General features: G+C 34.0%; 13 protein-coding genes and 2 long non-coding RNA genes across 16 annotated transcripts; 8 read left to right on the top strand and 7 right to left on the bottom strand.

The window, feature by feature from the left end:
* Positions 1-1,019: 1,019 nt before the first annotated feature.
* LOC120333734 (uncharacterized) lies at positions 1,020-3,889 on the bottom strand. Its single transcript, XR_005568291.2, has 3 exons — positions 3,293-3,889; positions 2,376-2,543; positions 1,020-1,979 (listed from the first exon to the last, which is right to left on the bottom strand). It is a non-coding gene; the product is annotated as an uncharacterized LOC120333734 (long non-coding RNA).
* Positions 3,890-4,413: 524 nt separating this feature from the next.
* On the bottom strand, positions 4,414-5,513 carry LOC144422685 (uncharacterized). Its single transcript, XR_013475318.1, has 2 exons — positions 5,228-5,513; positions 4,414-4,463 (listed from the first exon to the last, which is right to left on the bottom strand). It is a non-coding gene; the product is annotated as an uncharacterized LOC144422685 (long non-coding RNA).
* A 1,671-nt stretch (positions 5,514-7,184) lies between these two features.
* LOC120342354 (26S proteasome non-ATPase regulatory subunit 4-like) lies at positions 7,185-9,470 on the top strand. Its single transcript, XM_039411147.2, has one exon. It carries the CDS (start codon positions 7,333-7,335, stop codon positions 8,488-8,490), a length of 1,158 nt encoding a protein of 385 aa, XP_039267081.2. The 5' UTR covers positions 7,185-7,332; the 3' UTR covers positions 8,491-9,470.
* A 13-nt stretch (positions 9,471-9,483) lies between these two features.
* Positions 9,484-10,603, top strand: LOC120342364 (translin-associated protein X-like). The gene has a single exon (XM_039411158.2). It carries the CDS (start codon positions 9,492-9,494, stop codon positions 10,278-10,280), a length of 789 nt encoding a protein of 262 aa, XP_039267092.2. The 5' UTR covers positions 9,484-9,491; the 3' UTR covers positions 10,281-10,603.
* Positions 10,604-18,536: 7,933 nt separating this feature from the next.
* On the top strand, positions 18,537-27,089 carry LOC120338338 (tumor necrosis factor alpha-induced protein 8-like). The gene is made up of 2 exons (XM_039406320.2): positions 18,537-18,938; positions 24,878-27,089. Exons 1-2 carry the CDS (start codon positions 18,787-18,789, stop codon positions 25,302-25,304), a joined length of 579 nt encoding a protein of 192 aa, XP_039262254.1. The 5' UTR covers positions 18,537-18,786; the 3' UTR covers positions 25,305-27,089.
* A 2,564-nt stretch (positions 27,090-29,653) lies between these two features.
* On the bottom strand, positions 29,654-34,629 carry LOC120346967 (uncharacterized). The gene is made up of 2 exons (XM_039416770.2): positions 34,009-34,629; positions 29,654-32,426 (listed from the first exon to the last, which is right to left on the bottom strand). The coding sequence occupies exons 1-2, from the start codon at positions 34,197-34,199 to the stop codon at positions 32,024-32,026; spliced, it is 594 nt and encodes a 197-aa protein (XP_039272704.1). The 5' UTR covers positions 34,200-34,629; the 3' UTR covers positions 29,654-32,023.
* Positions 34,630-34,946: 317 nt separating this feature from the next.
* Positions 34,947-37,614, bottom strand: LOC144425776 (uncharacterized). The gene is made up of 2 exons (XM_078115406.1): positions 37,299-37,614; positions 34,947-36,547 (listed from the first exon to the last, which is right to left on the bottom strand). Exons 1-2 carry the CDS (start codon positions 37,499-37,501, stop codon positions 36,217-36,219), a joined length of 534 nt encoding a protein of 177 aa, XP_077971532.1. The 5' UTR covers positions 37,502-37,614; the 3' UTR covers positions 34,947-36,216.
* A 5,209-nt stretch (positions 37,615-42,823) lies between these two features.
* On the top strand, positions 42,824-45,741 carry LOC120348278 (fatty acid-binding protein, heart-like). The gene is made up of 4 exons (XM_039418394.2): positions 42,824-43,072; positions 43,999-44,174; positions 44,755-44,880; positions 45,491-45,741. The coding sequence occupies exons 1-4, from the start codon at positions 43,000-43,002 to the stop codon at positions 45,542-45,544; spliced, it is 429 nt and encodes a 142-aa protein (XP_039274328.1). The 5' UTR covers positions 42,824-42,999; the 3' UTR covers positions 45,545-45,741.
* A 551-nt stretch (positions 45,742-46,292) lies between these two features.
* On the top strand, positions 46,293-60,787 carry LOC120337115 (adhesion G-protein coupled receptor G7-like). The gene is made up of 22 exons (XM_039404839.2): positions 46,293-46,464; positions 46,860-46,948; positions 47,782-47,929; positions 48,271-48,492; positions 48,797-48,960; positions 49,026-49,161; positions 49,530-49,677; positions 49,910-50,028; positions 50,139-50,369; positions 51,671-51,774; positions 51,919-52,068; positions 52,828-53,034; positions 54,361-54,561; positions 54,873-54,971; positions 55,129-55,275; positions 55,986-56,092; positions 56,384-56,578; positions 57,632-57,780; positions 58,684-58,847; positions 59,153-59,320; positions 59,808-59,910; positions 60,039-60,787. Exons 1-22 carry the CDS (start codon positions 46,419-46,421, stop codon positions 60,293-60,295), a joined length of 3,354 nt encoding a protein of 1,117 aa, XP_039260773.2. The 5' UTR covers positions 46,293-46,418; the 3' UTR covers positions 60,296-60,787.
* A 3,030-nt stretch (positions 60,788-63,817) lies between these two features.
* On the top strand, positions 63,818-67,592 carry LOC120344836 (adhesion G-protein coupled receptor D1-like). The gene is made up of 4 exons (XM_039414155.2): positions 63,818-63,969; positions 64,065-64,100; positions 64,464-64,526; positions 64,690-67,592. Exons 1-4 carry the CDS (start codon positions 63,918-63,920, stop codon positions 66,684-66,686), a joined length of 2,148 nt encoding a protein of 715 aa, XP_039270089.2. The 5' UTR covers positions 63,818-63,917; the 3' UTR covers positions 66,687-67,592.
* A 2,515-nt stretch (positions 67,593-70,107) lies between these two features.
* On the top strand, positions 70,108-73,771 carry LOC120348560 (transcobalamin-1-like). Its single transcript, XM_039418719.2, has 8 exons — positions 70,108-70,267; positions 70,419-70,617; positions 70,845-70,975; positions 72,096-72,251; positions 72,424-72,652; positions 72,770-72,900; positions 73,110-73,347; positions 73,426-73,771. Exons 1-8 carry the CDS (start codon positions 70,183-70,185, stop codon positions 73,610-73,612), a joined length of 1,356 nt encoding a protein of 451 aa, XP_039274653.2. The 5' UTR covers positions 70,108-70,182; the 3' UTR covers positions 73,613-73,771.
* Positions 73,772-78,301: 4,530 nt separating this feature from the next.
* On the top strand, positions 78,302-81,759 carry LOC120348398 (transcobalamin-1-like). The gene is made up of 8 exons (XM_078114670.1): positions 78,302-78,450; positions 78,885-79,083; positions 79,148-79,263; positions 79,361-79,504; positions 79,788-80,016; positions 80,102-80,229; positions 80,665-80,889; positions 81,325-81,759. The coding sequence occupies exons 1-8, from the start codon at positions 78,366-78,368 to the stop codon at positions 81,507-81,509; spliced, it is 1,311 nt and encodes a 436-aa protein (XP_077970796.1). The 5' UTR covers positions 78,302-78,365; the 3' UTR covers positions 81,510-81,759.
* Positions 81,760-85,174: 3,415 nt separating this feature from the next.
* Positions 85,175-90,953, bottom strand: LOC120345034 (heparanase-like). 2 transcript variants are annotated; one of them, XM_078111387.1, is made up of 13 exons: positions 90,744-90,953; positions 89,878-89,987; positions 89,408-89,523; positions 88,772-88,906; positions 88,072-88,248; positions 87,315-87,489; positions 87,143-87,190; positions 86,763-86,838; positions 86,338-86,462; positions 86,117-86,228; positions 85,842-85,975; positions 85,592-85,741; positions 85,175-85,502 (listed from the first exon to the last, which is right to left on the bottom strand). In XM_078111387.1, exons 1-13 carry the CDS (start codon positions 90,804-90,806, stop codon positions 85,334-85,336), a joined length of 1,590 nt encoding a protein of 529 aa, XP_077967513.1. In that variant the 5' UTR covers positions 90,807-90,953; the 3' UTR covers positions 85,175-85,333. The 2 variants fall into 2 exon arrangements, with proteins under 2 accessions (XP_077967513.1, XP_077967517.1); XM_078111391.1 differs by lacking the exon at positions 90,744-90,953 and adding an exon at positions 90,133-90,281.
* Positions 90,954-103,144: 12,191 nt separating this feature from the next.
* On the bottom strand, positions 103,145-108,643 carry LOC120348469 (uncharacterized). The gene is made up of 13 exons (XM_039418592.2): positions 108,534-108,643; positions 107,872-107,949; positions 107,308-107,491; positions 107,030-107,128; positions 106,821-106,951; positions 106,302-106,485; positions 105,781-105,905; positions 105,212-105,493; positions 105,035-105,092; positions 104,254-104,321; positions 103,925-104,018; positions 103,529-103,584; positions 103,145-103,255 (listed from the first exon to the last, which is right to left on the bottom strand). Exons 2-13 carry the CDS (start codon positions 107,933-107,935, stop codon positions 103,215-103,217), a joined length of 1,386 nt encoding a protein of 461 aa, XP_039274526.2. The 5' UTR covers positions 107,936-107,949; positions 108,534-108,643; the 3' UTR covers positions 103,145-103,214.
* A 5,708-nt stretch (positions 108,644-114,351) lies between these two features.
* LOC120348412 (uncharacterized) lies at positions 114,352-118,750 on the bottom strand. Its single transcript, XM_078112317.1, has 10 exons — positions 118,624-118,750; positions 118,144-118,321; positions 117,656-117,754; positions 117,210-117,322; positions 116,873-117,056; positions 116,511-116,713; positions 115,661-115,945; positions 115,299-115,439; positions 114,884-114,974; positions 114,352-114,550 (listed from the first exon to the last, which is right to left on the bottom strand). Exons 1-10 carry the CDS (start codon positions 118,676-118,678, stop codon positions 114,526-114,528), a joined length of 1,374 nt encoding a protein of 457 aa, XP_077968443.1. The 5' UTR covers positions 118,679-118,750; the 3' UTR covers positions 114,352-114,525.
* Positions 118,751-140,186: the final 21,436 nt, after the last annotated feature.

Raw genomic sequence — 140,186 nt, 5'->3', positions numbered from 1 at the left:
TTATTGCAACTGACCTATTTGATGAATGCTAGGTCATTCTCATTTCTGATTTGTCTTGTTTTTGTGTCATCGTTTTTCTTGACAAAAATTCTCCCATTGTTAGTCCAAAGGTATTTGTATCCACATTGTCTTTTTAGTTCCCTTGATTGAAAATAAAGCGATCTAGCTGTTTTCGTTAAGTTCTCCGCAATGAAAATTTTGGAGAAGTTGAAGAATTTATTAGGGTCTTTTGCTGTTCTCAGTTTTTTTCTATTTGTAATTATGTTGGTACGGACTCTCCTAGAGGTGAAGCGAGCAATTATGGCAGAAGGTTTATCTGAGTTATCATGTGCTAGTCTATGTGAGTTGTAGATATCTGCGGTGGTAATGTTCACTCCAATGATCTTTGACAGTTTACATACAAGCAGGTCGGTGTTTTCGTTATTATTATAAGCTATACCGTGGAACTCGAGACATTCCAATCGTGATCTTCTCTCTTGGTCTTCAACACGGTCTTCCAGGTGGTCGCAATCATCCTCAAGGTCTTCCACAAGTTCTTCTAGATCTTTAATCTTTTTCTGCTGTTTTTTCACCATATCTTGTGTGGATTTAAGAGATTTATTAATCGAGTCGAATTTATCTGATAAGAATTTTTGGCTGTCCCTGAGGTCACTCTGAGCTTTAGCAATCACACTGAGTTCGCTTCTCATATCTTTCAATGAGGAGTCTAGTGAACTCAGAATGTGTTGAAAACTAGACTCGGCAACTCTTGAAAGATCCGATGGACTGGATGGTGTTGTTTTGGTGGTCAAACATTCATCAATCATTGATGGCAATTGTATCAGTACTTGGCGAAGAATAGTGCTTGTTATAACCGCCATTAGTGCGCTATCTTCCTCCTGTGATGTACTTGGCGAATCAGGAATTGGACGCTTGGAAGAATCCATACTCTACAAGTCTACAGTATATTATCCTAAAGTTTCTTAATCAAACAGCGAAGGTTAAGACCACATGTACATGACCACATGTAATTGACCACATGTACACCAATTTGACACATCTAGAAATTGACTCCTTTGTCGTGCATTCCGATATAACTGACCATTTCCCCATACTTTGTTGTTTAAGAGGCATTAGACCCACAAAAACGAATGAGTGTGTATTGTCAAGAGATATGTCACTGTTCTCAATTGATGCCTTTCGATCTGAGGTACATAACATTATGAATAATCGATTTTCCTCAATTAATATAACTGCTGAGAACTTTGACAACACATTTGACGAATTCATACAGTCATTCGTTAGTACCATCGACCGGCATGCCCCACTTCGACCTCTATCGCGTCGTCAAAAAAGGCTGAGGCTAAAGCCATGGCTAACCAAAGGGTTAATCACTTGTATGAAACACAGAAATAAGTTGTTTAAAACCCATTTTTTACGTGGAACCCCCTTGCAACGCTCATACTTCAAAAAGTATCGCAACACACTTACTTCCGTATTAGACAAAGCGAAGCAAATTCACTACCAAAATCTTATTTCCCAGACCAAGGGTAACCCCAGGTCTACGTGGCAAATCATTAATCAAATCACAACCACAAAAAATAATTCCAAGCATTCGATAGCTGAAGTATGTCTTGAAAATGGCAGTACAGTTAAAGACGGTTGCTTAATCGCAACCGAATTTAATAAGTACTTCTCAACTGCTGGATCTAGCTTGGCAGCCAAGTTTTCTAATGACATGTGTGAATTTAAGCCATTTCTTCGTAACCGTGTTAGTAAATCAGCTTTTATGACTTTGGTCACAGAATCCGAAATGATAGTGGAAATTCTAAACTTGAAGGAGAGAAAGGCAGTTGGGCCGGATAACATTCCTCCCCGCTTCCTGAAATTCGTTGCTGACCCGCTTGCGCCGCTTCTAGTTAAATTGTTCAACTGCTCGCTCTCGCTCGGAATTTTCCCCTCATCCCTCAAAGTTGCTCGTGTAATTCCTCTCTTTAAATCTGGCAATAAAAAACTTGTGTCAAATTACAGGCCAATTTCAATTCTTTCGTCAATTAATAAAATATTTGAACGTCTAATTCATAATAGGCTCAGTAATTTCTTTACAAAATATGACGTGATAAATAAACATCAATTTGGTTTCCAGAGTAATCACTCTACGTCTCATGCAATTTTAGACACCATCTCTTACATTTATGACAAATTAGAAAAAAAAGAATTTGTTAGTGCTATATTTTTAGATCTCAAAAAGGCATTTGATACCGTTAATCACAATATTCTAACCCAAAAGTTATGGCATTATGGTATCAGAGGTATACCAAATAAACTTCTCTACAGTTACTTGAGTGGCAGAACTCAATTCGTTCAAGTAGGAACCCACTGCTCCCCAGTCTTACCAGTGACTCACGGGGTCCCACAGGGTTCGACGTTGGGTCCATTATTATTCCTCGTCTATATAAATGACCTCACCCACTGTTCTTCTTTCTTCGCAAAACTATTCGCTGACGACACTATACTTCTAGATAGTGACAAATCTCTACCAGCTATACAGTCACGAGTGAACTCTGAAATTGTAAAAGTGGTTAATTGGATGAAGGCTAACAAATTGACATTAAATATCGATAAATCTAAGTCTATGCTTATTTCACCAAATAAACATGAAGCCAATCATAACTTATTAATCTGTATTGACAACATTACATTAGAAAAAGTCAATTCTTATAAATATCTGGGCATATATTTAGACAGTCAAATGAAATGGGATATTCATATAACTAACTTGGCTGCTAAGTTATCTAAGTCGGTGGGAATACTGTACAAACTCAGGCATTTTATACCAATTTCGACTTTACGTATGGTTTACCACTCGTTATTCCAAGCCCATATTCAATACGGTATTTCTGCATGGGGCTCCGCTGATAAAACTCTTTTACGCAAAATTGAAATAATGCAGAATAGGGCCATTCGTGCTGTGTCTGGCAGTGGACCTTATGCCCAACTTGATCCAATCTATTATAAACTTCGTATTATTAAAATGGTGGATATTTATAAATTAGAGATATTGAAATTGATGCACCAACATCACAACAAAAAACTCCCTGTTACATTCACTGATTATTTCTTGAAACAAAGCAGCGTGCATTCTTATAGAACACGATCCTCTGCCAGTAGTTCCTATTATGTAACTCATTTTTCAACCAAACGTACTCAAAATTCGATAAAATATACAGGCGTTAAATTATGGAATGCTTTATCCGATAACATTCGAATTATGAATTACAATTCATTCAAACAAGCTTTGAAAATTTTTTACCTGGATTCCTATGTATCCTTTTAGTCTGCTTCAATAAGTGGTATAGATCCCTTATAAGTATAGTAGTGTACCGTATACAACCCATGTCCCCCACCTTTTGTGTGGCTCGATTTTTCTATAACTGGTCATTCGGTCCAGGATCTCTATTTTACCTAAACGATCGTGACTTTTTTCACCTCTTAATGCCATTGGCATTGTCACCATTTTTCTTTATTGTCCTCACAGAGCACGACCATTATCACTGAGTTTGCATCATTGCCCAAAGTACATGTGGAATGAACTTTTCCCATCAAAACTGTTTTTCCTGTCTGAATTGTACTTATATATTTATTTATTTATATATTGCCGTATCAGTACCGATACTTAATCCAACCCGGCTTCCCCTGTTATGGTTGCTGGGAATTCCCCTTCAGTTGCTAAGTTTCTGCAGCGTCCTGCCAGTCAACAATTTCATATTGTGATTGCGATCACCCGAGCATGACGCTGCGAGACTGACATACTGATTTATCGTAAACGCGTTTTTTCTGACTTTTACTCGACACGATGGATATTTGTTCCCATTTAAACATTTCTCTCTCGATTCCCTTCACATTTCTTTTTAAACCATTCTCTTTTGACTTGCTCTCTCGATTCGATTTACGTTTTCTAAATTTCCCCTGAGCTAACTTAATTCTAGATTAATCATTTCTTCCCCGACTCTCTTGATTCCATTCATACTTTTTATTTAAACTTTTCTCATTTGGCTTACTCTCTCGATTCGATTTACGTTTTCCAAATTTTTGCCCTGATCATACATAACTCAACCTTAATCAGCTAATGGCTAGCCGGCTACCCATCAGAATTTTCTTTCAGATCACAAAGTCGCAATATTACGCCCCGCTAAGTTTCATTGGCAACTGTATTTGGTTGTAGTATCGGTGTCCAACTTTAGACTGAAACCTTCACTACCAACCCCACCGAAACAAAAAAATTTTCTTGATAGGGTCGTATTGAAGTTGCTTTCGTTCAAGCACAATAGACACTTTATTTCCACCAATCCACAGTAATCACAAGTTACTTTGTCATTACGTTAAGCACCAATAAATGGATGCTGAGGTCTTGTGCCACTGTGGTCTTGCCACTGTGGCAACTTATACTTTGCCATCCATCTATTCCATGGTCACACCCATATCTGTAAGATAAAGGATACAGATTCATTTGATATCATGATCCTGCACTAGCTTTGTAATATTTGTAGAGTTTTCGTAAAATTTAACAATCAAGTGGTGTGAAATTTATGTCCATATCCCACCACAAACACTAGTCGTAAATGAATTTGATTCCGGCTAGCATATCTTTTTTTACCAATGACAATAAAAAGACATTTTGGGACAGTTGTACAAGCACCTTTAGGATTGCAGGTGCAACAACTAAATCATATGACGAATCACAGTCTCTCGTACGATTACCAGTCTATGTTGGGATTAGTTAGTCAGTTATTTGTTCTCAGAAGCATGGACTTGGATGGTGGGGGATGGTCGTAACCGATCAGCGGTCGTGTGAACTGCAAGGAGGAGAGCTGCAATTCTCTCGCACATAACTATCCCCTCATGGGATTGGAACCTGTGAAACTACCAGGGTGATCAGAGATGCGGTGGCGAGCGTATTCCTAGATGGCGAATTCAATTGAATTCTGGTTATTTTTTGCATGACCACTGGTGTTAAACTTTAGTTATCTATTCAACCTCAACCGTTCACTCTCAGTAATAGATTACCTGCTAACTAGTAACTAGGGAAACAATACATTATGGCAATTGATGATTAAATTCCTTACACAAGTCAAGTCTGCAAGTAGGTCTAGGCCTACCAATAACAGTAGTCTGTCATCTGCTTTCCATTGAAATGAGAGAGCTTATGGATATTTAAAAAAATTGATAACGGCACATTATCACTCACCATCAACGAAGTGCTGTCCGCAAACAGTGAAATACAAGCGAGATGACTTCTGGACTTGACACCAACACCAAGCAGTCCTGCCAATAGATGATATCCACATTGCACGACGTTCCGGATCTTTTGAAAACAGGTGGAATATAACTGAAGATCCATTTCGTTGTCTATACTATACGTACAGCCAACAGAACAATACGAAATAACCATTTTCAACAGCCAAACAAAACGGAAAAGTATAATCCGACTTGCAACTGACAGAAGCCAAATGGACGTTTTTGTTTTTATTGCCGTCCAGTAACGAAGTCACGTGACCCGTGCAAGTCCTCTATATGTCATTGGTAGGCTATAATCTGCTATTTGTGAGAATATCTATACGTGGGTAACAAAGCCCTAAAATCCCGGGATTTTTAGGAAATATTTGCGGGATCGGGACTGAAAAAAAAAAACAGTTCAAATCCCGGGATTTCGGGATCGGGTTTTCTTGGGTCCCAATGAGCATATATTTGCTCATCGCGGGTCTCAACTCTACGAGCAACTTCATACCCGGGACCCAATGTGACGCCAAATCGGAACAAAGTAGAAGTGTCATATGTATAATTTTGAGCGATTATTTGATTTTATCAAGTTTCATGCTTCTGATATTAGATTAATAAAAGGAATTCAAAATAATATCCGAACTAGGGTTAGTTCGGATACCTATAATTTATACTATCCGGATAACGGATATATCCGGGTATTTTACCTATCCGGTTAACCGGATAGTTAGTTACTGCTAATTTCAGAGAACCGATTTTACAAGATTTTTGTGGCGAATTGACTGAAAACCACCACACAGTTCTATTGTAAATACGTACATATGTATTATTTTTCTCGAATAAAAATGATTGTGCATTTTGATGTTGCATGTGTCAATAAATAAAAATTTAAGCTCTGTAATCGTACAGAAGTGCAGCTGAATAATATAGTGAAACATTGTTTTAAATTCTGTGTCCTAATTGTCTTCCTCTCGACTGCTAAGTTATTTTCTCATATTCAAATCCTATGTAAAAATTTATATTATTCCTTTTTTTATTGTTAAATTTTTTGGAAGTTTTTTTCTGTCTAGACATATAGCATATTTTCTTTAAATTTTGACTCCTACTAAATTTTGGTGTCGCAGACTCACGATGACCATTTCTTCAAGCTTTTAAGTTCAATTAGTTTAACATACACCTGACTTAGATAGAATAGATTTATTTTCAGCTGGTATATCTTTTGATTCGATTGATACAGGGAAATTTGAAAAAACATATATACCAAAGTTAAAAGGAAGCACATAACATTTGGTTGTGTACCCAAAATTTTGAAATGCTACACAGATTACATGGAATCGGAAGTATTGTGAAATAAGTCCTCGAAATTCAAACTGGTTTACTTCATGATAAAATGCGTTCCTTCAATACACGCAACAATTACTAAAAGCCACACCCGACATAAAAGCAACAAACTCACACCCACCCAACCAATACTTTTCAAATGAATTCGTTTAAGTTAGTCTTTCTTAAACTGTACCTCCAGTTCAAATCTAACTTTATAAAGCGAATAAGCTCTCCTAATAAGCGCAATAATCACATTTGTTCTGCGTGTTTTGTGATGTAATAGTGAAGTTCACTCCAGCATTCTACGGATGGCTAAAATATATATAGGCAGATTAGAGTGGAAAAAGTTGTTATTATATGCTCTGGGAGATGTCAGTCGCCACTCAACAAAAAATATAAAAACCGCTAATCGCGCATATGTATTATTTATACTGCTCTATTATCCGGTTAACCGTCACAATAATATCCGGATATCAGATAGCAAAATAACTCTTGGTTAACCGGTTAACCGCTATCCGGATAATCCAACCCTAATCCGAACATAAGTTTGAGGCCAAAGGTCGGGGTCACTGATCCGAAAAATAAATTCGCTGTGTCATGAAATAAAAATAATGCTGTGTTACAACTGAACCATTGTGATCCTGTAATACAGTAATAGGTGTAAGTTAACAGTCGGCGGATCAACTAGTTGCGATCTTTTTTGTCCAGTATCTGAAAGTTAAATCGCGCTGAAGTAGACTAGATATCAAGATGGTTCTCGAAAGCACAGTAATATGTATCGACAACAGTGAATACATGAGAAACGGGGATTATTTGCCAACAAGAATCCAAGCCCAACAAGATGCCGCGAACTTGGTATGCCGTACAAAATTACGTTCTAACCCTGAAAACAATGTTGCGCTACTCTCTCTTGCTGATGTTCAAGTTCATGTTACATTGACAAATGACTCAGGAAAGTTGCTATCAAAATTACTTTTAGTGCAACCTAAAGGGAATATTAGATTCTTAAATGGCATCCGTGTTGCACATCTTGCATTGAAACATCGTCAAAGTAAAAACCATAGAATGCGTATTATTGCCTTTGTCGGAAGCCCAATTGAAGACGATGAAAAAGAAATAAATAAAGTTGCGAAAAAACTTAAAAAAGAAAAAGTAAATGTGGAAATAGTAAACTTTGGCGAAGAAGAGTTGAACACACCAAAACTGACTTCGTTTATCGAAATACTGAATGGAAAAGATGGAACAGGATCTAATATTGTCAATATACCTCCAGGATCCATGCTTTCTAATGCTTTAATGAACTCCCCAATTATTGCTGGAGAAGGTGGAGCTCCCAGCTCTGGCGGTGGTGAATTTGATCTTGGATTTGACCCAGCATCGGATCCAGAGCTTGCTCTTGCTCTTCGTGTGTCATTAGAAGAACAGCGTCATCGTCAAGAAGAAGAAGCTCGAGCAGGATCAGAAATCCAAGAAACTCAGTCAGCTCCAGCAACTGCAATGGCAACAGGCACTGGTGAGGATGACATGTTACGTGCGGCTCTCGCAATGTCAATGAATCAAGAGGTACCAGCCACTGCACCTCCTGGTAGTCGCCCTGTTGATATAAGCTCTATGTCGGAAGAAGAACAAATAGCATATGCAATGCGCATGTCAATGCAAGAAGAAAGCTCACAATCTGCCATGGACACGGATGAGAAAACAATTTCTGAGTCCCCGATGGTGGCTGAATATGGTGATGATGGAGATTCGAATGAAGAAGATGTAATTGCTGATCCAGCGTTCCTGCAGAGTGTTCTACAAAATCTTCCCGGTGTGGACACATCGAGTGAAGCAATACAACAAGCCATGGATCAACTTGCTCAAAACAGACAAGATTCTGATAAAGACAAGAAAAAAGACAATGAATGAATTCTGACTACGCAATTATTGACACAAAACTGTTTCGAGAATATTAATGACGGACATAAAAAAATTTTTCATTCTGCCAAATTTCAGAATAAATACTGGCTGGCGAATATTATTGTGAGATATCTCTCCACTATTTCATTATAATATGATACCACATTCACAGTATGTTCTTGTAATTTAAATTAGAATGGCTGACTGAAGTTCTTTATTATCAATCAAGTGATTTCGCACTATCCACTTCTCCACAGATTTAAACACTACCTGTTATAAAGAGATATTGAAGACACTTACTTTGGCAAAGAACATCTTCACTTAATTGTTGAATGTTGTGATTATTCATCCTTGTAAGCTTTAGGTATTTTACAAACCTATACTGGCAGAATGCAATTCTTATTCTAAATGCTTCTATGACATACTATTGTCCATGTTAATATTTGAGTTCAACATTGGATTTTTGTGAAAAAATTTGAGAGTAATAAAGTATTTCGTTACAGAATTCACAAATTTTCTGATTTTATAGAATGAATGGTATGTGTATTCATCCTTTTAAAAATTAGGTCTTCTATCAAAAGTAGCAGCAAACGAATATTTGTTATCTAGATGCTTATATTACATACTAAGGTCCATTGAGCTTTAATAAAGTTATAATTCATGAAGAAAATATGCCTCAAACAAAATATCTGAATTGAAGCAGTAATTAAATTATCAGTTTTAGACTGTCAATTCATCTACTTGGGATATTGCTGTTAATTTTCAATATGATTTCATGCAGCCCTTGAAAGTTGAAGTTGCTCCAAGTGTTTCTTTTTGGGTGATTATGCTGAGAGTGTGTTCTGTCTACATTGTTCAAAAACATTCTTTTTCCAACTTGACATACATAGGTAGCTATTTGAGTTAAATAAACAGCTTTCAAATGCAATGAAGGCAAGATAAATGTAGTGTTTACTTATTTTCGTTTTGTTTCTGTAACCTATAATTAGTGGTAACATTTATTATCTCTGATGGATGTTATCGATCAGTTTCAATTATTTCAACAAGAATTGGAAACAAAACACAACAAATGGGAAAAAATTGTGAAACTAAGCCGTGACATAACGATTGACAGCAAAAAATTGATTTTTCTGTTACACCGAATTGATATTACATCTCCAGAAACAAACTCAAAGTTCAAAATAATTACTGAGGCTGATGAAAAATGTGATATTATTATGAAGAAGTGGAAACAAATTGCTACTGAACTGCAGGATGAGGATTCGCATGCGTACATTAGAGCATTCTCCCCAGGCCTGCAGGAATTTATTGAAGCAATGTCTTTTTTGTACTATTTCAAAACTGAAGAAAACTACAGTATACAAAGCATTTCCAACTGTTTACTTGATCTCAGTGAGATACAAAAATCTTTGGTTTTTGCAGATGATGAAAATAAAGAACCTTTAGTCATTCCAATACCAGTGTTGGAATATTTATACGGCATCGCTGATACTACTGGTGAAGTCATGCGCTTATGCATTAACTCTGCTGCAAAGGCGATCACTGAAACTTCGAAAAAAAAGGTGTTCAAGTTATGTGCTTTTATACGTATTTTATATGAAATGTTTCTGTCTTTTTCATCTATTATTGACGTATCACCAGGAAGAAAAAGATTGCTGCAAAGCAAGATCGATGTTATGAAGTCGTCATTACAAAAAGTAGAGGATACTTGCTATCAATTAGGCCTCAGAGGCAAAGAATTACTAGACGTTATTCTAAAGAATTATGAACCAATAAAAGTGAATGAACCCTCTGGTTAATTTAATTAATTTTTTAAACAAAACCTGATTTTAAAACAAATTCTTTAATTCGAAATACCCCGCTTTATGATAAATATTTTTCCTTAGAAATTATTCCAAGTAACAACATAAGCATGTTTTCCAGTGAGAATCTGTTTAACTAATAATTAGAAATGGTATGATTTTATCAGAATGTCTATTTTCCTGGGATTCCTATTTTCGTGCCGTTTCAGATTTTTAGCTAAACTGATAAAAGCTGGCGTGAAGATTCCGAGAAATATTTGATTCTATTTAACAATGATCAGATGTTCAATCATATACATATTACATATCTTCCAACCAAGTGTTCGATATTTTGCATGATTTACTTTTTAAAGTTGGCCCCTTCGTTAATTTGTGGGCTTGAGTGTATGATTTTGCCGTACGAATCAAAGGACCGTATGAAGGGAATAAGGCTGTTCGGGTATTTTCTGGATCATCAGAACTTGCAGTGTAGATCGAAATGGGCACAAAAGACGACATTCGTTTTGTAAACTTATCTAATATACTAACTAGAACATCTCCACGCATGAAAGTGAGTTAGGTGTACGAGCGTTTCCGTGCAATCTACTAAATGATTTTGAGTTTGTGGGTGAGAATGACTGATCGATTGTCTCGGCTGTATATCTTGTGATGATACTTTGCGCCACATTCGACTTTGAGAACACGACTGGTTTGCCTGAAGATCGCAAGGAAGAGTTCAGGTTTCCCTATCGCAAACGTTCTTGTTCAGACCCATCACACTACTCCTCCCCAATTCATTCCTCATGCGATTTGAAGTACTTTCCCGGCACTGTATGGCGGGGAAGTAGTCCGTGGTGTGTTCAAACTGCGCTATTGGTAACGATTGATTCCAAATCGAAGTTTTACAGTTCTGTGATTGTCCTTAATGTGAAGCAGGGGTGTGCAACAGTGGTCCGCTTGCCACAACCCGGCCTGTCAAGCCATTTAGTGTGGCCTTTGTCAACACTCAGATTTTTTCCCATTATTCACAAAATTCTAATCCGACAGTTTGTTTTAAAAGGCGCTCACATGGGTAAAAATAAATAATGTTCTTTGCTGTTGTCGGCTGTGGTATATATTCCGCCGTTTTGCCCAGTGCCGTTATCACTCTAATTCGTTGTGTACATGGAACAACTAATTATTTTTCATATGTCCCAGCTAGATTTCTGAAGATGGTTATAGGGCCCACCGACAAAAATGTTGCACACCCCTGATGCTAGGTATATCAAAAATATCGTGTTCCTAACTTGTATCACTTGCCCACACGTACAATTATGAATGTTTGTTAAAATGTCTGAAATTATTGATTTACCTTTTGACATCATTCTTCGATACTGAAATAAACCCTTATGCGTAATAAAGGGGGTGTCTCAAAAATGTTGTGTCCCACTTGCCACACGTGTCCCACACCTGTATTACTTGTCCCAAGGGTTGCCAATTTTGACAAATTTCAATAAAGAATACTGTGACATATATTCTCAAGTTTTAAATTAATTAACTCTCCAACTCGAAATATGAAGAAAAACAAAGACAAACTATTTACTGGCTCTTCGTCGACTTCAATAACTGTTGGTCAAGTTTTATATACGTTAATGTTCCTGGGTCTGAAAGCACAAATGAAACTATTTTTAAAATATTACCACACATGATTGAAACTTTTTAGGATTGTGTACCACTTGCTGCTTGTTGTTTTGCATTCTGCGAACGGTTTAGAACTTTGAATCATGTCATAATTTTCTTGAATTACTGAGATTTCATCGAATAGGTCATATTTAATTAAAGAAATTATCCTATCTTTTAGATTTTCCACAAATAATTTAATAGGGAATTGCAGGCAACACTTATTTTGATAATTTTGTAAACGTTGCATTTTCATAAAAATCAAAATTTTTACAAATATGTTATTGCTGAATTAAAAAAAATCTTCAAGTCGTCAGTCGCTTCGCGAGTCATAAGTCAATATACATTTAAAAGAAGTTGGTGTACGTTATATACAACGAATTTTTGTGCGTATCAGTATTTCAACTTATTTTTCTTTTAAATTAGTCAAAATAATAATAACATCTGCTACTGATGTTTCATTTTTCTCAAGTTCATGTCATCTCAGCACGGCGGGCACGCGCTCTTCCATCTCGTTTCTTCCAGCATCTCAAGTGGAATTCTGAGTCGTCCTCCCACACTTCCGGCAAAGGCAAACGAAACTTGTGGTTGGCGATTGTTTGGTGTTTTGTGTAATTTTTAATAATTTATTTACTTTTAAATGTTTTGCAGCTCCAATTCCTAAGACGAATTCCTAAAAAGATAGAATTTTATAATTGTTAAATAATTGTTCAATAATTTCGATCAGATTTTTGTTGTTTAATTATAATCCCATTCGTAATAAATAAGTAATAACAATATTAATCTATCGCTGCGAGCAAGCATATTCTATTTTTAACAATATTTGAAGTTTTTCCACCAAAATAACATTGCGCGTCTGCACGAAAAACAGGAAAGGGCACGTGTTTCCGATTAATTATTAATAACGAGCTGTCATTGTCAGGTGTATCATCATTTGTTACATGAACATTATACAGCTATCGCCCCCACAACATATATAAGGCATAAATTAATATATATATGTTTTTTATTGAACTCAAGTAAACTGATCTGAATTTTTCTTGTAACTCCTGAAAGGTCAAATAGGTTTTATAAACACTTTGATCTAGAAAATAGCATACCCCAAGCAGTAATGATCAAAACATGGAGGTGTCCATATTATAATATTGTGAAAAAATAGTCGTGGAATTAATAAAAAACTTTATAAAGGATATTTCAATTTCCATTGTATAGGCAAGTATCATGAACACGGAACAGCACTTGACGCAAATGCCAATGTGATCCCCGCCATATAGATATAGGTTGCATACCGATTTTCCGATGAATATAATTTTTTGGACACTATTTTATGCTCAATCTTCAGTCCTAAAATGATAGAGACACTTCAACGGCTTAGTCTTCCTCCATAATGCAATAAAATGTTCTTCAGTTGATCCGATGCATTTAGATATTTGATCCGTTATGTATATATCCAATGCTACAAACATACGTCATCGCTACTTGTACGCGAAAAACTTAGGCGAATCGAGTGCTTAGTATCCGCATAGTTTGTGATATCTACTCCGAAATATCGTTGGGTAAATAAATACTTTTATATTCAGTATCAAGTATATCTATACTAGCTATGAACATACAATACAAATCAGTCCAGCGTACCTTACGTCGTATGAATTAGCACAGTCCGTGAGAACATACGTGATATAATGGGCTACTTTTCTAACTTTCCATTATGTAATTCATGCCCCGAGGTGTGTAGAGGGTAAAATCCTTATAATAGGCTTAAATTGCCATTGTAGAGTATTATGTTAGTCTAATTACGTTTAATCATGTCGATACACTGAAAATAAACTTAACGAATTTATCAGACGGGATAATTTTGCAATTCCACCACTATATTCGACGTTTCGCCAGATTTTATATTTGCACGAGTTGAAATCGACCACACACTAAATACCCATGGCATTTGGCGATAGGAATGTCGGTGATCTTTTTGGAATTTATCGTGTTTTATTTATCCGGCCCGGTTATTTGGCTTAGATTTCATCAGAGTAAATAATAAACTTACAAGATAACATAGCCAGCACTGTTGGTTAGAGCTATATTTTTGAAATACTGAACTAGAACGGTTTGAATGGCATCAATGTGAATAGGAAAGTCTTGTTTAGTATATAAAGGTTCTTTGTTTTTATTCATGCATTCAAAGACACTCTTTGGCAATTGGTGTTGTTTGAACAACTTTGCAAGATAGTGAAAACTATTTATTCTTTGCGATGAAAGTTCTAAAGATTGTGTATCAAATGGAATCTCCCTTTCAATACATGCCATAAGCCAAAGCGAAAATAACAGAAATCGTGCGTCAGGAGCGTGGTTGCTGTCACTACTTCCTGCCATATAGTCGATCAACTTCGTTCGATTAAACGTGGCTCAAATATTGTGCGTATCTCAGGTGTGCGATTGATCACTGGTCCAATCTTAATCAAAGAAGAAATATATGGCACCAAACAAATTCTTTTTCTTTGAAGAAGTTTCGATGTAGCAGTCACAAAGAACGGACAGCTTCATTACACCTTTCTGGCTGTTATAACTTAGTCTCTCGATTTTAGACACAAAAACTGAACGACGATATGTAGATAATTGAGTGCTAGTGAAGTTTATTTTTACAATACGACATGCATTTAGATAGGACTTTTTATGAATTGCTCACTGCTATAAAATATTGAGTGCAGAAAGGACGATAACCACAACAATATACTTTTTCGGCCACCCTTTCAAACAATGTTGAATATACGGTAACTGAAAATCAAAACATATCATGTGAACAGAATGTGAATAGGATTGTGGCGAACATCTCAAATCGCAAAGACTCAGTTTCAACTTCCTTCTTCCGCTTAGAACTCACAGCCTTTCGAGATGTATTCATGTTCTGTTGGATCGCAGAGTAATATAGAAAATGGAAATTCAATCCAGGAAACACGTTATAAGTGCTAAACCACAATGTGGATGGTGTACGAGGACGTGATTTGGCCTGTCTGGCCAGCATTTTTCTGGAAAGAAATTTAAGATTTGTATTTCAGAATCGGTAAAAAGTATACAGTGTAAGATATTTCGAAACTTTAAATTTAATTGATACTCTAAAAGTAATCCTTGAATATTTCGTCATTTCAAATATCGTATATAAAATGTGTGGATTCTGCAGTTATGAGAATTAGTAATTTATTTATCATCTTATGGTATTGCTTTACTTCCTTATTATATTATCATTCATATTAGGTCAATTACTTGTACTAATATATGCAAATCATTTTTGAATCGCAAAAAAAAACTTAGAGAAGAACCATAATCCATGACTCGTACACTATTACGCGTGGATGTTCATCAATATTGTGACGTAATTTCATGATGAAATGACGTAATTGTTTTCGCCTGATTTATTAATGTTGCCAAATATTAATATAACATTTTTAAGACGGAAATGTTGCATTGTTTCAAATATGTTTGAAAAGTATGAGAGAGGAGCTATGTCAATATAAAGTAGCCGGAATGGATAACGATTATAAGTACTTTTCTGTAGCAAAAGTTTCTTTATAAAAATGTATGTAGTTGGATTTTCAGTCACTTGTTTTCGAATGTCCGGTGAAAACTGATGCCAGCGATATTTATAATTTGATACTGTTCAGGGGAAATTCTTCAGCAGTGTTGTTAGGCCGAATTTAATTAAACATTATAATAAGAATGACTAAGAGAAAATTCAAACGAGTGAAAAGGGCACAGTAGCCCCGCGTGACCTGTAATTGTTGAAACAGCATTGAGTCGGGTTAAAAAACTTGCATACAAATTTTATGTATATAAATATACGCATTGCGCAAAACTTGCATTGGGTTTAATCATGCGGCTCTCTTATGCCATTCCTTGCGAATTTATTTTACCTCGGATAAGATTTGATGTTACGGCTGTGACAATATTTAAAGTAACAATAGAAAAGTGAAATTATTACGCGGTTACCACAATGATGTTGCACGGAAAATCATGATACTATGCCGTAAAAGATATAGCGAGCAGATTGCATTTACTTACAATGAGTGCAGTCTTCTGTTGCGCATTATGTCTAAATTTCGCTTTGTTTTCAACTAAGATAAAACCATTTGATTGGGCTCCTACAAACCTTTTTTTTGATGAAGACTATGTCCACGTCCATAAGCGTAAGTGTTTTTGGATTGTACCATAACGTGAATATCTTACTGATTTTCGAAATCGTTTTGGTTATGAGGTTAGGAAGCATACAGACGAGGGAACACGAAATAGGAAGCTGGTCGTCATCGCATGCATTTCAGCATGGCACATATTGCCACCAATCGGATAATAAAAGAAACAAAACGTGGACGAGCAATTTGGTAAAGAATCGTGAGGCAGCACGAATGCGTAACAGAAACAACAAATATTCCTTGCGCGTTTTAGTGTCGGTCTGTGATGTTTGTGAGTCTTCGGTGTGAAAATTCGCACCTTCATTCGCTCTTTCTTTTGTTCTGCTGTTAGTTATTGTTTGAGCCAAACTTTTGTATGTCGATGAAGAGCATCAGGGTTAACAGTTTACGAGCATGGCCGTTATGACAATAAATAAATAAACAAAGGGCGACGAGGCAGATAACGCCATCCAGTTGTCAATTACATCATAACAGGCCACTGTGCAGCTCCCGTCTTATCAGTGTAATTAACACATCATATGGCATCGTCTAAGTGGCTGATACGCTTGATAAACAATCACGAAGCAGACTGGACAGATTGCAAAAGGGAAAAGTACCGTCCGCAACGAAGTAGACAAATTAGGCCCACTGTCGCTGGATTAGGGCATACTCAGAAACTGCAGAAAGCGTCATTTTCGCTACATTCCCAGAATAAGCCTCAGGCAGCGCATTGTGCCTAATTTATGATGTCAAAAACCACAGCAAGAGCAATCCTACATTTTATAGATTACATGCCGATACCGTTTGTTACGGCGTTAACACGAACTTGACAGACGTAGTATTTGCGCGTAGAGAGTATCCTTTTAGCGAGCTGTGACATAGAAAAGAACATACAGAGAGTATGATAGATGACTATGAGGTTTTCACTGGCTACTTTTGTTAATTTTTCAAGTCCTCCGTATTTTTACCTTATGAAATAAATTTAAATTATATTGTTTGAAAGGTACCTCATTTACATAGTGACAGGGAGAATGCAATTTAAATTACCCGTAATCTGACTGTGCGATGGCAGGAAATGCACTGCACATCACATGCCATTTTGCCTTCGCCGTATTGTTCAATTTTAGTTTTTCAAACAGTGAATAGTTGAAAGCTGCTTTATCCATAACCGCGACAGGAAACGAACATCGTTTAATTACACATACCTTCTCTTTCAACTGTTCCAGACTTTCAGTCCATAACTCAAGTCTGTCATCCTTGGTTATTTATGGATGAACTTTTTCCGCAAGGTTCTTTGTGTATTTTGTATTAGCAAAACTGGCATCCTTTATGCAAACAACTTATCGGAAACAGATTTATGTGTGCGGGACGTTCAAATACCTAAATTTAACATTATATTTATTTTGGGCTTAAATTATGCAAAGTTGCTAGACTTTTTAGAGACGAAATGAACGTCTATTTGTATATGAACATGATAGACCGTCCATTTGGATCTGTTATTTTCACGAGTACATTTATTCACAAATAAATAGTCCAGGCCAGGGTAGGCCATACAGCTGAAGTATGGTGAATTATAAAAAGCTGTATGCAGTATTTTGCTTCCTAATTGTTTTCTTCGTTTGAAATAACAGACGCAAGGCTAGTGGATCAATCAATGCAATTCCAAATCCCGCATGATTTTAGTCACGTCTATTAAATTAGCCAGTCTGTCTTTTTAACTAAAAGTTATTGATACATTTCATTCCCAACGGATTTCATAGTGACCAAACATGGACCGGGGCATCTGGCATATATAGTTAATATTCTTTTCTTGCTTGAAAGAGTTGTACGTATGCTCATTCTTATATGATGTGGTAATGCGTTGTATTCTGGCACCAAATGTTGGCCGAAAATTTCGTTTATATTCTTCCGTTGTACTTTAGGGATTTTTGTGATTGTAATGTATGTCAGTGGATTTTTGTGATTGTCCTTGTATATGCATATGTTATTGTAACTAACTTGACAACAACAGCTTGCAGGAACCTATTTGAGCGACAAACTAATTCAATTCAATGCATATGATATAGATGGATGAAATTCTTATGATATGTGCTTGGCTAGGCTTAGGGCATATGTGAAACTTAGTTGAAAATGATTAGAATATTCATGAATCGAGATTCCTGGTATAAAGGGGAATATACATCAATTGGTGTAGATTTGTCATTTACTTAAAAAATAAAATGTTGATTCACCAAATACAGTTGTGAATTGAAGAATGCTCTTTTGCACATTGTCTTTGCTCTATCTCAACAGACCTATTGTATCCCAATAAAATACAGAGGGTTAAGTGTGGCTTTTGTTATTGAAATTGTTTTGTCATAATTACATGTTTTTGCCCTGTACTTGTTTTATGCTAAAAGCACAATTCTATTTAATGATATACTATGTGTCTTAAAATATTATAAATTTGGAATATTCTTTGTTTTCTAGAGGTAATATATTGTTTAGTCCAGCACTACTGACTGTTATTGCCGAGCACGCTAGGGCTGAAAACATACGGCATTATCTGATTGTCTATAATTACTTGTACTTTGTCATTGTACACATCGGTAACGACCAATCAGACTACAGCCGGCGAACGTATTCAACAGAAAAAGCTTGCCCTTTTTAAGACCAAGGAAATAACCTGGTGACAATTTTTGCAAGTTATTCCATCATAAGGATTCATGCCTGACGCAAGTATGGGAGATGACGTAGTTAAGAGTAAAGATCTTGCGCTTAAAGCGCAGAAAAAGATTCTTGGGAAGATGGCGTCGAAAAATTTAACAAGGCTCCTGATTGACGACAAAACCGCTGAACTTCTGGATGAATTCGGAAAGTAGGTGTCCAATTTTATATAAACAGTAACATGCATTTGCTTTTGTGTACAGTTGATTGAGCTCCAATTGAACCGTATACTTTTCGATGCCGTATAAGTTAACGTAATCAGATTAGCACAATGACTTTTAATTAGTTTGTAGTTTGATTTCCTAATGAATTTTTAATGTCGTAATGTCGTCTGTTTTCGCGCATATTGCATGTATGTGTTTGTTAGCTTCCAATGAAGTTTTTTGAATGTTTAGTGGGGTACACGGATATGGTCAAAGCTAACTTTCGTGACGCTATTGTAATTTTTCTGCATCCAGTATGGTTTTCAGAATTGACTTCGTACAATTACCTGATGTCGATCACTAGATAAATAGGTAATTTTAACCATCACACACGACTATTCACGCAGTTTCCACTTTTAGACAATTAGTGGCGAATAACTGCTATGAAGTAGCAATTATTTTCTTTGGCTAAATGAAAATGTAATTGCTTTCAGCGTAGCGGATTTAGTTTTGACGCGATGTCTTTATTCTTCTGGGAATAAAGTGTTATTACAAACGCCGTTAGTCATTTTTATCAAAGTTTAATATCAAGATAATATATTAATACCTTAGAGGTCTAGCCAAAACAAATGTGATATCCCGTTTCAAACGCCCTTCGCCCATTTGTGAGGTAATTAGGCTTTGACAAATGTTCAAACTTTAATTGAAGTATGTAATTTTATCCCTCAGAGCGTTAGTTTTAACAGATATATGTGAGTCAGTTAAATGAACATTTTTGTTTTGTTTGTTGTATTACCGCCGAAATAAATAATTCATTATAAGGAATTACATTTGATAATAATATATATATACACATAGGTTTCGTTTCAACGTTCGGACCGTGTGGAAATATCAAAAAATGACATTTTCTGTTAATTTAATTGGTCATTTTATTTTCATAATCTTATTATGAAATTGAATTAGTAAAACAAAAGAATCGTTGGCAAAAATATCACCAGTTTTTCATATACTGCATTCCTAAAACTCTCAGACATGAAATTCCCAGTTTCAAACACGATTAGGAACTTCCGGTCAATCGTTTCAGCTAAGCATGGGTTAATAAATTGTATTTGGCGAGATTTTAGTCTAACGCTTTCATACTTTAAGAATCGTGTTGTTTTCGAATAGATTTGAAAACGCATAGAACAATATAGAAAACGTATATCTATTGTCTCACTTTTATGTGTGAAAATAAATTGAAAAATTCTGTCTTATTAAGACAGTACAATTAGTTTATAATGGTGTTGGCTAGTCGGTGACTTTGGGTGACTTCATATTACATGCTTACACGACTTGGCGTATCTCTTATCCATGTCAATCAAAATGACTTTGTGTAAAAGTACACTGGACTACGTGACCTTTTTGACTACATTATACATAATTCTAATTAGGACCACATATAAGAACGAGCATGATTATCACCTTTTTTCACTGTTAACCAAGATGAGTTCTGAATCATTCGAAAAATACATTGACAGAAAATTCTAGAAATGCGGCGATTGAACATTATAAGAATATATTTCGTCATGGTGTATTTGAAATAATAAATGCGAAGTTGAATATTTCGAAAGATTACTATAACTTGAATATTATAATAATACTTGTCGTGGCGTGGCCATCATTCAAATAGAAGCGTAATGCAGTATATAAATTTTAAATTGAAGAGAGATATAAACGTATACACCCACTTAGAACACGAGGTAATTTGTAATAAGGTTATTATTGAGATCTGATCAACACCGCTTAGTTATCTGTAATGTTAAAAATTCCTTGTACTCGCATTATATGTAATTCACTATTATGACCGAGTTGTATAGGCAACGAAATCTATACCAATTTATGACCAACGTTGTTCGTTCTAAAATCGACTGATCAGTCAGTGAAATTGTGTTTGATGGTTCCCTTGAAAGTGTGAGTTCTTGTATTCTTATGTCGTATGGATATACTGGATAAAATGAACCTGAAAAGCAATCTATCACAATGAAACAGTCATTTAATGTAGTGTAAGATGGCCGTCATCGCTTATATTTAACACCAAGTCTGTATAATATCGCAAAAACCGCAAACATCTACCGCAAAAGCCCTAGTGTAAAAAATTGAGATATACCTTACTATTAGAATCGACGCTGGTTTTTGTATGGATGGAAATGTGATTGATTTAATTAATTGCAGTTTTTTTTAAATCTAATATTATAGGACTATCAGCTCATGTTGGTAAAACTTTCATAGAATAATTGCCACGATTTCTTTTTAAATTGTTTCCCACCGATCACTTTATAAAAAATTACTATGCTTGTCACTCAACTACAAGATCACCGCCTCATGGGATTTGTATGTTTTACTACGATAAAAATGAGTTCATTCGTCCAGAATTTATGTCACTGAAAATTTTGGTTAATGTGGGACTCATCATGTATTAACACGGTCGTTCAGTGGTTTGTATGTACTCAATTTATTATGCAAATGAAATACTAATTTTCAACATGGATTTGGCGACTCAAATAGAATATTATTGGAGAAATGTATTTATTAATATTTATATAATCCGGCTAGATTTGTTAATATGGACAATACATTCGATATTCATTGTTGAAACAATGGAACTTGTCTATGCTAATAAGACCAATATTTAGTCTTATTTTGACTTTGAAATGGTAATTTGGTATTGAGGTTTCTTGACCACTCAGAAGGAGGTTGGCGCCTAAAACATAACGGTCAACGTCGGGCCGAAACTTTTGTTTGATCATAATGATTTTAAAGAATACATCTCCGCGTGACTTATTAAAATTCATTTTATATCTTATTTGAATAATAATCGTGAGGAGACAGAACAATAATTCAAGTTAAAGAAACCGCCCTGTTAAGAAAAAATAACATCGAGAAAATTGAGATATTATGATGGTCGCCAACGATTGGACTGCGTATCTTCTTAAACTTATCCTTATCCAAAACTAGACATGTATTCCATCAAGTTTGCATCTTATTAATTCACTCTAAATAAAATGTTTTGAAGGGTTTGCATTGTTAAATCTAAGTTTGGATTAAGAACACGGCAGTCGCTGAACATGTTCTTTGTTTCCTTACCAATCGGTCAGCCTATCAATATGATTCGACCGCATTCGATTTGGCATATATCGACCATTTCGGACAAGTGATGCTGAAAATGTTTGATATCATTAACCCAACCATATTGCATGTTTACTTGCTAATGCGTGCATCATTTAGAACGCGTTATCGATTCCCCGTCTAATACTTGGTATCTTTATGGCTTACTCGTGGATCACCAAAATGACTGCGCATTTCCTCTACGTCACTTTTTTCTTGCGCATGCGCATTAGAGTTTTACATAATTAAGAGTAAGGTATGTTCTTTCTATATACGACTAAGTATGGTACCGGAGCAAAACTTCATCGTAGGTATGATTGTACTGGTATGAATGGAAAATTGTGACAAATGACCTTTTCCGAACATGTTGAATTGTCGTGCGAAAATACGGTGATATTTAGTCCAGAATCAATACATATTTCATCAATGAAATTGTATCCGCTTCAAATTAAATCAAAGCAAATTTTGTGACTATTCATCGCTGCTGGCTCAATCATAAAAAAAGATGAAATTTATTTCTCACATCAAATATTATTTCTTACCGCTTCAACTTTACAGATAGTGGAATTTGAATTAGGCCGTCGAACCTGGGATAGGCCAAACTTAGCATATCGTCACGCTAATAACTAAATTGCGTAAGTCTTATTTAGCAATTTTGAGATAAACGTTAAAAACTTCCTAATGATTTTGTTATGCCATTTAGAGAAAATAATTTACCATGGTTTAATTTTTAGTCGTATCCGGATTTTAAATTAATTTGTAAATTCAATTTGTAGTGTAATGTAAATTCAAATTTATAAACACTAAGCTAGAATATATGATGCAAAAACTCGAAAAATACCACGTCGATGCTACTTTGTATTTGTGACGTCACAATGGTCTCGTGAGATTTATTAATATGGAACAATCGCAATAATGTGCACGTCACATAAATCTCCATCATTATACGTTTCGGAATCCTTGGGATAAAATCTGAAATAACTGACTGGCGTGCAGCATTACATAAATAACTGTTGTATAAAAAACTCAGAACCGACAAAAAAATGACTTACGCAATTCGGTTATTAGCCTGATGATATGCACCCTTCAATATTTATAACGTTTTGGCAGATGCCCATACTCTTCAGGGGAAAATGGTATCTTCCGGGTTTCACTTCCTTACCTATACTGAAGTCAATTTCTTTTTTCACTGAAATATCCAACGTCTTCAATCTGAGTTTATTGTCTGTCGCGTAAATTGATTTCCACTAGAATCCAAGAGTAAGGTTGTTTGAGTTATTATTCGATCATATAATAGACCGGACTGAAATATTACATTGGTTTCATTTAAGTCGTCTTATGTTAACGATGCGCATTATATTTTACATAAGGTGATCAATTTATACGACCAACATGACTGTGGGTCACTGATCATGTTCAGATATCGACAGTATATGGAAAATTATATTTTATTATAAATTATAATTTAGTAATGCGCCATCATTCCCTAAATATTATAGTATATTCATAAAGTCTTGTTACAATTTCAAAATTTTGTTATAAAGTCATTTATCAGTATATTTTTACCATTTTTTTTTAATTTTAATTAGTGTTTACTATTTTTTCTACCTCATTTAATACGCCTTTAAATGCTCACCATTCATTTGATGTTCCAAAAGCATCAAAGTTCTTTTCCTCTAATTTAAAATATGATTTAAAGAACACCATGTATACGAAGTGGGCAATGCTGAACATCTCTTGTCAAAATTTTGGAAAGTCTTTTTCAAAATTACACAAGACAATTATGTTTTTTTTTTAAATAGGAAGATATTCTTATCTTTCACGTCTACAGATACAAGCGAATTTTCAATATTCCAAAACGTGATAATATTATATTATTTATTAAATTCATAACTCGCGTAAACCTGTTGAAAGTTTCATGTTGCATTACCATATATCTTGTCGTGACATGTGATCTACATGATGTGTCGCGTTCAATATTCATAATGTTCCACATATTGTATCATGCTAAAATGTAACGTCAAATGTCATGACACAAAATCGAATCAGAGTTATTATAACTGCGTTACAGCATTATTGCGTTACCTCGGAATGAATTTATCCATATTATGTGCTCTAAAAATCAGAGTGAAATAGTTCTTATTAAGCTACATCATGGCTAACAAGTATGTACGTTTCGGACTTATAAGATACACTTCCAGGAAAAGAAGAGTATCCCAGCTTTTTTAATATGCAGTTATTGGTGTTTGTTTAAATTAACCTTGACTGAAGGCGCTTATTAATATATAAAACCCATTACTATTTTCTATATGATATTGCATAGCGTACCCATTTTAGTTCTGCGTTGGTCATGAATCATTTTTCACCTATATATTACAAATTTACCTCCGCATATATTTCCCATTTATTGATGTATTCAAAGGTACAATAATTATCATAATTTTCTACTGGAAAAGCAAAATTGCATTTAAGACATTTAAACGCAGTTCTTTGTTTAATTGGTAAATAACTCATTACCTACACCTACACCCACATCAAATTTCGCTTATAATAATTTGTAAGGCAGGTTGCTAACTGACTCATGTCAGCCCGGAAAGTGGCATCCTATTCAGTGTGCACTTTTTGGAAAACAAGAGACATCCGCCAAATATCGGCGTGCATACGCATGCAGTTTTTGCATACAAATTTACCAGCGTTATCTTTGCGGTATTGGTCTGTTGTGGTTCATTCGTTGCAATAGTGAGTTTTACGTGATATTCAGTTGTTCAATTTGTATAATACATATATGTATTTTTATTTTCAGAGTTCGCCGGGATTATTCTTCAAAAAAAGACTCCGATAAGCTCCACCACAACCTAATTAAAGTTATGATCAAAGTAGCAGTGCTTCATAAAAACGAGCAGTTCACTGCAGCGGAAAGAAAGCTTGCTGAAAAACTTCAATCAAAGACCAAAACAACTGCTATGACCCTGGTCAGCTTTGTGGAAGTCGACTTTACATTTGACAAATACGTTCTATCAAAACAGATAAACGAAGGTCGTGCAATACTCCAGCAACTCGTGGCAAATCATCTTACTGAAAAATCAAAGGGTCGCATCAACTCTATATTTGATCAAATCGGCGATACCGACTTTTTAGAAAAGCTTTTTGAACCAAGTGGACCATACAAAGAATCTTTGCACAAAATAGTAGCTCGGATCAACGACTTGATCGAAGATGGCATTTTGTGAAGTGGGGCATCTAGTAGTGGTTGGTATAACAAAACTGTGATGTTACATGTAACCGTAGCCCCTTGTCCAAGAGGTAGAGAAAAACGGCTACGATTCAGAGACAGCGTCAGGATCATAAAATGGCGTCATTTAATGAAATGTCCTCACTTCACACAGATTTTGCAACACCACAAGTATTATTGAGACTAGAGTGCAAAATCAGCCAAAATTGAATAATTGTTGTTGCTGGGACTTAAACTGTTATTGTTGATGGACGTTCACATGATGCGGGAAATGACCAATCCTTGCATCTTGTCGTGGTTGTTGCCATCACTTAAACTTGGCCCTAAGCGCTCAAAAAGAAGAAACACTTTCTCCAAATGCACCGAATTTATATCAAAAAAACCTCTCAAATGACTGATGTGCAAAATCTAATATTCTCTTTGAAACCTATTTATCTATTGGCCATTCATGATCTAAATATGGGTTAGAAGAATGCGGTAGCGCATTGATGCAATCAAATTTGATCATTTTTGATGTGCAAAATTTTAGGATGCAAATTTTTATACCGTGCAATAACCTTTCTTGCCATTTTGTTTATCACCCATGAATGACACAGCAACGTAAATCTTTCTAGAAGGAATTCACTCAATAATATTCCGCGTTTGCTGTCTGATAAAGCTTGCATGATAAAACGAACCAAACGTATTCATCTTTTTCTCTATGATCTAACTTTTCTTTTTCGCATTTTTGCATTTATTTTATATTTATCATTCATTTTTTGCTCATTTTACTGATCGTTAGTTATGTCAACGCCTTTCATCTAGGTTTTATTGCCGTAGAAGGTTTTTCCGAATTTTAAAGACTCAAACGCAAGGGGCTCTACGAATATCCTCACAAAAGCAGACTAGTTAATTTTACAATATTATTCATGTTACATATATGAGAATTGCTATTCTGATTGTGTCTCCCTCCTTTTAGTAAAACAAACTTTTTGATTTTTATGGATATAGTTATAAACGATTTACTAAATTCACCGTGTAAATGATACTAAGTTATACTATAGTGTTATTTTAACTTTGCGGTGTGATATATTTTAAACGGCCTTGAGAAGGTTCGTTAAAGTAGGACAAGTAAAGTGATGAAACGAAGGATTGTCCACATAAGAACTCTTGTTTGTATTCATACGGGGCCGTTTTTTTTTTTATCTCCGTCATATTAAGCCTAATTAAACTAGGTGGTTCGAGCAAGCCGGATTTTAATATGCATACCAAATTTACCGTAATTTATATTCGACATCGCTATCTGCGCCATCTTACAAAGCCCCTGGACTGGCCAGCATGCTAACACTGCAGTATATTATAGTCTTAAATCGCAAGTCTTTAATTTTCCCAGCATATTCAAGAACCTGTGCAAACTTTCCGATTTTCTCTGCTTTTTTGTTACGAATAACCAACAGAAGCATACTCGACCATTCATTAACAATACCTTATTGTATTTTCAGCAGTATGGGTATATGACCAATACATGCTCATTTAAATTTGTTTAGTTTAAAATTTGATTTTTTTGTTCTTATATTTTATAAGGCAAAAATGGCTTTCTAGATCGACTCGGCCCGATAACAAAACGTTGTTGAATGAGTGTGTTCGTTCGTATTCGGCCAGTTGATGTTCCAGGCTAATATTTTAAGATCTGATTTTACTTTTTATACGCACGTTACTCGGCTCTTTCGTTGCCTAGTTTTCTTTTTAAATTTAAGTGTCTTTTTTCGAGATGTTTTCTGCAATTATATTGGAAATATGATCAGTCCTGTATGTGAATTCGTGACTGGGTCCAACGACAAGCGTAGGTTGGGTATTAGATGGAAAAAATATTTTGTGCGGCACGCCAATTTGAACTAGTTTCATTCATTTTGCTTTCATTTTACCCAATGCTCGTAAACACCAAAATCTATTTTTCTCACGTCGGTCTAACACACAAAATAGAGATTCGCAAAGATTTACAAATTGGACGTGTCACCAGGAGAAACCTAAACGAACGATTATTCGGTCGATCGCAAGAGTTACTTTATTTTGCGATGAAAGCGGTTGAAAACGAATCGAGCTGCCAGTCGGAAAGGCAATCTAACTATAACCAAAGATATCAGAAGCCAAAATATAGCTGAGAAATAGAATTTAGAGATTAGCCAAACAAGATGACAGCTTGAAACTCGCCTGAACTGCTTTATTGCAGGGTTGCAGTCAAATCATTTGAGACATGTAATATGTCATTGAAATAAGTACACAAGTCCGTCAAGAGAATTTGACTGCAATGATTCTATTTATTGAGTAGCAAAAGAGTATTACAAGATTCCAGGAGTAGGCATAACTATACATGTAGGGTATATTTTACGTTGATCTGCTACGTAAAAGTTGAAATCGAAGTTTAACCAATTTTGTCTAATATCGTTTGTTTATTTTACAGGGCTATGAGCAGATATCACAGAAAGTTAGTTTTCGTTAAGCTCAAAATTGCTCTTATAATAATAACCTTTATGATATCGCGCAAAGATGGCACGCGACGTGAATGACATCATCAAACTATCTAAAATAATAATAGGTCAAGCTAAACGTAAATTTCGAATTCAGTGGAGAATAAAGAATTTATACTCGCACGTACTAGATTAAACTAAATTAAAAACTTCACGGGCCGCACACTATTCAAAATTGGCCCATCTCGGCGGGCCGCACAAGTTTTCCTTGTGGGCCACAGGTTGCACACCCCTGATATAGAGAACAACGACCTCTCCTCATCAGGTATTGGGATAGTTAAACAGTCATTCATTTCAGGCGCACTAAATTGATTGAAATATTTGATTTACAGTACATTATCTTTAATTTTAACGCTCGGGTGTTTGCAAATGATGTTCGCCCGTGTATTTCCTCATTCAATACTTACTTATCGATTGTGTTTCTACGTAGAAACCCTATCGATAGCACAAGTTAACATTATCGCGAGACTTCTGTATTCGATTCTTACCTATTCTTGACTCGTCAACTGCAACGGGAATGGCGTTTACAAATATCACCTCCCTTTAATACCAACTAATGGTACCGCGACAGAGAAACTATTGGCTTTTGTAGGCCATAAATTTATCCCCTTCTTTTGTAAGGAAATAATACCTTCATACATTGGAGATGGATTTCTTGAATCATTTGAAAGAGATCAAGACAATCCAACAGAAATCTTTATTAGTGAGCATGAATGTGGTATCGATGTACAGTGCACAATATCCCCCACGATGACGGTACAGCAGTAATGGAAAGATATCTATCTAAAGATATAAAATTAATAGGTGAGAAATATCTTGCATAACAGAAGCTGCTGCCTTGGTTCTTACAAACAACAACTTTGTTTTTGATGAGAAATATTACCTTCAAATTCAAGGAAAGGCGATGGGAACCAAGTTGGTACTGAAATATAATGATATTGTCATGGCAGATCTGGAGTCTAAATTATTAGGAAAACCTTTTTCAAACCACATGATTATTATTGCCGCTTTATTGACGACTGTTCCATGATTCGGACGCATGGTAAAGAGAAACTTTTAGAATTTGTTACCCTAGCTAGCAAATTCATGACATCCGACCATCAAGTTGACTTTCGAATACTCACCGAATAGTATCACGTTTTTGGATGTCAAAGTTTACATCATTAAGAACAAATTAGAAACTGAATTTTTTTAGCAAAGAAACAGATTCACATAAATACCTATACAATACCGCCATCTTTCTGTCATCCTAAACATGCGACGAAAAATATCCCCCAAATCCTTTACATCAGAATAAGAGGAGCTTGTTCAACTACCGAGTTTTTCGACAAGCGTGCGGAAATAATGGAACGATACTTTATGAGGTGATATTAAAAAAAAATCTTATTGACAATGCTTTGCAGTTTGTGAGAGAATTAGATAAAAAACTTTTTTTTTACTACCCAACATGGTAAGTAAAAACGAAACCTTGCTTCCTTTCATTAGAATCCATCACCCAACCCAATTTTCGAAAAAATTACTAATACGTTTTAAACAACAACGAGAGATTGAATTTTTTTCCAAATCCACCTGAATTAGCTCACCGAAAATGCCCTACACTCAGAGGCAGGCTAGTTAGAGCCAAGCTGAAGCCAGCACATGTCAGCTACAATCCAGTTTTCTTTTTATGCGGAAGACAGTCATGCAGTACCTGCGAACATTCTAAAGAGAGTAAAGTAGCGACAAACAAACACAAAACTATTCAACTAAAAATGAATCAAAAAATAGCGTGCAACGCGGAAAAAGTCGGCTACTTGATAAGCTGTAACAAATGTGGCATACAGTATATTGGCGAAACAGGAAGGCATCTGAAATATCGGATCTCAGATCATAATATATTAGAAGTATTAAATCGAAAAACAGAGACCTGGTCGTTGGTGTTCACTTTATCCAACCTGGACATCCACTGAAAGACTTTGGTGTAATTGGAATTAGTTGTACATATTAAGAATAATATGGAAACACTCAAAAATCAAATCATTAAACTCAAACAACTTGATTATTGATGTGAAATGGAGCACGGTGATGGAAAATTGGTGTTGACGGTCACCGATGACCAAGTCAGACTGTATGATGTATAAAACAGAACATCCATAAGGTATAAGATAATTGAAAATTGGTGTTGACGGTCACCGATGACCAAGTCAGACTGTATGATGTATAAAACAGAACATCCATAAGGTATAAGATAATTGAAAAATTAACGTACAGGTATTGCGGATAATGGTTTATTAAAGGAAAGAACACTGTCCTGATTCCTGGGAATATAGGATATACGCCAAGTTCAGCAAAATTAATGGCTTCAAATGGTTCAGAAAAATTGAAAAGGATTGTTCTAGTATAGTATAAGAAAAACAACAATTTGTCCCCAAACAGTCATTTTTCGAAACGAAAATTCAGAATCAGCAGCTGAAGGCTGTAAGAAGTGCTTTGATCCTACATAGAAATACTTGCTCCTCATGAGACCAAGGACATTCTCAGAAAGTATAAATGACCAAGTTTCGACTTTTCGGTGATGGAGTACTGACGTCGATGGTGCTATTGTGTGAACGAGCATTGTCTGAACATTTTTGTGCCATGGATTATCAATTTTTCTGCAAATAAATTCAGAGTTAGGAAAATGATGAAAAAAACGAGCGATGTCGACGATACGACGTTAAAATATTTGTTAAACTGGGGTCAGTTCAAAAAAACACTTAATATAAGAGGATAGAATAAAATAGTCCACAATATGGATAAATAATAATATGTTTAATCCGCAATACAATTAATTTTTGTTAATTCAAAAAGCTCCACAGCATACCTGTAAATCTGTCACGGTACACAGTTTTAAAACCATGTTATAGAAACAGTATATAACATATAAATATTGATTGATTCATTGAGTTTTATACTACACAGCATTATCCATTCAAATGCTTTCGAGTGACTCGATCTCATTCCACTTACAGTTCGAGACCGCGAATGGAAAAATAAAAAAAATGACGACGACACACAATATTTGAACACAATATCGTCACGCTAAAAACCGAATTGCGTAAGTCATTTTTAGCAGTTTTGAGAAAAACGTAAAAAACTTTCTAATGATATTGCTATGCCATTGAGAGTCAATAATTTGCTATAATTCAATTATTTGATCGTAGCCGGAAATAAGTTAATTTGTATGACGCAGTCATATGACGTCATAATGGCGCACTGTGACTTAGGCAGAAATGTGTCTAAGACTTGGGGACATACGCATTTTTGCAACTTGACTATATGCAGCAGTCCTGAAAACCAAACAATCCAAAAACGAATATAATTCTTAGTATCTACGATGTCTAATCCCCAAAATAGCTAATCTGTTTCAATTACATTATTTTTTATGTTTAAAAATATATATTTCATCACTATAACACGGTCTGCACACCCACCGAAATAGGACTAAGATTAAATATAAAGAATAAAACAGCAATGTCCCCCTATATAGTAGCCGAACAATGTGAATTGGACTCAGACAGTGAATATCACAAGTGCACGCCTTCCTATACTGTAGTATAAATTCAAATTTATAAGCGCTAAACTAGAATCTGAGATGCAAAAACTCGAAAATCCTTCGCCGAAGTTATTTCGCCTTAGTGACGTCACAATAGTTCTGCGTTAACAATGAAAATTCATGGTGACGAAACAATTGAACAAATTTGCATGTCATACAAAATCTCAATCTTTATGGGTTTTGAAATTCTTAAGATAAAATCTGAGTTAACAGACAGGTGCGCAGCATTAGATAAATACCTATTTTATAAAAAAAACTCAAAACTCGGTTATTAGCCTGACGATATTTTGTTTACGGCACAATGTAAAGAACCAAAAGATTTGTGGAGAATAAATGAAAAAGGCTGATTAACAAACTATGAATTCTTAAAAGCATTATAAATATACAACGGTACATATTATATATATAGTAACTTTTATATAGTAAGGTAGAAAAACTACCCAAACAGTTTACGCTGCAGTATAGGATACGTTAGGTCTGAGTGTTTATCTGCTAATACATGAAAGTTTTTCATATATTTACGGGAGCTTTAATGATTTTTTTCTGGGTTTCAACATTGTTCTCAAGAATTTCGAATATTCCATGATTATGTTGGTGGCATTTTCCAATTTTGAACAAATATCGACTTTTAATATTTTACGGCTCTAAAGAACCCGACTGACTCGCGAGCTCCACAAAATCTACCTCGTAGTCGATCGGTCTAGAAAGAACTATATGAACATGGAAAGTTAGACCATGTTGTGTCTTATAATCTTCGATGACTTTCTTTAGTTCAGTGCGGTGATTCGTGGCTTTTTGAGTTGCAATAATAGCTTGTGAATCATCGTTGGGTTGGGAGTCGAATTGTGAAAAGTTTTGTTGACGAATTTGCGTATTCTTTCTCAAGGTTGTATTTCGACTTTGAGAACTACTTGGTCCGTCATCAGAATCGCTTTCATCCGATACGAGGTCTATTATGTCAGAAACAGACTGATCACGATTGCTGTTTTGTTCCACAGCTAATGGGATTTCCTGTCTTCTTCTTAAAAAGTAAAGTGCTCTGTGTGGAGAAAAAAAAACATTTTTGCATGTGTACTTGAATAAACTACATTAACCAATATATGATGTAGGATTTTAGACAGAGATGGACAAGTAAAAATAACAACAAACGCAAAAATGCACATACATATATACATATAGTTATAGACTTTTGATGCAGTTCAGTAGCTGGAAGCAAGTAAGCCCCGTAGGATCAAAATAATCCAAACAAAAACACAAATTGAGATCCAAGATTTTACAAAATCGAGGAGAAGATTTATTACTCTAACTCAGTAATCGGCAAACTGCGGCCCGCGGGCCAAATGCGCACGTGAACTAATTTTTTGCGGCCCGCGACATAATTTTTGCGGCCCGCAAACAACCCGTCTTTTAATGCATAAAACAAAAATTGATCCTAAATTTATTATTGCCTCCACCCGGATTTATGTGGTAACAAGTGCTGCTGTACGGCACTTGTTTCGTTATAAGTAGCGTCAGTTCTATGCCATTTACTTGATGAACGTCCCATCGTTGTGACAGGCCATAATTTGAAGTTTAATGCGGCGATTGTTCGTAGACGATGAAATAATGCGGCCCGCGCGCTACCGGAAATATGTATATTTGGGCCGCAAGTACGTAAAGTTTGCCGACCACTGCTCAACTAAACCATAAGATCCACATTTTTTTTTATCTTTTGACTGGGTTCGAAGCATCAAAATTGTTTTGGTAATATTCTGCCTGCAGTAGAAGATTTGAAGGCCAGGCATGAAAACGGCAAATTCGGTCGCGGAGAATTGAGAGTTTTTCGGAATATTTTGTCTCAGAGTTTCCAAACTCATGATTTCGCGCCTTCGCATATGTGGACACTTGGAGTCGTATCGGATAGACACTCAAAGTGGCAAATTTTTACGTCCAAATTTGCGTTAATTTCTGTTCCTAACCTTAATTTATCTGCCACCTGCATATTGTGCAACGGTATCAATGTGAGGCGATTTTGTTTCAGTTATAGATATATATATAATGATTTAATATACTAATGAGTTGTTGCCTGGATATTTATATGCTATAGGAGCTTGGATAGCGACACATATATATAGGTTGTATTAAAAATTACTTTGAACTAAACACGTGCGTATGAAAGTTTGCAACGTTACAGAAACCACGAGATCTAGATTTCATATCAATACAGTTTTATTATCAAAAGTCAATAAGACTTTTTTGCGATATTTAGTTTACTATGTATTTCGATTTAACTCGTCAGGGTCGGTGCGGGTTCTCTCGCAATCATTTAATGCCGTTTCCGTTTACTCATAAGCTCCATTATTCTCTGTATGTTGTATAATGGAGACGTTGAATGATTGTGTCAACAAGAACGTCTATGTCTATGAATTGAACTTTAAATGAAGTATGATTTCAATTGCAAATAGGATATAAATTATAGAACACAGTAAATAAAAGAATAACAGAACCAGCAATCGGCTGCTCTTAGATTGGTACAAAGCCTCCTACCTTCTACCGCGGCTATATATGAGATCATTTATTATTCAATAGTTGTTGCATTATATTATTCTTCAGATACGGAAGTATTAACAACATGATTTCACCTGAAGCCTGTGTTTCTATAGCTGACTTTCCTCCAACCTTTCGATCTCAGAAAGGGCTCAATGACTTTTTTGTGTAGTGCTGAAGGCGGTTTTTTTGGTGTAGCAACATATAAAAAGAACACATTTTCTTTTTCTCCTGCTTCGTCTGCATCTCTCACATCTGCAAGTATATCTTGCGTATCAGGGTCCATACCTCCTATAATAAGACCTCTAAGCCTCGAAAGTAACAAACGTTAGAAGGGCTTCCAGACGAGATTGATATTTACACAGAAAGGTTCACTCATACCTTATATTTGCTTTCTTGATAACCTGTGTTCCCTGTAAGAAAATTTCACACTGCGCAAATGTTGTTTTTACTGAGCAAGACTATTTTAAAGCTGAGCAGAGTCCTACATTATTTGCATATCATATATTATCTACATTTCACTCTCTTCAGCAGTCCGTATTGTGGCGAAAAAGTTCGAACAGCCTTCTCTTGTACCCACGTTAAACAATATAATTCTGTTACCGTCGTCCTATGATGCTCACGGAAACACTCACTAATATACACGATCAAACCTTACGCACGATAAATAGCGTACGTGTAAAATTTCCCTATACCGAAACTTGCGTTTCACTGCCCGTCGAACAGCTCCCCCGCATCGCGCTCTACAATGCAAGTAAATCCGTATATTTTGTATGCTTGCTGGTTGCGGATAATGGCCGATGTGTGAATCGGATTTTCCTCGGATACAGTAATCAATAATTGGATCGTTCTGCCATTCGGATTGATCAAAATCAAATCCATACGAATATGGGGCCTAAAGTAACGGATTTAACTTTCTTATGTTGATTTCAAGTTCTTAACTCAAGTCTTCTTATTTAACTGAGGTTTCTTGTACAACAATTTATCACACAAACATGTTCACATTACATCATCTGTCGAAATAACTGTTTTCGTTCATTGATGGTCAGAATATCTTCAAAATCATTGGGTAACCGTTGTGAAAGTAAAATTCCCACATTGTTATGTAATTTGAATAGTATATCGTCACGCTAATAACCGAATTGCGTAAGTCTTTTTTAGCAGTTTTGAGAAAAACGTAAAAAACTTCCTAATGATATTGTTATGCCATTGAGTGTCAATAATTTGCCATGGATCAATTTTTTGATTGTAGCCGGATTTAAGTTAATTTGTATGACGCAGTTAAGTGACGTCATAATGGCGCACTGTGACTTAGGCAGAAATGTGTCTATGACTTGGGGACATACGCAATTTTGCAAATTTACTATATGCACCACGCCTGAAAACTAAACATTCCAAACACGAATGTAATTCTCAGTATCTACAATGTCTAATCCCCAAAATAGCTAATCAGTTTCAATTACATTATTTTTTATGTTTAAAAATATATATTTCATCAATATAACACGGTCTGCACACCCACCGAAAAAAGACTAAGATTAAATATAAAGAATGAAACAGCAATGTACCCTTATATAGTAGCCGAACAATGTGAATTGGACTCAGACAGTGAATATCACAAGTGCACGCCTTCCTATACTGTAGTATAAATTCAAATTTATAAGCGCTAAACTAGAATCTGAGATGCAAAAACTCGAAAATCCTTCGCCGAAGTTATTTCGCCTTTGTGACGTCACAATAGTTCTGCGTTAACAATGAAAATTCATGATGACGAAACAATTGAACAAATTTGCATGTCATACAAAATCTCAATCTTTATGGGTTTTGAAATTCTTAAGATAAAATAAGAGTTAACAGACAGGTGCGCAGCATTAGATAAATACTTAATTTATAAAAAAAACTCAAAACTCGGTTATTAGCCTGACGATATTTTGTTTACGGCACAATGTAAAGAACGAAGAGATTTGTGGAGAATAAATGAAAAAGGCTGATTAACAAACTATGAATTCTTAAAAGCATTATAAATATACAACGATACATATTATATATATAGTAACTTTTATATAGTAAGGTAGAAAAACTACCCAAACAGTTTACGCTGCAGTATAGGATACGTTAGGTCTGAGTGTTTATCTGCTAATACATGAAAGTTTTTCATATTTTCACGGGAGCTTTAATGAATTTTTTCTGGGTTTCAACATTGTGCTCAAGAATTTCGAATATTCCATTTGATTATGTTGGTGGCATTTTCCAATTTTGAACAAATATCGACTTTTAATATTTCACGGCTCCAAAGAACCCGGTCAACTCGCAAGCCCTGCAAAATCTACCTCATAGTCGATAGGCCTAGAAAGAACTATATGAACATCGAAAGTTAAATCATGTTGTATCCTATAATTTTCGATGACTTGCTTTAGTTCAGTGCGATGATCCGTGGCTATTTGAGTTGCATTTATAGCTATAGGAATTTGTGTATTCCTTCTCAAGCGTGGTCTTCGACTTTGAGAACTACTTGGTCCGTCTTCAGCATCGCTATCAGTGATGATTATTACCTCAGAACTTGACTGATCACGATTGCTGTGTTGTTCGACAGTTGGTGTGGTTTCTTGTCTTCTTCTCAAAAAGTAAAGTGCTCTGTGTGAAGGAAAAACATTTTTGTAATTGTACTTGAATAAACTATACCAGTGTATGATGTATCAGTTAATCAGCTAGAAGAAGTACGCACAGTATAGGATCAAAATCATGCAAGCAGAAACACAAATAAAGTGATTTAATTTTAGGTAAAGGGCTTGGTAATTGATGCCTGGATATTTATATGCTATCGGAGCTTGGATTACGAGATACGTTGTTTGAAAAACTACTGTGAACAAAACAGATGTATATATATATATATATAATATATGTTTATAATATGAAAGTTTGTGACGTTACTAAAGCCATAAGATCTAGATTTTATATCAAAGTCAAAAAGACTTTTTGCGATATTGCGTTTGCTTCACGCATTTCAATTTAACTTGCCGTGGTCCGTGCGGCTTATTCGGCGATTATTTATTCATAAGCTCCTTCATTACCTATATAGTGTATAATCGAGACGTCGAACGACTGTGTCAACAAAAGTAACGCTATAAACGGACCTTTAAATGAAGTATAATTTCAATTGTCGAATCGGACATAAACTATAGAATACAGAATATGAAAGAATAACAGAACCAGCCCTCGGCTGCTCTTTGATTGATACTAAATCCCTGACATCTCCTATTTTTTGCGTGATTAACAGATCAACATCGCTGCGTCGCTGTTATATGCTCATGTTATCATTTATCATTCAATAGTTGTTACAGTATATTATCCTTCAGATATGAAAGTATAAACAACATGATTTCACCTGAAGCCTGTCCTTTCATAGCTGACTTTCCTCCAACCTTTCGATATCAGAAACGGCCGAATAACTTTTTTATGTAGTGCAGAAGGCGGTCTTTTTGGCGTAGCAACATATAAATAGAACAGATTTTCTCTTTCTCCTGCCCTGTCTGCATTTCTCACATCTGTAAGTATATCTCGCGTATTAGGGTCATCATTACTCGCCATACCAAGACCTCTACGCTTCGACAATAACAAACGATAGAGATAGATTTCAGACGGGATCGATATTTACACAGATAGGTTAACCCACGCATTTTATTTTATTTGCTTTTCTGGTAACCAAGGTTCCCTCTAAGCTGCGCAATTGCGCAGTACCACCAGAACATCTGCGCAGTAAAATCTCATTCTCGCGCAGCTTCCTTTTTAAAGCGCGGTTCATATTTTCATATGTAATTTTATTCACGCTTATCTAAAATACTCCTATGTTTCACGCGTATTTTGGGTAACCCCTGATCATTGTGATGTCACACATGTGTCTGTCACGCTCAATTACCTTGATTTCTGTATGCCAGCACGGGGCAGTGTCGCATTTCGAAATTTTCATCGCGCGCTCTGGATTTCGAGTTGTCAACCCCGCCAAATCTTGTTATATTGTCTGTAGTGAAGTTGAACACATATGAAGATGGAATTTTAAATGGTATCAAATGTGCCCACTGCTTGTTACAGGAAATTTGCTTGAATCTCGAGATTGGGACACATGAGCTTATACTGAATGATTATATAATAAGTATATTCACCAGAAATTACTAAAAAGAGTGTTAGGCATTTCAACCAAAACCAATATACCGGTGTTCTTTATTTGGCGTGTGAGTATAATGTATATTTAAGGAAGCAAGGCTAAAAATAAGAAAATCGTGATACCGTTATGTATAAGCTAAAAAAAACAAACTACTAAAATTTGCGAAATTTATTGCTATTCCGCGTCAAGGAATGTGATATTCTGCAAAGTATGTCGGAAGTGGCAATAGATAGTGATTTGGAGAAGGCAAATCGTGGGCGGGACTGACTATCTAAAACTTCATTTAAATCATGAAAGCACATTGACGCACTAGATGCATTAACTCGAACTTTTTCACCGCAATACCGACCGCTGAAGCAAAATTTCATGCCCTAATTTTGATGGAAGCAATGATATTTCAACAACAAAAATGTTGAGATTGTACATTAATAGGGTTAGAATATTTAGAGATTAGAATATTTTTTTGACTTCAAAGCGGGACGCTTTCAAAAACATGACCACTTAGCTGTGATCCTGTAACTTTACAGTTTCCGATTTTAGTACATGGGCCTACATTTAAAGACGGCTGTCTTCATTGACCATATTTGTCATCGAAAGTTCATGCGCATATTCTTCGTCTGAATATCGGGTTCAGTTCGAAAAATAGAAATGAATGGACCTTTCCCCAACCTTTGACCCCTGAAAAATTCTTCCTGTACTTTACCATTGCAAAATTTTCGGGGCTATTTTAAGAGTGCTTTTGCGAGTTGGCGCCTGTAAACTGGGGTATGTGTTTCACACCATCATCATGATTGATCGCATACAACAATCTGTTTTTTAAAAGTACCTGTAAATAATTTTAGCCTAGTCTATCACAGCTATTTCCACACTAATTTTTTATTACTACAATTAAATTAAAACTCCTAGGAAGACAGAGTGATCATTGAATTATCTGATTTATTTTTTAAATTTCCGAAATAAACTGAAAACTAACGAATAGAGTTCAAAAACGCGAAAACAAGGTAATGTTTACGACCACGCTTGAAAATCTGTCTGAGTGAGAAAAGTGTCTGAACGGATGCGAAAAGGGAGCATTGTTACGTCACTTTTTGCATCTTGCTGATTGGCCAATGCCACGAAGTAAACAAGGAAGTCGATGCTCGGTGAAAGGTCCTCGTGAAAGACGCTAACGATACAAATGATCCGAATTTAGATTTGGTTATGCACAACAAAAGGTATAAAGAATAATGGAATAGTCTGCCGTTTTCAAGCATTGAGAATTTACCTATTCGCCCAAGCATGCTTTTCTGTAGATAACACATTCAAAAAGACGTTGGTTAATGTTACATTCACGTGAATGTCCGAACAGGACCAATTAGAATTGGTTTTACATGTGATAAGTTCGCTAACAATGTTGGCGGGAAACAACGAAACAAACAAAATAACGCATTCACCTTCAGTAAGTAGGCTAGCGTTGCGCTACACAGCAACAACAGTAAGGAGAACATGTTCGTGTATTATGCTGGATGGCTGAACGCCAAAGCGGGACTATTGGCTGACTTGTCGGGACGGCGGGACAAGGCGCTAAGAAGCGGGACTGTATGGTAAGCCTATACATTAAGTACAGAAGAAGTTAAACGTGTGGTTTGTTCGCATTCCGATAATATATGATAGGCTACTATTGTAACTTTTCACAAAGTTTGCAAATAATTTAGGGTTCTGCTCAGCCTTAAATGGGTCTTGCTCAGTAAAAACAACATTTGCGCAGTGTGAAATTTTCTTTGCGGGAACACTGCTGATAACCCGATTTGTACAGGTTGAGCATCCAATGTATATAGATGGGCGTAGAACATGGACACCGACAAACAACATAATTCTGCTCCCGGAAACACTTACTAATATGTACGATCAAACCTTACGCAAGATAGATAGCGTACGTGTAAAATTAACCTATACCGAAACCCGCGTTTCACTGCCCGTCGAACAGCTCTCTCCAACCGCGCTCCACAATGCACATAAATGTGTATATTTTGTATGCTTTCTGGTTCCGGATAATAGCCGATACCCGAATAGAGAGTGCAAATCGGATTTTGCTTGGATATACAGTAATCAATAATTGGATCGTTCTGCCATTCGACTTGCCCAAAATCTCTATGGTTTATAGCAGGGTTTCTGAACATTTCCCCCGTTAAGTACCCCCGAAGTCATGAAATTGTCAACACGAACCCCCAGTAATCAGACACCAATCAAAGTTGTAATATATTGACTAACAATTTTTAAACTGTGTTTTAAAGCATTGGATCCCAACCGCTGGTCTGCGGACCGGCACCAGAAGCTTTTTTGTCGGTCTGAGAGAAATTTTGTTGTTTTTCTGCCGTCTCTGTCGCTTCACCGAACCCAAAATAACGATGTTGCATTTGTTTATTACGCAATTTCTCTTTCGCCGACATATTGCTGTTTGCGGTTTTAATGGCCGACGACGTTTTGGCGCCAAGTTTCCACACTTTTCGGTTCCGATTCATCGCAAAAGCGTCCGTCAAATCTCGCAATATTCAGAACCCAAAGATCGACACACGTGTTTTTTCTGTTCTGCATGCTTTTTCTGCCTAATATGAACATCCAAATAAAAGGTTATGATTATGAATATTTCTGTGTTCAACCCAGAAAACAGTCATGAGCAGTATAATATTTCAGGGTTTCGTCTTGACATCCAGTAAAATACGAGCTTGCTGCAACCCTGCATGTGGTAACAAGACGCGCAACAATAGCATGGGGCGCAGAGATCTTTTCCAGGTGATGAACAGTAGGGCTGTGAATTCCAAGTTACCGACGACTTTGTCATATTAATGCAAATTCATTTTGTTTGAGGCGTTGATTAACTGCAGAGGGATTAATATGAGTTAACCAACATTTTGACATTTTTTAACAAGAACGATGACAAAGTTCCAATTCAGGAGTTTGATCCACTCATTCACTCCACTCAATTTGAGGTCGGCGCATTTTTTGTTTTTATTCATGTGAAATGTTTTCAAATGTGCCTTTTTTACCTAGAAGCACAGTGAGTGCCCAACATTGCATTACATTTCGCAAATATATGTTATTCCTTTCAATTTTTTGCCGATTCGCGAGTACATTTTATTTAATTTTACCGGTCCGACAGAAAGGTTGGGAACCACTATTTTAACTGATATTAAATAAAAGTATTCGTTTTATTTATACAGAACATTAGTTTGAAGGCTGTCCCTGTTTTCAATTCGAGTAGCAAACACACATTGTCTTTTTGAGATTTCACAGTTTGGCTGCAAAGCTGTGAATTTCACATTGCTGAGTCACAGCAACGCAAGATCAGGGAAAATCCACGCATTTTCCTCTGATAGTAAAGGACATAAAAAATAGCAACACATGAAAACTCAACTGCCGTTCAAGTACCCCTGGAAACCTTCTCGTGAACCCCTGGGGGGTCGCGAACCCCAGGTTGAGAACTCCTGGTACGTAATCAAAATCAAATTAGATCCGTACTAATATGGGGCCACGAATTAAGCTACTTCAACAATTAATATAATCAATAATAACTCAATACCCGTTTACAATGAGATGCTTTGTTACCAGTTGATATTCAGAATGATCATCAGTTTATTGGTCATATTACATGAAATAATCCTTCCTCTTGTCACTTGAAAGATTTCACAAAAACACAAGGCAATAACGGTATGATCAACGTGCTCAACTTTTTTGATATTTTGTTGTGAAATCTAGTGGTGAAACCATTTTGTGATTTATGTAACATATTTTGAAATAATTCAATTCATTTTTTATGTCATATTGTTAAATTTGATGCCAGTTTTCGAATTTAATGTTTGAGTTACTTGAATTTTCCTAACTTGTATACTATTTTGATCGGTACAACTACGTTGAATATTTGCTTTTCTCACGCCTGACTGATTACACACTTTTTCAACATTTCACCCCTGTCTAAATCACTAATTGTTTAGTGCAAGGTCGTACCATCGTTATCGAATTGTGCTCAATCTTTGATGACAGAGATGTCGGATCATCAGTTTGCACAAACCAGTTTTAAACGTTCCAGTAAGAGCCAGTTTACACAAAGCGTATGTTGAGATCATACATGAAACTAACTTACAGGCAATAAAAATGATGACCGTTTATTCAATGTTCATGTCATCACAATCATCAAAATTCATTTCAAGAAACCAAACATGTTATATGCCTGGCCAGAGAAAAAGTGTCCATATTTTTGTCTGCGCATCGTTGTTCAGATGAAAAAAATACGCTAACATGGCAATTAACTGTAGTAAATCAATTTTATCAAACCAATATTTGCCGTGTTCGTGTTCAACCGGTTTTATTAGTTACCAGAAATTTGATTAGTATGCTCAGTAACTTCTCCAGGGCGCTGGCAATCCTGTCGCTGCTATTTGACTGTCTAATATCCAAGGCTGTCGAATGGTCAACGTAACTATGGTTAGTGCATTTGATACCTATATAACTGAGCTGAATTGACTGCTGAAAAGTATAAAAATCAGAGATTCGGGGAAGGTGTTATTTATTTCATCAGTTTCAATATCTACCGACGTAAGTTTGGTTGAATTAATAAAGTATATTATAATATTTCATTTTAGAGAAGACTATCTTTTGTTCAACAAATCCATATGCCGTTCATTAAATCGAAGCCTATAATTCTGAATTTAGTGAAATATCTGGAAATAATTTATTATTTGCGATTTGCAATTGTACAAACATACTTTCACTGAAGAACAGTTTCAAAAAAATCACCCAGCATGTGATTCGAGGCGGGTTGTTGGGTGCGACCTATTCCAGCTCTTGTTACACATCTATGTTTATTTATATTATTTGATTAATGTCGAATGAAATTCTAGAATTCCTAATTTACGTTAAGTATTGAATAGAAACTAAAAACTGAAACATGCCTTCTCAACTTCTTGGAAAATGGAAACTCGGCAAAAGTGACAACTTCGATAATTATATGAAGCAAGTTGGTAAGAAGTTGGATATAAGTAATAAAAAGAATTTTGTTTTTAAATTCATCTAAAATTTGGCAATGGATTTAATGTATTATTAATTATTATTGATTATTATTAATCGCTTATTTTAATGTACGATTTCTTGTTTATGCAGCGGGTTTAGATTGCAACGAGAGATATTTTGAAAGCATATTGATAAAAATTTGCTGCATAACGATATATGCGTTACAGGTCAGAGTCCAGGCATGTGAAACTTTGTCTCACGGGCCAGAATTGTCTCGTTATTCACCCCTGCCAAAAGCATATGCCCATTATCTCATATTTATTATGGCGTTGTTGAGAATTGTCACAAATCTGATAACGATTATATATAACAACTGTGCCAACGACAATAAGAAATATTCATGCTTGTAGGAAATCGTATATCTAGTGAGAAACGAGAGATTATTGAGGTCGCAGTGTGTTCTCTTTACCGATGCTTTCCAACTAATAACGCACTTGCGCTTATAATATCAGCTGGCTAGCTTCTATAGCCTAGTAGAAGAGAAACGCACATTTCGAGAATATATGAGATTCCAATTTGAATAAAAATAATCGTATTTTAGCGACTTTTTCTTCGAAAAAAAAATCGATTTTTCACATCAAAAACAATTTAGCAAACCAATGCATAGGTCCAACTCATGTCTGATCAGCAAACACTTTTTCAAGAGTAAAGGCCATAGGGGACAAACCGTTTGATTCTGCTATTACATTAAAAACACCGAACTTTTATTGTTTAACTTCTTATTAAATATAAATTTTAGGGGTACATGGGTACTTGTAAAATTGTATATATATGATATTTGTAAGTAAAACTCATAAATTTATAGTCTGACCACACCGTCTCTGTTAGACATTAAACTTTGACACCCAACCTGCGAATATAATCTTCTGTATTTCAGGAGTGAACATCGCTTTGAGGAAGATGGCTCTTATTGTGTCATCAACATCCGAAATCACCGAAGAAGGCGAAAATCAAATAAGAATAAATACTCAAAGCACATTTAGAAGTTCCAATGTTTTGTTCCCGCTCGGCAAGGAAATTGATGAACATACCATGGATGATAGGGACGTAAAGGTTTCCTGTTTAAATTACTTTACTCTGTTGCCTGTCTAATTCGACGAAGGGTGGCCCGAGAGACACTATACTCAGTTAATATTGTTGACAGTGTGAAACTACTGAACTAGAATACGGATATATACAAGCATTACTTGACATGTAAGGAGATGTGAACTAATATTTTTCGAAGACTAGCATCTTCGCATTTCGGCATGACGCTACCCAGATTATCACACTCTGGGTGAAGTGGAGATTGAAACCCAAAATGTGTTAGCTGCGATGCCAACACAGTTAAGTTTAAAACGTTTATCCCTAGAAGACCATCGGTAGTTTGTTAGAGGCCGTTTGACTATTTTATCATTTTACTTCGATTAGCTCTGTCTGACAGCATCAGCTGTATGAGATTCAGATGACAAAAACTATTCAATAATGATATGCTGTGTCTACTCACCACCCCAGATGATTTGTTAAAACTGAAAATCGGATGTCAATATATTCTAAATTCCGAACAAAGACCTCAGTCTATTCTTATAAAATAAAAAACACGCGAACAAAGCGACAGCCTCAATTTTCAACTCAAATTAATACTTTACAATAGACCACCGTAGTATGGGATGGTGATGACAAATTACTAGAAATTCAACGATGGGAAGAGGGAAAAGACAAAAAGAAAAGAGAGACAAAGATTGAATGGATTTTAACTGGCGATGGAAAAATGATTTTGGTGAGATGAGCGCGTATAACTAGCCCATTAGAACATATTTTGGATGTTAAAATAAATTTCAGAAAAATGAGTAATTTAACATAAACTTGCAAGTGTATTCACAGATACATTTATTGCCCTAAGGTCACGACACTATTTGCTAGTTTGGAGTTTTCATATTAATATTTTCCGCTGCAGAAATTTAAAAATAGGACTTCATCTTTGACCCCCAATACTAGCTAAAACGCTCAACTTTGACTCCACATACATAGTAAATGCATGATAATTCAAAATAAATCACATATGAAATATGAAGACGAATTTGCAGCTGTCTCAGAAATCAGAAAAAATTGTTTACAAACCATATTTATAGTCCAATTTGTCATCTTGAATACGTTTCTGTTTCACACCACTGTATCGACATTGCTGACGTATATTCAATTTTCAAATTAGCGTTCACTAACGTTCTTAAACAGTAAATTAAAATAAAGATGCGGATTGTACACACTTTTACAAACACTATAGCTCTACCTATTTTATATCAACTCCACATATCTGTGCTCTGCCTAGACTTGTTGGTATAGATCTTATAACTGAGCAAAAATTTTATTTGAAACTCCATATTTTTCAGAGGTTGGAATGCGAAGGTGTTGTGTGCGAAAGACATCATGAGAGATGTACATGAAGAGTATATAATATAAGGAATACGTACAACCTGCAGAATTATGTCAATACAATTAAATATATTTCATTTTTATGTGCAATTTTTGAACAATTGATACAATAGTTTTACCATAGGTAAATTTTGTTTATTTGTTGTTAAAATAATGTTACTTGTATCATTTTAATTAAGTTGAAACAAATAAAAATAGAATGAATTTTTTCGTTTGCGTTCAAATAGCAACATAGGTAGAGTTTAAAATGGGCGCTACGTAACCCAAAGTAAACAACAAGCTTTCCATCAGATACTTGAGAGACATTCCTTACAAGCAATCTTGGGGAAATGAAAAAAGTTGTCCGTCCTGGGTGTCTGCATACGGGGCCATATTAAGACCTACGTGGGCCTGTAGCTATAGTGTAGTTAAAGACTTATATTTCATCCTATTCGTTGTACAATCACAACAACCATATGTACATTTCGTGTCCCAAAAGCAAATGGTTCAGTAGTTAATGAACAAATCGATTTTTGATAGCAACATGAACAGAAATAAAAAAAGACAAAACGATCCATAGATCCATTTCACGTCCAACAAATGTATAGGAAGTAAATTTCATCCTGAATGTCCAACATAATATTGTATTTGGCCTGATCAAACACGAAAGTGCGTTGTTTAATATTGAAAGATCAAGCAATCCCATCCAACCTTTGCACGTCAAAGGTGTGAGTTTTCAAAGAGCGGAAAGACATATATCCGCGATTCTGATGCTCCACGACATTAAGGTATGAGCATTGAAATTAGTTTGAAAGAATTATGTTTTGCATATAGTCATGTTTTAAGTTTTTGGCAAAGATTCAGAATTAGGTTTAGAAGGTACAATTATACAAACAATTAGAAGATATGGTGACTAAAATATTCGCGATCCTTTTGTGTTTCCTCGGTCGAGGTATGTAATTTTGTTTTATTATGCTAAAATTCATAAAGCGATAAAGGTTGCGATAGATTTTGTGCATTTTGTGATAGAGACAATACTTAGAATATGTTCATATATAAGGATAATGGTTGAGTAAAAGAGTTGACCACTACGAAGGCTAAACCGGGCCACTGGGCGAGGTGATGGGCATGCGGTTTTATCATTAGATAGGCCACGAACAAATGCTTTTCTAGGTAACAGATTGGTTGGGGGTGAGTAGCTCAGTGTTTATGACCGGACAAATACGCAAAATGGAAACAAACTAAAAATATTCAAATGGGATTTTAACTACTATTGATCCAGTTTTATCCTATCTTTGGTCCCTTCCACTAGTATCAGAACGATTACGATCATATGTATTTTGTCAGCAACCGCCCTATATTGCTACTCTTGTGAAGGCGAAGATGAAAACTGGAGATGTAACGAAAAAGAACCAGTTCGTTGTCAAGATAACGAGGTAAACGTTTTGAAATTATCAGCAAAATTTTGGATATCATTAAAAACATATAGTTCGTTTTTAAATGAAATAACAAAAAGTACTAAAATTAGCACAGCGCTGTACTAGCTATGTGCTGCCCCAAGTTATGATATGTATTCAAATCTTTTAACTAATCATAGGATGGACGCTTCCCCGACCTAAAAAAAATTCTTTTTATACTGTACCATTCAGACTTTTTGAAATCCATTATTAAAGTTCATTCGCGATTTCTTTACATGTTCCTTACCATCAATTTGATTCAAAATATTTATCACCCTGAATTTAAAAGTACTGATAGCTAATCTCGGCCTAATCTATCGCCGGTTTTTGTGGACTTAACTTTAATGACTGCTATCAAACTAAAACTCATCGGAGACAGCCATTAATTACGAATTGCTGATATACTGAAACATGTGCAGTTCTGATTTCTCACGGAATTGATGATAATTAACAGATTTGTTGTGGTAAAATTAGGGCGAAACCATGTCGTTGTGATAACTATATACTAAACAGCAAAAATAATAAAGAAAGAATTTTTTTCCAAACACAGGAAACTAAGGCTTAGTGAAAGATTATTCGATCAATATTGGTATTCAGTGTGTCTATTATCGAACACAAAGTGGTTTTCAAGTGGTTTACTAAACTGTTGATGTTTAACCAAAGTCACTTTTCTTCTGCAGGATCAAGCGCTTCCAAGTTGTACATAGCTTAGTTGGAAGTGTCTTTTCGGAGACCTTTACAGTTATTTTTATTACAATCTATGTGGTTTTCAAGGTTTTATTTACATAATATATGGTCCATTTCAATCACAGGTATGCGTAACTGTGCGTGTTGATGGTCTCTATAAAAGATGCATGTATACATGTCCCATATCTAGAGGGGACGGAGATGGCGCACCATGTCAAGAATGTACGGAAGACTTATGTAATTCGTATGATTTTGGTGACAAAGGACATCTGGGTAAGGAGAAATAGCATTATGAATACCATGCTGATTATGTGAAGGCTAATCCGAGTTCATTTTTAATGCAGCCAAGGTTGGGGATCAAGTGACGTTTTTTTTTGTATCATGTGTAAAAATATCGCAATGGATATAGGCATTTAACGGATATCATGATATCACTGTTAGAGCGTTATGAGGATACCGTATACTGTAGCTTTTATACTCAAAACGAAATATTTGCTGTAAATGTCTACAATGGACAAGTGCTTGCCTCGAATATATATAGCAGGATAATTTTGGTTCTTTCTTGGCTCTATTTTTTTTGTTGGGCTTCTTATTCAATCTAAAATACTTTTCAGCTTCTCAGCAATCAAAAACTCATGCGGCAAGAGCTCCCAATGGCAGCAAGTATGTTTTGTATACTCGGTTGTCTACATATTGGGAAGCTCGTTTTAAGTGCATATCGGACGGCGGAACTTTAGCAACTTCCCACTCAGAAACAATTCAAAGATTTATAAGAAGAAACTTTGTTTCCAATGCCAAAGTTGCATCACTTTTTGAAATGGCTCCCCAAAAAACCGGTAAGAAAGCATAAAAGTTATAGAGCATCTTCACTAAAAACAACTAAAAATCATGTTGAACAGAGGTTTTTTTAATCTTTTGTGTTCTATTTTTTTCAAAAACCATAATATAGTGTGAATGAAAGTTAAATAAATACAGAATTTATGCCAGTTTCAAGTGCTCACTCAGATTCATTTATTATGTGTTTTATGTCTATTGTCCAGCACCTGATCTCGGTGTTGTTTTGATTATTCTAGTAATAGTAAAATTTATATTAACAATATACATGTGACGCATGCTGAGTTCGTATTTAACTACTTCAAGGCACCAACGAAAGTTCGGCTATCAATGGATTTTGGATAGGACTGAAAAGATATTTGATATCACCTAAAGATGGTGAAGTATTATGGATTAGAGGAGATAACGGCATGCCAGTCGGAAAAGTCGATGAGAACTGCGAACATGAACACCAAGCACAGCACTACCAGGTTTGCAATTTGAAATGTACAGCCCAGTCTGACTGCATTTAATTATACAATGACTTGTTTTTTAGCACTGGAGAACAGGACACCCACTAGTGGAAACAAAAAACGACGAACTCTGCGCATTTGTATCACGAGCAAAGAATGGTCGATGGGAAAGTTTAAGCTGTGGTCGTAAATTACCGGCGTATCTTTGCCATTATCCTAGTAAGATTTTTTGTTTTTATGATATTGAATAATTAAAGCGAAATGTATTCACTCCCAGAATAGGGGTCTCAAATGAATGAAAGTGCTTTGATAGGATGTGACGACAGACGTACGGAATTACTCGAAGAACGTCTCTGCGATATTGACTAATGCCCACCGATTCACACTGAAAATTACAAAAATTAGTAAGACCAGCTTTCTCCAATATTCTGGTGCGTTAAATACTACTATCCCGAAGAGAAAACTAACAGGAAATTGCCGATAAATTACCACTAATATTATGATAGCATGGAACAACTGTACATAATTTGATATGAAAAACGATCAAGGAAAAATTTTCTTTTAGAAATTGCTTTAAACTTTTACAGATGATGTCGTGCACAACTCCGTGGTGTATAACAGTAGTATTTACACCCACGTTACAGATGGAAGAAAATTTCCACATGTGCCAAATCATTGTGCAACATTTGGGAGAAAAGTTCCCCTAAACAGCAACCTTGCGGAGAAATTTTTTATGTGAGCGATTTTGAATTTATACTATACATAAATTATTAAATGATGCCAACTAATTAATAACTTATTTCAATAGATGTATACACTCTGTATTCTTTTATATTTTCAGACCATTATGCCGATTGCATATTCCAAGTTTTTGAATGAGTAGACGGAAAGGCAGGATTTGAACTGCGTAATAATACAACAGCAGTAAATTTACATGTCGAATAAATTGTAAACATTTTTTTGACAGAAATAGCAATTGTATTGAAAAACGGCCAGAGGTCACGCACAAGAGACAAGAAGCAGAACCGTCCGCACCGTGTGATGAGGTAGAAACAACTCTAATATGTGAGCGACCATTATACGCCGGTAGGTGACTGAGTGCACGTAATGTAAATTTCAGTTAAAATCTGAATGTTAATGAAAAGAGTTTTAATAATACTTTTAATCAACTATTCGATAACATTTACCCCACTTAGGTTGCCTGGAAAAGAATTCAGATGGTAAAAATAAAACCTCAAATGAAACAGCTATACATCGACCAGAAGACGATTTCTACAATACGAGTATGCCCACATTTTCTGTACCAAAACGACCCCAAAAAACAATAAAATTTTGTGACAAATACGTTCTTTTAAATGAGTCCGAACTTACGTTTCCAAGAACAAAAGTTAGAAGATTTGGATATTCTGTGGAGAAATGCCCTAATGGTAAGTGGTAGATGAAACGAAACTACAAAAGTTATAACTTTGCATCACATCGAAATCGTAAAAAGAATAATCAATAAACTTTAGAACAAACCATCAGTAGCCTACATTGGAATCGGAGAAATAGAAATCATCACATTTGTTTTATATAACAGGCTTTTCTATATATTTAAGCAATTGCGGCTTTCGATTTATGACCCCACTCACTATTTTAATGAATTTGTCGTTAACAAATCCAGGGCTGCCATTAATGCAATTTATTAAAACCACCGATGCTTGTACATGCACCTCTCCAAATATGAAACTTATGTATCGTCACGCTAATACCCGAATTGCGTAAGTCATTTTTAGCAGTTTTGAGAAAAACGTAAAAAACTTCCTGATGATGATGTTATGCCATTGAGAGTCAATAATTTGCCATGGTTCAATTTTTTGATCGTAGTCGGATTTAAGTTAATTTGTATGACGCAGTTAAGTGACGTCATAATGGCGCACTGTGACTTAGGCAGAAATGTGTCTATGATTTGGGGACATACGCAATTTTGCAACTTTATTATATGCACCAGTCCTGAAAACGAAACATTCCAAAACCGAATGTAATTTTCAGTATCTACAAAGTCTAATCCTCAAAATAGCTAATCAGTTTCATTTGCATTATTTTTTATGTTTAAAAATATATATTTCATCAATATAACACGTTCTGCACACCCACCGAAATAAGACTAAGATTAAGATTAAATATAAAGAATAAAACAGCAATTCACCCAATATAAAAGCCAACCAAGGTGAATTTGACTCGGATGGTGAATATCACAAGTGCATGTCTTCCTATACTGTAGTAAAAATTCAAATTAATACGCGCTAAGCTAGAATCCGAGATGCAAAAACTCGAAAATACTTCGCCAAGGTTATTTTGCCCTTGTGACGTCACAATAGTCCTGCGGTAACAATGATAATTCATTATGACGAACAATTGCACAAATGTGCATGTCATACTAAATCTCCATCTCTATGGGTTTCGGAATTCTTAAAATAAAATCTGAGTTAACATACAGGTGCGCAGCATTACATAAATACCTATTTTATAAAAAAAAAAACTCAAAATCGTCAAAAATGACTCACGCAATTCGGTTATTAGCGTGACGATATATAACTTAATTAAATAATTTTTCTGTCATTTGATTCACCGTTTACGGTTAAAAAGTTATGCTCTGAATTCGGTCAATAGTTGGAATAGGATCGTTTGACAAATCACCAAATATATATCTTTGCAAGACCCTAATAATATTTAAACAACTCAACAGGAATTCCAAAAGGATTAATGTTCTGTAGCGGTAAACCGGTTGTTGAGTTCACAGATTTGGTTCGGATGGAATGCGACAGAAGTCTATCAGATTCTTTAAGCGAAGTATATCATTTATATAAAGTGTTATTTAATAAGGTTACTTACTATAAGGGTGATGACCTATAAATGGTTGAGATTAATCTGGGATTCTATTTTTGGGGTGCGTATACTATTTTATATCTTCACACTTTTTTTTTTAATTTGCAGATATTTGTTGATGCAAAACAAAAAAATATAACAATGAAGCAGGCGACAAGAAAATTACACGCGATATTTTTACTTCTGAGTAATTTCACGACAAATAATATAACACGTATCATAGAAATATTATCCGAAATGTCGGAAAATAATTCAAAGGTGAAATTTTCTAAGACATAAATTACATAATACAAGGTACATAGGTAAAAGCACTTTACTTATGCTTCGTGCAACTGATATTGGGCAATGTTGCAATCAAAGTAAGATCTTAAATAAACAGTGATTAAAATAAAACAAACCTGGTTAATATATATGTATAGGTTTTGACTTAATAACCGAAATTTGTTTGTATTAGGGCTTCATGAACATATATAGTAATTTAATATATGAATATAATTATACTATGCAAATTTTAAATAATGAAGACGCCAGGACTCGACTTGTGGAATAGCAAACTACAATTGCCACATGTTTACAACAAAATTTTTGCTTGGAGTATTATATGTTGGATATTTGAATCCTGACGCCCTTTCCTATTATGTGTATACATATGTCGTATTGCACAAAGGTAAATATCATGGCAATTGAGGAATTGTACATCTCATCGTCTCAATTATGAAATAAATTTATGTACAAGCTAAAATGTGTCAAAGGAAAAGGATACTGGTATAATGTACTAGTTTTTAATTTGATAATAAGAAGCAATTTGTGCACCAGGGAAGTTGAATAAACACGTCGAATACTCTGTAGTCGTTATACAAAAACTAGCTAAGATGCTTGCTTAATATCAGGCTAATTGTATATATATCGTAAAATTAAATCGATAAAAACACAGGGATAAATCAGAAATAGCCACAGTTATGAACTCAGAGAACTGGAAAACACTACTGAAATGTTGACTAAATGCATGTTTTACAGATACCCCCTGAAGTATTTTCTGACATCATTGCAGCCACTGCAAAGATCAGGAGATATTTATCACGACACGGACGTAATAAAACACACAAAGCACGACCGGGATTCAGAACTCGACTAGAAAAAGCATTGGAGAAATTTGCACAACATGTCGAGATGGATTCGAATAATACACGACACAAATTTGAAGCGGATGGAATTGAAGTTGAGGTATTAAAATGGGCATGAAATGGGATGGGCAAACAGATTATGATATTGTTGCAATTGGGATTTATCTGTCTTAATCACAATACGAAATCGCCAATTGTTTAATAATATGCTACATGCTGAAGATTGCAGTACGGGTTTGCCTAGATTTGTTAGAATCTAAGTGATGAGTCTCGTCGGCCATGCTTTCGATCCAATTAAGTTTGAATGTGATCCGGCCTTTTATTGATAATACTACGATTGTAAAATAATTGAGTCACTTATTACAGACAAAAGTCATTTATTATGCAAACTAATGCGTTAAATGGGCTTGGTTTTGGAAGTAAATAAGAATTAAACTTGCTCTCGCCATTGCCAAGTGCACTCACATTTTCTTTTCGATTTCCAAATGTCGTGTTTTGCTTTTGATTTCTATCAGAGTAAAAAATTAAATTCGTAGAGCCATAAAGATGCAAATGGAAACAATATTTTGTTAGCTTTAAAACTGATCATTTAGTAGAGTAGGGGTTGTAAGCAAATGACCAAAACCACCACACGCTGCTTCAAAACACAGTGCTCGAAAATATTGGTCCAAACAATGCAATTAACTGATGATGAATTTGATCTTTTCGATATTTGCCTCACCTTTCGGCTGAACTATCTCTTTGTGTTCGGACGGAATAACTGATTCCGACTGAACTCAATCAATTTCTTAAAAATAACAAAGGCTTCGGGGCACACGTTAAAATTTTTTCCTGCAGACTAGGGTGCCGCGGCATTCAGTTTGAGAACCGCTAATTTAAACCAAAAGATTGCGTTCAATTTAAATCATTTCTTATTGCTGACTTGAAAATATATCACATGTGCCAGCGAGGCGATCATTCCATCATTCGGCCTTACTTTCGGTCTTCATAATATATATAATATATCAGAAATTGAATCTTTTCGGATTAGGAGAACACCTCAGCGATTTATCAATTACATGGACTGATTGACAATTGTAATTCAGTGGTATAATATGCAAATGAATAACACGTCATTGGATAAGTCATCTGTGATGTAAAACATTCAAGTACATATATACCAGTCGCTCTCACCCAATTAGTCAAATATGTATTATCGATGTATAGATAATCAATAATCTCCTTAACTCGATTTGTTTATTCATGAACGAAGACTGCGAAGAGTACAGTCAGCACTAGACAGTAGCTTACGTGGTATCTGATTAAAATTGCTGTGGGACCATAGCGATCAAGAAGAACAATTTCTTCCTAAGCCATTACTATTTATGCTTGGTATGAGACTATAGTACCGGAATAATTTAGAAGCTAAAATAAATTCTTACTTCAGGTTGTAAAACTTGAGCATGAAGACGACCTTGCGTTGGAGCATTCAAGTAATGATCGAAGATCAAATATAAAAGTGTTAGCTGATCCTCCGTTGCCGGGAAAGTCACCAGGATACGGAAACCAAAAGCAATTTCGCGCTGTTTTTATGTCTTATGATGATGATGAGTTGTTTCCAACCGATGAAAAAGTCGAAGTGAATTCAGTAAGTACATTTAAGGTACTGCCTAATTTCTGGCAACTGTAGATTTGAAACGTTTGGTAACAAATCACGGCGGTTCCAACTCTTGCTAAAAAACTCAAATGACTTTATTATTCTGTGTATCATGAAGATAATGACGATTGAAATTGATCATAGCTTTTAGTCAGTGAAACCAAAAATGTGCCGTTGGCTTTCTCACTTATTAAAAATAAATACTTTCTTGATGAAATTTCCGAAAATTTTGCGGTTTGTAAATAGTTTAATTTTTACTCAGACTTGTCAGTGTAAATATTTCAATTTATTCAAATGCTTAGGTTATATCAGCAACAGTTACAGACGGCACACAAACATACAGCGTTCCAGTCGAGTTTTCGATGCAAATAGCGGACAATAAGAATGTTTCTTCAGGAACGGTACGCTAAAGAATACGATAATGATTCAAATACTTACCTCACTTATTTTTCACAACGTCAGAAATATTCAATGTCTAAATTCAGAGAATATTAAATTAATAAATTTACACTATTATAAATGGAGGTGGAGCTTCATTTTTGTACTCTCGCTATTTAGTGTCTCAAAACGGAATGTAGATATTATGATCACCCAGAGCAGTTATGGAAAACAGACGGGTGTCGCGTTGAACCTCCGGTTATTGGTCAGAGAACCGATGTTGTCAGATGCAAATGTGATCATACAACAAGTTTTGCAGTTGTTGTGGTAAGATTCAATTTGGATGTATACAGACATCTGAATGAACCTAAGTTTGATTCCAAGTTTATGGTTCCAAGTATAGATACCAGATATAGTTTTTTTGCACATATAGCTATATTTGTTGAAGAAAAAGCTCAAATAAACACTGAATCACTAAAATAAACGGGCATATGGAGAACAGATTTTATAACAAAAATGAAATTGTAACAAGACTTTATGAACACCGTGTATATAAAAACTTGTTTTCCATCTCACTTTGAGTAATAATGTTTTAAACTCGACAATCTAAAATACAATATCACAATTTTAGACGACTGCGCTCAGTTCTTGACGCGTTACAATGTAGAGCAGAAAATACGTTTTATAAAAATAAATTGAATTAGTGTATATTTTGTCTGAAGTTTTTTGGGATCTAATCCCCATCAGCCGATTTATTGGAGTTACTGAAAAAATGTATTGGTTCGCTTGGATAGCGTACGGCCTTTGAGGAGAAGTTCCGCTATTTTCTAGTTCAGACAAACGGTTGAAAAGTGCAAAATCATCTATGAACCAAACGAGTCATTTTTTGTGGCTGATCATATTCGTACATCTTAAATTATAACATGCTGGTTTTAATTGACTTGTTATTCAAATTGATCATAGATATTGAATTTTTGTATTGAAATATATATAAATATAGCATTAAATAGCACGTTAACAAATATTTTTCTATTCAGAGTGAACACGTGCTACCAAATTATGCTCTGGATGTTGTGAGCACTATTGGAATGATTATCTGTATTGTATGCCTTGCATTAACCATATGGATATTTTTGTTTGTACCGTGAGTTATGCAATTCATCCTATGTATTTTAAGTATTTTACTAATAAAATATTTCGCATTACGGGCCTAATTGGTGTACAAAGCCGTCTTTATATTTTCGATTGGGTTTTCTTGAAAGATCTCTGCTCCATTCATTATATGCATGGTGTTTGGTGCGGTATATGAAGAACTTCAACAGTCAACACTGTCAGAAAATTGCTAGCTGGAAGGGTATTCCAGAATTTGAAGTTGATTCAAAGTTTTATGCCAGACAAAAACAAAATATCAGTAATATTCAATTCGTTTATACAGAGAACTTCGTCGCGTGCGATCTGCATTCACTCATATTAACTTATGTGCCTGCCTTTCCATTGCTTACTTCATATTCTTGATTGGGATAGAAGCGACGCGTAACAGACAAGTTTGTGTTGCTGTATCTGCCCTTATACATTTCTTCTTACTAGCAGCTTGGGGATGGATGGCGGTAGAGAGCATAACAATGTACAGGTGAGAATACTTGTTCAGACATTATTGGACACTTAGTGTACACATGATTTTGATGAATTCGTGTTGTTGCTATTCTTGTTGGACACGTAGTAGACATAGCAGCGATCGTTTCAATATTCTGTTGTTGTTCTTGTTCTTTGACACGTTTTTAAAAAGTCGCTTTTCTCTTTGATTACTGGACCAATTGCTTTGAAATTTTCAGTAGTTGAAGATTGAATTTTTTCTAGAAGGCTATTACTTTTATTTATTTTTAAATTTTGTATGAATTCTATTAAATTTGAAATTTCGTCCGAATTTTTTTTATCCATGGGAACACGGATTTTGATTTTAGTCCGTGTGGAGACTGGCTGTACGTTTCGATTCTGCAAAATTCCTGCTACTGAAAATCTAAAATTTTCTTGATGGTACCGGTAGCGTCAAAGGTACCGGTAAGGACTGATTCGCTCTCGTCTACGTGTCCATATATTTGAGCATTGCTCTCTTGTTGTTTAGGTGATTGTTGTTATTGGGTAAAATCGCTATTATTCATAGTAAATGGGCTATTCGATTACGGTACCAGGAAGAAGTTCCTAGAAGTCTATTACCCTTTTTTCACTTTTCCTCTGCTCTCATTCCTCGCTGGGGCGACGAGACCTGCAACGTCCCCTCCAAAGATTTGAAAATACACAGTTTTCCGACCAATTTTAATTAAATTTTGTTCACAAAAAGACACTTTAATACGTCATTTCGTTTTGTTAATTACCCATACTGTGCGCTTACCGCTAGGGTATTACATTCTACTACCAAAATATTCAATCAATCGATTTTCAGCAGTCAGATGTTGATGTGGTCAATATCCATTACTTCGACGAAGTTCTCAGCAATGCACTTTGGCGCCCCCGAGTGTGAAAGTACGGTACAGTACTGCTTCAGTACATTGAGCATACATCAATTGCGCAAAGCTGACTAAATTTGACAGACATAATTTAACATTGGTAATAGGTTACTACTAACTAGGCTGAACCTCAGAATTCCACTGCTATTATGAAGTAAAATTTTTCCACAATTTCGCAGGATGTTTGTTCAAACGTTTGATAGAAGGCACGCGAAAGACGAAGGGGTTAAATCTGCAATTGTTGTCTATGCTGTCGCAGCAGCAATTGTTCTCACTACTATAAGTTTCTCGATTTTATCGCAGTATATGCAATGGGATAAAGGAGCAGGTAAGACTAATTCATTATACGATATCCCTGCAATATGCTTAGAGCTTACATGGACAAACTACGCCCCGTTGAGCGATTCAATCTGGCTCGCCTGATGTTACCATAAATTTCTGCTTTTAACCAATTCTGCATGCACTACATAGTTGTTGTTATTGAAATCTGTATGGTGCAGTAGGCTTGTTATATTGTGATCGTAGTCTGGGTAAGTGTAGTTTAGGTTCCCACAGACTTTTATGTTATGGGGTGATAACAAAACTTCACGTTTTCTTGCTCACTGGACTCGACGGCGTGCTTTCCACCTTGTGCCTCGTGCGTTGTCGTGTGCGGTCATGCGCAGCCCTTGAGTTTCAATTTAGTGCCGAAAAAGTTTTGTTAAATTCCTCATAACGCTCTCCCTTTCTTTTTTCACGGTATTTTTTGTTCATAGCTTACGCATTCTCGCCATGTAATTTAGTCTATCGTTTTTGATGTTTTCTAATAATCTGTTGCTGCAAACCTTTTCTGCACCCTAATTCGTGAAGAATGATAGGCAAATTATTACGTCAGATTTACATGTTCCGCCAGTCTAGGTATTTTGACCTTTTTTCCAAAAACCTTTCCCACCCCTGTCTTAGAGCATGAGTCGGAAACTATTTTATAAAGTAAAAATATACCTTGATGAGTACCCGCAGGTAAAACTTTCTACCCACCTGCTCAAATATCCACCTATAATATGTAACCAAAAATCATCACATATAACTGATTTGATTTTTCGATAGCTCTTATGCTATTCGAGTTACATAGTTTTTGAAATGGGAATATTCACTTTGCTTTTAAAGTGGAACTGGTATTTTATCAAAATCTACATTGGGCGATTACACATTAACTCCTTTAATTTTCTTAAAACTCATTCACTATTTTCAGGTTGCGAAACTGATGTATGGTCAACCTACGTTGCCGAAAGTTATTGTTGGTTGCAAGGGAATTCACTCTATTTCGGATTTCTTCTGATTGTTGGAATATTTTTAACATTCAACATTGTATTATCTGTTGTCATTATTAAAGCAATAACATGGGGTCGGAAATCAGTAGGATTATTTTTTTTTATGTGTCTTAGGATATAATTGGACACGTAGTGGGCATAACGATCGTTTCAAAATTTTGTTGTTATTGTTATTATTTGTCTCCGTTAACACGTTTTGAAGAAATCGCCTTTCTCTTTGAATACTGGACCAATTGCTTTGAAATTTTCAGTGGTTAAAGATAAAAATTTTCCAGAGGGCTATGACTTTTTTTCGCTATGACGTCATCAAAATTATGTGACTCTACGTGTCCATATATTTGAGCATAGCTCTCTTGTTTTACTTCAAGTCAAAAAAATATCTACTTGTAGGTACAGTGTTCGATTGAAGAGAAGCCCATTATCCATGTTCTACGTGCTATACTTGTAGCCTTGCTTCTCGGTGTGGCTTGGATATTTGCTATACCACTGGTCGTATCAAGCAATGCCCTAGTGCAGGAAGTATTTGGATGGCTTTTTGCTATAACGACTTCGGCACAGGTAAATATATTTAGAAACTGACTGAATCATAGCCGATGAAACACAATGCCATACATATAGAAATCCTGTATCTGAGAATATAAGTATATATAAATATATATATATACAATAGCGCAAATGTATATTTGTGAATATTGGTTATTAGCACTTTTTAGTTTTCGTTTCATTGAAACTCAGCATAAATCACGATTGCCCTTCAATGATGCTAAATTTTAATATAAAAATGTAACTACTGTCAAGCATTTTGAATCTTCGTAATTTAACATTTAGTTTAAAGCGAATTTTTTGGACAAACTCTGTTACGATATTCATCACCTGCAATGAAGTCCGTTGATACTCACTTTTATGCATCGTTTCTAAATTAAAGTATCTAACTTGCATATCACATTATAGGATAATGAACGAATGAGCAATTTTATTTCGTTTGCTGTTGATTCTGAGAAAGAAATTGCATGGTGTCTTTTGATAACATTTCATTTTCTTCCAGGGAGTATTTGTATTCTACTTCTTCTGTTTAAGGCGAAAGGATGTGAGGCAAGCCTGGACGACGGCCATAACACAAAGATGTAATTTCCAAAAGAACAAAAATGGTAATATGACACATTGATGAAATTGTATGTTGTTAAGTTGGCAAAAACTAAACTAGTATAAATGAACAAAAAATGTAAAATACTGTAGAATTTTACGCTTCTTACTTCAAAACGCTTTGTTTTTGCAGAAGATGTCATCAGTTCCACAATTGCACAACCTTTTGCTCCACAAAGTGCTACCACGCGATTTGGAAGAACATTAACCCCCTCGACTGCTTCAGAAACAACAAGAAAAACAACGGTATCGATTGGGTCTACTTTTACATCACCTGGAAAAAATGCAAAACCAAACGTTAAAAATTCAAATGAAGAAATAGGGCAGACAAATCTTGGTCACAGCCTAGATTTGGTTGAATTTACAGGAGAAGAAGTTTTTGAAACATGAATATGTATGTATATGAGTCCAATGCAGGCCCAGATCTCAAAAGTACATCTGCAAATAAGAACTGTAAATTCAATTTTTGAACGTAAGACTATCTGCGCTCTATAGGTAATCCTTGTGAATGATTTTGAAAAAAATTCGAACCCGGTATCTCTTTTTAAAGCCATTAATCCGAAAACGAGGCTGATTCGAAATATTCGGCCCGACTAGGTACTCCAACTGCGCCGTTATAGATTTACATTATCATGTACACTCAATTTCTATATTTATCGCACAATTTGCTCAATCAGATATCTGTAATTTTATTACTTTTAATTCCATATACGTAATATTCAGTTCCATTCACAAATACATACTCATTTATGCACTGCTAAATATAACCCCTATATAGTATTTGAAGCCATATAGCCTGGCATGTGTTTTTAATGAAAATCTCGAATTAAAATTATGGCAAAGCATTTGAAAACTTGGCTATTTTGAACTGATAATATGGGATCCGAACAGCTGCTTTGAGAAGATTATAGATCTGTAAACTAAATTTGCATGAGGTTTGGCCGACACAAAGATTTGACTCACTTGATAGACCAAAGAATTGTAATTGAGGTGAAACGGTTGGGCAGTCACGTATAAATATATTTTTGAGTCCAGATTATCTTTATATGTATATACGATTCAGATAGTCACGAAGTATTGCAACAAGATGTCACGAAGAAGTCCATTCGTCTGGTGTCTGACCATTTGAACGGAAATGACGTTTTATAATACTGAATATGGAATCATATTCATGGAGTTAAAATTTCCAAATCGTTCAACGGATATGATAATGACGCATCTGAAGACCTGAATGAAACTCTTAGTGACGTCGTAAAAATAGTAATAACATAATCGTTGCCAGGTTCAACGGTCATAAATGAGCTGTTGATCTTTCGTTGAAGATTACAATTGGCGCGTGCTTGGGCAAATTTAACACAGCACAAGTAGCACAGTGATACTGAGCAAGTGGATCCCGTAATGCAGTTACTCTATTTGTTACATATAAAAAATCACATTATCGATTTTTAAATACCAATTTTTCAAATTCATAATTTCAATATTCGTCTGCAGAAGTCCAAAAACCACATTGATTTATGGATTGAAATATCTGTACATGAAAAAAAGAATGTTATTCATGAAATATTTTGGATTTTGGACAAATTGTGTTTTTACGAAGACCGAAACTTTTTTTGAAAGACTATGAAAGTTCATGGCATAGTCTTGACGAGTTCAAGGTTCATGAAATGCATGCGGTCATTATTCTACGCAAAAGGTTATATATAAAATCAAAAATGTGAGTGTTTCTATGTTACGAATGAAAATAAATGCGAATTGTCTAATACGTAAAAAATACTCATTGAATAATAGTAACTGATCTTTTTGCAATAACATTTTGGTGACATACTGGTTTTTAAAATAGTAGTGCAAGATTTTCTATTTAATAAGAAGTTGCGCTGATACCGAAAAACATGCTGTAACAAGAAAATTAACATGATTACAACATTCTAAAAATAATTTTCAAAGAGTTTTGGATTTTCAACTGTCTTTCGTGAATCAGATATATTCCGGGTTTCCGATATTAATAGTCTGAGTTTTTCTGATTTTGAAAAATCATGTCAAAGTTCCATATAATGAGTCAAACATACTAATGACTTGATGAATTAGCAACGAGAAGGAAGTGTACATCATCAGAATCAGATGACTGCATTGTTTCTAAGTAAACGAGCAAATTAGGACAATAGCGATTGGAGAATGCACTTGTGTAGTCAGTGTTTAGAAACAGCTATAGCCCGAACACCCATTTTATTAAACGGGAGGTACTAGCATATTTACCATCAAGGTATGCCTGATATGCCTTTATATTCTTGAAAAAATGGCGTAATGGTGCGTAATAGTGACATGAAATCATAGTTTTTTGTTTTCCCGAACAGTTAGTCTGTGCTGATGAACTGCATTTACATGAAATTCCTATTATATTCAATTATTTTCTGAACAGTTCTGTTAGGTTATGTATTGAATACTGAACATCTGCGTCACCACACTTCCTACATATGCATAGTCTAACGTCATGCAAAAATCCTACCGCGTCCCTTTTTCTTCCATATGCTATATATTACGAATACTTCTTTTATGAGCAGAAAAACAGGCTATGAGATGATTTAGAATTTTATTTTGAAATTATCCTAATTGACTGCTGGTTAGAGAAATTGATGACATGTATATTTCAGTATGTTAATAGATGGAATGAATATTCGTTAGTCATAGTGTGAACTCAATGTGCAGTCGATTATCAAGACCAAGTATGATATTGTCGGTGCTGTGAATATAAAAAGAATACGTCCAGATTATTAGCGGACTATACTATCGAAATAAGTGATTTTACTGCGTCACATTCTAAAGATGGATTTTCGTGAAACTACGCTCAACAGAAAGGGTAGACAGGTTTTAGAGGGTACTTTTGACTGGTTTAAATAAATTTGAACACTAGCATCAGTTCATTTGCTTTCAATATACAAAACAATACAGAACAGTGACGGTTCCAGTGGACGAGCTGTGGTTGGCATAACTGCCACATCACATAATACGTAGAGTTTCAAGATTAGTTTGTGATGGTCCATAAGGCATAATAAGGATAAGATACCAAGAGTGTAAACATTCTTAAACATAGTAGTTGTTTGATATCGCTTGATGATATTTTATTGGTTATAAATCAAAAAAAAAATTGAAGAGCATCTTACTTTTTTATAATTGAGCAGTCGTTATTCAGTAGCATATGTATATTTAGTTTGTATCCTCGTTCCTCCGAACAGGAAGGAAATAAGAAATAAAATATGTAAATATAAAGTTGATGAAAATTTGCAAAAGAACTATTCCAGCAAACTTGCAAACTTTGTAGAGTACTCTATATATGTACTCAATATTATATATACTATTTATATTCTATAGCTATTCGCAATATGAATAACTAACATTAGGCACTATTCTAACTGTTTTATGGATCGGATAAATTATGAAAAAAAACATAATTGAGCAATAATTCATTTGATGAAAAATTAGGATGAAAATCATATTTTCTGCAGATTTCATGCAGAAAATGATTCAGGCCATGTTCAGAGAAACCATCAAAGCACGACCCTCCCTATACGTGACAGGACATACGTGCTAAATTGTTAAAACACAGTAATATAGAAGACTTATGCCAGTGCTTATAGCAGTAATATCCGAGACTTATACCAGTGAATAATTGGTATAAACGTCTTTTTCACGATCAGACCGGCGTTTTATTAACATTCAAGCGTGGACAATAATGCGTTTCTTTCAGTAAACTTCGACTACTTACATTAAACTTAATGAATTATTATCAAAGTAATATTAAGGGTTTCCCCACATTACAGTATTTCATAATCCAAAAACGGCGTTATTCGTCTACAAATTTGCCTTGATATTTTTGTCAGACTATGACATAATCGCATGTATATTGGTTACAGCAGGTTCTAACTATATATAGAAAACATGACGCAAGCGCTTGATTGAAGATTTTCGTTACACTTTGAGTTTATATTATTTGCTTGAAGCAACAAGAAGACAAGTAATGGATGTTTATCATATGTTGATTATTGTGCTACTCTTAACGTTGGGCGCAGGTAAATTTTCGATTTATTGTGAAATCTTTTCAAATTGTCGCTGTTACAGAGTGTGCCTTGATTTGTTTTTTAAATTTGCCATTTTTATTTAATAGTTGACGGAATCAATTCTCAATCACTAAATGAAAAAAGTAAGTTCTTTCATTATTAATATACATGGCAATTATATACATACACAATTCTAGCATATTGTTTATAAGTAATAGTTCAATCATCAATAATGCAATAACATATACGTAATAGAAGAACATTACCAGCTCATCTAGTGGTCAAACTTTCGCGGATCGCCAACTAACGGTGCTTCCTGTTTTGTCATCCATACTCCATAACGCGATCTTTCTTAAAAAATACTTTATTCACAATCTGAACTTAACGCAAAAATAAACGAGAGTAAACTTTACTTCGAAATTAATCCATATTTTGACTTTTTGTTTTCTGATTTAAATTCGACTTAGATCAGTGATTGAATCTTGCTCTTTCTATAATTATTGCAGAACCAGTGAATCGCACATCACCAGAATATCCAGAACTCGATCCGACACAAACAGCTCATAAAAGTACGTAAGCATGATTTTTTATTCAATAAAATATTTTTTCTCTAATAAGTGTAGGATAATATACAAAATTTGTACAGCGCGTTAAAATTTCCAATTACTCATTTCGTGGATAAGTAGTTTTTATTTAGCACGCAGTTGAATTTGAGTTATTTCATTTCCACAGATCTCGAATTGCTCGTTGGGGACGCCGCCTCAAAAATAAGGAAATTTGAAGAATCTGTTTCCGAAGATTTCGCAAAGCTCGATAATGACGAAATTATTAGAGAAGACGTCACCGTCGTTGTACAAACAATATCCTTGAATCCAATTTCTACAAGAAATAATGATGGTAACGTTACAACAAGCGACAATGTTTCTTCGCTGGAAATAAAGCCGAGCGAAGCTAGTTCTGTTCATGTCCAAATTCCAATAAAAAAAGTGTTGAATGCGACAAAAATTAGTGGAAAACAAGTATCCAAACTAACCGTGGTTGTAGCATTATGGAAAGACATGAGTACTATGCCTAGAAACTTGACGCGGTCAGATGCTAGAATACCGGAAAATGTAACTGCTGTGACGGTTGCTTATTATCGCGAAAATGATAAATTGGATATGATCAAAGAAAGTTTACCAGTTACTTATTCTGTGGATCTCCAAAATGACTTCACCGAACTTGAAGGCTTGAAATCCAACGAAAGAATCAAAAATGTTCAGCGAGTGTGCGTCTGGTTTGATTTCACAACAACCGGAACGTGGAGTGACAAAGGATGCCGATCCACGAAATCAAATGCCGGCGGAGTGACGTGCGAGTGCGAACACACGACGACCTTCGTGACTTTATTAATGTTGAATAGTTCGGTGGTTATGCCGGCCGAGGTTCATTATATCTCTCTGGCTTTTGAGATTGCAAGCATATGCTGCTTGTTACTTACAGTTTTATTTATATTGATTGCGAGACACGGGGCTGGTATTGATTCCACATTCGCACCAAAAGCAACAGGTATGAACTCGAACCGAACAAACTCGCAAGTTAGTCTTTGTGTTTCGTTACTGTGTCTCCACTTAGTTATTGTTTGGAGCGATTTCGCAAGAAATCATAATGATAACGGATGTGTAGCAGCCACCATAATGACTCATTATTTCCTACTTGCCACGGGCTTTTGGTCCTTTTGCGAAGGACTCGGAATATTCGTGAAGATGTTTCCGAAACTAACATTGAACGTGGAATATCCTACTTTGACAATAGTGCAAACTGTATTTGCTTGGTGTGCGCCTCTAGTTTTTACGGTACCTGCGGCAGCATACGGGATATCAAACAACAAGTATATCGATTTGGCTGAAGCCTATAAAATTACTCTACAGAAATCACAAAATACATCATATTCAACGCCAATGTATGAAAGATGTTGGCTGAGTGCTGACAGCGGAATTGTATGGACTGCTGTTGGTCCAATTATATTTGTCGTTGTGGCAAATATAGCCATTTTGTGCTACATAACAAAAGGTGTTATGAAGATGAATAGAAAAATTCAAACTTACCGAGTGAGAAACTTTGAATCGAGCAACACTCAATACGGTTACTCAAATGGGAACGCCATCCAAAGTCGTGGCAGTACACCCCCGCCACGATATCGATCTTCGATCACATCGATTGGTAGCGGTGCCATACCTCTTGGGTCGGCTGCCAGACAAAAAAGGCATGTGAAACATATGCTATCTGTGACTCGAACATTTGCAATATTAATGCCAGTTCTTGCAATTCCGTGGATACTGGGTATTCTAGGTAATATACCTGGTGCGACCACTACTCTTCTAACAGCACATACCGTAGTAAATGGCCTCCAAGGACTTCAAATATTTTTATTGTATTGCGTTGTGAACAAAGCGGACTGGAGAATTGTTAAAAGAAAATGGAGGAACAGTGATGTTCGATTTTTATTTACACATCATCGATATAATAGACGGGAATCCGTCATAACAAACTCGGCGCGAGTGGTCGTATATGATGCAAAAAAGAACAACCCGAAGATAGATTCTAATGCAAATACATACCTTAGCGCATCGTGGAAGCCAGTGCCCAATACACACTACGACACTTTGAGCAGTTGTAGGTCTAGCACCGGAACTGTAAATAGCGCCCATAGTCCCGGTAGCTCATTGGAAAGAAAGCCACTGCGTTAGATTATCGAAATACACAAACCGCACTGTTTCAAGATACCAGTCCCCATATTCCACTGTTCTTTATCTACATTAGACTTTTTGTAATTGTCATCTTTTATTATTCGTTTTTTCAACATGCTGAAATTTTCATATCGCGAGTGAGCATTCTTATGGAGTTTGGTTAGAGAAGGACAACACACACCATCTCCGAGGAAATGAAACTTGCTCCCATATCATACAGAAAGCTACAGTTCTGCTTTGAGCAAAGTTTTTTTTTAACTTTACGAATTTGGCATCTGCATAGACAAAAGCTATGATGAAATGTGTCAAACACGGTGTTGAAGATATTCATTGCTGTAATTTTTTTTCTAAAACCTGCCATACCTGTGTTGTGAATTTATTATTTACTTTTGAACTGCTTGGTGAATGTAAATATAAAATACATTTGAACTTATATTATACATTATGTTGAAATAGATATTTGATAACGATTGATTGAACAGTACATTGGTAACTATTATTCGCATATTTGAGTAATAGTGATTAATTGTAATAAGATTAATCAATTAAAATTTGAACTTTAAATCGTTTTGCCAAATATCCATCAAATATGATACTTAACTCCCTAATATAGTGATCAAACTAGCTGATCAATAATCTTTTCTGGGTGTGGATGAAGATAAACGCATTTTTTGCATTGACCAAATTAAAATTATAAAGTGAAATGCTAGTTGGATGCAAACTTTTCGATTTGAGAACACAATTCTGAATTATTATTTCACTATTTTAAATTCAGTTGTTGCGCATTTTACATTGGTATTCTAACTAAGCAATAAGCATTTTTCAGTTTGACTGTTACTGTGTTATATTCTGTGTTAGTCGCTATTTTTTAAACTGCGTTGAGGATAAACTCAAATAATAAATTGATCTGTGTTTGTTGTTCCGAGGGTGTTACATGAACGTATCCAATATGCACCATGATTACCCCGGTGTTATGAAATCATTCACGATACTGAAGTTGAATGATTGACGCATTGGGGTTCAAAGTTTTGCTCTTGCTGACTAGCGGCGAATGACGTCAGTTCTCATATTGTATTATTCTGCATCTCGTGAAACGACTCATTCCCAATAACGTCAGATGTATGTCATGAGACCTGAGACGTATGATAATGACTAACTTAGTTTTGCTTGGTAAACACATCATTTACACATATGTAATATAAGTTAAAGCACTCCAACTCCAAACATGTCGCGGGCCACTTTTTGAAATTTATTGACCACTCGGGCCGCAAACCAAGAAATTAAGTACAAACATGGGTATCTGAATGTATTGTGTTGAATTACACTTGAATCTCACAGCAAACGAGACATGAAGCATATTCATTCACTTGTGTTGGATATTTGGTCTCGATGTTTGGCCTTATTTTGCGTTGGTGTGCTAGTGTTGAAACAACATGCAAATGCTCGTCCGTTAGTAGTCGTGTGCGGAGGGCTGATTTGCTAACTTGCATAGTCGAAAAAATTGCTCGCAAATATAACAACTGCCAAAAACCCCAGATATGAGAAGTGAATGTGCAATTATCTTTGCAAACCTTTCTCCGGGCACAATGGACTGATCGAAACTCGTTTATTTCGTCACAATAAACATGCGAAATGAAATTATCCCATTTAAAATTGCATTATAACGATATATATAATAAAACATGGACGTGGACAAGGGGGAATTTTGCTTCACTTTTTACAGTTTGTCGGACCGGACTCTTGATGATAAATGACACGCTAAAACCTACTATTAGTTGACATCGTACTATTTTATTTTTTTTGTGGAAAAATCCCAACCATGACGTGGGCCGCAAAAATTGACTGACGGGCCGCTTGTTGAAGACCCCTGAGTTAGAGTATAATTTTTACACTATTTAAGATTTCAAGTAGAATTTTACACTTTTTCGCTACTTTTATTCAAAAACTGTTGTTAAAATAAAGGTTGAAATTGCAGTTTATTTCAATGATATCTGGTTGACACATTTGCTAACAATTTTCTACCAACTCTCCTTTGTGCATGTACCCATATGTGCTAGAAATCCTTCACATGGTGTCTAAATATTCATCAAAACTTTAACATGTAATATGTTTCTGTTATCCTATCCTGTATGAGGGGATAAATCTTGGCGCCATATGCAAATCTCCAAAATATATGAACATCCTGTCATCACAATGACAAACGTTGCAATAGTAACTAATTCTGTCAAACAGACTTAGTAGCATACGCCGTACTAATCGTTCTGCAAAAATTAACGCAAGAACACAAGTACGAGTAAGGTTAACTTTGCATTGATGAGCCAGAATAGAATATCACGAGCGCAATCTCAAGTTGTTACGCTGTGACACTATTGAGCAGCACTTTAATATCAAACTCAAAATCTAAAAAAAAATATCCTCAGTAACTTTCTAGTTATTGTTGAAAAAACAGGCAACACAGGAAAATTTTCAGGCGTCCGAGCCATACGTTGGAAAACACTGAGCTATATTATACAGGCAGCAAATACATCATGATATTCATTTGAAACACTGGTTAGAACGTCGACCTGGAAAATACGGGGGAAAAAATTTAAAAGAAGGCATTATGAATCAGAAGAAAGTTGTCCATCATATCGAATTTAGCAATAGTCGGCATATTGCCTTTTTTATAATAGGACTCTTCAAGTTACTTTAGCCCGTGTCCGGAAAATTCACCGCAGTATATTTCGCCGCATAGGAAATTCGCTGCATGAAGAATCGCCGCAAGAGCATTTTGCTGTAAACAAGTATTTATGAAAAAAAAATGTTAGGTTTATAGGGTTAGGTATGCTCTTAGATAACGAATCTTTTTTAAATAAAAAGGTACTTCAAAAATCTAACTGTTTTTATCACAAATATTTGTTTTACAGCAAAATTCTCTTGCGGCGATTTTTCATGCGGCGATCTTTCCTATGTGGTGAAATTTCCTACGGCGAATTTTCCTAGAACCACTTTATAGCCTAATGTTTAGCCTTTCAACTAAATCAATTTAGTATTGTGCTTGCGGATTCAAATTCCAAGTATAACGATTGAAATAAATCTTATTCATTACCAAAACTAAATATCTTCTAAAACAAACTTATCAGACAATTGTTATGACATACGCATTGTAGAATTTGGTCATGAAACAAATATACATAATTTTTCAATTCCGCGAACGTCACTATATGTTGTTCAGAAAATGGTTGTTGAGTGAATTTATTTGGGAGAAAATGTATATATTACAGTGGTAAAATCTTTATCAATAAACTCGTAACCAGGGCTCTACAAATGACGCCATCTGTTCAACTCACGTTTGGAATCATCTACCCATTGTTTGAACAAGTTGGAAAATCACCTCGACCAATCTCATAAACAACAATACTTGTGGTACTTTCGTCGAATCTGACAAACAAGGCACCCGGTATATAACAATGCTGTCGAATCACGGAATCATTTTAACCTTAAATCTACTACAAAGATGAAGATGTTCAGGGAAATATTTTTTGTTTGTATGCTGTTGGGGTTTGTAGTAAGCGAGGAAGAATCCACATATGAAACATGCGGTAAGACAATTTAATTGAGTTATTAAGTTACTTCTGGCTAAGTTTTTTTTTATATGGGACGTATGTAAATTGAAAAAATATATGAATTTTTCCTTCATAAACTGTCGCTGTCCAAATTTAATTACATTAATATACCTTGAATTATTTACAGGAGACGATAACAGCGAGGACGTGATTTCAGTTATCAATGCCACGGTAGATAGATTAATGGAATTGCGCCACCCTAATTGGGGCTGGACAAATACACCAGAAGTGGTTTTAAGTTTACAGTTATCTGCTCAAGACAACTTCTTTGGTAGATGCAAAGCGCTGGAACAGATGGAGATCGAAATTAATAACGACATAAATAGGTAACGATGCACAAATATATAAATTGTTTACAAGATTTGATATTTTCTGAAATAATATTTGGCAGTGATTGGTGAGGTGATTTGCTCAGATTTGAATGTTTGACAAATGACATTATTACACAATACTCGTATTCTAGAAAACTAGTGAATATTTTGATCACTACTTGGTGCCTGAATTAACCACATTATCATGATATGATATTTTAAAAAAACACTAATATTTTCAGCATGAATATTGGAAAGTTGGCTCTATATGTGATGGCAGTGAAATCTTCATGCAAAAATCCAAGATCCTTTGCTGGAAAAAATTTAGTGAAGGTTCTGAATCAAAGAGTTAAAAAACAATTCTCTTATGATGGTGAGTATAATCGATTACACTTATCAAAATCTAATCGGCATCTTCTTATCTCTTGGACAAAAATTTCTAAACAATATCATTTTTTTTAAATGTTGAATGGAAATTTTTTTTTCTATAACCCAAAGATTACGTGTGATCGAATCACGTGAAAAATAGGACTAAAAAGCTTAATGGGAATTAAAAAAACCATTGGATCTGTGAATACCCTACTAAATTAGTTTCAGATACATGATGGAAATCAAACATAACATGCGTGAATTGTTTGAACTGCTGTTTTTTCGCAGCATTACGAATTTATGGGGAAAACAAATGATTCAATCCAGTGAAAAATATTTGAACGTGTGTCGATGACGCACTATTATTCTAAATGGTGTAACCTCAACCGGGGAAAACCGATAACATTTGTTGAAAAGGATTAGCATTCACAATTTACGCGAGAATAAAGTTGATTTTTTAAATCTTGATCTGTCTCGGTTGTGAGTGCTTCGAGCAACAGGAGGCGAGAGTGATCATATTCCCATAAACAACATACGCTTGATAAATATTAGTTTCTGACTTGTTGACTTATGCTTGAAATTGATACGAATATCACCCGCATGATCAAAACAATTGGTAGTCGCCTCTTAAAAGTACACAACATGTTTTTTAAATTCGCGTTCCAACGTCATTCAGGCATATCCCATTCCGTGAATATGACGAATTTGTTGACCAAACACTTCACGTTAAAGATAGGATATGAGCCCCAGTTAGTGGATTTCAGGCAACAGCCTCAGACAAATAAAATACATACAATGTATAACTGCAGATGAATCGCCATATACATCAGGCATGGACGCGTCTATTTTATTGGGCGCAAAGTAAACACTTTTCCCTCTGATTGATGTATCGATATTCGATTTTATTTTACCTCATTGGAATAGTTTTTATGGTGAATGGTAAACTTCATTCCGTTCCGATTCGGGGCGCAGCTGAGGTCTTACCGATAGCGTTACGGCATCTTCCTGTCCATATATTTGAGCATTGCTCTCCTGTTTTATTGAAAATAGGCCGCTCTTGCAAATTCTCTTTTTCATGTATATTTCTAAATGACGAACCCACGCAAAATACGATTTTTTTTCAGGCAAACCGCAAACAATTCCTTACGACAGATACTATCGGTTTGGGTTAGCAGTGGGAGCATTGTGTGTCAATAAGCGAAAGACAAGGAACTGGGTTGTTGGAAAATTATTAAAAGGACAAAATACTGATGGAAGCTTCGGCGATGTTCATTCTGTCGGTAAGTTTCTAAATTCTATTCCATGGAGTCAATAGTGACCCTCACTTTGAGAGTATTATTATCAATATGTAATAGAAAATTGTTCAAACGTTAATTAATTCTCGTCGTTAACATTTTATTGTTTAATAATCCTCTATGTGCGAATTTATATTCACTATAACAATTTTTATAGATGATGCAGCACAAATTCTTCTTGCTCTTTCCTGTGTCAAAACTGAAGTTCGACCTTGTTATTTGACACGAAAAATCAAAAGATCCATTGCAAAATTAGTATCTTTCTTGAGGTCAAAAGTGATCACTGAAAGTGGCGACGTATGGATAGGAAATAAGTACTCATCTTCATCGTCGGTATTGGGGCTTATGGAAGAAGATGAGGAAGAACCAAGTACATGGAGATGTCGGTGGGTTACATAAAGCTTGTTAAGTTAAGTTTCGTTTAACAATAAAACAAACCCTAAATACATTGTTGAGTATTATATTGCATTTGCTATACTATGCTAATTTCGATTATTTTACAGAGATATTATGGGTAGTCTGGCCGTCAATCCTGGATCTCTCGAAAATGAAGGAGCATTTTCTCAACGACTACCAGCTTTAGCAGGAGATAGTTATTTGGATTTAATGGACGAATGGCAATGTCAAGACCCAGGTAATAGATAACATTGTATAAAGTTTCACAGTACTCTGTCATGCTATTTGATTTACTGCGACAAAATGAGCGGTAATACGAGTGAGAAATGTGTTTCGTATCTTTTTATTATACTAATTAGCTATATTTCACCAGAATCGAATATTCAAAAAGTTATCCTACGCTGCACACAAGCCTTAGTTTATTAACAAACATTCTATGTGTTGCAGTTTCTATACCACCAGACTATCAACCGAAATGCAACACAAGTGATCCGTCAACGTGCTCTCCCGCCACACCCACCAACGAGCCGATACCTTCTATTCCTATCGATGTACGTCTTACAATCTTCACCGATCCTCCACCAATCGTTGGAAATGTTTCTAATGCCGACGTCACAGTGACTGTAAATAATGGAAGTACATTATACGGTGCAATGGTCATAGCTAGAGATAACGGACTTATAACGTAAGCTGAATTCATATTCAGATCATCTTTTTCCCCTCTGCCTTCTCCTTTATTATCAACTGTAGTTTTGTTATTCAGATTTGTGAGTCAAACATCAACTTGGGGAGAATATATTACATCAATGCAAGGAGTGGCAGCAAACGCAACGGCGCATGAATATTGGGCACTGATAGATGGCGCCACGGGACAGTTGTTATCGAAAGGAGTAAGCAGTTATGTTCCCAGTGATGGAGAACAGATAGTTTTCAGATTGAAAACATGGTAGTGATAATTATATAATGATGAGAACCAAGACTTACACATTGCAAAGTTTTACTGAATAAAAAATGACATGATTATTATTATTTTTTTTTTCAACTTTATTTAAATACTTGTTGGCAATTTTAAAAATCCTGAAATTATGTCAATAAAAATAATATTCCTACTTGTTAGCATGGTGGTTTGGTCTATGAAGCAGCGAATGCAAAAGTGGGTCACACTAGCGAAGAGGTAGCAATCATGGTTTCGTGTCTAACGTATGATGAAGCAGCGAATGCAAAAGTGGGTCACACTAGCGAAGAGGTAGCAATCATGGTTTCGTGTCTAACGTATGATTGCTTGGGAAGCAGAGTTTTGCCCAAACTAACGAATTTTTAATACTCATTTCAATGTTAAAAGCGAGTTGATTTTGGTAAATGGAATGTTTGTCGAAACAGGTCAAGGAAAACTCCGAAGTAGCTTATTCCCAGTGTTCTGGTTGTATCCGACATTGTGGTGTGCAAATGATACCGGCGTAAAATATAAACAGAAAATGAACTATTTAGTGATTTTAAGCTTCAACCGCAGTAAAGCCGTTAGGTTTTTTTGAATATGTTTATCTCTAGAGGAAAAATATCATTGTGGTGCCCAGCGGCGAAGTAGCACCTGATACTGCTTTTAAACTAGTACGAAAACAACAAGTTTTAGCGAAACTTATCTTACCACAAAGGAAAGTCCCATAGTTTTAAAAATATACAACTTTCCAGTATGGCCCAATTAAAAATGAGACTGTAATAGCGCAGCCAAGCATTAAACATACTTTGGCGGATGATATCAATCTCCACCAACGTCTTTGTTTTCGTGTTTGTTATTTTTGAATATTATTTTAAATTTAGGAATTTAAGAAATTTGACAAGACTAATTCTGCATTAAAGTCGATTTTGTTCAAAATTATATATTCGATACACTGATTGAAAAAACACTTGTAAATCATTTCATGGTATGTTCTCGATATCTGCAAATTTGTTTTGTTCAAACAAATAGGAGAGAGAAATAAAAGTGAGATAAATAGGAATACTTCCACAAAATTTTTAAACGACAAAACGGGTTTCTATGAAAACATATACAGACGTGGTTTTTACAAAACTCTTTTACACACTAATTACTGAAATTAAAATAGCTTGCAGACATCGAACACTCATGTTCGACCCCTGTTCGCCATTCCAAAAAACTATACGTGTTTGATTGTATTATGTTTTTACGACCTTTTGTGGAATGCACAAAACAAACCAGAGACAAAAAAGGGTTGAAGCTTTTTAGTATACAATCAATGGGAATCTTGGGCTTGGGACTGTTTGACGAGGTTTCTTATATTAGGAACCGTCTTTGATACAGCCTGACGAATGTCACATCAAGATGGTTTCTAAATTTTGTTTCACCTGACAGAAACCCGATCTGTTGTTTTCTAATCAAATGTTACTCGCGTGGCAGCCAAGAAACTGATGTAAACGTCCCTACCTGTGAATGCTTTTTGTCACTTTTGTCACGTTGGTTCTGGAGTTTAGACAGACGTAATGATTCATTCCTCGTTACATACGAGCAATGCAGGTATTGCGCACATTCTCTTTCATCCCGATTTATTTTAGTAAAGCCAACGTAACTGCCTTCCATTTTCGTATTTTGGGCATTAGGAATGTGCAAATGAGTTTTTGCGTCTATAGTACGATACTGAAGTTTATCTCACCGTGTAGTGAAACCGCCCATCTGGAGACAGGTTAGACGGCCTACCAGCGAACTATTTTGATTGGTAGATTTTAAATTCCCTTATGATCAAACAATTCACGCACAGAATCAGGTAATAAAACTGCGGTGAAAGCTTGAACGGTGAATTTTATTTTAATTAAAAGGAAAGTATGCAAACGAAGTCGCTTTATGATCAATTATTAGCCTTGTGTCGTGGAATTACCCCATTGAATTACTTCGTGGGCCCATCGATTCATAGAAAACATCATTATATTAATATTTTCTCGCGTTGCATGGAAAATCGCCGCAGTTTTACAGCAAAATGCTCTTGCGGCGATTTTTGCTTTGCGGCGAAAATTCCTGCGGCGAGATTTCCTGCGGCGAGAATTTCTACGGCAAAATTTCCTACGGCGAATTTTCCTAGAACAACTTTAGCCTAACAAATAACACATTGCTTGTAAAAATTCGAGCATATTTTGGAAGTGTTTAGCATGTTACTAAGGAAGCTACGATTAAACATTTTTTAACGATGCAGATTTTTTTTTATATCAGTTTAGGAAAATAAGATAAATTAACCTTTCGAAGAACCAATGTAAATTTTCAATTAAATCAATTTAGTATTGTGCTTGCGGATTCAAATTCCAAGTATAACGATAGAAATAAATCTTATTCATTACCAAAACTAAATATCTTCTAAAACGAACTTATCAGACAATTAGTATGACATACGTATTGTAGAATTTGGTCATAAAACAAATATATATACATGTTTTTTCAATTCCGACAACGTCACTTTATGTTGTACGAAAAGTAGTTGTTCAACGTATTTATTTGGGAGAAAATGTATTTTATCACTATACAGTGTTTAAATCTTTATTAATAAACTCGTAAGCAGGGCTCTACAAGTGACGCCATCTGAGTCTGAAATCAGAAAAAGATATGAATATTTCCCACATAAACTGTCGCGGTCTAAATTTAGCTACATTAATATACCTTAGAACATTTACAGGAGACGATAACAGCGAGGGCGTGATTTCAGTTATCAATGCCACGGTAGGAAGATTAATGGAATTGCGCCACCCTAATTGAGGCTGGACAATTACCCCAGAAGTGGTTTTAGGTTTACAGTTATCTGCTCAAGACAATTTCTTTCATAGATGCAAAGCACTGGAACAGATGAAAATCGAAATTAGTAGAGACATAAATAGGTAACAATGCACAAATATATCAAATTGTTTACAAGCTTTGATATTTTCTGAAATAATATTTGGCGGTGATTGGTGAGGTAATTTGCTCAGATTTGTATAGTTGACAAAGTACTTTATTACACAATACTCGTATACTGAAAAACTAGTGAATAGTATGATCACTACTTGGTGTCTAAATTCACCACAATATCCTGATATCATAATTGAAAAAAAAAACACTAATATTTTCAGCATGAATATTAGAAATGTGGCTCTTTATGTGATGGCAGTGAAATCTTCATGCAAAAATCCAAGATACTTTGCAGGGAAAAATTCAGTGAAGGTTCTGGACCAAAGAGTTAAAGAACAATTCTTTTATGATGGTATGTATCATTTATCACATTAATCAAAATATAAACGGCATCATTTATTCTCTTGTCGAAACAGGTCAAGGAAATTGAACTCCGAGGTAGCTTATTCCCAGTGTTCGCGTTGTATCCGACATTGTGGTATGCAAATGATACCGACGTAAATTATAAACAGAAAATGGACTATTTAGTGATTTTAAGCTTCAAACACAGTAAAACTGTTAGATTTTTTTTAAAGATGTTTATATCTGGAAGAAAAATATCATTGTGGTGCCCAGCGGCGAAGTATCAACTGATACTGCTTTTAAACTAGTACGAACACAAGTATTAGCGAAACTTAACTTACCACAAAGGAAAGTCCCATAGTTTTAAAAATATACAATTCTCCAGTATGGCCAGTATTCCAGACTATTATAGCGCAACCAAGCATTAACTATACTTTGGCGGCTGATATCAATCTCAACCAAAGTCTTTGTTTTCGTGTTTGCTATTTTTGAATATTATTTTAATTTCATGAATTTAAGAAATTTGACAAGACTAATTCTGCATTAAAGTCAATTTTGTTTAAAATTAAATATTTGATACACTGATACTGATTGGTCAATCAAAAAGACCTGTAAGTCATTTCAAGGTATGTTCTCGATATCTGAGAACTTGTTTTGTTCAAACAAAATAGGAGAGAGAAATGAAAATGAGATAAATAAAAATACTTCCACCAAATTTTCAAACGAAAAATCGGGTTTTTATACAAACTGATACAGACATGGTTTTAACAAAACTCTTTTACACACCAACAAAAAATAGCTTTAAAATAGTTTTCAGACATTGAGCAGTCATGATCTGAATTCGCGTGATTAATAGTTTATTCTTTGATAAGAATTTGCATGTGAAGAAGGATATTGAAAAATGAAAAATGTATACCATGTTACCAATTCAGTCGTGTTACGTTGTATAAATCTTAGTCTAGAACAGGATGTAATAATTATTAGTTTGGCAAAATGATAACTGCAAAATTAGTTAGTGGCCAGATCAAGTATTTTCAAATGTTTATCAAGATTCTGGTGATACTTTTTTAAAGACAATGAATCTATTCCTTGACCGAAGTTTTGGTCGTCTTCGCACCGATTTTGCCCTTACCGTTAGGTTAGGTTAGTCTGGTCGTATTCGATACGCTCTCGCCCTTGCAACCTCTTACTTTGGGTTAGGTTAGTTCTGGTCGTCTCCGCACCGATTTTTCCATTGCGGCCCCTGCTTGAAGAAAATGGCCGATTTCGAGCAAGCATAACCGTATTAATATTTTCTCGAGGTGTGCTTTGAATAAAGTTCAAATATATCAACCAGTGATTCTAATCTATATAGAAGCATACAACAATATTGTAGATACATTTATCACTAGGTTACATGTGCGAAAATTTTAATGCATTCATTATCATGACAGCAAGTTTTAATATAGCCATCCAGGATTCCGTTTACTTGAGTGAAAATGCAGTATGTGGTCTTCGTCACCTCTCTTCTCCTACTATTAGGAAATGTCATCGGGAATAGACGGGTCACGTTTAAGATATGCGGTAAGATTTAATTCGTGTTTTACCGTGATTTTATGCAATTATTTTCATTAGTCACTTTTCAACTGAAAGCCCATAACTAAATTGCAAATTTGATAATGGAAAATCTGCAAGCTACACTGCCAAAATAAGAGCTGATCATGGATTCAATATTGGGATTGATATATATGCCTTGAGATACCAATTGAAACTGATCCTACAACTATTCAAATTAAACTATTCACACTCGCATGGAAAATCTAGGTATGCATGAGAGGGTTTATTAAGCGGATATTTCTTGATCTTTTAATTTTAGCACAAAATAGCTTGCTAAATAGGAAGAACGTAAACGGTAAATACATTGTTGAGATGTCCAGCTTATGCCAGTTTCATGCCAACTATATTTTTTTATTAACTAGAAACAAGCAACATCAATTTGTGTTCAATTTCTTAACCAGGAGAAGAAAACAATAAGTCTGTAACCAAGGTTATCAACAGCGCCGTTGATCGCTTGATGGAATTGCGGCACCCATCATGGGGATGGACAAATACACCAGAAGTTGTATTAGGATTACAATTGTCGGCTCAGAATAAATTTTACGGACGGAGAAAATCTCTGGAGAAGATGAGAAGTGAAATTGATGACGACTATAAAGATTAAGTGTACGCAAAATAAGGAGATGAAGAAGGAGGGAAAACACTAAAAATTATAATTTTACAGGATGAGCATCGGTAAGTTGGCACAATACATACTTGCAATTCAATCGATGTGTGAAAACCCAAGAAATTTTGATGGAAGAAACCTTCTGAAAACATTGGAAAAGCGGATACGGAAAGGTAAACAATTGTTGTTGTGTTGGTTTGCTGCACAATCAGACAAAAATTGCCATGAAGACTTATCATTTATTTTTAACCATTGTGTTTGAATTCTTAGAAAATCCGGATGAACAGTATTATAGTTTTGGTCTGGCATTGGGAACTGTTTGTGTGAATGGAGGTCATATCAAGATGTCAGTCGTTAGGAATTTGTTGAAAAAGCAAAATGAAGATGGAAGTTTTGGCGACAAACACTCCGTTGGTGAGTAATAATAAGTTTTTTAATTCAATATTGCTGACAAAAACCAACCACCAGAACATTTTAGAAAAATCTCAGTTCCCGTTAAAAAAGTTTTTTTTATGACCACAGCGCAGCAGCTAACGTCCACAAACAGGTAGATTTGAAAACATCGTATTTTTTTTTTTCAAGTTTTTTTTTATAGTTCAGTGCTTCCCAACAGTGAGTCGCAAACTGGAAAAGCTTGAAAAACACTATTATAGTTGATTGCTATAAAAGCAATATTGATATTTAAAACATTTTGCAGATGATGCCGCACAGATGATCCTTGCATTAAAGTGTGTCGGGTCTGGAGTTCGACCACGATTTTTAATGAAACGCGTTAGAGAATCGATAAAGAAATTGGTCAATTTCTTGGATTCCGAAGTTAAAGTTGTAGAACAGAATACATTCATTGGTAACAAATACTCGTCTCCTCTATCAGCTCTCGCCTTACGTGAAGCCGACATTGATTCTACGGACACTTGGAAATGCAAGTTCGTAATGAATAGATTCCTACGCGATTACTTAAAATGTTCAATTGTGCGTGTGTGTCTCAATAATTCGACATTCTTTTTACAGGGACGTGATGAAAAGCCTGACTGGTTTTGATGTACCAGAGACAGAGGGTGTTTTGTCTCAGCGTATACCATCTCTGGCAGGCAACAGTTATCTTGATTTGGAAGTCGGGTGGACATGTAAAGCTGAAGGTTCAAGAAATGTTAAAAAATGTTTATAATAAAATATTTTTATAACTATAAAACAAGAAACTATATTTTATTTGCTTTTAGGTAGAGATTATTTTTAGTATATACCAATATTTGAGCCGGACGTGATTTTTGGTATAACTATGCAACATAAAATTATTGTCACTGCAAAGTGTCAAATTCCATTTCATGATACTGCATCTAAAACTGGTTAACTATTTTCTGAGTAGTTGACCTTATACAATTTGAAGGTTTTACTATATTATTGATAGAACGTGATGTTGTTCTGGCGATTTTTGTCTTTTGTCAAATGCCAAGCTCTTTACCCACAGATTCGCACCGCAAAATCAAATGTCTTTCGACATAAACAAAGTGGTCGCAGTCTGTATCCATAATGAAGACATAGTTGAAGCAATAGTTTTTATTTTATATTTTCAGTCTCCATACCTCAAGGATATCAACCAAAATGCAATCCTATTGATCCACAAACCTGCTTTCCCAACGTTGTTGGAGGAATTCCGATTAGCGCTAGGTTGACGATTTTTACTGATATGCCCCATGCAGTTAATGAAAATCCGAATACAGATGTTTCTGTTATCATCAAAAACGGTACAAAGTTGCACCAAGCAATGATTGAAGCACAAGCCGATGGGTTGATAACGTAAGATAGTTAGAAACTACAAAATAGTAGGCCAACTGTTTTTCTACAATTGCAAGTATGTATCACTTGCTGCCAATGATTTAGGAACAAAGCCAAAACTAAAGTTAGCGTCAAAATTCAAATATATTTCAATAGAAAATCACCTCCTATCTCCGATATATATATATATAACTGCAAGCATTTAGGTCCGCAAGACACATCAAGAAAATTTGAAAATAGAACTGTCATGAATACGTAACCATTTTAGAATTTGATTCTGTATCCGATTTCACAGCATGTACAAAGCCGCTCAAAACATTGCTGTCTCTCATTTTGGGACTGTACCATTTCTATGAATAAACTTTATCTTATTTTTATTTATAGTATTTTCACAAGACTGATACAAGGTGTAAATTATACATTATCACAATAAAAACGATATTATCTATTTGGCACGTTCAAGACGGTTTCATATTCGTTTGGAGAATCTGTCACAAGTCTGCAAGGAGTAATGGCTGATTCGAGTGCAAGACAATACTGGGCGATGTTAAACGGAAAAACGGGTGAAATTCTACCAGTGGGAATAAGTGCTTACGTACCACACGACGGAGACCAAATCATATTTAAGCTGCAGACTTACTAGCCTTCTTTCAAGGTTAACAGTTCTGCTAATATTACACCGAAAGATTACATTGTTGTATTGTATTGAAAGGATTGATCCTTTGAACGCATTGCCTATTTACGTTTCATTTGTTGAATTTTCGAGTTTAGTAAGTTTTGAAATATAAACAACAGTGTCTTGTAAAATTCTATTGTATAAAGTTTGGAATCGCATATTTGGGTATTAGTATAGTTTAGTATGATTGGGTTACGTTACGCACCGACACTTTGCGCATTATTAGGAATTATTTTGACTAACCATTATTAATAAATCCAATCTGTGGTTTTTATCAAATACTGTGGCCTACCGCTTGTATCCGCACAATTTCTATGACCGCTTGTCGATGCCCCGAAGCAGGGGTAGTGGAACACCAGCAGTGCAACTGTTTTACGAATTTTGTTTCAGACCGACTCAGTGTAAACTGACTTTCAGAATTTCAAAGTTTGAACCATGACAAAATCACTGCCTTGATACATTTAAATTGATATCTCCTACGGGTTGGCGATGTGGTCCCAGTTGAGTGCCACTTTCTAAGTATTGCTGACATTAAGAATTGCGAGGCAAGGACCCTTGCCATCATCCAAATGTTCTACTTGGAATTGGACAATTACCGCTAGATGGTTACTAAGAGCTATGACGTCAACGTCAATCACGTTGTGTTACGGACATTCTTGAAGGACACTATTTATTCGAATAGTGAAGTTGGTCTCGCTATATTGGATATATTCTGATAAACCTTTCAGTCGCCTCGTATAATTTGCGAACTTGCTTTGTTTATGAATAAACACTACACTACTCATTGTGTTTCTTACTTAATAGATGTATATTAGACTGAAGTTCAGTCACTGAACATGATATTAAGCCAGTTTATTGAATACAACGAAAATGAAATTTATAGATAAACGTTCTAATACCCAAAGAAATGGGCATTTTATCTTACCAAATGAAACATCTTTAGTCGCATATTGCGTATACGGCTCGTTAATACTTGAAAGAGATCCAATATGGCGTTATACGAAAGTCAAAAATATTGATTAAAATTCACTGTAAACATGCACGGATATGCATATCTGCCAGAACTATAAATCCAAAAGACATTGGAGGACAGTACACGACCTGCATACACGCACGTAAGCCGGGATGTCAAATTTGAACTTGATATGAATATCGCGACCTTCGAATATCGTTATTCGAGTTTAAAAGAATATCGAATATCACCCACACATTCTAGCGCCGCCGTCCTACGTTCAAATTAAAAGCATTTTACAAATATTTTTTTTCGTGGCTAATCGTAATCGTCGACGCAATAAGTCAAAGCCAAATTGAAAGAATATCAATCAGCACCGACAAAAAGAAGGCCTACCTATAACCGTCGAGGATGTTTTTTTACTTCACTATTTTATAATATAAAATATTTTACAATTGCTATCATAAATTTTGAAATTCGGAATTTAGTTTATCGATGTCGACGGACTAAATGACACTCGTACTTGTCGACAAACAGTCAGCATTTATAGCCGTGCCAAAAGTCCTTGTGCCGTAAATAAGGACCCCAATTCCACTGTATGATTTAAAACTGGGCGCCTAGTTGCTTTTTGTTATGTGCTGTGTTGATATATTTCTTCATAATTACTATGTAATATTAAAAATGTCAATATAAATAATTTGACAGCGAAAATAGCCAAATTAGTTGAACTAGTTTGGCTGATAAATAGCAAAAAACACGTGAATCCTATTCTTTCGCGGGGGTGGGGACATGTATGTCTCATAGCTCACGGTCTCTCCAGACAAAAAATAAATTAAAAAGTAGTATTCCAACTTATCTTTTAAAACATTCTGAACCATATCAAAAAGATAAATATATCGGAAATATCGGCCTTAATTCAACCGATACCGATACATGGCCGATACCGAAAAAATGGCCGATATTGCCGATACCCGATACAGATACCCGATACCGATACCCGATACCGATACATCGGTACATCTCTAGTATAGTCATGTTACGTATTAGTAGCAAAAGGCAATATGACTAAATGAATAAATGTGAATAAAATGAGCGAGCTTACTTGAAGTTTTTAATTAGGTGACGTAGAAATATAGTCATCTCCCATGTAAATGACGGAGATTTTGGATCAACGTCACAGATAAAGTCCTTTCCATTGATACAAACTATGACCTAAATGTCGAATTAGAAATATACATACTCGGACGAAATGATGAACACCAGGGCTACTCAACTATTTTTACCGAAGATCCGCATACAAAACTTCAAAATTATTTGGGTCCGGTCTTTCCAGAAATTATATTTCGGTATCCCTAAACGCGTACTTCCTCGGTCGGCCAATGATCATTAGCTAATCAAGATTGTTTATTATGGTATCATAGTTCTTTTCATATATTCAAAACTATAAAACTCATCTCGTAAAGGGAAACTGCAAAAGTGGGTCAATGATTCAAAATGTTCCAAATAAAAGTTAATCGTAACGCGATTTCCACGATTTGATTCTCGAAGCTTAAGCATCTAGCAGGCTACGCACACTGGTGGATCTATCGATATGTTAGAGGCATTCGCAATGCATATTTTGTCAAATATGTTTCCTGTAACTGTCTGATTTACGTTCGAACTGTACGGTTTGATATACCAGACTTATTACTTTCCGGCCTAGATATTGATTGCTTCGCAAGTGTATAACGATTTTTTATGACGTCACAGGGGAATAAGTCCGAAAAGAACGGCTTCGAGAACTACAAATAATACCAAAAAAATTTACCGAGAATGCAACAACCATTAGTGCATTATTTTAGGGCAAAGCCTGCATCGTGTGCATCTTATCATAGTAAAATAGTCGTTCACACGTACGGTGGAATCCATAGAGGCATTAATTTTTGATATCTATTTCAAAGAACTCTCCTCATCTCTCTATATATATACATTACAATTCGTTACAAGATAAAAGAATCGCGTAACAAAAAATGGAGACAATTGGAGGTATTCATATACCTTTGATTAGATGTCTTGAAGTGCTGACTTTCTGGAAAGCCTCTGGTCTTTCTTGTAACCATGAAATCCACTCCGGCGTTTCATCAAATTAACAGCTGCATTGCGTCAGCCCGTATTTGACCCACAATGCTGCCTTGATCGGCAGAATGGTTTGCGCATTAGTATTGCTTGTGATATTATTCTCCTTCATTACTACTTTTGAACAAATTGATCAAATCACATCTTTGATAGTCTTGAACATTCACAACTCGGCGTTAAACTTCAGTCTTTCATGAGAGACCTCCATTTTCTTACTGACAGACACTTATAACGTCACTAACGTCTAATTAATAACAACGCGGCGCAAATAAATAAAATCACGTTCTTGAATTCCTCAGCTGGCATAAGTTTATTTTATTTATAGATTTATTTGACATTTACGGATTAGTTTACCAGCGCTAATCGCCTGTATTCATCTCATCGTTTGTGACCGCGTGGAAACTAGCAAATATTTTCGGAGCATATGAGACCCATATACAATTTTTTCGAGAGGTTATATATATATTATATATATAGGAGTTGCTACTAAATTATTTCCGAGCACCACTTTTCGCAAACAATAGCACAATCCACTTTTATCGACTCCACAAACATTGACTTTAAATTATAATGGGCTGGTTCCGAGCAGCGACATTGTAATTCTCAATACTGAGAACGAAAAGGCAATTGACTATCCTTGGGTTTCAAAATAGGTGTATTCTTGTATTTTTGAATCAGTTAATTGAGTTGAGTTTGATTCGAATATAAATCAAGGAATACGATTTCATTTTAGACAAGCCTTAATTTTAGAGTCTTTCAAAACTATGAATCCAAATGACGAAGGTGGCAAATTTATCTTTTTTCCTGCACCGATGTTAACTTGACGTGGGTTGAAAGTTGGCATCGTGTGAATATCTACCATTCGAAGCTTCTTGTTGTTCAAATAAATGTCACTGCAAACAAGAAATACTAGTTTTCCTATTCAATCAAGAAATGATTATAAATAGAATATTAAGGAATATGTTCATAGGTATTATCTTACCTTGAATTCAAAACTCCCGGTGTAGAAGTCAAAATATAAGTCACTGCTATGGTCAAGTTTTGTTCACTTTGTTGTACAAATGATAATTTCTTTCTACTTGTAGATAAATTGAGATAATATAACGTCACAGATCCTGTTGGATATGTTGTTCTGAATAATATTGATATATTTAGTAGAACTGATATATGCATATAGTCCACAACAGCACTGATTAAAACATTCAATTATCAAAATCATTCAGGTTTCATACCTTTCTGTGTTGGTGCAATGCGCGTATATTCGAACCTTTGTATGTTGTTTAGAAATTGCACCGATAACTGTTTTCGTAACATTTAAAACTTGAGTTCCGACCAATGTTTTATACAGCAATGTCAGCCAGTAATCCTAAAGGATAAAAGAAAACTATAACATAATTGTCAGCTATTCTGTATACGAAAATAAAAAACGTGGAAAATTGTATGGGACAAACAGTCTCACAAACTGAAAATTCAGTATTATGTATTTTAAGTTTCATAGAGTACTTACCGGCCTAGGATCGAAATTGTCGTCCAGCAACGCGTAATTTCCTTCTACTAATGTTTGTCTGAACACAATATCTATCCCATTACTTGCAGATAAACCCAGCTTATCAAGCCACCTAAAATTGCACAGAATTTATATCATATATTTTAACACCTTCTGGTGAACATTGTGCAATTTAATAAGTTTAGTAGTTCAAATATATTCGTTTATCATAGAATACTGACATGAATCCTGCAACGTAAGTGTCCGAAAGACCCTTTGCTCCACCTCCATAAGATGAGCTAGTTTCTCCAATCCAAACGGGAAGATCTGGAAATTGTCGATTAACTATTTCTTTTACATGTTTCAGCTGAAAAGTGAATTTATAGCACTATCATAAATATACTTTAAAACTAATTTTGTCGGTACTCTGCTTACAGCCCTGTAGTTGAAAATCGTTAACAAAAGTTACATAAGAAGGTTCAATGTAGATTAATCGTCAACTTATTTTTTATAGCGATGTATATATATATTGACTTTTCTAGAGTGAAGATAACATTTCCTATCTGGTTACAAGTTAATGAGTGTTTTTCATACAAATAACTCATACCAGATCTTGGAAAAACTAAAGAAATATACTAAAATATTACATAAAAAATTCTAGCATCACCTGTGGTAGTAACTCGTTCAAAAGAGCAGGATCCGTAAAGTTAAAAATTGTTGCCACTCTACTGTCCACGTAGTACCTAAAACGATCATCAACCATTTGTCAAGCCATACCTATTTGTCGATGGTTTTTATCTCCGATAATTGATAATCATAAAATAAGTTTGTTGTCTAGATCGAGTTGATGATGCTAAAATGATGGTCTATCTTTTATCAAAAGCACTGATAGTTTCAAAGCAACAAAACAAACAACAAATGAACTCATTAACGGTCATAAATTGCCAAATGGATTATCTATGAAATACATTTGAGTTTTTAATATTTTTTAAAATGATGTATCTTCATATTTAGTGTCATGGCTGAAGTAAAATAAAAACATCTTACTGGTGAAATGTCACAGCATTCAAAATAGATCCCATGTAATGAACAACTCTGTGAAAAACAGTAACATAGTTTTTTTTTTATTTTTTTATAAATATGGCGATAACTCAATGCGTGGTAAATTATCACCGAAGACAATCTACTTTATGGAGCCACAAAGTTAATATATATGTACTTTTTAAAAAATTTCAAGCTCGAAGTTTTGAACATCGTGTTGGCATCTGGTCCAATTATTTTCGATTGTTTCCACCATGAGTCTGACTTCAAGATCTTGTTTAGCTGAAAGAAAGCTGTGGCTATTTCACGCGGCGATACAGAAAATCCTGTATGATGATGATATGAATTCGGTTCTAGATGGAAAAAGCACATTTTCGTTTTATTTCAAAACCTATATATTTTTATAGAATAATGAATGACAATGAAAGCATGAGAGCAATGTTCTAATATATGGTCACGAAGCCCAAACAAAGTAGGACGAGTATGCAATTTGTCACAGTAAAAGAATACCGGTAGCGCTTGAAAGCGAAACAGCTAAAAGGTGCGCCATTTTTAATTTTGATGACGTCATCGCACAAAAAAAACACGAATCCAATAGAGCCCATGGAAAATTTTGAAAATAAATAAAAAGTAATAGCCTTCTAGCAAATACAGTCCTAAACTACTGAAAATTTCAAAGCATATGTCCCATTAGGTATAAGAGCGAGTCATTAGTTATTTACACCAAGAAGAAAAACAACTTTAACAACAAAAGAACAAAAACAACATAACAAACAAAACGATCCGACATAAAAATATTTGCTTTCAAAAAGATGTTTCCGCTTCAAGCTTTGCTGGTAGTGGTCATTTGAAAATGCTAAACAATCTGCTCAAGAAATTGTGTAGAAATCAAATCAATGAATGCGAAAAATTTGCAATAAGCTTTTCATACTTACCGTTACCAAGTTCCCAATTCACTCGATGTTTTTGGCTTTTAGCATAATTGAGTAATTGAACAGTATTTGTGGAATTCCATTTTTTATTACCATGTTTTCTATCCAACAGATTTAGTCCAAAAATAAGTTCCCAATTCGCACAATTTACGAAGGACATCAGATCGTCGAACTCTGATCCTAAAGCAATAAGTTTGAGATGAGCCCAAGCGTAATCTTGTACATTTTGTAAACCAGAAATGTAAAGGGCTGGACACTCACTAAAAAATACGTCACTACAGAGTCTATTATTGAAGGAACTATACAGATCAGTTTATATGATGAGATTTGTAGAAATTTTAGTTTCTCAAAGTTGACAAGCAAAAAAAATGCTCGCCTAGATTAAATTTTTTAATGAGAAATTCCAAATCTTTACGATTTTAATATATATACAATAGTTTAGTTATATAGCGGCTATATGTGGTTTTTGAAACTTTGCATATATTCATTCTGATCAGCTTTGATGATAACAATTTTACAACTACTACTAAAGTACCACAAAATAATTAAAAATGAGGCCTTGCTTTTAAGTCGCGTTGAGTAATTTTCAAATATTTTCTAAATTTTCGACGTTGATAGAAGATAGAAACAAAAAGCTGCATTCAAATATAACGAGGTTTATCCACATTTGTATTTTAGATTTGAGGTTAATGCAAAAACTTACCTGTGTATGATACATTATTATCAGATAATCCGTATCTTTCTTTCGCAAATGAATTTTCGAATTGCCATTCTGCAACTTTCAACATATGTTGCACAAATTCTTCGTTATTTGGCATTTCTCCAAGACAATTTTGTTCTGAAAAATGAAAAAAAAATAGAAACAAAGCAAAGAATTATATCACATTCTCTACACCGAATATTCTTAAATATGAAAAAATCTATTTCAACTATGGGTCAACTTCACACTTAATTAATATTTACATCAATATTAAAATACTATATTCTTAATATAACGAGTAGGGGAGGAAGCTTCATATTTTGAAAATAGTACTTATTTTCTAGAGTTAGTGAAAAATATTCCTTATAAGAACAGGAATATGTTAAATAGAAGCTATGACGGTAACATTTATTGTAGCTGTCTTATAAATCATAATATACAAACACGCAGTTGAAGTAAAATCTTTCAGCTTCCAAATCAGGGTAAAAATCTAGAAATATGGAAAGGTAATATAGGTATTGAAAGTACATTATCTAAATTCAATGGTGTACTCAGTTTATATAAAAGAAATTTCCAAATTTTAATTTTTAATTTTTTACCATAAAAAAATTAACTTTTATTTTGTAAATAAGCTAGTACCTCGCATTTGACGGGCAATATTTCCTGGAACAAAATGTGAATGATCAGACTTCGTTCCTCCCATTCTAACATACGATGGACCGAGAGCTTTTGCTAATGTCAAGAGTTTCGTGTTGCTGTTAAAGAAAGTGACATCATCGAAATTAGCGATACTCATAGCATTTCCATTGCAAAAATCAAAAGAAAACTACAACAATTTGTGTTCATAAATTTTTTGCCTGTATTTCAATGCATATAAAAATGGATCTACCAGAGATTACGACACAAATATACAAGTTACCATCATGGTTTAAACTAGAATAATTATAGCACGGTTACGCAGACTGTGACAGCTGATCAAGTTAATCTCCTGGCACACCTGGGTTATGAACAATAGTGAAGATTGAAATAAATATTCGAGTCAATTAGTAAATTTCAACAAAAATACAATTAATAACAGTCTCTAAGCCTAACTCATTAAGGTTACTGACTTCATATATTTGATGACACCGTATTTAAAAATTCCCATTCCTAGCGTAACGGAAGGAGATTTTTTATCGATATTGTAGATGGCTTCCGTACCGTTGATGGAGATGCGAATCTGTAATTCAAACATGAGTGAACGACTTTATTATTTCGCTGGGACCAATTAATGTAAAATGGGCAAATTCGGCAATTGCTATTTAATCAAATCACGAATCATTGATTCTCTGAAAAAATGAGATTACATCGTATCAAAATAATACCTTTTCTTATTTAATGTGGAACTCGCTTCAAACAGAATATGAAATCAAATTTTTTACATCACTATTACCACCCAACACTTCACCAAAGTATGCCAACCCATGGATGGCAACCTAACGGACTACCCCCATTCTCAGAGTTTTCCCGTGAGGTCCTGCAATTTTCCGAATTTCTTGACGCTTATATATATACTTAGTGTCTGATGCCTTCATCTATCTGGGAAATTCCCCATTTCCCACAAAATTGCCTTGCGATTCCGTGGTTGATTTGGGAAGATATTTACAACATATGGCATGGCGTAAGAATGATGTCATTCTTTCCCAAGTGTTCGTATTTTGCTGCTTGCTAGCTTCGCGCGCGAGCATGACTCAGTTATGTAAGGCTAGCTTAACATGACAATGTCAATAGAAATAATAACACTTTCACTGTTCTGTTGTTGCCGGTAGTGAAATTAAATAATACAGTGAGGTTGTCAATGCAATAAATAAAGTACAATAATGGCTCATCTCATAGGCTTCGCGGAAAATCGAATAAATATGTTTAATTACGATATTTGACTTTAGCAAGGCTAGCCAAAATGTGGTCTTGGCAAAGATTTTAGTTATAATCCTACCTCTTTTCCACACGTGATAACCAGCAGATTCAAAACAATCACAAATCTCCACAACGATTCCATTCTAAATCGTCAACTCACTGCACAATACAGAGCAAGATTCGTTCGCAAAACTCAAATAACAAATAGCACTTTTGCAAATCTCAAAGCGATCGATGTGTTTTTCTTTCGCCAATTATTTCCGGCGTCGAACTCACTTTACTCAAGGCGTGTAATTTCTTGGCTTGATCGAATTCAATACGATAACGTCATGGCAATTTTCACGCGCAAAATTACCAATTGTAGATCATTATTAGTACACGACACTGACCGAATAATAATCATTTTTTGACTGCAATCAAAAGTCTATGAAGTGTATGCCATGGACAATGGTGATTAGAAAACAAAAATTGACAATTGATCCCAATATCAATGAAAAAGTACAAATAATTTGAAGAATAATATAGCTTGCCGAAAACAGGCTTTTTACGGGATACTCAAGTTTGTTACAAACTCGCAGCCGTTCTTTTTTATATTGCTCTCATACAATATATATCGCTTTTATTTAGTCAGCTCTCGCTTGCAAATACTCGGTTATTGCTATTTCCAATGCAGCTTCTAATACCTGAATAGCTTATGACTTTTCTCTAACTACGATTTTGTGATGAATGTAACCTTAGCATATTGGATGTGATATGTCTTTATAAACGTTTATTGGACACGAAATGGACTTACAGATCGTTTTGTCATCGTTTTACAATTCTTTTTTAATTATTGTTGGCAGGAAAAAAGCGTACTCTAGATTTCTAGAGGAATATTCCTTTTTTTTATTTCAAAAATATCTGTGGGCTTACAAGGAATTCTCTTTATTGTGTGTGCGTTGACGTCAAACACAAAAATTGCGCACCTCGTGGCGGTTCCGCCTTCGCGTTAGCGATCTGGTAGTCAGGCGTTACCGGTAGTCTACTGTGACAGAATGCATACCCGTACTATTTTGTTTCGGTCTTCGTGTCTATCCTATATTTGAGCATGGTTCTCTTGTGCTTGTGAATTAAGTGGGTTTGGTTTTAAGATTTCAATATCCCAATTAATAAACATTAGTATTGTTTATTGTTTAGGTTTAAACTTTAGTATATATAGTCAATGTTAATATGAATAAATTCATTTAAATAAAATGGACTAAAAATAAAATTAGCAATAATTTTGAAGTGGAGACGTTTTTCCATTACGAATAATGATAACATTTTGAAATACACATTTTTTTTATTTGTCTAATTTTAATAATATTGTATAATATTTATACAATATAATATATAATTTTTAATATTGTATAAGCGATGAAGAGACATAAAATATTTTTTAGCGAAATTTTGAATATCGATACTGATGAACTTTTACTCTCCTTGGAATAAATATGATATTTCATATAATAAATATAACATCATTTTTCCATTTAGCTTTAAATAAGACTTTACACTGTAGCTGAAATTCATCCATTGGCTCAATTCCTTTTTCTTGAATAATTAATTTATTTTTAATGAGATTTTAAGGCGTTGCTTGTCACTTTAAAATTTACTGGATAGAGGATCTTTTATATTTTGACGAGATTTGTTACAATGTATTTTTCTGTAGTATTTCCAAATTGCTTCTTAGATATCATACATACGCTACTGATTTTTCTTTTTATTTGTCATAAAAGAAACAAAATAATTTTGACACATACGAAATCAACACAATTTTTTAGCACAACACTGTTTTATTCATCATACTGAAGACAAAAATAAATCTATTTTCTTTTTTTTTGCATTATTTTGCATCCGGCGTCACATTTTTTGCATATGCTGTTCCTGAAATAAATATATATATATATATAGAATATCATGAGCAATGTAAACGCTGTGTTTGAGTACCTTATTTAACAATACTCCAACAAATGTCGATGAAGAATAATTATCATCATTAAAATATTTAATAATATGGAGATAGATACGACGAGCGTTTGCAAACACTTCCTAAAATTTTAGAGAATTTAGACGGTTTACTCTTTGATTGAGGAATCACTACTGAAACTGCCGATGTGCTTGCTATTGGGCTAGAATATTTGTAACCTACTAAAATATAACTTACCATCGAGAGCAATGAATGTGAATACATCAGCTGACTTCGTTGTTTTATTGAAATGACTATATAAATAAATGTAAAGTTATCGCTAGAGAGTAAAATTTGAAGAGAGTTTATTTGAAGTAAATAATTAAGTTAATATTCATATCTGTGTTACATGTGATGTGATCTGTACGTATAAATATGTAAAAATAATTTATTTCTAGAAAATAGGTAATATTCACCTAAATTGTTGATTGAAGGTCGACCAAATGATGGTAGAGCGGCACTTGGTTTATTGCTTTCAGATATTCTGTATGAAAAGTGTTTTTCAAGTAATCTTATTTTCAATCAAAATATTACAATATATTTGATTTTATGGCGCTCCAGAAGTGTATATACCAATATGGAGGTAACTAATTTTGTTCGCCTACTTTACATCACGTTATCACGTTGTGTAAGGGGACTGAAATTTATGAGCAACAAGTGAATTCACTGGGCTAACACAGACAGTCCCCGACTGTAATAGAAGTAGATCGTAATAGAAATAAAATAGAAAAAATCAGAATAAAATTAGGGCCTAACTCTGACCTGGTACATACACTACGGGAGTACCGATTTTTTTATGGCGCACAAATATCACATACTTATTTAGCTCAACACTTTCAGTCGATGTTAAGCGACCTTTCCTTGCTTTATTCCTCTGCGCAAATAAATCAGTGTGATTGTAATAAAGCGATGCCTTAGCAAGAAGCAAGATGACTATTCATGACCCTTGAATCAAATCGAAAACTTATACATTTTCGAAGTATTTGCGGATCGACCAAGCCTCTGAACACAAATGCATTCATTCGTAATAGTTCAATGAGATTGCTGAAATGTCGTCAATCAACATTTATTGTTTATACAAAATCCAATAATTCATTTCAAATATGCGTGAACAGTGAAAACATCATAGCTTACAGAATGACATTGTAATATAGACTAATGTTATTTAGAAAATCAGCCGGCGTTTCAATTACATAGGCTTTTACGTAATATAATTTTTTGCTCGCAACGTTTGCAGGACTGACTTCATATAACCTTTGCAGATTACATAACGTAGATAGACCATCTCATAATTAAACAGTCTCTGAAGTTTTCACTTTTTCGTATCCAATACTTTAGTGGCGCCGCGGTGTGGCTCATCGTGCTAAAAGCGTTAGGAATACGCTCGCCAACGCACCTCTGATTACTCTGTGTGGGTTCACAGGTTCCGAATCCCATATATGAATGGTCAAGTGCGAGAGGGTTGCTGAACTTCTCGCCGCCGTAATGGGGTTCTCGTAACCGCTGGTCGTTTAGGGCTCCTTCCACCATTAAGTCCATGCTTCCGAAAACAAATAACTAACTAATCACATACCCGACATGAAATGGTAACCGGACGAGAGGCCGGCGTGGTTCGGCACATGGTTGGGCCGTCTAATCGGCTTTCCTCTCCCCCTGGATAAATATGTGAATCCTATCCTATCACTAAATGAGAGTTACAAAAGTTTCAATGTTTTCTTTTCATTCTTGTTAAATTGGGGTTTAAAAAATATAATCCTAATTATCTATTTTATGAGCGAAAATTTGCCATGAATACAGACGCGGCTCGTATCTCAGCTACGCTACGTCAATGTTGTTAATCGGAGGCCGAGTTATTATTGAAAAGAGTTTTTATTAATACTCGTACCCATAATACAGATGAAAGCATAAAAAATTTCTAAAATATTTGGGGAGTATTCAATAGTTTATCACATATATATTGAATATATATGATATCAGATATTTTCGCCATGTAATAAACAACAGAAATTGCCCGATACGTAAAGAAAGCATTAGGGAAAAGTTGAAATACCTGGCACACTTTTTACGAATCTCAAAGAATGCCCTGTCGTTTACAATGTCTACAATTCTACTTTGATTCTTTTTTCACATTTTCTGTGCGTCCCAATAGGTCATAGTTTCAACGCTTGTGTTTGTAGAGTTTGTATCTCCAAAAGAAAATTCAGCGTAGTACCACGGTTGAAGTGTCAATTACTGCATCATTGCAATGTAGAATAAGTGTTTACATTACAGTACTAAAATCTATACTCTGTAATAGTAATTTACTAGTCAGAGAACATTGCTACAAATGACAAATATTTTTAAATATCACGTATAAAATTCAACTGCGCTATTGAAATTGTTCAAAAACAAGCGATCCTCGTTGAAGAATCCCAACCTCTGATCGATGTTTTTTATATCCTACTATCATGAAAGAAAAAAAACACCAATAACGACCTAAAATTATTAACATAAAATTGAAAATTAAAAAGCATTAACATTAAAATTTATATTATGTACACAAAATCTTCTTACATCAATAATATTAACTTACTAGTTCGACATATGAATCCAGTTGGAGTGTAGGGATATTGCGGACCAAACCACTTCAAATCAGAATACACGTAAGTAACATACACTTATACTGTATAACGGTAGTCAGTTGGTTCAGTCTCAGCCCTTCAAAGTTAAAAAACACACACAATATTAAACAGGGTTGGAGACAATTTAAAATCAAAAAGTAATATAAAGTATTACCAATTAGTAAATCCAGGTCTAAGCTTTTTCTAATTCATCTAGTAGTATTCTTCGGTTTATTTATTCTCAAATGCACCAACCAATGAAACACAAAATGTGTTTGATTCTTTTACGGTTATACATGTATTTCTCCCAGAATGTTTATTGCTTTTCAGCATTGTTAGATTAACAGTATTTAGTCAGTAAGCAGATGTTAACGTGTTATATGAATTCAGTCTCAATACCGTCGCGAACAAAAAATATATATTACGTGGATGTCTATGTGATTGAAACGCCGGCTGATTTATTAAATAACGTTGGTCTTTATTACAATGTCATTCCAAGATATCGTGTTGTTACTATTCACGTATATATGAGATAAATTTATTTTGTAGAAACAATAAATGTTTATTGTCGACATTTCAGCAGTCACACTAAACTCTTTCGAATAAATGTATGTTTTTCAAAGGTTTGGTCGATCCACAAATACTTCTAAGATAAATAAGTATTCTATTTGATTCAAGATTCTTGAATAGTCATCTTTAATCTAATATACTTATTAATGAATTGGGTATACTGCGATATTTTGTTTTAAAGGAGCATGATTTGATATATACACACGTTTCATACAGAATATCTGTAGGCAATAAACCAAGTGCCACTCTATACAAGCATTTGGTCGACCTTCAATCAACAATTCAGGTGAATATTACATATTTTCTAGAGATAAAATATTATGATATGAGTATTATATTATTTTGTGTGAAAATAATTTATTATTATTCAATATGTGGTTATAGATTCAGACTTTAGATTTAGACTCACTTAAGATCACATCACATGTATTACAAATATGCATGTTAACTTAGTTAATTAATTCAAATAAAAACATCACTAGATAAATACTTCATACTGTCTGCAAAGTCGTACTTGATATATTTTAAGAACACTGGATGTACAGTACATGGAAGTTCTTAGTTATTAAAGTACTTGCAATACGGGGGGTTAATCGTTAATCTAGCGTATACAATATATATTTGGTAAAGTTTTTTGTATTGTTCCTGGCGACGTATTTTCTCTAACAAAAAGCTGCTTATTTCACCCTCATTCTCGTCATACCCACCGAAATATTTGCGAATCATCAATTAAGAGCATATCAGCAGATGAAAACCAATTTTATTAAACTTTGAAATTTACGATTCCACAATCCATTACAAAATTAATTTCTGTTAGTTATTCAGCTAATTATTGAATACAATTTCAGTTTACCATAAAGCGAATTTTTGTCCAAGTACCATTTACTCCTTGAGAATAACTTTATATTTTGTATTACTTTGTATAGTTATTTCAAAAAAACGGATAAGTCGGCTGACGTGTTCACATTCAATGCTCTTGATGGTAAGTTATATTTTAGTAGGTTACAAATGTTCTAGCATTATTAACAAGCATATTGGTAATTTCACTAGCGATTCCTCAGTCAAAGGGTAAATCGTCATATTCCTTTGAAATTTTCGGAAGTGTTGGCAAACGCAGGTGACTCGCCATATCTATATTTTAATAATATTAAATATAAAATGATGATAATTGTTCTTAATCGACATTTATACGAGTATTGTTAACGCATTTAGCGATTAAATTTATATTTTTAGCAATTAAGTAAATTGAGTCATTTAACGATTAAATATGCTTTTTGTCTATTAGGTAAGACAGTGGCGATTAAGTACGTTCAGGCATTTAGCAATTGAATTTGTTTTTGGCGATTAAGTGAGGCAGTAGAGATTGAGCAAGATAACGCATTTAGCGATTACCTAAATATGTTTTTGGCGATTCAGTAAGTCATTTAGTGAATGAATATACTTTTTGACAAATAATTGAGGAAACGGCGATAAAGTATCTTAAGGCCTTCAGCGATTGAATGTGCTTTTGGTGGTTAAGTAGGTTAAGGCATTTACGATTAAGTAAGAGGTAGCGATTAAGTAAGTTAATTAAATGTATTTTTGGCGATCAGGCGAAACAGTGGCGATTAAATAAGGTAACGCATTTAGCAATTGAATATGTTTTTGACGATTTAGTAAGGCAGTGGGGATTGAGGGAGCTAAGGCATTTAGCGATTAAATATGATTAAGTAAGTTTAGGCATTTGCCAATTGAATATGTTTTTGTCTATTAGGTGAGGCAGTGGTGATTATGTAAGTTGAGCCATTTAGCGATGAATGTGCCTTTTTGGCAATTAGGTGAGTTAAGACATTTAGCTATTAAATATGTATTTGGCATTTTATTATTTTTATTTGACGGATCAGAGTGCAATATTCCTAGGATCAGTATTACATTAATACGTCATGTCCGAGTCATAACGGTATAATGCTTTATAAGCACGCATATACACGCAAAGTTTATCAGTAACTGATCAGAGTCATATTTCTCGCCGACCAATTGCACTTCAATTGCATTTCTAAGGTTTGTCCTTATTTTTATTTTATTTTTAGCTTGCGTCCTTATTTTTGGCTTGCGTGTCCTTATTTTGTCTTTTTTGTACTTCATAAAGCAGGGGTGGGCAACCCCTGGCACGCGTGCCAAACTTGACACGCGAGCCCATTTATTCAGCACGCGAGCGAGGTTCGGAAACGAGATCATTCTCCTTGAGATAAAAAGTTTCAAGGCTCTGAATTATCTGATGAAACTAGATGTTTGTTTATTCATTAGGGTTCGTAAACAATCCGTTATTTATTTAACTCTTTTCGTTATTTCATGACATATGACTACAAAGAAATATATTATGACGTAACAAATGAGTGAGCTCTCAAGAAATTTTGTCGAGAAGAGCGCAGCATGCGTTTGGCTACATTCTTACGTAATATTTTTTGTTTGTGCCACCATCTTCTTCATTTCTGCCCAATTTATGAAGTTGTACAACTCATGCTGGTTAGAGCAGTGATCGGCAACTTTTTTCAAGTTGATGGACGGGGAAAGCCTGACCAAAATTTTGGGGGACCACCTCATACAAACGAACTAAGCTTATGTAATAAATTATACGCGTTAGAAAATTTATGTTAACAATACATTCAAAAACAAAGGTGATGCTATTCAATGTGAGATATGCATTTGTTTGCTGGTCATTAATCGTACCGAAGTCGGTGATTTGATCGATAGTGATTCACGTAACCAGGCGCGCAGTCAGGATTTTCAAATAGGAAAAATTTTGAAATTGGAAATTCGCATTCTTTTATGAAACAGTCGCCGTGATTACGCGCTTGTTAAGAGAGTCGAGTTTTTCAGCGTATACCGACTTTTCTGTCCCGTAAAATATTCAATTCATGACAACTACGAAAATCTGTAATTTATTTTTATATTAATTTAATTGTGTCCAACGAAACTCACAGTCTTCTTGCGTCAAAACATAAACATTACCACTCTAAAATGTCACGTCAATCTGTTGCCGTAAAAATATGCGGCAAACTGCCTTATTGTTGTATTTAGTTTTGATACACCGTCAGAAAAATCCCAAGATCTGATATGAAAAATCCCGTTGAGTACAATTCAATACATATAAAGTATATTAGTAAATCAAAAATACAAATTAATCGCCGAGAAATCACCGCGGGACGACTTTTTTAACGGATAGTAATGATTTTTCTGTTGTTCAAAGTAATCAATCCATTGCTGATACGGGCATATTTAAATGTATTGGTTTATTAATTTAATTGTCTACAATTTAACCTGTGGTTGCGTCGATTGCGTGATTGGGATGTCATTCCAGAAAATTTTTCGTGTCTTAAAAAAATTAGTAACTGCATTACTCTCCATGTTTATGCCATATGTCCATACGCTCCACATATGCGTGTCAACCTTTGTTCTAAGTTATGAACTTTATTAAGTCTCATATTAGGAGTAGCCTGAAAGATGAAACCAGTAGTTTGTTGTATTTCTTAGAGAGGTACAATGTATAAACCCAATGTAAAATCTCTATCAGCGGTAATGCAGCAGCAGAAGTCTCACTGATATTGAATAAGAAAAGTAATCAAATCTGTTTGTCGGACTGATATTTTCCCGAATAGTGAATCTGTCTGTACAAGTTTAAAAGGTTTATTATTGTGCATTTTTTGCTCTGTAAGTAGCAAAGCATTGTTTTTGATTTTGATCGGCACGCAGAAGAATTTTATCATTAAATTTAGCCGATTTTGGCACGCGAGCCGAAATAGGTTGCCCACCCCTGTCATAAAGGAAGCTTTGTGTTGTTTGTCTTGTCGCCAAAGTTTTATTGTACGGGAAATACGGGAAAGAATTCAAAGTTAAACGAAGCTTGAAGGGTGAGTGCTTCGCACACTGTGACGTCTGTAATTGTGACATTTACCTGGAGCCCATAGGCAAGCCAGCCATTTCTGCTCACAATGCAGAAATTTTTTCAGTCGTCCTTATTTCGGGTTCCAGATCAATGGAATCCCTGACTATACAAGTCTGAGGTCATACTTGGTCATTTTATCTCACCCCACATCCTCATGGATTCTAGACGTTAGCTGGCAGTGATGAGTTAAAATTATAGCATTGCTATCTAGAAAAATATCACTATACATATGGATATAGTCAGATGTGAGCAGTATGGTATTTATTTTGTTTTGAATATGATCGTGAATTGCGGTTAGACGCTGCTGATGATTATGATTTGATACAACGAATTTCACTGAGCTCATTTATTTTTAAAAGTATATTATTATGGAAGCATGTGTCTAAAGTCACAATGTAATCAAATTAGTCTAATTTTACAAATAATGCGAGGCAATCCCTACCCAAGTTTTGGATTGTGTCGCCAAACTCCGCGTAAAAGCTATTTGATGCAACTCATATTTTTGATTCATAACACGGAATTCATAATATCGGAATTTCGAGGACAATCAAGAAAATTATTTCGTTGCCGTTTTCACTGGACTTTGACAACAAAAACTTGATTAAATACTTTTTATATCAGTGTAATATATAATTTTTATATCAGTATAATTTATATCAGAGCAAAACAAAAAACAGAAAAATTATTAATCTTCGGAACCTGATTTCTCATTAAAGTATTGAATAATGTGCTAAGAAAAATTGTTTAATGTAACAATGGTGTAAAATTACTTGCGAAGAAGCGAGTGTTTGTCTGTTTGAAGGAGTACGTAAAGTTTGCATTTTAAAATTCCGTGGAAATAAAAGAGATTCTAAGAATACACCTGAATAACACGCTCTGTAACATCTGATTACGGTTGTAATCTGTAATCCGTTCTCGTGTATTTGGTTGAAGGAACTCGTAAGAAGATGAATGATTAAATTTGAACAATGCGAAAAGTGTTTTTAGTCGCCTGATGTAAAAGTATTTTTAGTCGGACAACAATGCGGTCCATATGATTGACGTAGTCACCACCATTAACATGAAAAACAAATGACCGCAAAGTTGACAACAACTTCAATATATTCGGTTGGTGCCGTAAATTAACAATTGAACATTGTTCTAATACAATTCAGAAAAGATTCGCTTGTCTAAAATTTATGTCTTACATAATTTGATTCACAAGTGATTGTTTGATTGCAATCATAAGTCAATACAAATAAATTTTTATATTTATATATTATTTTTATTTCAATCCGTACTTCCTGTTCATTTTTCATTATATTCATCAATATGTCACTACAATTAATTTAATTTTTCGTTAGTTGTGCAATATTTGGTATTGATAAAATTTAATCAAATTATAACATTAATAACTAAAAATACTTTTTTGTGTAATATCTAGCTGATGGCTCTTGGTTTTATTCAGATTTTACGTTTCTAACATATTTTAAATATTTTTAACGAAGTCTTAGCTAGATTCTAATTGAAAGCCAATATTTATATCAAAATTTACACATTAGAAAAATTGTCTTTACAAAACGTTTCGTTACACGGTCGTAAAATAAAATTTTCTTTGCATTATTAATTTTAACTCAAAATTATTTGGTTCCGCATGTATTAAAACGATATTAATCTTTTGAATGTTGTTTCAACTTTGTCCTAGTTATAAAATAAATCAGTAATATTATTTTTATCATAATTATTCTACTTAATTAAACATTTCTATACGCAAACACATGATGTTATCAGAATATCTATAATTTCACACAGTTTATTGGTGTAATCTATTCTTTCATGTCTAAACGATGTGGCCATTTTTGTAAACAGCAAACGATGGCCAATGATATATTATGAAATTGAGCCATTTGCAATTGATATAAAAACATACTTTTTTTTCAATCAAATCTCGTTTCATATAAGTATATAAATTACCTACAAGAAAGTTCGATATTGTCTCTATATTAAAATATAATACGTCTAAGCGTGGAGTATTGCTGTCGTGTTTGGGATGATGCTCCTGTGACCGTATTGAACCTCTTGAACAAAATTCGAGAAATAATATTTTATAGATATTTTAATGGGCTGTGTTCTTCTGAACTGTCGGAACTTGTTCTCCCAAAGTACCGTATTTCTTCTTGTATAATACGCACCTAGATTTTAGTATGTTGTTTACAGGAATTTATCAAACTCTATGCATAATACGCATATAAAAATTCCGTCTCTATCTTATGTTGCAGGTGTTTTTTTCGGCAAGCGTTTCAGACATTCTGTCTGCCTGCCTTTTGCTAACTATGTATATGAATTTGACCATGATGTTTTTTGACAATAGAGTATCATGTAAAGGTATTTGGTTCTCCTCCTTAAGCTGAGAAGACCCACGTCAGAATGTGTTTTTAGACGCCGCGCTTCAAAGAGACACCGTCGGTTTGAGTGACTTATGGTGATTTATAACAGTAAAATTTTGCCGATTTAGCGAAACCACAGAAACAAACCAGACAATGACAGCAATCAATGGATGTACAGCGTATTTATATCACTTTAATTTCACTGTTTTTTTCCGACGCTTGAGTTAATGAACTGTTTCGCCTTTATCAACACCAAATTGTTGTTGAACTGGATATGCTTTTATATAATCAAGCATGATCTGATTCTACCAGACTTTGCCACATGAAATTAAGAACTTAAGAATAATAAATGTGACAATTATAGCATAAAATGAGAATTAATATTTTTCAATATTTTCTAGACCAGGGATAGCGAACCTTTTTCGATGAATGGGTCAAAAATTATATTTTAATCACGGAGCAGAAGAGTGTGGGTCACAAATATTTTATCAATGTTAGTATTACATGTGTGAACACGTGCATCCAAGATTGGGAGTTCCGAAAATTACCATACCGATCCGGTAATTTGAATTTGAGCGTTCGCAGGTCTGGCTGTCCAACTGACGTTACATTATGTAGTTTACTTACTGTTAACTTTGTTTGAAGCCGGTTTTATCAATTTTTATCACTTACAAGTTAGTATGTTTTAATTTCATTCGTGCCTTGGCGGGTCACCGAAAAAACGCGGTGGGTCACTTTGTGAATTGGTGATAAAATATATCATTTTGCACTCCGTGTTCCCATATTAAGGCATAGTCCTCTTTTTTCTTAAATAATTGTTTTGTTTTCAATGGACTTTTATCAGCGTTGCTTGCTACCCAGAAAAAATAATTTACTGGACAGAGGATTTTTATATTTTGACGAGGTTTGTTACAATCTATTCTCCACGAATCTTTCCAAATCGCATCTCAGATATCATAAATACGCTCTTGATTTGTCTTTGTATTCATCATAAATATAAAATAAATACGACTCATACAAAATAAACAACAGTTTATAGCATAACAATGTTTTATTTATCATACTAAACACAAAATTAAAGATATATATATCCATTTTTGTGTTATTTTGTATTTGACATCACATTTTTCGCATTCGCTGATTCTGAAAAAAAAATATCATAAGCAATGTAAACGCTGTGTTTGAGTACCTTATTTAACAATACTCCAACAAAAATCGATAAAGAATAATAATCATCATTGATATATTTAATATAATAAAGATATAGATACGACGAACCACCTGCGCTTGCCAACACTTACAAAAATTTTAAAGACATTTGACAATTTAACTTTTGGCTGAGGAATCGCTAGTAAAACTACCGAGGTGCTTGTTATTAAATCTAGAACATTTGTAACATACTGAAATATAACTTACCATCAAGATTATTGGATGTGAACACATCAGCCGACTTCGCTGTTTTCCTGAAGCAACTATATAAATAAATAAAAAATATAAAGTTATTGTGAAAGAGTAAAAAGTATTTAAACAAAATGTCGCTTTCGCGTAGACTGGAAGTCTCATTTACAAAAAACAGCATTAGCTGATAATTTAGCTATTATATAGTTAGCTTAACCAGTAGAAATAAATATTGTAATAGATTGTGGAAACGTAAATTTCAAAGTTTGATAAAAATCCGTTTTTAGCGCTGATATGCTCAGAATTGATGATTCGCAAATACTTCGATAGTTATGAGAATAGGGTTGGAATAGGTTTTAAAGCAGCTTTTTGTTGGATAAAATGAGTAACTTGAAACAAACAAAAATACGTTACCAAAGATATATTGTGTACGCCAGGATAACAGTTAACCAGAGTAACGCAAAACCTGCAATAACTGAGAACTCCAATGTACTGCACATCGAATGTTCTGAAAAAAAAAGTGCTCTCTTATATAGTATGAAGTATTCATCTTGTAATAATATTATTTAAAATAAATATTAACTTAGGTTAATATGCATTTTTGTATTACATCAGATTAATATCTAAAGTTGACTATAACCACATATTGAATAATAACAAATTATTTTCACACAAAATAAGTGGTTGCAATGATCGTACGTATAAATATATCAAAATATTTCCAGAAAATAGGTGATATTCACCTAAATTGTTGATTGAAGGTCGACCAATTGATGGTAGAGCGGCACTTGGTTTATTGCTTTCAGATATTCTGTATGAAAAGTGTGTATCAGGTAATCTTGTTTTTAATCAAAATATTACAATATATTTGATTTTAGGGCGCTCCCGAAGTGTGTGTATCAATATGGTGGTAATTAATTTTGTTGGCCTATTTTACAACAAATTGTGCAGACGGACTGAAGCCCATTGGTAAGGGGGTAAATTGAATTGGCTAAGACGGACAGTCCCCGAACTCGTAATAGAGCTAAAATAGGGGAAATCGGAATCAAATTAGAGCCTAACCCTCACCTGGTACACACACACTAAAGGAGTACCGATTTTATTAGAATGCACAAATACCACATACTTATTTAGCCTAATACTTTAAGTCGGGGTTACGCGAAACTAACTTTCCTTGCTTTATTCTTTTGCGCAAATGGATCAGTGTGCTTGTAATACAGAGATGCCTTAGCGAGAATAAAGATGACTAATCAAGAATCTTGAATCAACTGAATACTTATTTATTTTAAATTGTGGATCGACCAAGCCTTTCAACAAAGATGCATTCCTTCGTATGTTTCTACAAAAGCTAATATTTCATTTCATATGTGCGTGAACAGTAAAGACAACATAGCTTAGAATAACATTGTAATATTGACTAATGTTATTTAGGAAACAGCCGGCGTTTTAATAACATGGGCTTATACGTAATTTAATTCATATAACATGTTGCATAACGGAGATCCATTTTAATACATCACTTACGTATTTTGTACGAAATTCTCTTCAAATGTTGTAAAATTATGTTGCATCATACCATCAACTAAGAATATAATAATAATAATATAAATAGTACATCTAACTTGATATATTGACACAATTGGGCACGAATGATGTCAGGGCGTAGCCCCGTACGAATTTTACAAACTGTACTTGTGTTACCTCTGACATCTGCGTATCCTCTCACAGAATTAATTGAATTAGTGGCAAAGCAATGATATCTTCCTGAGTCAAAAGGCTTGGCGTTGTTTATCACAAGTCGAGAAAATCCGTCATATTTTATCTGATGGATTCGTCGATTTAACACTTCGCTGACAGTTCTATCCCTTCGTTGCCAACCAACAATTGGAATTGGATATCCTGATGCTCTACAGTCAATCGTAATGCTTTCTTTTCTCTTAATAACTGGTCGTTCGTTGGAAACTCTCAAGCCCCATGGTGGAACTAAAAATTAAATCATTTTCACATACAATTTCAGTAAAATTGCTCAGAAACGCACGCCCAAAACGGAGGCAGGAATTAAGACTATTTGTAGATGAGATATTCACAAAGAAGCACATCACAGGAAATATAACCGAGAGTCAAATTTTGTTCTGCTAGTCGCCCAGGAAATGTAGCATATACAAATTATTTAATAGCTTAAACGTCAACACGCTCTGTTTTTATCGTCGATTCATCTACTATGTAACTTGTGAATATTATAAACAACGTAATTTGTGCCTGATACTCACTTTTCTCACAAATGGGATAAATAGACGGATCATCGCAATCATTTTGTGACCATCCTTCACTTCCCATAATTAAACAGTTTTTAGAGTTTTCATCTTTTCGTATCCAATACTTGAGTGTCGGGTCACTAAATAAGAGTACAAAAGTTTCAATGGTTCTTTTTTCTTCTTATTGAATTGGTGTTTGAAAAATATAATCTTAATTATCTATCTTGAGCGAAAGTTTGTCATGAATACACATAGGGAAGAAATTTGGACTAAAAAAAACCCCAGCTCGTGTCTCAACTAGGCTAAGTCAATTTTGTTAATTGGAGGCCGAATAATATTAAAAAAAATATTTACATTTTTTAAGAATCATACTCATAATACAGATAAAAGCATAATAATTTTGCTAAAGTATTTAGAAAGTATTCAGTTTAGTTTACCACATACTGTATAATTATGCTATCGAATATCTCTGTCATCTAATAAACAATAGAAGCGGTCCGCTACGGGAAGAAAGCATTATGGAAAAGTTGAAATACCTGGCACACTTTTCACGAATCTCAAAGAACGCCCTATCGTTAACAATGTCTACAATTCTACTTTGATTCTTTGTGCACATCTTCTGTGCATCCCAATAGGTCATAGTTCCAATGCCTGTGTTTGTAGAGTTTGTATCTTCGAAAGAAAGTTCAGCGTAGTACGACGGTTGGAGTTTGTCAATTCCTGCATAATTACAATATAGTATAAGTGTTTAGGTTATAATGCTAAAATATACATTCTGTGATGGCAATTTCCACGTCAGAGAATATTGCTACAGCGGCAAATATTTCTAAATACGTATTACATATAAAATACAACTAAGCTACAGAAATTGTACAAAAACAACCGATTATCGTTGCAGCGTGAGAACCTCTGATAAAAGTTTTTATGTTCTACTAAAGAAAAAACACCAATAACGACCTAAAATTATTAACATGAAATTAAAAATGAACACAGCATTGAAATTTGAATATATATTATGTACACAAAATCTTCTCACACCAATAATTTTAACTTACTAGTTTGGCATATGAATCCAGTTCGAGTGCCATAGAAATATGGCTCTACAAACCACTTTAAATCAGAATCCGCAAATGTAACATACACGTCCTCTGTAGTATGGTAGTCAGTTGTTGGTTCATTCTCAGCCCTTTAACATTAAATAACACATTCAATATTATAAGGGGTCGGAAACAATTTAAACACAAAAAGTAATAAAAAGTATTACCATTTAGTAAATCCGGCTTTGAGCTTTTCCCCATTCATCCAATAGTATTCTTTGGTTTCTCTAATCTTGAATGCACCAATCAAGACTTTATCTGATGTACTGAAACACAAAATATGTTTGATTCTTTTACTGGAATATATGTATTTCTTTCAGAACGTTTATTGCTTTCCAACATCGTTAGACTAACAGTATTTAGTCAGTTTAATAAAATAAAATAAAAAAAAAAACACTCAAAAAAACACACACGCACAGAGAGAGACAAAATCAATAAAATTCACTTGTTTTTCAAGAGTTCTTTCACTGCTTCATGTAAATTTTCATTATCTGTAATCACCAATCTTGAGCCAGGCATTTTTACAACACATTCGTAAATAGCAGTTTGATGGGAGTAATATGCATCTTTTCCAGAGTTATAATAGGTTAATTCATAGTCTCCGACGTACAACGTGTCGATTAATTTTCCTGCAACGATGTAAATAAAATATCTTTGATAATTGTTCATCTATATTTTTCATAAGAATTTGTAACATTTCACCATGCATTGACGTAAATAATTTATCCAGTTTATCAAAATGTATTCATTGTGTGTATCCGTTATATCCAGGTTGATTTAAAGAAAACGAAACTTAAAAAAAAAACTTTTTTTCAGATATCACCACGGGAAATGTTTCATAATTTGTTACATATGTGCAGTACAGTTACTTACAGTTTCACTTTGAACTGATGTTGAATAATTTTACAAATCAAAGAATTTTAAAATTTTAGCCACTCTAATTGATAATCATTGAAGTATTTCTGTGCAGCTGTATTTATTTACAATCAACGATTTTATATTTACTTACCTTCATTCTGCGAAATAAAGAAAACAAATGCTAATCCTAAAATTTTCATTGTCTGAAATTCCATTTCTATAAAAAAATCTGAAAAAAATATTTATGCTTCTATCAATATTAAATAGAATGATACATGTATTTATTAGGAAACAATACCCAGTTATCACAGAATATTTTTGTAAAATAATTTAGTTAGTATGTGGATTCAAAAATTTCAGTGGCAAATGTTTCCAAACCAAATTAGTGCGCACCATACTGAGGCCTTAAATTTCAATAGTGATTCATATATCTAAAGTTATACGGATATATAACCGTTTGCTTGAAACAAGACTAGAGAAGGTAACGAATATGGAGGCGTTCGTTTAATGTTTTCAATGTTTTTAAAAACTCTTTCTATTTTTTGATGTTGACTTCTTCAACTGATTCCATTCGATAACAAAATTTTTCCACATAACAAAAAAAGAAAATGCAAGGTATTTCTCTAGAACGAAAGTTTATAATGAAAATCAATTTTTTCAAGTTGCAAATTTTGAAGAATCGTTTCTTTATTGACAAACCAAAAAGCTATTGGGAGACCGGTTTGGCATTACCTACACAATGCATTTGTGGGCACAGGATCTGGACCCGGGATGTGTAATTCCAACGCTTTAACAATTAGGTCCCGTACCTACCATACGTGCTCTGGCGTCCGCAAAATTTATATTCACTGATATGCTGGCTTTTTCCGAACAGAAGATTTTATATAGCGATTGGTGTTTTTGCGAACAAATATCGCTCAAGGCATTTTAAAAATCTTAAGTAAAAGAACAATTATTACATGTTTACATTATTACATGTCGCTTTGACATCGCAATTTGATGCTATTTCGAAGGTATTCTAAATATACATACGTTATTTAGTCATAAAGTATCCACTTCCACTATAATACATCTGGTACACATCAATAACTGAAATTATATTTGGTTTTAATAATCATATTTGCAAAAAGTAATAACAAGAACTGAACAGAGTCATATTTCTCGCCGACCAATTCCACTTTAACTATACAACGTCCAAGGTCATATTTAGCCTCTTTACCTCACCCCCATCCTCGTGGATTCTACACGTTATATGGCAGGGATGAGCTGGGATTCTAGCATTGCAGTCTCGAAAAATATCAACCTACCTATGGATATAACCAGATGTAAGCATAATCTATTTATTTTGTTTTGAATATGATCGTGAATTGCGTTATGACGCTGTTTGATGATTATGATTTGGTACAACAAATTGAAGTACGCTTATTTATTTTAAAAAGTATATTATTATGGAAGCATGTTTTTAAAGTTACAATGTGATCAAATTGGTCTAATTTTACAATTAATAAGAGACAATCGCTATCCAGTTTTTGAATTGTGTTGCCAAACTCCGCCATAATCCTATTTCCGTGTTTGCCAACCCGAGTACGCGGTCTCAGATGAGTCCGCGGAGCGGTTGAATGAGTCCGCAACGTGCCCGAAATTCACTGCGGGACGCATACGTTTTTGCGAAACTTAACTATCAGCCAAGTTACGATTCACGTTAGAATTTACACAAAACATAAAGAGCAAGTTTATTCACATAACATTAATCGAGTCAATAGTTAATTGTTACTGAGTAGTGCTGGGCATATATTCCAATATTCTACTATTAGAATAGCAATTACTATTCGAAAATTGGTAACAAGTGGCGCAACAGGTCACTTGCGCGTCGCTTAATCAAACGATTGGATTTCCCAACTCACTTGGCGGATTTCCGACGAAAACACGAGTCTGCACACGCTTCAATAGATACCTAAGTGGTGTTTCCCCCGAGTTCGAACAACAAGGAATATTTTTTTTTTCCTTCCAGGTGTCAACCCAAATTTTCTTACTTGAAAAGCGGCAATACAAAATACGGAAAATAAAACGGAGAATAGCACAAGTTTTGTTTTATGATTGTCCGCGACCGATTGAAGACGCTTTTTTAGACATTGCCAATCGCAAAATTTCGGGTGCCACCGAAGTAAACGTACCAGGGCATTTTCCCTTAGGATTCTTTGCATTACCGCCTTCACATTGGTACGTACAGTGCTGGAGCGCCGTAAGTGTTGTACGAACAACTCAGTTTTGTCGAATTCACAAAAATACGAATCAAAACAAAATGTAATCGCATTTTTGTGTCCACGGTTTGTCATGATATTTTCTGAGTAGTATTGCTTTTATTTCGTCAACACAACCGCAGATTAAAATGATCACAATTAAATTAATAATAAAGCAAGGCGATTAATGTATTTTTAATTTACTAATATACTTTAAATATATTTTTAATAAGTACTAAATCAAGTTGTACTTTCTGGAAATTTATAGCAGATAGTAGGATTGTTCTTGAGGCAATAACAAATTCGCAAGAGCGCAAACAATATATATGTATCAAAACTAAATATAATCGGGCGATTGCCGCAGATTGTCGTAGTATTTTAAAGACGTAATGCTTTAATCTTCCGTAAGTCGACGCAGCCGCGAGTTACCATGAACCCAATTAAATTAAAATAGAAAAACATTTTAAATTCTCGTCGTTGTCATGGACTGAATATTGTGCGACAGAACAGGCCATTATACACTAACAAGTCGGCTCTTTTAACGAACGCGTAATTGCAGCGAATTTCCCATTTTGAAAATCGTTGAAATTCTGTTGTGTTTGGTTTTATTGGTTCTTTACACAGAGTACCGTTGCACTAAACGTACCTTGAGTCCGCAAAGGTTTTCGCCGGTGAGAAATTAGTCCGTGAACAAAAAAGGTTGGGAAACGCTATCCTATTTGATGCAACTCATATTTCTGATTCATAACACAAAAGATATCAAATTTCGAAGTCAACCAAGAAAATTATTTCGTTGCCCCTTTCAATGGACTTTCACACAAAAACTTAGATTTATACTGCGGCAACTTTCAATCAATTTATATCACAAGAAACAAAAAATTGATCATTATTATTCGAAATCTGATTTTTTAACATTGTCATCAAAAGTATTTGCTGAATAATGGGCTAAAAAATCGTTCGTTGTAACAATGGTGTAAAATAACTTTGTCGAAAATAGAAGCAAGTGTTCGACTGTTTGAAGCAGTTCGTAAAGTTTCAATTTAAAAAAATATGTGTACACGACATGTTGAGCGCGGTAATATCTGTCTTTTCCATCTTCATAAAACGTAAATTCATAGTCTCCGAAGTATAACTTGCGATCAATTTTCCTACAAAGATGTAAATAAAAAATCATTGATAAATCCTTATCTATATATATTCATAAATTTTTTTTAACATTTAATACACCATGTATTGCCGTAACTAATTTCTCCAGTTTATCAAAATGTAGTCACTGTGCGTGTGGCCGTTATACCCAGGTTGATCGAAACGAAACTTAAAGAAAAGCCTTATTATTCAGATATCACCACGGGGAATATTTCATACTTTGTTACATATGTGCAGTATAGTTACTTACAGTTTCACTAGTTGAAGCAGTTCGTACAGTTTGCAATTTAAAATTCCAAGAATAAATCTGAATCACACACTGTCTTATATCTGATAACGATTATAATCTGTAATTCGTTTATATTCGTGTATATTTGGTTGAAGGAATTCGTAGTAAGATTGAATGATTAAATGTGAACAAAGCGAAAAGTGTTTTTATTCGCCTGATGTGAAAGTATTTTTAGTCCGACAACATAGTCCATATGATCAACTTAGTCACCACCATTAACATGGAAAACAAATTGCCAAAGTTGACAACAAGTTCAATATATTCGGTTGGTGCCATATTATAAAAGTTGAACATCATTCCAACACAATTCAGAAAAAATTCGCTTGTATAAAATTTATGTTCCACATAATTTGATTAACAAGCGATTGTTTGATTACAATCATAAGCCAATAGAAATAAATCGTTTTATTCATTATATTATATTTCATTATTTTCATCAATATGGAACTACCATTAATTTAATTTTTCGACAGTTGTGGGCAATATTTGTTATTGGAAAAAATTATTCAAATTATAACATTAATAACTAAAGATAATTTTTTGCGCAGTATCTAGCTGATGGCTCTTGATTTTATTCAAATTTTATGTTTCTAACATATTTTTAACGAATTATTAGCCAATTCTAATTGACACTAACTCGGGGCATATTTATCTACAAAACTTCGATGCTGGTCGTGTTATATAGTTATATAGATATTCATATCGAATTGCATTTTGATTCTAAATTTGATGGCCATCCAGAGTAATTTCTATACCCACTGATTATATCTGAGCTTATATATTAGAAAAAACCGTCTTTACAAAACGTTTTTTTGCGCGTCCGTATAATAAATGTTCTTCACAGTAAAATTTTAACGCGAAATTATTTGATTCATATCTACTTCAATATCGATAATCGATATTATTTGAATAAAAGTTGTTTCAACTTTGCCCTACCTACAACCTGAATCACTCGTATCATTTTAATCATAAATTTTTTATTGATCAAATTTTTATTCACATCTATATATGCTGGAGTAAATAATATATACGCAAATAAAGTATTGCCCATAATATATTGTCAAATTCAGCCATATACAATTGACATAAAAACATAAATATACTGTTTTTTGTTGTTGTTCCAATCATATCTCGTTTTGTATAAGTATATAAATTACACACAAGAAATCTGGATATTATCTCTATATGGAAATGTAATACGTCCAAGAGTGGAGTATGGTTGTCGTGTTTGGGATGGGACTTCTGTGACCGTATTAAAACACTTTGGAAATAGTTAAAAAGAATATCAAATTCGCAACCACTCGTTCATCGCCAAAATGTTGCGTCGCTGTGTTTATTTTACAGATATTGTAAACAAATGTGTTCTTCTGAAATGTGGAAATTTGTTCCTCCAAATTAGTTTTGAGTCATGAAACTCGGTTAGCTGTGAACTTGCATTCGTTCACTGTCAGTGTATCTACTATATAAAAAAAAATCATGCCCAAAGTTTTTTCCAAGAACTGCTATTATGTGGGATTCATAACCTTATAGCTGTTTTCCTGATCACATTGGCTTTTTAAGTATGACGTCAATAGTCTTAGTAGCTTATGGCAATTTTAGTGGTCGGCCGGAACTGCGCTCAGACTTGAATTTCTTCTATTTCTGAGTAAGGAGGCGTGATCTTGCAATGAGCAAATTTCTTCATTCAAAAATATCAGTAATTGCATTAAATCATTTGTAAACACTACGTTCTTTCTACATTTTGGTGAGTTCAATGGCGCACGTATAAACCAGCCAAGGGAATATAAAGTCTGATAAGTGATCATATGTTTAGTCAAATATTTTTTAAGTGTGACTACAAATTTATTCCATAAACATTCATTTAGTTATTAAACAAGCGTAGATGTTTACTTTTTAAAAAATAAAACCAAGCTGAAATTTAAATTTTCGTCAGAATCGAATACCATGCAGAGGTCGTTCTGGTTTCCATTTTTGACCAGTGGAAACATTAAAACGTTTTTGGCATGTCTTGTTTTGTTTTATACGAGTACTATAGTAGAATATTTCTATCGCAACGCCTGGCCCAGTTAATGAGCTACATCCTATATCCCAGTTTGTAGCCACTACAAGGTGTTGCCGACATGAGCGAGGAGTTACCATGGGTCCGCTTGATTCATAGCACTTATTTAATTCATTCAATGACTTCAAACACTATAATGTAAGATTACACTTTTATATCCCACACTCTAGGAAACTATAAATCAAAGCCTTTGAGTAATATAATTGCGAGTTAAAAATAATCAAATCAACCTATACCTATATGCAAAGATAAAAGTCACTTAGTAAATTTGTAATAATAAAATCGTAAATAGAAACGGGTATAGATATATTAAGTGAGTATGAAATGAAAAGGTAATGTTGGGTGGCACTAAATTAGGTTGGAATGCTGAATGAACGATTTCTCAACGTTCAGCATTCAAATAGTTAATAATAAACCATTTTTTGATTTTGTATTTACTGAGTTCAAAATCAAAAACTTTGAATTAATATACTATTTTCTCTGTTCTAAGCCCATTTTTAAATTGAATGTCATCGAAATGATAACCAAAATTATCCTTTCATTTTTATTACAAACGGTTCTAGTATTCTGGAATATAGTAAAAATATAAATATAATCATTGGATCCGTTGATGATTAGATAATATAGCTATTATTAATATTTAATAAAAGAGAAATGAGGGTAAAATGGCTTTTTTTTCAAAATCAGTCAAACTTATTCGTTTACCAATTCTTAATTTTTTAACTTCCTTAACGGAAAATATGTGGATAAAAATAATTAGCTAGAATAAAAATGCAACAAATTTAAGATTTCGTTCGTCCGGGAACTTGTGAAGTTTGAACGGAATTGAACATTTCCAACTATCTTGAATAAACTCTCTAGCCCTGCACGTATAATAAATTATATACAATATATCCAATTCCAATTTATTCAAACATGAAATAATAACTCAGAATGAAATATTATAAAATAAAATTGAATTCATCGCATCCATTCAGACAACGTCGGGTTTCTTTGACTCTTTTCCTCAGTGAATATATATTATTTTTGATAATGATGAGATGATACTATTGCCAATTGCAGAATGAACTTCTAGTTTCCACACTGGGTAGAACGGCTGTAGATCATAAATAAAAATCAATGAAAGTCTCCGTCTATTATAGTAATAAATATTAATTTAATCATAGAACATTTCGTCTATGATTCATTTGACATTAGTATCATTCTTTACCCAATTAATACTTAAATAAACAGACTTTGAAAGAAAAGTTGAAAGTAAGTTCAGTTCAGTGCAATTTACTTTCTGTTGTGTTTCCGCCGAATGCGCGTTTTGCACATTTTTCAGTTTCACAGTCAGTTTAGTTATCTTTGATTGTAGAGAGGAATGAATTTAGAATAAATTTTTGACCATGTTATATAACTTATATCATTTATAATTATGTTAATATACCTTTTATGAAATAGGAAAACCAATAATATGAACCATAAAACTGCCAGCACAATTCCTGCTGGAAGAACCCATGATTTGTTGCATTCCATATCTAAAAATCAAAGGTATTCAACATGTGAGCTAAAAAGGGAGAATTAAACTTCTATAATTTACCTATTTGATTATATTAAGTTTGAATTCTGTGATTTAAATATTCGCTTTTCACAGTTAGAAATTCTATCTTTGCTATGGAACATATTTTATGACATTGATCCCATAGGTACAATTAGTATCGCCATATTGCATGTTAGCTTGACCAAATCAGACCTCTGAAATGTACCCTGTGTACATGAACATTTGAATTATTATGAAAGCAATAATTTTTCTTTCAAGAATGCTATATTCTACAATTGATCGATATTAAAATTTAATTTACGTAAACTTGGTTCGGGTTTCTGTGCATAAGACATTGCCATCTTTGGTCTTGATAACTGTTTTTGCAATGCGTAAAATCCTTGTTGTCCCCCATAAATCGCCACGTCCGATAGAGAAGTCAAATCAAACTCTTTGTCGTAAACTAAAATAAAAGTCGTTCTAGTTTGATAAAAATAATAAATATTTTCGTTTGTCTTGGATCTTAGAACAAAAATGTTTCAGTTTGATTTATTGTTCAAAACCTTCTTCTCAAATACAACAATACATCTTTATCACATATTACATAATTTTTTATATGTTTAACTCATTTCACTGGAATGTGGGATATCTGCACAATAGTTATACTGAATATAATATAGAAACCTTCGACTATTGTGAAACTTCTTGCAGAACGGATCATGTTATTTGAAGCAAAGCATTGATATTTTCCGGAATCTTCTAATTTTGCGTTTTTGATAAACAAGACAGACTTTCCGGAAGATTTTGTTTGATATACTCGTTCACTAACTTCATCTTTGACTTCTACGGCATCACGGTGCCAACTAAGATTTGGAACAGGAAAACCTGAAGCGGTGCATTCAATTTCCAAATTTGTTGTTTCTGTGATTCTGGGATTGTCGTCAGAAACTTTTACATTCCATGGAAAAACTGTAACAAAGTATTGGATATTAATTAACGGGTACGCGGTTAATAATGGAACGAACTTTCAAAGCCATCGTTTTACGATATTAAGTATCTGTTTTGCGAATAAAAAATCATTTTTCCTCGATTTTCTTATTATTATTTGTTTGAATGTGAGAATTCTTGAGCTACGGTTTTGAAAACTTTAACAAAGATTAAATATTTTATAACTGGACACTAAGGGGACTTATGAATCGCCTTGCTGATTTTTTTGTTGTTGGTATTTCTTGTTGGTTTTGGGAAGATTGTTAGTTATTCTTGAAAAAATTTGCATTTCTCGCAAGTAATTGACTCATGGAATGATTTCACATATTTAATATGTAAAATGAAAGAATTTACAAGAAAAATATTGCTCTTATTTTTTCTCAAATTTTGAGCGACTCCCACGAGACCAGATATTTTATTCATATTGCTTATCCGCCAATCCTATCAGCTTACTCGGTGCATTAGGGTTTTCCCCTATTGGTAACTATCAGAGATTATCGAGATCATTTTTTCAAAATAATTGCTGTGTTATATTGTTTCAACTTACTTTTTTCACATGCAAATTCTAGTTTTTCTTGACAATCGCGACTTTCCCATCTATTGTGTGTCAATGCGACACATTTCCTTTTTGGAGGGTTTTCGACATCAACCCAACATTTCCTTTTCGGGTCACTTAAAACATGCATAAAAAGTTTGTCGGTTATGAATTTCGTATATTTTTCCAAACAGCAATGATAAACTATGTGAACTCTTCAAGTAATCGATAAATGATCTGCGTATCACATAATTGCTGCGATTAGTTACTAAATTGTTAGCCGAAAAAATGAAAGAAATTTTAATTGAGCGTGAAAAAATGATATTAAACAATCAATATTTATCATAAATTTCATTAAAATTGTTAATTCTTGCCTTTTTAATTCACTTTGTATTTTTTTATACAGTCTTTCGTTTCCAATTTTGACAAGTCGACTTCCTTGTTTTTCACAATGCTGTTTGGCTTTATCAAATGTCAATGCTGTTGATGCGTTACCTTTGCTCGACGAAAAACTGAATGTTAAATCCGAATAAAACGAAGCTGAAATATCTGAAGTATCTGTAAACGAAGTAGTAAGATTGAAATCTTCAAAACTAATTTTTTTTTTTAATTTTTTTTGCGGATTAAGAAGTTATAATCCACATGATAGCCCCGAAGATCGTTATAAAGGGTATAATACAAAAGGGAATATGGTATCACGCTTCAATTTACCTATCTGACAAATGTAACCATAATAATGGCGACAATATTTATCGTTCCATGTATGATTCCAATGAGCCAAGCAATCCATATCATCGGCAACACGAAAAGGTTGACCCGGCTCCCTAAAAACACAAATAAGTTTTATCCGCTTGAGATGTAGATGTGTGTGTGCAAAATGGCGGCACAATCCTAATTTCTGGAATCAAAGTAACTTTTACAAAGATAGATTAAAAAAACTGCAAAGGTACAATTACTAGTGAGGAATATATTTATTCAAAGTAGTCGATTACAATTAAAACAATATATTTTCATGTAACCAAATAATAAGATTGATTCGCTCCATCTTACATTAAAATTAATAATATAATCATGAAAATATATATGATTTGTGAAAATTAATTCATTGACTCCAGGCAGAAAACCTCAAATTTTTCCATTATTGATAAAGCAATCACCAGTTTGTAAATCCAGTATCTACGAGTGTTCCATCATCCCATACCCAGATGCCTTCTTTGTTGAAGTCACTTGCTCCTATCCACACATTTGGGTAACCCCTAATGTTGCAAAACATGTATCAAATTGGTTTATTACAAAAGAATATGCGATTGCCCACTTAATGATGTTGACTAAAAATTCAAATTCTAATGTAAACTATATTAGTATTTTAAGTCAACATGAAACCAAAAATTTCCATGATTACAGCTGTGACGAAAAACAGAGTGTTCAGTCCAAAATTGAAATAAAACCTTCTTCATTATGGGAATATCCAATGATATCCTTCAACTCTCTGAAGCAAGATTAGTCAAAGAAAGAATTAGCCTCACAGATCTAATAATAGACAGTTGAAGAAAGACGATGCATTATCTTCACTGTGACAAAATAGTTATAGCCAAAATGTAAGAAAATATTTCAGATTGCTGTAAAAGCAGTTGACCCTACTTACCAGGCTTCTAACAAATCATCGACGGCATTTTGAACTTGTTCGTCTTTGATATAAACCAAGTGAGAACGAGGTTTCCAAACTGTACACGCTAACCGAGCACGTACATGATTTGTGGCATCATCAATGCCAGTGAATAAGGTAAGTTCGTAATTACGAACATAAACCGTTTCACGTTGAACTATTTGAATGAAAATTGAAATTGTTTTTGATTGATAAAGACGAGTTTTATGTAGGAAAAAGTATGTTAATTCAATTTGCTCTACTTCAAAATTTGTTTAATAAAAATTTACAACAGTTAGGTATGATCCAAATCAATCAGTGACTTTATTTTGGAAGGTACAAGTAAAAAGGTTTTAAAAGCATGAAAATTCATATATACAAGCACTTTACATTTACAAGTTTTTACACAGCTAATAAATCAAGAATAACTTATTTGCAGTCGTATAAACTATTAAAGAAATTGTTGACTAGACTACTTACCAGCTCGGCTTTGAGAAAACATTCCGAGGAGCAAAATGAAGGTTCCGTACAACATTTTAAATAAAGAAATGCGTACAATGATTTAAATCTAAAATAAAATCAGATAAACGATTGTTTAAAACATTTTACTAAACCTGAAATGCAAATTTGAAATTGGCAGCAAATTTCAAAATTTTATATACCTCATGAAATATATTAACATGTTTTAAGATAGATGTGACAGATTTTTATCGTGAAATTTATTGTGAAATGCGTATCCAAGGTAATTGGTGATTTATGATTGCAGATGTTCTACAAGGTATTACAGCACTTTTATAGTTAACAACACGCAAATAAATTGATCTAGCGCAGTTTATAAATTTGTAGCTTGCTTCCACATAAATATCATTTTATTACTGAGAATTAGAGGTGCCCTATTTGCTTTTATATTGCAAATCAGTTTAATACCTTGAGGCTAAAACAGAATTCTTAGAAACACTGACGACAAAGACTCGATTTCATTTGTGTTCTTACTATCTGTCAACATCTCACGAAAATGGGTTCACTTTTAAAACCATTTGAATGGCGAATAATCATAGAAGAATATTTTCTAATTTTTTGCGGTTTTAATGACTCAAATTTGCCGTGAAATAATATATACTTCGAATTCTAGCCTCGGCTCTGTTGGTTATATAATGGTAAACATTAGTCATACTATACTCATGACAAGAGTTAAACAAACACTCAGCGATTGTTTTGAACATTTCTGTTACAATTACCGTTTATTAGTAAACGACCTATACGATACCCAAGGACTATTTCGCATAGAAATCATTCAATTAAAATACGAATAGACATAACAGAAAACATTTACCTCATTAAAAGTTGGCTTTCGATATATCCTTTTTTGATTTGATTTGAATCAATGCGTGTAGATATTTGAAATAGGTAGTGGAACAAAATATATTATTGTATTTGAAAATGAATATTAAAGAGATTGCGTTACGTTGTCCATTTCATGCCGCAACTTCGTATTGCTGTAATAATACAAATGTATTACCATATCCTACTAAATATTAAAAATGCTATTTCAATGCATGTCACATACTTTTTATTTTTTTTGCAATTATTATCAGCAGCATACATTTTATATCTTTGCAAATTACATCAAGGGTAAAGCTGGTATTTATACACGGGAATCAGTATGCATAAACAAGAAATAGAACAACAAAATCTTTTTTAGGATTTTGTTTTCGTATTTATATAGTATTATAGACAACGGACATTGTATGCTTGACTTTGTCTGCCACCTCTTTCGAAAATAATGCGATTTTGCTTCGTTATCACATATTAACCAATATTTCTCATTGAGAGTACAGGTTTACTGTAGAGATTCATCATTGATCGCAAAATATCTGCGTTGAAAATCTTTTCCATCATATTCCGCATCGTAAAGTTTCCATTCTTTCTTTCTTTGCGTCCATCAAATTTTTTCACAACTCATGACCGTCTCTACAAATTGAATTGCCTACGTAAAAAAAAAAAAATTTTGGCATGTTTCACGTGTTTTTTATGTTCAATGTTTTCATTCACTGGGGTGGGGCACATACATCAATATCGGTCTCAATACAAACAAAATTTTATAATAGAAGGCAAGAGCGTTTTTGAATATTTTAGAATACTATTTTTTGTTTTAGGTTATTGCAAAACTGGAAAAGTTTACATAGGCCACAATAAATAGGAAGGGAGGGTTAAATCTTTGAAACGAATTTTGCCACTTCAGTGTCTTTAGTGCTTCTATACAATAATTAAATGTTTTTGAATTTCTTGAAATACGCCACACAGCTTATGGTCAATCGTTTTCGTTAAGAATATTCGGTGCAGTGAATGTGATATAATTCTTTGCTTTGCTACTATTTTTATGTTTTTTTTTTCAGAACACAATTGTCTTAGGGAAATGCCAAATAACGAAGAATTTGTGAGACATATGTTGAAAGTTGCAGAATCACAATATGAAAATTCAATTGCGAAGGAAAAATACGGGGTATCTCATGATAATGTATCATACACAGGCAAGTATTAACTTACAATCTGAAATACAAATGTGGAAAACCTCCTTATATCTGAATTCACTCTGTTTGTTATTTCTATCTTTAATCAATGTCGGGATTTAGAACGAATTTAAAAATTACTCAAAGCAACTCAAATGTCGGCTTAATCTTCACTTACTGGGAAACTCCGGCGCATATCATGAATTATCTTTTTTTCTGGTAAGTAGTTGTAAAATTTTTAATGCAAACTTTTCAAGCAAAGTTTCAAAAACCACATATAGCCGCTGTATAACCAAGGATCTAATTAATGTCCTTCGTAAATTGTGCGCATTGGGAACTTATTTTTGGACTAATTCTGTTGGATAGAAAACATGATAATAAAGAATAAAATTCCACAAATACTGTTTAATTACTCAATTATGCTAAAATACAGAAACATCGGGTAAATTGGGAACTCGGTAACGGTAAGTATGAAAAGCTTTTTTCAAATTTTTCGCATCCATTATTTGATTTCTACACAGTTTCTTGAGCAGATTGTTTAACACTTTCAAATGACTACTACTAGCAAAGCCTGAAGCGGAAACATCTTTTTGAAAACAAATCATTTTATTGGACAGAAGTGAACATATTGATCGTTTTCTTATTATGTTGTTTTTGTTCTTGTTATTATTTATTTTCTTCTTGTAAAAAAATCGCTCTCATAACTGATGGGACATTTGCTTCAATATTTTCAGTAGTTTAGGACTGTATTTTCTAGAAGGCTATTACTTTTTTTATTTCCAAATCTTTCTATGGGCTCCATTTGATTCGTTTTTTTGTGCGATGACGTCATCAAAATTAAAAATGGTGCATTTTTGGCTGTTTCGCCTTCACACGCTACCGGTAGGCTACTTTGACATATTGCATACTCGTTCTACTTTGTTTGGGCTTTCGTGTCCATATATTGGAACATTGCTCTCTTGCTTTTATTGTCATTTAATATTATATAATAAGATATATCACGATATATATAGATAATATATAAGTTTTGAAATAAAACGAATTTATTTTTTCCTCTAGAACCGAATTCATATTATCATCATGAATAGCCAACGCTTTCTTTCAGCTATACAAGAAATTGAAGTAATACTCATGGTGGAATGAACCAATTTTGTAATAAACCAATTTGATACATGTTTTGCAACATTAGGGGTTACCCAAATGTGTGGATAGGAGCAAGTGGCTTCAACAATGAAGGCATCTGGGTATGGGATGATGGAACACTCGTATATACTGGATTTAGAAACTGGTGATTGTTTATCAATAATAGAAAATGTTGAGATTTTCCGCCTGGAGCCAATGAATTAATTTTCACAAATCACATATATTTTCATGATTATATTATTAATTTTAATGTGAGATGGAACGAATCAATCTTATTATTTGGTTAGATTTTATTTGTTTTTATTGTAATCGACTACCTTGAATAAATAATTTTCCCCAATAGTATTTGTAACTTTGCAGTTTTTTAGTCTATCTTTGTAAAAAATACTTTGATTCCGAAAATTAGGATTGTGTCGTCATTTTGCACACACACATCTACATCTCAAGCGGATAAAACTTATTTGTGTTTTCAGGGAGCCGGGTCAACCTCTACGTTTTGCCTATCTTGCTTGACTCATTGAAATCATACATGAAACGACAAACATTAAGATGATTATTTTGGTTACATTTGTCAGATAGGTAAATTGAAGCTAGATACCATATTTACTTTTGTATTATAACTTTTATATCGATCTTCGGGGCTATTATGCGGATTATCAAACTTCTTAATCCGCAAAAAAAATTAAAAAAAATTTTGATTTTAAAGATTCTAATCTTACTACTTCATTTACAGATACTTCCGATATTTCGGCTTCGTATTATTCGGATTTAACACTCAGTTTTTCGTCGAGCGCATCAACAGCATTGACATTTGAATAGCCTTGTGAAAATCAAGGAAGTCGACTTGTCAGAATTGAAAACGAAAGGGTTCATGAAAAAATACGACGTGAATTGAAAAAGCAAGAATCAATAATTCCAATGATATTTATGATAAAAATTTATTGTTTAATATCTTTTGACCATGCTAAATTAAAATTTCCTCCATCTTTTCGGCTAACAATTTAGAAACTAATCGCAGCAATTATGTAATATCCAGATCATTTATCGATTACCTAAATAGTTCACATAGCTTTTCAATGCTGTTCGGAAAAATATACGCAATTCATAACCGACAACTCTTTATGCCCATTTTTAGGGAACCGAGAAAGAAATGTTGGGTTTGATGTCGAAAATCCTCGAACAGGTTAATGTGTCGAATTGACACACAGTGGATGGGAAAACTGCGATTGTCAAGAAAAACTAGAATTTGCATGTGAAAAAAGTAAGTTGAAACAATATAACAACAGAATTTTTCAATTATTACTTTGGTAATCTCTGATAGTTACCAATAGTAAAATACCCTAATGCACCGAGTAAGCAATGTGGATAAAATATCTGGTCTCGTAGGATTCGGTCAAAATTTGATAAAAAATAAAAGCAATATTTTTCTTGTAAATTCTCCCATTTTACCTCGTTACAGTTTTTCCATGAAAAGTAAAGTTTTTGACGACAATCCCAGAAAGAACAATTTGGAAATTGAATGCACTGCTTCAGGTTTTCCTGTTCCGAATCTTAGTTGGTACCGTGATGCCGTAGAAGTCAAAGAAGAAGTCAGTGAACGAGTATATCGAAAATCTGCCGGAACGTCTGTTTTGTTTATCAAAAACGCAAAAATAGAAAATTCAAGTAAATATCAATGCTTTGCTTCAAATAACGTGACACGTTCTGCAAGAAGTTTTACAATATTCGAAGGTTTGTATAGATTCAGTATAACTATTGTACAGATATCCCACATTCCAGTGAAATGAGTTGAATATAAAAAAAAATATGTAATATGTGATAAAGATGTATTGTATTTGAGAACAAAGTTTTGAACAATAAATCAAACCGAGACATTTTTGTCCTAAGATCCAAAACAAACGTAAATATTTATTATTTTTATCAAATTAGAACGACTTTTATTTTAGTTTACGACAAAGAGTTTGATTTGACTTCGCTATCGGACGTGGCGATTTATGGGGGACAACAAGGATTTTACGCATTGCAAAGTTATCGAGACCAAAGACGGCAATGTATTTTGGACACAAACCAGAACCAAGTTTACGTAAATTAAATTTTATTATCGATCAATTGTAGAATATAGCATTCTTTAACAAGAACAACAACAACAACAAGAAAATTTATTACTTTTATAATGATTCAAATGTTCATGTACACAGAGTACATTTCAGAGATCTGATTTGGTTAAGCTAACATGCAATATAGAAATACTAATTGTACCTGTGGGATCAATATCATAAAATATGTTTCATAGCATGGCTAGAATCTCTAAGTGTAAAATGCGAATATTTAAATCATAGAGTTCAAGCTTAATATAATCAAATAGGTAAATTATAGAAGTTTAATTTTCCCTTTTTAGCTCACGTGTTTAATGGTTTTGATTTTTCGATATGGAATGCAACAAGTCATGGGTTCTTTCAGTAGGAATTGTGTTGGCAGTTTTATGGTTCATATGATTGGTTTTCCTATTTCATGAAAGGTATATCAACATAATTATAAATAATATAAGGTATATTACATAGTTCAAAATTAATTCCAAATTAATGATATTAAATCATATTATGGTACTATCTATAATAATCAAAGATATCTAAACTGACTGTGAATCTGAATAATGTGCAAAACGTGCATTTGACGAAAACACAATAGAAAGTAAATTGCACTAAACTTACTTTCAACCTTTCATTTAAAGTTTCTTTATTGAAGTATTAATTGGGTACGGAATGATACTAATGTCAAATGAATCATAGACAAAATGTTCTATGATTGAATTATTATTTATTACTATAATTAGCGGAGACTTTCATTGATTTTATTTGTGATCTACAGCCGTTCTACTTAGAGTGGAAACTAGAAGTTCATTTTGTAATTGTCAATAGTATCATCTCACGGTTATCAAAAATAATATATATTTACTGAGGAAAAGAGACAAAGAAAACTGACGTGTCTGAATGGATGCGATAAATTCAATACTATTTTATAATAGTATTTCATTCTGAGTTATTATTTCATGTTTGAATAAATTGAAATGAGACATATAGGTATATATTGTATATAATTTATAGTACGTGCAGGGCTGGAAAGTTTATTCATGATGGTTGGAAATGCTCAATTCCGTTCAAACTTCACAAATTCCAGGACGACCAAAATCTTAAAATTGTGTACATATATTTACTCACAATTTTTTTTTCAACAGTTACATTGATCATTGTATGAAAAACCTAGTCAATACAAAACGTTGTAGTTGCCATGAAAGTCTGTAATATATTGTTTTTAGTTTCTTTAAATTCAGTCATCTGATGAATATATGTAAGATAATATCCTAAAAGATAAATTGAACTCGAGTTTGTTTTTGCCTTACTATTGAAATTTTGCACAAGACTAGACGAATTTGTCATATGACGTTTTCACGGCTTTGGTTGAATAAAAACCATTATAAACGCCCATTGGTATACGTTAGGTTAGTAGATATCTTGAATGACAACTCTCAACATTGACTATATACAATATATTACACCTTGGGTGGGGCAAAGTCAGGTCCGGATTACCTATAAACTTGGTAGTTTGGAGCATAGGACCTCAAACTCCATAAAAACCGCGACATTCACTTACCCTTACCTGTTTTCAATTTATACGAGTGTTCCAGAATTTAATCGGTTCAAAATTTTTTAAATTTGAAATTTGTTCCATTCTTATTCGGGATAATTATTCTTTTTCCACATATTTTCCGTTAAAGAAGTTAAAAATTTAAATATGAGTAAACAAATAAGTTTGCCTGAATTTGAAGAAAATATGCCATTTAATCTTACCTTATAATTTCCCCCTTTCAAAATAATAATAATAGCTATATTATCTAATTAACAACGAATCCAATGATTATATTTATATGTTTACTATATTCCAGAATACTAAACCTGTTTGTAATAAAAATGAAAGAATAATTTTATTTATCATTTCGATGACATTCAATTTAAAAATGGGCTTAGAACAGAGAAAATAGTATGATAATTGAAAAGTTTGAATTCAAACATAGTAAATACAAAATCAAAAACTATTTATTATTGACTATATTATATGCTGAACACTACACAACTTTAGGAAATCTTTCATTTAACATTCCAACCTGCTTTAATGATACCATAATGGCACCCAATAATACCTTTTCATTTCATAGTTATTTAATATATCTATATCCTAATATAAGATGGTGTTGTCGCCCCCTTTTTTACGCGCCATTTTGTTTTATTTCTTCCCGTTTCTATTTACGGTTTTAATATTATAAATTTACTGAGTGACTTTTATCTTTGCATATAGGTTTAGCTAAAGATGATTTAATTAATATTCATTCCAAATTATATTACTCAGAGGCTTCTATTTATAATTCCATATAGTGTGGGATAGATTACATTGTACATTATAGTGTTTGAAGTCATTGAATGAACTAAATAAGTGCTATGAATCAAGCGGTAATTCCTTACTAATTTCGGTAACACCTTGTAGTGGCTACAAACTGGGATATAGGATGTAGCTCATCAAGTGGGCCAGGCGTTGCGATAGAAATATCCTATACTGTGGTACCCGTATAAAACAAAACAAGAGATGCCGAAAACAGTTTGATGTTTCCACTGGTGAAAAGTGACAACCAGAACGAACTATACGAGGAATTCGATTCAGACGAAGGTTTAGATTTCAGTAATCAGTAATTTTTTCTCCACCAAGCTGACAGTACGAGCTATACATACATAAATTAAAGGAAATATGAAAAATCGCATTCCAGAATGAAAGGTGACGCCGAATACCAATTCTGGTTATCGAGCGGCGGCACCCTCGTCCAGTCTAACAGAAACGGGATAAATATAATTAAATCGAACAAAATATATTACTTGATAAATAAATAAATAAACGCATAGATACGTCAAGGCGGCCTGGTAAATGAATACCAAGCGAAAAAGAAAATCGTCTCTATGCACCACAGTCTAGACTCCATACTCTCTGGGTAACCATATGGAAATTATTAAGTCGAACCAAACGGACTTGCAGGGTTGTCAGGGCAGGTAAATAGGTAGGCTATAGTAAAGTGCAATAAACGTTCGATTGTGAGCATATGAGTGCCAAGATGAAGTTAAAACTGAATGTCAAAAGTACACAAATTGTAATAGTATAGAATACCAATCAAGGAAACAAATAACAAAATATTGACAATCTATGTCAGGAAGAAACTTGTAGTGTTAAAGCTAACATGTTGTCCCTGTACTAACAAGTGTTTTGATGCTGGAGTCATAGAATTGACATACGGGAATTGTAGACTATAATCGTTAAGACAATAATATACATTGAAATATTCAGCAATATATATACAACAGAATAAAGTGAGTAATAAATATTATTCTGAATTAGCCCCTTCATATAAAACATAGATTAGACTAGAAAAATTTGAACAAAAATTAAGTTAATCAATGAGTCAAAAAAGATAAAAACAATTGACCTGGTTTACTGTTTCTGAAATATTTTAAACAGTAAACAAATACAACATTAGGCATGACTGCCCATAATGAAAGTAAACAAAAAATGTCAATTAAGTTTGGATGCCAGTTAAGGCATGTTACAATGGTATGATGACAATAAATGTATGTAATGGACTGTAAGTCTTGGTTTTATTTTTTTATAGAACATCTATGCACGTTCAATAACCAAATGAATATTCAAAGAATAAGTTGGCAATCACACTTTAGAAATTTGCTCAGTGCAAGATCAAGCCTCCTTACTAAGAAATAGAAGAAATTCATGTCTGAGCGCAGTTACGGACGACCACTAAAATTGCCATAAGCTACTAAGACTATAAATAAACAAGTGCGGCATTATGCGTTAGTAAGTATCGATTGACGCCATACTTAAAAAAAGTCAATGTGACCAGAAAAACAGCTATGAGTTAGTGAATTCCACATAACTGAAGTTCTTGGAAAAAACATTGTGAAATAATTGTTTTAATATTGTAGATACACTGACAGTAAACGAATGCGAGTTCACAGTTAACCGAGTTTCATGACTCAAAACTAATCCGGAGGAACAAGTTCCTACAGTTCAAAAGAACACATTCGTTTACAATATCTGTAAAATAAACACAGCGACGGAACATTTCGGCGATGAAAGAGAGGTTGCGTGTTTGATATTCTTTTTAACTCTTGTCTAAGAGTTTTAGTACGATCACAGAAGCACCATCCGAAACATGACAGCCATACTCTACATTTCAATTTAGGGGTAATATCTAACTTTCTTGTGTGTAATAAGTATACTTTTATACAAAACGAGATTTGATTGAAAGAACCAAAAAGAAACATTATTTTTATGTTTTTATCTCAATTGTATATGTCTGACTTTAATAATATATTATGGGTAATACTTCACTGTTTACAAAATGGCAGTATCGTTTAGGTAGATCACTATGCGTATACAAAAAAAACAACCTGTATTTACGTATAATTTATTAACTCAAGCGTATATAGATATGAATGAAAATATATTAAATAAAAAATTTATGAGTAAAATAATACGAGTCATCCAGGTTGTAGCTCGGGCAATGTGGAAACAACATTTATAGGAATAATATCGATTAAATATATGTTAACCAAATAATTTCGCGTTAAAATTCTACAGCGAAGAAAATTTTGCATTCAACGGAAACACAATAGCATGTAAATTGCACTGATTATACTTTGATTCTGTAAATGTTCATTTATTTATAGAAAACTGGTTTCTTAGTAAAATTCAAAACTATTTAATTCAAATTTTCCTTTAAAAGTTTGTTTATTGAAGTGTTAATTGGGTACGGAATGATATTATTGTCAAATGAATCGTACAAGAAATGTCATATGATTGAATTATTATTTATTACTATAATAGACACGGGCTTTCATTGATTTTTATTTATGATCTACAGCCGTTCTACACGGAGTGGAAACTAGAAGTTCATTTTGTAATTGTCAAAAGTATCATCTTACCGTTATCAAATATAATATATATTCACTGCGGAAATGAGACAAAGAAATCCGACGTTGTCTGAATGGATGCCGTGAATTTATAATTTGATTAATTTAATTAACTAATTAATTTGTATATGCTCCATTTTCTGAGCGAATAGCAGAACAAAATTTGACTCTCGGTTATATTTCCTGTGATGTGCTTCTCTGTGAATATTTGATCTACAATTAGTCTTAATTCCTGCCTCTGTTTTGGGCGTGCGTTTCTGAGCAATTTTCGGACAAAATAAGTAAGTGATATATTAAAATGAATCTCCGTTATGCAACGTGTTATATAAATTATTTTACGTATAAGCCTATGGTAATAAAACGCCAGCTGATTACTTAAATAACATAGTCCATATTACAATGTAATTTTAAATTATGTTGTCTTTACTGTTCACGCACATATGAATGAAATATTGTTCAAAGGTTTGGTCGATCCACAATTTAATATAAATCAGCATTCAGTTGATTCAAGATTCTTGAGTAGTCATCTTTATTCTTGCTAAGGCATCTCTGTATTACAAGCACACTGATCCATTTGCGCAAGGAATGAAGCAAGGAAAGTTAGTTTCGCGTAACCCCGACTGAAAGTGTTAAGCTAAATAAGTATGTGGTATTTGTGCGTCATAATAAAATTGGTACTTCCTTAGTGTGTGTACCAGGTGAGGATTAGGCCCTAATTCGATTCCGATTTAACCATATTTTAGTTCTATTACGAGTTCGGGGACTGTCCGTCTTAGCCAATTGAATTCACCCCCTTACCAAAGGGCTTCGGTCCGTTTCCACAACTTGTTGTAAAGAAGGCGAACAAAATTAATTATCTCCATATTCCGAAGCGCCCCAAAATCAAATATATTGTAATATTTTGATTAAAAATAGAATTACTTGATACACACTTTCCATACAGAATATTTGAAAGCAATTAACCAAGCGCCGCTCTACCATCATTTGGTCGACCTTCAATCATAAACTTAGCTGAATATTATCTATTTTCTAGAAATAAAACATTTTGATATGTTTAGTATGTGGTTATAGGCAACTTTAGATATTAATCTGATGTAGTATTTGCGATGTTAGTATTTCGGAGTATTTGCGAATCATCAATTTTAAGCATATCAGCGCCGAAAACGAATTTTTATCAAACTCTGAAATTTACGTTTCCAAAATCTGTTACAATATTTATTTCTACTGGATTTTCAGCTAATTATATAACAGCTAAATTATCAGCTAATGCTGTTTTTTTTTTTCGAAAATGAGACTTCCAGTCTACGCAAAAGCGACATTTTGTTTAATTACTTTTCACTCTTTCACAATAACTTTATATTTTTTATTCAGTTAGATCGTTGCTTCAAGAAAACAGCGAAGTCGGCTGATGAGTCATATTTTAGTATGTTACAAATGTTCTAGATTCAATAACAAGCACCTCGGTAGTTTTACTAGCGATTCCTCAGTCAAAAGTTAAATTGTCAAATGTCTTTAAAATTTTTGGAAGTGTTGGCAAGCTCAGGTGGTTCGTCGTAACTTTATCTCGATTATATTAAATAATGATAATAATGATGATGATTATTCTTTATCGACTTTTGTTGGAGTATTGTTAAATAAGGTAATCAAACACAGCGTTTACATTGCTTATGATATTCTATATTTATAGATATATATTTTTTTCCGTATCAGCAAGTGTGAAAAATGTGATGCCAAATACGAAATAATGCAAAAATGTATATATATATATATATTTATTTATGTCTTTGGTATGATGAATAAAACACTGTTATGCTGTAAAATGGTGTTTATTCTGTATGAATCGAAATTATTTTATTATTATGATTATTACTAAGAAAAATCAATAGCGTATTTGTGATTTCTGAAATGCGATTTGGAAAGATTCGTGGAGTATAGATTGCATGAAACCGTGTCAAAATATAAAAAATCCTCTGTTCAGTAAATTATTTTTTCTGGGTAGCAAGCAACGCTGATAAGAATCCATTGAAAACAAAGCAATTATTTAAGAAAAAAGAGGACTATGCACAAATATGGGAACACAGAAAGAAAGACACAATTTTTTTTTTATCTTGTAGGTACACTGACAATCAGTGTGTGACAGCTCACAGCCAACTGGGTTTGAAGGCTGAAAACTACTTTGGAAGAACAAGTTCCGACAGTTAGGAAAAACACAGTCCAATATAATATCTCTAAAATATTATTTTTCGAATTTTGTTCAAGAGGTTTAATACGGTCACAGGAGCACCATACCAAACACGACAGCCATACTCTACGCCTAGACGTATTACATTTCAATATAGAAACAATATCAAACTTTCTTGTAGGTAATTTATATACCTATATAAAACGAGTTTGATTTACAAAAAAGGATTTTTCTATATCAATTGCATATGGTTCAATTTCATAATATATCATTGACCATCGTTTGCTGTTTACAAAAATGGCCACATCGTTAAGGCATAAAAGAATCGATTACACCAGTGGTTCTCAAACTCGCCCTATGAACAATATGATCAAGTTGCGACTCTCCGTGAAAATAACGTTTCAATACCTCTTAATAAAAGACCTTTTTTGGAATAAGTTTTATTTAAATTAAACCTGAAGAGAACTGCCGTGGTGTCAATATTGAATCCTTTGAATGAACACGGGAAGAGCTCAACGTCGCTCAACAACGCTCGATATATCCATGTTCATAAAAGGATTTAAAATAAAAGACATGCATGGCTTGAACTTACCGACCCAACCCCCCCTGTGTGTAATGTAAATTTCAAACAAGCGAATCTTTTCTGAATTGTAATGTTCAGTTGGTATAATACGGCACCAACCGAATATATTGAAGTTGTTGTCACCTTTGCGGTCATTTGTAACTTATCGATCTTTAGATCGGTAAGTATGTTGATAGGTATTTGTCTGTTTGTCTGTTATATGCACGCGATATCTCATGAAGGCAGGCTTCAATCTGCTCCAAATTCTGCATGTGCATTTATCATATCTCGGACCAGAAGCCTACTAATTTTGGATGAATTATGTTGTCTAATTAGCGAGTTAATATTTAATTAGTGATGGGACACGCGGGGTCACTATGAAGTAATGAATCGAAACCGCAGTTTCGATCGATAAGCCTCGAATTTCATGTTAATGGTGGTGACTACGTCGATCATATGGACCGCATTGTTGTCCGACTAGAAATACTTTACATCAGGCGATTGAAAACGCTTTTCGCATTGTTCAAATTTAATCATTCAATCTTACTACGAACTACTTCAACCAAATACACGAGAACGAATTACCGATTACAACTGTTATCAGATGTAACACAGTGTGTGATTCAGATTTATTCTTAGAATTTTGTTTTTAATGCCACGAAATTTCAAATTGCGAACTTTAGGTGCTCTTTCATATACAGACGAAAAATCGCTTCTATTTTCGATTCCTCAGTCAAAAGGTAAATTGTCAAATGTCTTTAAAATGTTGGCAAGGACGGGTGGTTCGCCGTATCTATAGCTTGATTATATTAAATATATCAATGATGATGAATATTCTTTATCGACTTTTGTTGGAGTATTGTTAAATAAGATACTCAGCGTTTACAATGCTCATGATATTCTATATTTATAAATATATATATTTTTTTCAAGTTCAATCAGCAAGTGCGAAAAATGTGATGCCAAATACGAAATAACGCAAAAATGAATATATATATATTTATTTTTATCTTTATTATAATGAATAAAAAACATTGTTATGCTATAAAATGGTGTTTATTTTGTATGAATCTAAATTATTTTATTTTTATGATGAATACTAAGACAAATCAGTAGCGTATTTATGATATCTGAGATGCGATTTAGAAAGATTCGTGGAGAATAGATTGTATCAAACCTCGTCAAAATATAAAAAATCCTATGCTAAGTAAATTATTTTTTCTGGGTAGCAAGCAACGAAAATGAAAATCCATTGAAAACAAAGCAACTATTTAAGAAAAAACGGGAATATGCCCAAATATGGGAACACAGAAAGGCACAATTGTTTTTATCTTGTAATTACACTGACAATCAGTGTGTGACAGCTCACAGCCAACCGAGTTTGACGGCTGAAAACTATTTTGGAAGAACAAATTCCAACAGTTCAGAAGAACACAGTCCAATATAATATCTATAAAATATTATTTTTTGAATTTTGTTCAAGAGTAATACGGTCACAGGAGCACCATACCAAACACGACAGTCATACTCAAACTCAGACGTATTACATTTTAATATGGAGACAATATCAAACTTTCTTCTAGATAATTTATATACTTTTATAAAACGAGATTTGCTTGAAGAAAAAGTATGTTTTTATATCAATTGCATATGGTCCAATTTCATAATATATCACAGGCCATAGTTTGCTGTTTACAAAAAATGGCCACATCGTTTTGACATAAAAGAATAGATTACACCAATAAACTGTGTGAAATTTTAGATATTCTGATAACATCATGTGTTTGCGTATATAAATGTTTGAGTAAACAAAATATCCATAATAAAAATAATTTAAGTGATTAATTTCATAAGACCGTGTAACAAAACGTATTATAAAAGCATTTTTTAGTAATAAATACAATTAAATATAAATAATGGTTATAGAAATTACTCCAAAAGGTTTATAATAGTCTTTACTGTCAATTAGAATCTAGCTAGGAATTCGTTGAAATTATTCAAAATATGTTAGAAACGTAAGATCCGAATAAAATCAAGATCATCAGCTAGATATTACATAAAAAAAGTATTTTTAATTATTATTGTTATAATTTGATTAAATTTTGTCAATAACAAATATTGCACACAACTGACAAAAGAATAAACTAATTGCAGTGCCATATTGATAAATATAATAAAAGTTGAATAGAGAGTACGGATTGAAATAAAACGATTTACTTGTATTGACTCATGATTGCAATCAAACAATCACTTGTGAATCAAATTATGTAAGACATAAATTTTAAACAAGCGAATCTTTTCTGAATTGTGTTAGAACAATGTTCAAATGTTAATTTACGGCACCAACCGAATATATTAGAGTTGTTGTCAACTTTGCGGTCATTTGTTTTTCATGTTAATGGTGCTGATTACGTCGATCATATGGACCGCATTGTTGTCCGACTAGAAATACTTTTGCATCAGGCGAATAAAAACACTTTTCGCATTGTTCAAATTTAATCATTCAATCTTAATACGAGTTCCTTCAACCAAATACACGAGAACGGATTACAGATTACAGCTGTTATCAGATGTTACGCAGTGTGTGATTCAGATCTATTCTTAGAATCTCTTTTAATTCCACGAAATTTTAAATTGCAAACTTTAAGTACTCCTTCAAACAGACGAACACTCGCTTTTATTTTCGACAAAGTAATTTTACACCGTTGTTTAATTAAACGATTTTTCTTAGACCATTATTCAGCAAATACTTTTAATGAGAAACCTGATTTTTATACTAATATAAATATTATATATTACAATGATATAAAAAGTATTTATTAAAGTATTTAAGGTTTTGTTATCAAAGTCGATTAAAAAGGGCAACGAAATAATTTTCTTGATTGTCCTCGAAATTCCGATAATATGAATTCCGTGTTATGAATCAGAAATATGACTTGCATCAAATAGCATTTACGCGGAGTTTGAGCGACACAATCCAAGACTTGGGTAGGGATTGCCTCGCATAAATTGTAAAATTAGACTAATTTAATTACATTGTGACTTTAAACACATGCTTCCATAATAATATATATACTTTTGAAAATGAATAAGAGCAGTGAAATTCGTTGTATCAAATCATAATCATCAGCAGCGCCTCACCGCAATTCACGATCATATTCAAAACAAATTAAATAGCATATGCTCACATCTGACTATATTTATATGTAAATGGATATTTTTTTACACAGCAATGCTATAATTTCAACTCAACACTGCCAGCTAACGGCTAGAATCCACGAAGCTGTGAGGTGATGTGGCTGAGCATGACCTTAGACATGTATAGTTGAAGTGAAATTGGTCGGCAAGAAATATGACTCTGATCAGTTTTTGATATTATTTTTTGCGAATATGAGTATTAAAACCAAATATAGTGTCAGTTTCAGTTATTGATGTATAATATTGATACATACAGTTATTACTTATCGATTTTAATCGGTAAGTATGTTGATAGGTATTTGTCTGTCTGTCTGTTCGATGCACGCGATATCTCACGAAAGCGAGATTGAATCTGCTCCAGATTTTGCATGTGCATTCATCATATTTTGGACCAGAAGCCTATTGATTTTTGGCGAATTATGTCGTATAATTAGTGAGTTATTAATTAATTAGTAATGGGACACAATGTGTCACTATGGAGTAAGAGCGCTGTTTTGTTATGGGATCCTAACTTTCGATCGATAAGTTTTCGGTCTCTGACCGATATTCTCGTTTATATATTGATGCATACAAGTCTGGTGGCACGGTGGCCTATAGGGTAAATCTTCCAAATTTCATAGCCACCTGCTGTAATAAATTGTGTAGACAATGCCAAACCGGGTTCTCAATAGCTCCTCACATACCAGTGAGCCGTTTCACAAAACCTTGCTCGAAGCTAAATGCGTGAAATAACCGTTGGTTTGTCAGCAAAGTAACGGTGTTTTGAAATTTGCAACGATTCCACAAACTTGATGAAATAGATTTTTATGATATATCTTGGTTCGACATTCATACCTTGCATTTTCATTTTTAATAAATATGTCAAAAAATTCTGTCATCGAAAGGAATCAGTTGAAAAAGTCAATAACAATCAATAGCAAATGTTCAAACATATTGACCAGTGACAACATTAAAGATGGGTAATCACGCAAACATTTTTGTAGAAGATTTTATTCTTTATATTTTTTAAACATTTTTGACGTTACCGATTGCATAAAGTGGATTTAGTTTTCTACTCATGAATTTTTAAAAACCGCTCAACGAAAATCGAACGCAGTTCGGAAATGGCCTTTGATGACGTAGTAGTGAGAACTAATTCCAGAACTTGCCTTCGTCGCCCATTGGAAAGTATGTTGTTTATCCTCTGTTTTGGCGTCTGAATCTAGTTTCTCATTGCGTAGTTTGATTGAAACAATAATGTTATTTCAAACATAAATAGGAATTTGCTAATGCATAAGAATTTCTGACTGTAACGGGATCAAGCGACTGCGTGTTGGTTAATGATCGTACCGGTACTGACCGTCCGTCGAAAGTCTTTGAGGAACTGATTCTAGAGTAAGTATTTACCACTTTATTTTGTTTATCGACCGTTTAGTAAAATATTTAGTCAAAGCATGATGATATCCAGTCACACTTTAGTATGAACCAAATACAAATTTGTACATTTACTGATAGAGTATTAGTCTACTACCAGATAAACGTGGAATCCCAATAATGCTTAAGTTTTTTTTATTCATTTCACTTTATTATGCAACAAAACACTGCTGTATGTTGAACATTACTAAACTGCCTGGTGATATTATCCTGATCTTTATTATGCCAGTTTTATCCATTTAATTTGCATAGTTTATGTTTTCCAGTTCACACACAACACAGACCAGCTGCCAATTGCCATCGATCAACTAATGCAGATTCGTGACAAAACATTTATTGGCATGAATTAATTACTTACGATGAAAACGTCAGGTATTGTTGATTCGGGCTGTGGGTAGAAGTTTGCATGAGGATTCCAACATAATTTTAAGGCTGAAACGATCCTTCAAATTAAACGTTTTAGTTCTGTTGAGACATCAGAACAGCTTACTTGAGAAAATTTGATCCAGAGTTTCCTGCTTTAAAACAGACCCATCACTGTAAATTATGCTATATCCACCAACTACACATTCCATTGGCTACGGTAGTGTTTTAAAAGCACATGTACCGGTATGCTCATTCTAATATAGCCTAGTGTATAAACATACTGACAATATAACAGAAAAAACTAGTTACAGGATCAGAAAACAGAATAAACCCACATAAATTATAAAATCTGGATAATTTGACACAAGAAATTGCTTTGTATGCGTTATTTCACTAGAAGATATCTTACGGCAAAAGGTCCGACACAGACATTGAGTATATTTCGACCTCGATTAGTTGAGTTTACTATGATTTCTCATAATGCAAAGTTAATATTCGAAGATATTGGTATGTATTTAATCTATAGCATAAATAATGGGTAAATTCTGTTTGATTTTATTCTCAGATTTCCACGATACACAGAATACAAATCTTAAAACATTTATCCACACTCGCTTTGAATGGTTTACATCGTCTTCCCTCCCTATCGAAAGATATCGGAGTCGTATTTATACGTTGATCATAAATCCAATTAAATGCTGTAAACGTGAGCTCGTGATTCACGTTATAAACAGAAACTCCTATTATCTCAATAAGGGTAATTATGTACATCGTACGGATGGGAACTTAGAGATAATTATTTCAATCAGTGCCAAAGGTCTTGAGAATATAGATTTTAATTTGATAATGACTGGATGGAACCTGTTATGTTCTTAAACCTGGTGTAATTTGATTCCTACGAAAGTCTTTGTTCGAATTTTGGGAAAAATTAACTTTGTTTTGATGATTTCAACATGATATGGGGTACATTTGGGGGTTAGTTGCTATATTATCTCCCCATCTTACTAACTGGAAGTTTAAAGATTTGGCACCCTCTAATAAATTGAAAATATATAGAAAAATACAATACACAATGCTAAAATTAATGATATATATAGGTCAAAAAAATATTTACATGTATATGATCTACAATGAGACAAGACATTGGAATAAAGAAGAGTTTATAGAAAGAGTAAAGATTTTAAAGTAGAATTACAGAAGGATGGCGTATTTTTATTTTAAAAATTTTGGTTTGGACGGTTAAAACATATTTTCAATTTGATGTATTTCGCCAAGTTAAAATACTTATATTCGTTTATCGCATTGTTACGATTTTGTAGACCTAGTTGGTCAATATATGCTTGTCCCATGTCGGGAAGAAAAAACGCGTTGCGACCTAGTTGGTCAATATATGCTTGTCCCATGTCGGGAAGAAAAAAACGCGTTGAGACCTAGTTGGTCTATATATTTGTCCCATGTCGGGATGAAAAAACGCATTTTTAAGTTTATGCCATCTCAGGGCTTTTTTGAAAAAATAACGCTTTTGATACAATTTTTGTTTAACGAGCTTATTATTTCACCGTTCTATATGACGGCTTTGTAAATAATTGAAAGTATGACTCGCTCGAATCTACTTTTAGAAAGCATTTTAATTCAAACGAAATCTATTTAATCGAAAAGGAATGCTAACCACAAATATTCAATAATATAAATCTCTTGAAAGGTTTTGAAATCGGAATATTCAAAGTTGTTACCATCAATTAATTTATAAAATTAAAAGTCGAATGAAACGCCATGTATATATAAGAAGAAAAAGAAGTACTTTACCTTAGTATTAGTGAAAGAATGAAAAATGTCTGTCTCAATGATAAGAAAAACCTGCAAATCATGAAACAAATTGTAGAATGACATGCTCCTGATCTGTATATCCATTAGGTACGCGCGACAATTCCTCTCTCTATTATTCGGAATAGAGCGCGTAATTTACCGTAAAACAGTCCATATAGTTCTTTGTTTTCAACAGTTCGTTTTTGATTAGGTTTTTCACCTCGAACATATATCATGTTCTAAAAGAGTTCATTTCGATCGATGTTCAATACAGTCCATATTCATGATTTTAACGTTTCCAGAGTCCGTTACCATAGTTCAACTGTTTTCAATTGAAATTATTGTCTTTTCATAATGTTTTTGATTATTTCGACTTGTCAGCAATTTGCTACTTCAATCGTTGTTCCAGGCAATTTGAATCTCCCCGACGTTCGTAAGTTCGCACGTTTTGTAGAGACGGTTTTCGGCAATTGTTGAAAACTTTCGCTTGGTCAGCTTTTTGGTTGATTCCGTCCAATTGTTGCTTGTCCTGGTTGTTGTCCGTTGATCTGGTCCGTTTCAGAAGGTTAATTCAAGTCGGTTTTGTCACCATTTATAGCATAAATAATGGGTAAATTCTGTTTAATTTTATTCTCAGATTTCCACGATACACAGAATACAAATCTTGAAACATTTATCCACACTCGCTTTGAATGGTTTACATCGTCTTCCCTCCCTATCGAAAGATATCGGAGTCGTATTTATACGTTGATCATAAATCCAATTAAATGCTGTAAACGTGAGCTCGTGATTCACGTTATAAACAGAAACTCCTATTATCTCAATAAGGGTAATTATGTACATCGTACGGATGGGAACTTAGAGATAATTATTTCAATCAGTGCCAAAGGTCTTGAGAATATAGATTTTAATTTGATAATGACTGGATGGACCCTGTTATGTTCTTAAACCTGGTGTAATTTGATTCCTACGAAAGTCTTTGTTCGAATTTTGGGAAAAATTAACTTTGTTTTAATGATTTCAACATGATATGGGGTACATTTGGGGGTTAGTTGCTATAAATCCACTGGGGCGTTTTACAAATGCACCGCCCTATAAAACTTTAGCCTTTGACACAATGCAAAATTTCGCCGACGAGTTTTCACTACTGCATTATCAACGGGACATTCTAATTTGCGTTCGATTTCGGCAGGGTTGACTTTTAAAAATTTGAGTCTCGCGAACGAAGTCCACTTTATGCAAACGGTAAACGACAAAATTCCTATAGAATCAGATTTGCTACAAAAAGGTTTGCGTGATAACCCCCCTTTAACGAACGCCATTATATTCGATGACTTTTCTAATCTTGCTACATCAAACGGTAACTTAGTCGTGTGAATTAGATATAACCTATGAATCGCTATTGCAATTTAAGACCTCAGATTGTGGCGCTCTAAATTGTTTTGAAAACATTTGCTATTAAATTTTTTGATCTAGATCAGTGGTTCTTGAACTTTTTGAGTCGAGCCTCCCTTTGAAAAATTTCACAAACTTCGCGCCTCCCCCTTTTTTCTTTGAAAAACTGCTTTTGTGATATGCTGGTTGCTTTAAATTAATATGGCGCTATAAGAGTGTTGGTCTCATAGCGTCATTGCTCTGATTGTTTAGGGATAAAACGCATCGGAGTACAACTTCGCCATACACTGTCGTATGCATAAAGCCATACCCAAATAGTGGTCATCATACATTATCCGTTTTCCGCTCAGTTCGCAATACCTGGTAAAGTTAAACCGAGTATATCGGTCGGAGTCGGTTAGGGGATCCCCCAAAACAGAAAGTGCGGTTTCGATTCACCCGCT

The sequence above is a fragment of the Styela clava genome, chromosome 1 (assembly GCF_964204865.1).
Source record: "Styela clava chromosome 1, kaStyClav1.hap1.2, whole genome shotgun sequence".
Taxonomy (NCBI): domain Eukaryota; kingdom Metazoa; phylum Chordata; class Ascidiacea; order Stolidobranchia; family Styelidae; genus Styela; species Styela clava.
Note: the sequence above shows the minus strand (reverse complement) of the source record. Positions and strands in the feature narration are given on the sequence as shown.

Bases quoted from the DNA above. Each gene is read 5' to 3' on its own strand.
- LOC120342354 (XM_039411147.2), top strand. From the start codon at position 7,333: ATGGTTCTCGAAAGCACAGTAATATGTATCGACAACAGTGAATACATG.
- LOC120342364 (XM_039411158.2), top strand. From the start codon at position 9,492: ATGGATGTTATCGATCAGTTTCAATTATTTCAACAAGAATTGGAAACA.
- LOC120338338 (XM_039406320.2), top strand. From the start codon at position 18,787: ATGCCTGACGCAAGTATGGGAGATGACGTAGTTAAGAGTAAAGATCTT. The intron at 18,939-24,877 runs GTAGGTGTCCAA...TTTTATTTTCAG, and splicing joins CTTCTGGATGAATTCGGAAA to AGTTCGCCGGGATTATTCTT.
- LOC120346967 (XM_039416770.2), bottom strand. From the start codon at position 34,199: ATGGACCCTGATACGCAAGATATACTTGCAGATGTGAGAGATGCAGAC. The intron at 32,427-34,008 runs GTGAAATCATGT...TTCTCCACACAG, and splicing joins TATAGAAACACAGGCTTCAG to AGCACTTTACTTTTTAAGAA.
- LOC144425776 (XM_078115406.1), bottom strand. From the start codon at position 37,501: ATGGCGAGTAATGATGACCCTAATACGCGAGATATACTTACAGATGTG. The intron at 36,548-37,298 runs GTGAAATCATGT...TCCTTCACACAG, and splicing joins TATGAAAGGACAGGCTTCAG to AGCACTTTACTTTTTGAGAA.
- LOC120348278 (XM_039418394.2), top strand. From the start codon at position 43,000: ATGCCTTCTCAACTTCTTGGAAAATGGAAACTCGGCAAAAGTGACAAC. The intron at 43,073-43,998 runs GTAAGAAGTTGG...TCTGTATTTCAG, and splicing joins TAATTATATGAAGCAAGTTG to GAGTGAACATCGCTTTGAGG. The intron at 44,881-45,490 runs GTGAGATGAGCG...CATATTTTTCAG, and splicing joins GCGATGGAAAAATGATTTTG to AGGTTGGAATGCGAAGGTGT.
- LOC120337115 (XM_039404839.2), top strand. From the start codon at position 46,419: ATGGTGACTAAAATATTCGCGATCCTTTTGTGTTTCCTCGGTCGAG. The intron at 54,972-55,128 runs GTACGCTAAAGA...CTCGCTATTTAG, and splicing joins AGAATGTTTCTTCAGGAACG to TGTCTCAAAACGGAATGTAG. The intron at 59,321-59,807 runs GTAAATATATTT...ATTTTCTTCCAG, and splicing joins CTATAACGACTTCGGCACAG to GGAGTATTTGTATTCTACTT.
- LOC120344836 (XM_039414155.2), top strand. From the start codon at position 63,918: ATGGATGTTTATCATATGTTGATTATTGTGCTACTCTTAACGTTGGGC. The intron at 63,970-64,064 runs GTAAATTTTCGA...TTTATTTAATAG, and splicing joins ACTCTTAACGTTGGGCGCAG to TTGACGGAATCAATTCTCAA. The intron at 64,527-64,689 runs GTACGTAAGCAT...TCATTTCCACAG, and splicing joins GACACAAACAGCTCATAAAA to ATCTCGAATTGCTCGTTGGG.
- LOC120348560 (XM_039418719.2), top strand. From the start codon at position 70,183: ATGAAGATGTTCAGGGAAATATTTTTTGTTTGTATGCTGTTGGGGTTT. The intron at 72,653-72,769 runs GTGGGTTACATA...ATTATTTTACAG, and splicing joins CCAAGTACATGGAGATGTCG to AGATATTATGGGTAGTCTGG. The intron at 73,348-73,425 runs GTAAGCTGAATT...TTTGTTATTCAG, and splicing joins AGAGATAACGGACTTATAAC to ATTTGTGAGTCAAACATCAA.
- LOC120348398 (XM_078114670.1), top strand. From the start codon at position 78,366: ATGCAGTATGTGGTCTTCGTCACCTCTCTTCTCCTACTATTAGGAAAT. The intron at 79,505-79,787 runs GTGAGTAATAAT...AACATTTTGCAG, and splicing joins TGGCGACAAACACTCCGTTG to ATGATGCCGCACAGATGATC. The intron at 80,017-80,101 runs GTTCGTAATGAA...TTCTTTTTACAG, and splicing joins ACGGACACTTGGAAATGCAA to GGACGTGATGAAAAGCCTGA.
- LOC120345034 (XM_078111387.1), bottom strand. From the start codon at position 90,806: ATGGAATCGTTGTGGAGATTTGTGATTGTTTTGAATCTGCTGGTTATC. The intron at 89,988-90,743 runs GTAGGATTATAA...TTTGAATTACAG, and splicing joins TTATCACGTGTGGAAAAGAG to ATTCGCATCTCCATCAACGG. The intron at 87,191-87,314 runs GTACATATATAT...TGTTTTTCACAG, and splicing joins AGCTTGAAATTTTTTAAAAA to AGTTGTTCATTACATGGGAT.
- LOC120348469 (XM_039418592.2), bottom strand. From the start codon at position 107,935: ATGGAATTTCAGACAATGAAAATTTTAGGATTAGCATTTGTTTTCTTT. The intron at 107,129-107,307 runs GTGAATTTTATT...TTTGTGTTTCAG, and splicing joins AAAGAACTCTTGAAAAACAA to TACATCAGATAAAGTCTTGA. The intron at 106,486-106,820 runs GTAAGTTAAAAT...GTAATTATGCAG, and splicing joins TGGATTCATATGCCAAACTA to GAATTGACAAACTCCAACCG.
- LOC120348412 (XM_078112317.1), bottom strand. From the start codon at position 118,678: ATGTTGTACGGAACCTTCATTTTGCTCCTCGGAATGTTTTCTCAAAGC. The intron at 117,755-118,143 runs GTAAGTAGGGTC...TTGCAACATTAG, and splicing joins GATGATTTGTTAGAAGCCTG to GGGTTACCCAAATGTGTGGA. The intron at 114,551-114,883 runs GTATATTAACAT...TATGATCTACAG, and splicing joins GTTTTCCTATTTCATAAAAG to CCGTTCTACCCAGTGTGGAA.